This window comes from Gopherus evgoodei, chromosome 1 (assembly GCF_007399415.2).
Source record: "Gopherus evgoodei ecotype Sinaloan lineage chromosome 1, rGopEvg1_v1.p, whole genome shotgun sequence".
Taxonomy (NCBI): Eukaryota; Metazoa; Chordata; order Testudines; family Testudinidae; genus Gopherus; species Gopherus evgoodei.
Genome location: NC_044322.1, coordinates 157,901,609 through 158,010,765, shown reverse-complemented (window position 1 = coordinate 158,010,765; position 109,157 = coordinate 157,901,609). Strand labels below are relative to the sequence as shown.

General features: G+C 44.0%; 2 protein-coding genes across 5 annotated transcripts; both read right to left on the bottom strand.

Annotated features, from left to right (window-relative positions):
• Positions 1–478: 478 nt before the first annotated feature.
• LOC115658109 (CD276 antigen homolog) lies at positions 479–35,049 on the bottom strand. 3 transcript variants are annotated; one of them, XR_004002161.1, is made up of 7 exons: positions 34,968–35,049; positions 16,067–16,208; positions 9,341–9,426; positions 8,890–8,942; positions 6,523–6,821; positions 5,613–5,654; positions 479–1,520 (listed from the first exon to the last, which is right to left on the bottom strand). XR_004002161.1 is itself a non-coding variant. In XM_030576645.1 (7 exons), exons 3-7 carry the CDS (start codon positions 9,346–9,348, stop codon positions 1,417–1,419), a joined length of 552 nt encoding a protein of 183 aa, XP_030432505.1. In that variant the 5' UTR covers positions 9,349–9,426; positions 16,067–16,208; positions 34,968–35,049; the 3' UTR covers positions 479–1,416. The 3 variants fall into 3 exon arrangements, 2 of the variants coding, with proteins under 2 accessions (XP_030432505.1, XP_030432511.1); XM_030576645.1 differs by having other exon boundaries at positions 6,477–6,821; XM_030576651.1 differs by having other exon boundaries at positions 6,597–6,821.
• Positions 35,050–59,082: 24,033 nt separating this feature from the next.
• Positions 59,083–84,641, bottom strand: ICOSLG (inducible T cell costimulator ligand). 2 transcript variants are annotated; one of them, XM_030552134.1, is made up of 7 exons: positions 84,417–84,641; positions 77,479–77,519; positions 73,284–73,649; positions 68,893–69,177; positions 67,032–67,202; positions 62,328–62,363; positions 59,083–60,388 (listed from the first exon to the last, which is right to left on the bottom strand). In XM_030552134.1, the coding sequence occupies exons 1-7, from the start codon at positions 84,428–84,430 to the stop codon at positions 60,378–60,380; spliced, it is 924 nt and encodes a 307-aa protein (XP_030407994.1). In that variant the 5' UTR covers positions 84,431–84,641; the 3' UTR covers positions 59,083–60,377. The 2 variants fall into 2 exon arrangements, with proteins under 2 accessions (XP_030407994.1, XP_030407985.1); XM_030552125.1 differs by lacking the exon at positions 84,417–84,641 and adding an exon at positions 83,952–83,997.
• Positions 84,642–109,157: the final 24,516 nt, after the last annotated feature.

Sequence of the window (109,157 nt, the reverse complement as noted above, 5' to 3'; positions counted from 1 at the left end):
TCATCAACATTTAAAAATCAGTAGGAGAATTCTTAGGCCTCTCTGGTCACTCAGTAACAGACTTAAAGGTGGCAATCTTGCAACAGAAAAGCTTCAAAAACAAACTCCACCAAGAAACTGCTGAACTTGAATTAATATGCAAACTAGATACCATCAATTTAGGCTTGAATAGAGACTGGGAATGGCTGAGCCATTACACACATTAAATCTATTTCCCCATGTTAAGTATCCTCACACCTTGTCAACCTATCTGAAATGGGCCATCTTGATTATCACTACAAAAGTTTTTTTTTCTCCTGCTGATAATTGCTCATCTTAATTAATTAACTTCTTAGAGTTGGTTGAGCAACTCCCACCTTTTCATGTTCTGTATGTGTATATATATATTACCTTACTATAAGTTCCATTCTATGCATCCGACGAAGTGGGCTGTAGCCCACAAAAGCTTATGCTCAGATAAATTTGTTAGTCTCTAAGATGCCACAAGTACTCCTGCTCTTTTTGTGGATACAGACTAACACAGCTACTACTCTGAAACCTTATTTATGAAGGAGAGTGGAGTGACTTCAGCTGTAGCAAAAAATACTTGTGTATACTTAAAAAGTGCTGCCACTTATAAGCCACTTCCCCCTACTTCACAGCAGTTCTGTACCTTTCAGTTGGCTGCATCTAACTTTCTTTGGGGAAGGGTATAAGAAAAACTAACAAAGTCTTTGGCTTATCTGTAGTATGCAGCACTCTTCCTCTGGAATTGTTCGCTTTTTTTTTTAACATTCTCTGCCAACAACTTCTCCTTTGGCTGATGAAAGGATTTCTTTGTACTGATGATGTAGTTGATGCATCAGAGTAAAAGGAGACACAGCCATAGTTCACAGCCTCAAGTTTCCTGTCACAATGTTTTCACCCTTGATTTTCGCAAAGGCAGCCACCCCCACAACTTCCAGTTTTTCTCTGACGTATAAGACGACTACGCTTTCTCCTTCTTTTACTTCCCCTTTTTGTAAAGCTCATGCAATCTTATGTGAAAGATCACATGAAGGACAATTATAATAACACTGTGAACCTCAGTTGGATTCAAAATTGTCATCAAAAAACGCACACAAAAATTTTAGGGCTAGAATTTTCAAACGTGGAAGCCTAAAGCTAGGCTCTTGCAGATGGATGAAAAATCAGGCTCATTACCTGTGACTGAAGTCACTTGGACCTGCAGATGGCCAGTGCCTATGAAAAATAACATTGCTTGTTTGAGCACCAAACTATGGTTATAGGTGCTTAATATAAGGCCAGTTTTCACATGGTGATGCCTTGTTGTTTGTGGCTTCTGGAACAGTAGTTGTGCAACCCTTACAGATGGGTGGTGTGCTGCAAGAGTCACTTGTCAGGACAAGTTTGCAGACAAAAGCCCTGATTTCACAGTTACAAGATCCAAATCACCAACACCATCAGGAAGTGAGACCAGAGTACAAGAATATCCAGAGCGTTTGCATCCCCAGGACCATTTGGTAAATGCTGATTTTGCCCTGAAAGAGCAGAAAAATCTGTAAACAATTAGCAATCGCCTACCTACATCACCTTCCCAATGTTGCCCATTACAGGTATTTCCTATCTTTTCCCTTCCGTTTTCTGCATCTCATATTTCTGTATCACCTCAGAAATGAACTGAAGTCAACTACACTTTCCTATTCCTACCCAGCTTCTGGCAGTCTACTAGTTATGGCTTTGGTCATTCTAGACAGAGCAAGTCTTTTTGAAAATGAAGGGTAGCTTCTCCCCTAAAACGTAAACAAATGTTAATAACACCTTTGTTGAACCGTGGCAGTGAATGAACTTCAACTTTCCATTGAGCTGTACAACTATGTTGGATATCAGTGTATTACAGGATTTATTTTTAAATCACTTACACTCTTATCTTCTGCATTTTGAATTATTTGAAACATTTCTTGCAGGTTTCTGAGTTAACCCCAGTAAAGAGATAATGTAGGGGATTGTAACAAATTTGAAGTATTTCCCTTCACAAGACACACACTGGACACCAAACAACAAATAATGAGATACTCTCTACTGCTGTGGTGAGGATATTGTTTAGACCCTTGGCAAAACCACAATAACAAAAGAATATACACCAGGGACCTCCTAGGGTCCCAGGCCAGGATCTTCTATTTACACTCCTTAAACTTCAGTAATTATTAAACAGTTCAGCCTGTGGAGACATTTCCCCAACCACTATTTGGGCCGGAGTCCTCCTCTGTGAAGACCAGGTTCTATTTTATCGTTCTTGGTGTAGGTTCTACTGCCCTAATCACTGTAATAGCTGGCTGCTTTCCAGCAGTGTATTAAGCAACATGACTAACAGCTGTCCCCATGTGGTTTGTTCTTTCTCTCATCCTCTTCCACCGAAGGAGAATTGTGTTCTATCACGTAAACAACTGTTTAACCTCTGGTGGTCCTCAATAAATCTTTGAGGTAGAAGAAGATATAAGGGTTTTCTGTCCAGGGACCAGCTTGAGGTTTACTGCTGTTGGTCCTGAAGAGTTCTCCCTTTGAGCCCCAATATGCTAGTACAACCACCCCTAGGATAAAGAGAATCTCTGAGTTTTATAAAAAGAAAAAGTGAAAAAAGTATTTGTCTATATACAAAACAGAAAATAGCTGCTGAAATGGTTTAATAGCTAAACCAAAAGGTAGACATTTAACTGAGCTTGTGCTAGCTCTCTCAGCTCTTATCTGAGTGCATTCCAAAAAGAGAACTAATAGAAGATAATGTTCAACAAAATGACTGTTCCTCCCTCTTCCTTGGTTGGTTGCTGGAGATATAACTATTAGAGTCATTGAAGAAATAGTTTCCCCACGAAAGTTTTTTTACAAAAGCAAATATTTTTCATTTGTCTATTTTTTCTTTGAAATTTCAGGTTTGTTGCAACCGAAAGGTGAGTATTTTATGAAAACCTACACAATTTTTACATTTGAATTTTTTTAATCAAAATTTGTTCAGTTGAAAAAACATTTTAATTTTAAAAAGTTGTCAGAAACTTGAGTAATATATTATTACTTCAAATGAAGGTGACTGAGGGTGAACGCAAACTCTTCCCTCCCCTCTCCTATTTTCTGTAATCTTAGGCATTGTCTACTTATTCTACACAGTTTTGTCAGCAAAAAGCAGCTTTTGTTGACAAAACAGTGATGTACCCACTGCATTGCTACTTTTGGTGGCAAAGCTCTCCTATTTTGTCAACAAAATAAAACCACCTAGACAAGAGTCATAAAGCTTTTTGTGGGAAAGTTAGAGTGACAAAGCGTCCAGGGAGAACACAGTGTCTACACTGAATGGTACGATTGAGAAACCTGCCTCATGTGATGCTGTACCTGCCCCATAAGACATTGCAAACCCTGCCCAAAGCACCCTGCAGCCAGTTGAACAGTGGGACAGTGCACTGCTCTCTGCGTTGATGCAAGAACTGCTAGTATGGATGCACTCTGCCGACCCAAGGATCTAGTGTGGACATGCAACCGCAGTTTTAATTGAAGTGGGGCTGTATGTTGGCATAACTTGCGTTGATAAAATCTGTAGCGTAGACAAGGCCTTGCTGTTGACATGAAAACTCTGCCTCCCAGTTTTCACAGGGTTGATGCCGGATCATTTGATCATTCCTTTGGAATGTAACTGGCAAGAGAAGTCTTGTCTGTCTTAGGTCTTTTTGGGGGGTGACTTAGTTCATTTTCATGAATGGCCTTAAAGATGAAAACTACTGTTTTGAACCTAATCCAGTGTTCTTTGAAAGGCCTGTGTGTCGGGCTGGAGTTGCTGAGGAGGCAGGCTGCTGCATTTTGCGCCAGTTGGAACTTTTTAAAGTAGGTGGGGGAGATTTCCTGTAATTCTAAAGCTCTTTCTTACAACTAATGTACAATGCTGAGAACATCTACTGCTAAAAAGAAAAAACATCTACTGCATACTCCATAACTTAAATTCACAAAATATTTTTCTTTCCTTGTGGTTATTTGAGAGCGTTTAATGCTGCCTCTTTTTCAAACCCTACAGAAAAGTCGTGTTGTGGGGGAGTTAATTTGTTCAGGGTTAATTATTCTGGAATCAACCAAGTCTTTGATCTAAAGTATGTAAAATGAGTCATTAGGAATGTTTTACAGCATACGCAAAGTGTAGGCTTTGATAATGCAAATTAGAGCTCTGGAAAGCTAATTTAGGCTATCATCAGGACTGGAAATAGAGAACTAACCAATGAGGGGCAAATAATCAGATTGGCATGATATTTAGGTAATAGTCACACATCTGAATCCAAATAATTTATTATACTATATTATTTACCCCACAACCTCTCCCTAACTCCAGAGCCTGAGACCCTTCCTTAGCTTTGAGGTTTTAGGAAGTGGTCCTTGGAGGGAGAGAGAGAGAGACGCAAAGGGGTCAAAGGGTTATCCTCTTGTAACAACAATTTCTCTGCATAGCTCACATTCATTGCTCATAATTCACTGAGCCCAGAAGTCTCTACAAGTGACCTTGGTGGGTTTAATTATATGATGTGAATATGTTTAGAATTCAACAGCTGCATTTTACTTGCAGAACTGCACTGGGGCAAGAACCATTTGAATCTTCTTTGTAAGGGTTTATGCAAATCCATCTACCTTATGTATTTCTAGGTCACCTATTACTGTGTTATCCAAGTGCCTTCTCAGATCTTTTGATCTGACTATTCATCTATACCAAGATAACTTACAGAAGAAACTCTTGTTAATCCTAAAAGCATCATGGCTAATGCTATGATTATGTCATGGAATCTGTGACTTACAGAGACCTCCGTGACATTTTCTGCTTCGGCCATAGGGCTGCAAGGCTGGAGCTGTCAACCAGCAGGGGCCAGAAAGCTCTCAGCTCCCACAGGTGGTGGGATCCCCTGCCATTCCCAGGCCTGGAGCTCCGAGCTGTGGCAGGGATCCCTGCAGTTCCCAGCCACCCTGAGCATGGGGGACCCTGCAACTCTCAGCTGCTGCAGGCAGCAGCCCCCTCCCACAGCTCCTAGCTGCTGGCCTGAGCTCCCAGCCCCACAGGTGGTGGGGGACCCCCGCAGCTCCCAGCCACTGGGGGGATGGACCCAGGAGCTGCAACAACAGGGGGTGCTGGACTCCCTTACTCCCTATTTTGTAAGTTCTTTTTAGTAAAAGTCAGGGACAGGTTACGGGCAATAAACAAAAAATCACAGAAGCCTGTGACCTGTCCCTGACTTTTACTAAAATAACCATGACAAAATCTTAGCCTTACTTATGGCTTCCAATTTGATTGATTTTTTTGCAGGGTGCCAATATTGGTAAAACATTAACCACTGCTAAGGGCCAGAGAGACTGCTGGCATTGTAGCTCTTAACTGTGAGATAAGAACAAATCTACCTCTAAAACAGTCCTATCAAGGATTTAAGTGGGAGTCCTTTCTGGCACTGAGTGTACATACTCTTTTCTTCTGTAGTTTACAGGGACCAGTAAGGAGAGTTGCCAGTGAGAGTTTCCCAGTGCTTATACTGAGTCATACCAATTAGAGAATAAAACAAACTAGCCCTGCTAATGATCTAGCCTAATTCAAGGCACATTCAGGATTGTTCGCTTACCAGTAGGGGAAACATTTATTTCCATCAATTGATTATCTGGAGCTGGAAAAAAGAAAAAACAAAATAAAAAATTATTTATATTTAAAAAGGAAAAAAATGTACTATTGGATAGTTAAAAATCTTGTGCAGACTAAGCAGTCACCATTATTCAGTCATTTGTTATGGTATCACATAGAAGGGGGAAAAAAAGAGACTTTTATTACATATCCTAGTCCCTGCATCCAATGAGTTGCAGGGTAAGTCAGACCTCATTCAGCTCTTTGTACAACAGATTTTCTCTTTGCATCCCAGCACTCAAGGACAAGTCACAGGTACAAAGGTAGTTAATTTTGTGTCTTTGCTCTGACAGGTTATAGAGCCTGCTCCAGAGCCTATTAAAATTACTGGAAGTCTTTCCTTTGACTTCCTTGGGCTTTGGAATGAACTCGTCTGGGTTAAGCTATTGATGTATGGGGTAATGGACTGGAGTCTCCCATGCTTTCTGTTAGTGTAAGTATAGGGAAAGGATGCACCCAGCAGAATATGTAAACATAAATGACCAAATGCTTAAAAACATGTGAGGCACTCGCCCTAAGATGTGTTTCATTTAAAGAGGGGAATGTCAGAGGGGTTTGACTTCTCAGGTCTTGGATCTTCTGCTGATATTCGAGTCTTGAGGCTTCCTAAAGATTCTCATTCCTCCCCTTCACTCATCTCCTTATTCTCCTTAAATGAGGAAGTGGAGAGGTGAAAATCAGTGGAACTTTACCATTTTTAAAATTTATCGTGCCTAGTGTTAGCAATGTGAGTGAGTCTCCACCAGGCTCAGTGGAGGATCCCCCACCTGAACTCCTTCCCCTTGAAATCAACTTCTAAAGGTCTTACATGAGACGTTGAGTTTAACTTCACGTGTGTCCATAGTTTTGCTCACTTTGTTTCTAAAGATGCAGGTATACACATCTTCATCAGCAGGCTCAACTCCAGAGAGCATTAGAGAAAAGTTACCATGCTCCAGCTGATCCAAAAAGAGCCTGGTTCTGTTGTGGTATCTTCTGGACTGCTCTGTCAACAAGTCCTTCCCATTGTAAAACAAATGCACTACCACTGACGTATGTATCTGCCAGTATATATAATAATTGGAAATGTTCAGCTTTTCAGAAGTCTTAATGGCACAGGGCAAAATAACGGTGTCTCCGCTGACTGCATGGCACAAAGTTGTGTGGGGAACAGCTGTAAAATAAAAAAATGCTGAGTGTGAAAAGATAAATTTATATTGTTAATGAATTGTACTGAGCACCTGCAACTCCCATTGGTCAGCACCTCTCAGAATTTGTCAATAACTGTAATGGAGAGACAAATGTACCAACACCTATACACATCTTGAAGACAGCAGCTATTAATAGCCACCAGCATTGGTGGATCTCTTGTAAATCTGTTAATCTATGGCACTTATATGGTCCACATTACCAACAGTATCTGAAAGCTTCAATCTTTAATGCATTTATCCTCACAACACCCCTGTGAGTTAGGAAAACGTTATACCCATTTCCTAGTTGGAAAGTCAGGCATCGAGAGACTAAGGCCCAGATCCACAAAGACATTTAGGCTCTTAACTTCTATTTAAATCAATGGAAGTTTAGGAGCCTACATACCGTTGTGGATCTGGGCCCAGCTCACTTCTCAAGGTCAGATAGGAAATATGTGGCAAAACAGAAAGTTGGACCTAGCTGTCCCAAACTAGTGCCTAAATCACAGCAAAAGTTTATCTCTGGATACATTTTGTGTTTATGACTTATATAGAACTTGTCATAAATGTCTTTCGGCATTGTAAACTGGAATAATTTGTTACTAGCTGGAATCCTGTGAAGAATATTCTTAAATGAAAGAAGATGTTTGTGTTTCACTGTACATGCTTGTGACTAACTATATTTCCCATATCATTTCCTCTTTGAGCAGAACCTTGCTAACTCTCTAACAACTAGGAGACCCATGCTGTATTAACAAATTTTGCAAATTAGTGAATAAGCAAACAAACATTTCAAAAATAATCAAAGAACTTGTCCCAAAATGTACTTTATTTATTTTGACAAACTTACTACTAATTTGTTTAACTACTTCATAATATAGTGGAAAACACACTACAATGTAGCTTATAAAAAGTAATGAAGTTTTAGAAATAAGACTTAACAAACAAACCTCAATGCTTTCAAAGAGAGACTGTCAGGGAATTTAGGCTCAAATTATGGGTTATATCAACATTTTGGAAAAAATCTAGTCGGAGACAGGCAGAGATGTTATAGTAGGCAGCTGGGGAGAGGGTTCCAGAACAGTGAAGCAAATGACTATCCCTTTCTGGTTCAATAGGTTCTGAGATGGTATATGTCTATAACTAACCCTTGGTACTGTTAAACAAATATGCCTGCAGCAAAGGACTAAGCAGAAATCCACTCCTCTATTAGAAATAGTGCAATAATGAAGTTCTTCCCTTATCGATCTGGGCACTTATAAAGATTAAGCTGAAAACTGTGATGCTGTGGCTTAATAACCTCATACTTCCCTACCAACACGTGTTAATCTTAAATACCAAAGAGGATATTTGGCAGAGCTGTCCCAGTGGCACATTCAGAAGGATTGAATGTGTACTTCCCCATTCTAAAAAGAAAGGTGAGCCAAAGATTTCATTAATCATGGAAGTGTCTTAAAGGTTAACAAGTTTGACAACACATTCTTCCATTGAACTAATACCCATTTGGATGGCAAGAATCTTATTTTCTTCTTGCTACATGGAGAGTCATATATGTAAATTCCACTAAATATGAGAATGGTGCTTTTAGCAATGGAGCCAAAGATTTAGCCATAAGCTGTAGTCCTATCCTGCTCTTCTGTTACAGAGCCTTTGAAAGTAATGGAGCAAACTTCTAGAAGGTCTGACCGGAAGTGGGCAAAGATTTGGCACTCAAGGTCTTTAACAGAAAACTCCCAGGACTCATTATTTTACCTTAATCATAATATATAGTTTCCCTAGTGTAACCTCTTTGGTGTCATACCCCTTGCATGTGTAATGCCGGCTTTCTGAACAGCTTAATGCCAAGAACCAAGCACTCCTCAGCACCCAACCCAGACTAACATGGCAGGGCATGTGCAATGAAGGAGAACAATTTCAATAAGCAAACAGCTGTAGACTGAGTGATTATAAAGAATACATTATGAGTCTCCATCTTTTGGTTATTAGATTGTTACACTAATCTGCAGTTTGATGAACACATACAAGTCTCTCCACTGACTGTAGTATACTTACCACCAGGGAAAAAGCACAGCAGTGAGTAGGAGAGTATCCAGAAGACATATTCCCTAGAGAGTAAGAACAACAGAGAAAAGTAGAATTATTATATGGGAACAATCTTGGCTTTGATACTCCAGGATTGTTGCTTAGTTCGCATAGCAAACATTACATTTTTGTTATGACCCATAAATCATCCCATGCCATAATGTTTTTATCCAGATTCAAATTGATACCCAGGTTAGACTCTCAGTTGGATTCATCTTTTAGTGATGGGTGTCAGCCGTGACTTTTGGCTTCAGATCTGAGGTGATTTTGGATCTGGTGTTCCTATTCGGGCCCATCTGGTGTAAATTCATCGAAGGAAGTTAGCCAATGTGTGCATAGACATAGTCTGGTCTTGACATTATTCTCTGCTCCTGTAGCAGTCCGTGCACCACCTGATGAGCTGCACTGCAGTAAAGTTTACCTGTTCATTTTTGCAGTGTCCCAGTCACTGTGAATCTTTCACTCCATTAATACCACCATGCACTCCATTAGCTGGGGTGGTTTCCCCTGTACAGAGAACAAAGACAGAGGAAATGGTGAATGATTTCTGTTGTCCAGGAGGATGTTTATCCAAAGCAGGATGAAAGGAATAAGTTTCCTATTCCATCCACTCACTATTGCTGTGGTTCAATCTATTCTAGCTGTTTGTTAGTACACGATATTAAACATACGTAAAATGAAGGATTTCATTTTCAGCAGGGTGTGGAGTGGATGAAATTCCACAAACTCCCTTCAGGACCAGCCTTGGATCTAGGGTTTCCAACTTTCTAATTGTACAAAACCGAGCATTCTTGCCCTGCCCCTTCTGAGGCCCCACCACTGCCCTGCCCCTTCTGAGGCCCTGCCCCCCACTCACTCCAGCCCCCCTCCCTTCATCACTCATTCTCCTGCACCCTCACTCACTTTCACTGCACTGGAGCATTGGGTTGGGTGCAGGAGGAGGTGAGGGCTCCAGTTGGGGTTGTGGGCTCTGGGATGGGATTGGAGATGAGTCTCCTCCAACACCTGAAACCCCTCAGGGCTGGGGCAGGTGGTTGGAGTGCAGGAGGGGGTGTGGGCTCTGGGAGGGAGTTTGGGTGTGGAAGGGGGTTCCGACCTGGGGCAGGGGGTTGATGTGCAGGAGGGGGCTTGGGGTGTGGGCTCTTGCTGGGCGAGATTTACCTCGGGCGGTGGCGCAGGGAGCTAAGGCAGGCTCCCTCTGGCTCCCTGAAGCATCCGGCATGTCCAGCCTGGTTCCTAGGTGCAGAGGTGGCCAGGCAGCTCCCCACCTGCAGGCACCTCCCTCACAGCACCCACTGGCCGCGGTTCGCGGCAAATGGAGCTGCAGAGCTCGTACTCCGGGAAGCATGTGGAATTTCCCTGATCATTCCTACGCCTAGGGGAATGACCTGGCGGCCGCTTCTGGGGAGCTGCACAGAGCCAGGGCAGGCAGGGAGCCTGCCTTAGCCCTGCTGTGCCGTCGACCAGACTTCTAACAGCCCTGTCAGCGGTGCTGACTGGAGCTGCCAGGGTCCCTTTTTGACAGGGCATTCCGGTTGAAAACTGGACATCTGGCAACCCTATTTGGATCTTTTAGTTCCCGAGTGAGGCTAGTATTATAAACACTATCACCGGCTTGCTGGCCTTTTAAGAGTAGTCAGGCTCAGCCTTCCTTGTGAGCTAGCAGTTAGTCCCTAGCTGATTCTGCAGTGAGTGGCTTAATTAATATTCATGCCCTCAGCTGTGAAAGAACCAGGGTGCACTACAGAGAGAGGAGAGCTCATTCAGGAGATGACAACTCAGCAGATAGGAGCACTCCAGGGGGAGGAAATAGGGCCTGGTGAAGTTAGGCTGGTGAGAACTGCAGAGAGCAGGTGAAGCTCCTGGGGGTGACCCTGAGGTGAAAGCTGTGTGAAGCTGGGAGATCCTTGGCAGAAGCTATCAGTGCCTATGGAGGGAAGATAATGCAGAAAGCTGCTAGGAAGGGCTCTGGGGAAAAGCCCTGGGATGCAGAGCTCAGCCAAAAGAGCAAAGGTGGAATGCTGCAGTGCCTGGGAGCAGCGGTGCAGAGCAGGGAACTTCAGCATGGCCTGAGGGTCATTCGTTTTGCTGTTTGTTCAAGTTTGTTAGTTGGCCTCTCCTTACATGGGAAGAGGACTGAACTTAAATGTGACCTGGCTGCAGGGCTAGGCCCCTGAAGACATAGAGGGAGAGGCCACTGTGTGGCCTCAGAAGTGGTCACTATGAGGTGCTAGCCATATGGATCCCTGCAATACCATGACCTAATGCTAAGAGATGCTACAGTGGTGAGTGGAACCACTTGCAGATGCCCACCTAGGGTCAGAGATCAAGGTGACACCTGTGAGTATTTGCTGCTGCTGTACATTTCATGTACTCCTAAAACTGCTCCACAGGTCTTCCCAAGCAGTAAGCTAGCTGCACAGCCACAGAAACCATCTGGTTCCCATCAGACAAAAAAGGCTTGAACCAGAGTAGGGTTTAAAGGAGGCTTTTATTACTGGGCCTTTGTGGAAGGAGTTAGATTAGACATGTTCCTTTTGCTTAACATTATCACAACCCCAACAAAGGAAACAATACTCTTTCTTCCTCCCTAAGCCCTTATGAATATCTGTGGTGGCAAAAATGAGACACATGGTTCTTCACCAAAGCAACTCCACTGGTGGTAGCAACGGTGGAAGTGGTAGTGTAGACAGGGCTCTGAAACTTTTACCACCATGTCAGTGATATGATAGGACTCAGGAGTTTTTACTATCTACCCTCTGATGCCTGGTGAATTGTCTCCCCCACCAGTTTAGACACAGCCTTAAAGTAAACCTCTCAAGAACTAGCGGGGGGGGGGGGGGCGAGATTAGTGGTCTCATACTTACACCTTGATGGTGAGCTGTAGGGGTAGACTTATTTTACTTATCTCTCTTCTCCTCAGTCCCACCCACACCTACAGTTCATTTCTTTAAAGTTACCCTTCCTTCTTCCCCTGTCCTCCATACCAGTGGCTCTCAACCTTTCCAGACTAATGTACCCCTTTCAGGAGGCTGATTTGTCTTATTTACCTCATTTAAAAACTACTTGCTTACAAAATCAGACCTAAAAAATACAGAAGTGGCACTGTACACTAGTACTGACAAACTGCTTACTTTCTTATTTTTACCATATCATTATAAAATACATCAATTGGAATATAAATATTGTACATGTATTTCAGTGCAGTACTTGTGCCTGTTTTTCACTTGTGAGCCTTGTCTGAAGTCAGAGCCTGAGCTGGTGGGGCTGAAGTATGTAGCTTAGCTGCATGGGGCCTCAGGAAATTACTCTGCTTGCAACCCCTAATGCCAGCCTTGCACTTGTGACCTGTCCTGTGACCCTCCCGGGGTCACAACCCCCAGCTTGAGAAACACTGATCTAGATGAGTTGATGTACCCCTGGGGTATGCATACCCCGGTTGAGGACCAGGGTTGTATGTCAAAGGCTGAAAGAGGGGATTGTTAGTCTCTCCTCACCTTTCTTCAGCTGGCAGACAGTTTAAGCATTGAGGTGCCCTGGTCTTGTGCTAATTCCGCTTTGCTCCTAGCCAGAGCCTCCTGTTGCTTCTCAGAGTGAGCTGACTAAGGCAGGAGTCGTCAGCAGCAGGGGAAGAAACGATTTTCAGCCTGGAAGCCGTAGGGTTGAACTTGCTCCATCCAGGAGTCTTGACTCAGCTGCTTCTATTCTCGTCCTAGATTGTACTCACTTCCTAGTATAGAATCTCCTGCAGACCATCCTGAATGGCAGGGGACTGACCATTCTTTGCTGCAGAACATCTCAAGAGGAACCAGTATATTAAGGGTTAAAGCTGGGTGATGATGGCCTGATTACTCATCTGAGGGCCCTTCCTTCATGCTGAAGATCTCAGAAAACATCTACAGGGTGGGGCAGTTTTGTCACTCTTCTTCTCAAGATGTTGGTGTGTTTTCTCTTTGTTGCCTTATGAGGAGGGTAAGTGGCTTGTGGGTGTGGCTGAGAGTTTTCTGAATTAATTCCTTCCCTGCCTCTCTCCTGTTGTTTTAGCTATGTACTTGGCACACGGCTTGTCTCAAAGACTCAGTCTTCTTAGCAGTATGCACCACATGTTAATAATGAGGTTGTCTTTGTGGCTGCCTCCTCTCCCGTTAGTGATCCAGTTGCAATGGAAAACTCCCCACTGACTTCAGTGGGTTTTGGAACAGACCCTTAGTGGCCTTTCAAATGTCATTTCCTTGAGTAACATAGGTGCAACTAAAGAACCCAAGACATGGGGAGGCTTTTACTTAAACCAAGCCTGCTCATTCTTCTGAGTTGTTGCAGCTCTAGTTGATTTGTTTCCACTTAAAAACCCCATAGGACTTCTTTCTCATAGATACGAATATAAAAAGCTAGAAAACAAGGAACCTGGTAATGCAAGCCACCTCTATCTTAAGCATGTGTAAATCATCCATCACTTGAATATCTAGCCTAATTTCACTGTGCTCCTGTTAGTTTCTTCTGAAACTCAAACTTTGGGTAAAAGAGAAGCAAGGTCTTGACCGCCTTGTCTATATGAGAAAGTTTCACTGGTTTAACTGTAGGACTGATTTTTTTTAAAGCCAGTTTAGTTAAAACAGTTTAAACGTTCTTAAACCAACGTAAATGTCCACACAGGGGTTTGCAACTTCTTCACTTATTTGGTTTAAAATAATACCGTTAGTTAAACCAATGTGATCTTGTTTAGATTAGGCCTAAGAGAGCATTTCCGATAGGGAACTTCTTAGGCCTTGGCTACACTCACACTTTACAGCGCTGCAACTGGGGTGTGAAAAAACACCCCCCTGAGCGCTGCAAGATACAACGCTGTAAAGTGTCAGTGTAATCAGGGCAGCAGCACTGGGAGCACGGCTCCCAGCGGTGCATGCTACACCCGTAAGGGATGTGGTTTACATGCAGCGCTGGGAGAGCTCTCTCCCAGCGCTGCCACTCTGACTACACTCACACTTCAAAGCGCTGCAGGGGCAGCGCTTTGAAATTCCAAATGTAGCCATACCCTCAGAGTGTAAACCTCTAGGGGCAGGGACTGGCTTTTTGCTCTCTTTGTATGGTGCCCAGCACAATGCGGCCCTGGTCCATGACCCGGGTTCCCAGGCGCTATGGATACATGTAATAAAGCAGGATTTACAATGAATGATTTCCAGTTACTCTATCACATCTAGGGATTCTAAAATACCACTTCACATGACACTAACTAGCTTATGGTATTAAGCCCCTTACTCCCCCCTTCTTCTTGATGTTTTTTAACAGTGCAAGATGGAGCAACACTTCCTTCATTTCAGTCTTATAAAGTGGTTTGTTTTTTTTAACCTGTATTTGAAAAACAACCAAAATGTGCTGAGGTGTTCAGTGAAGAGTAATTCCCAAATCAGTTATAAAGGCCAGTCAGGTCTTGTTACCACCTTAAACTGTGGAAGAAAAACTATTTATTTTGATTTAAAATATGGAAAAGTACTTTCCAGCAGCCCTAGGCAACTTTCACAGCAATTAAAATATTGCACCATATAAAAATTGCAGTTCTAGATGCTAATCAAATTAGCCCAACCCTGCAATAAAACTGAATCGGACAACTTGACAATTAAACATGCGAACAAATACCCACAGCTTTCCCAAATGCCTGAAAAAACATGTGAGCGTTGTCTCCCGGCATGGAGATCCATAAATTCAGATTTTTTGTGTGTGTGTGTGTGTGTGTGTGTGTGTGTGTGTGTGTGTGTGTGTGTGTCTCGGGGGGGGGAGTTAAATTCCAAAGCTGTGGGCTCTTCATACCCCATGTTGACCATAGGAAAATAATATCTTTTAAAGCATACAATCTATTTTCCTAATCTGATGTAGATATAAGAACAGCCTGTCAGCAACCTTCCCTTCAGCTAACCCAGGGGAACTCCACCTGAGAACTTACTCTGACAGTTCTAACCAGAAAAACAGGAAGAAAAATAATTATTTAGGTAGATATGTTCCAGGCCATGTTTGACCCAGAAATCAATAAGCAGCCATTGGATGGTGGGTCAGCAGATCACGCAGAGCTAGTATAGTGTGCTCCTAGTGTGATGTATCAGTTTTGGTCATACTTTGAGACCTTATCATCTGAAACAGTGGGTTTTCACCCAGAACCCAAAATCTAGCTGTGGCTTTTTGCAGCAGTACACTGAAATGCTTTGGCTGCAGAAGGCTGGAGGTGGGGTTAGAGTCTGGGTGAGAAATGAGAGTTGGCTTGGGGGTACTGGGTGGGTTTGGTTGGTGGGGCTTGTTGCATACTGGTAGGGTGCTGGGGTGGGGTGGACCTGGGAAGGGTGGCCCTATCATGAGCCATCTTTGTGTTTTGCCTCCCTGGTTACAAAGTCCTGATCTACAGTCAGCTGTGGATCTAATAGAACCTCTAAACTGAACTCAAGTAATGTACAGTGGGCACACCCTCCCCTGAAGAGGGCTGATATCTTTGCCAACTCTTCCTCTTGGCTCCCCAAGTCTACCACACGGCCGAGCAATGTGAGCAATGTTGGTTTACAGTGAGATTCTTCAATGCAGTGTGGTGGTGAAACTGAACACACTTTTACTCTATAAGACACTGACACTTTCAAAAGGATTAACCAGAAACCCTGGTAGTTGGACTAAGAGAAACAAAAAGGGAATTGCCAGGCATCATTTAGTGCAATTATTTGTGGATTATTAATTAGTCCCTTCAGGATTTTCTTGAGTTATTTGGCTTTTAAGAGAAAGTAGAGTTGTCTGGTCCTTGTTGCTCGAACTTAAAAAAACTCTTTTGCTTAGTGACCTACTCCTGTAAACCATGACACTAACATTAGGAGAGACATGCCAGACTTCTACTATCCCATTAAAAGAAGCTGCAAAAATTATTGTTTTTTCATGGCGAACACCCTTTGCCTGTGTAACGCCGACAGACCTGGGTCCTTGGTATTGAACTTGCAATCTCAGGAGTTTAGTGCATGAGTCTCTACTGCATGAGCTAAAGGCCAACTGACTGTTAGCTAAGGCTGCAGTGTAGGCTCATTAATCTTTCTCTCTAAGTGGTCTCAGGGCCACTAGATGGGGCAGAACACCACTCCCAGAAGGTGGGTTACACCTGTCTCAACCAACGCAATCTTCTTACCTTAGTATCTGGCTTTCAGGGCACTCACAGGTGAACGTGCAAATAGAACTCCAGATCTGGCTTCTTTGAGATAGCTCTGATAATTCAGCAGTCCATACTGAAACTTGGCACTATCCCCAGCCTGCTCTTAAGCATGGGAAACCTGTAAATAGAATGAAAGGTCATTCACTGCAGCTCATTCAATGAGATTTTTCCCAGATGTGTCTCTCAAGTCGACAAAGACACTGGCCAAAATCCATAAAGATATAACTCTTCCTGATCTTAAATCACTTTGTCGGTTTTTGTTTTTTCAAGTTACAGGAGCATATGAAGTTAACTCTAATCTGAAGGTAAATTTCTGGGAATTTCCAGGCTTTGGACAGGGCTTTGGCAGCTACTGCTTATTCATTTTATCTATTGCATAGTTCAGCTTCTCAGCAAATGAGAGCCTTGTAGGATTAGCTGCTGTATTTTCCTTGATGCTTCGAAAGTGAAGCACGGCTATTTCTCATGCCACATGCTGTCAAACATGACTAGGTCACCCAAAGTGAAAAGCCAGCCACAGACTGTGGGTTCAGTCTTCACATACACTGTAGCAGAGCTCGAGCCATCTGTGGGATGGAGGAGTGAAGGTGATATATGCCACCTTTCTGCCCTCCCGTCAATCCTGGAGGCTGTTTGGCCTCTGACATAATCTACAACAATCTTGGGGCTGTTCAGAATTGCTGTGGTTTATGATAGCCTTGCAGAGGGTTGTCATGCCAGCTGGATATCCCCAGAATATAGCATATGCTGTGCATGCTCGCTCCTTTCCTCAGCACACCCTTAGTGTGCCCCTATACTGGGAAGGAAGGGAGTTGATGGTGTTGGCCCTATGCTTGCTGAGGTTTCTCCATGCTGTAGGAATCCCCACTTGCCCATTTAGGGCAGCTTTAAATCCTCTTTGCACAGACTGCAATCTAGCTCTGAAAGGTCACTGTAACGGAGAATATTTCAGACATCAGTCTGCTGTTTGAGACTGACAAAGGGATCCCTTTAAAAGGATACAGGAATGAGGTGAAATCACAAATTCTAGCCGCAAGTTAGCAGAAGTTCCAAAGCCCTTAGCTGCTTTGTTCTACACACGAGTGACTCTGATAGGATTGTGCAGAACTCACATTTGCTGCCCTCAACAAAAAAAAAAGGCCTTCCCAATCAGTATACATTTTCCCCTTCCCCACAACCTGTATTCCACCTCTCCACACACAGCTCCTAAAAAGCTAGGTAAAATAGATGAACCTTGCAATTTGCCCTCAAAGTAACACAGTCTGACAAAGGAGAGGAGGAAGCAAATTCACAGGGACTCTCCTGGCCTTGCTCTTTGATTTCTGAATAAGGTTTCATCATATTAATAGATGTAACATATTGTTTCTGGCCAGATATGAAAAATGGGGAGGGTCTAGATGGCTGAGGGAACTGAAAAGGATGTTACTTCTCACTGCTACACAAATGGTTAGAAGCCAGCCCTGGTCTGTAGTGACCAAAAACTGTTACAATCTTATGGCTGGTTAGTAGTCTTTATGATATGGTTGGTCTGAGTCCAGTTTTCAGTGGGCCATGAAATCCACTTCAAGTGCCACCAGTGTGGCTGATCTCAGGTCAGAGAGAAATGCATGAATGGGAATGGAGACTGAACTACTTTCTTCTCCTGTGAAGGTCCATCTAGGAAAGGTTTGAGGCATGCTGGTATGAGAGTACATGAAGAAGCTTGCACTGCGGCTGCCTGTGGTGAACCTCTTCTGGACTTCAGTCTCCAGTCCAGGACAATCAATCCCATGCCTCTCACAAGCCCTCCATTCTACAGAATGTTTACATCCCATATTTTAAAAATGGGATCTGTTCATAGCACATGTGCACCAGAGGTAGCAGTGACACTTCAGTAAATAATTCCCTGCTTCTCCAATCTGTTGCAGAAAGAAGACAAGCAGGGGCCACCTTCTCTTCAGACCTGCAGGGTGAAACTGCTTGTGACTTGATGACTGCCTTTGTGTGACAAGTTAGTGTGTCATTAAACATGACTGGTGTATTTCTCCTGATGTCCGTTATTCTGGATTTCTGAAAGCCCAGAGTCCTCAATATCCCATGGAGAGTCCTGAAAACCCATCCTACAAACAGAATCCCAAAAAGCATGTTCTATCCATGCATTGCTTAGTGCTTGTAGGACTAGACTTATTTCCAGAGGCTAGTGATATGTGATGGTCTCTTGCCCTTTTGTGAAACTTTAAAGGAAGTCTGAAAAAGATTTTGTTCCTCATTGTGGTCTCTCTCTGACAGCCAGAAAGGAACTTTGTTTTTCTTCTGATTCCCTTTTCTTCCCCTGAAAGTTTCTGCCACCCCTGCCTTGTCATTTTCAAACTCCTTTGTGTGCTGGAAGAATGAAATGAGTAGCAGGGAAGATCATTGAAAGGGTTTTGATTTTTTTTTTATCTCAAAAGCATATGGCTCAAAAAACTGAACCGGAAATCTCCAAGGACTAGACTGCGAGTTGTATTAGTGTGAGCAGGGATAAATGCTGATTACTGGTATCGGTGTGACTGACTGGTTTCAAAAGCAGCTGCAGCTTAAAATATATTTACTGGGTTCTAACAAGTTCTCTAAAACAATGCAGAGAGCTGCTGGTCAGTCTCTAGGAGTTAGCAGCAAGATGTAGTAACCAGTGTAGGGGGCTTTAGTGTGGAATTAAGGGCTATCTCATGTTCTGGATAGGTTGTTTTTGTTTTAGGAAGACACTTCTGTCTAAATCAGTATGGAATTTCTTTGAAAAAATATCAGTTACATAATATAGACTTATCCATGTACTTAACTTAATGGATGTTAGGAGCCCCATGGAGTTCAATAGGAATACTTAATTTTATATTTGTAAGCACATACATGTATATTTGTGGGATCAAGGCCTTAGAGATTTAACCCGTCGGCCAAGATTTTCAAATTTGGGTGACTAAAGTTAATAATTGGGTTGATTTCTAAGAGGTGCTAGACTCTCACAATTCTGATCAATGTCAATGGGAACTGAGAGCCGAACACCTATGATAATCAGGCATCTTTTTGGATGCCTATAATTAGGCATATTTGAGAAGCGTGACCTTCCCCTTTTAAAGTGTGTGTGCTTGCAGCATTTCTTTTCCCTGTCATGAGTTTCCTGCTGTAAGGAATGGGTAACCACAGTAGGCCATATGGGAGTAGGGAGGGAGTTATCAGCTCAGCTTCAAATCCATTTGATATCTTTTTCATTTGCAAGTACCTGACCACTAGCATTTCTGTGTTAAAGACATAGACAGAGTGGTCGTCCAAAGGCATTTCAAAAAAGCCTCTCTTGGTTTTGACCTATTTTTAATTGTCTAAAATGAGTGACAAGTAACATGACTAACAGTAGCTGGCTCTTCAGGCTGGCACAGATGAAAACTGATTCAGGATGCCTGAACTGGAGGTTCTTAGCTCTATCCATGTCTGTTTTCACATGCTTAGCTGTAATCTTGACTGTCTCCTAGGACACTCAGTTTTTTCCAGTAACTATCGTTTGTCCTAGTGATATTTCAGTCACCTAGGTTGGCTATTCCTGTGTGCAATAATTTAATTCAGTCGCACATGTAAGGTGGGGGAGGTGCATGAGAGTAAGAGTTGGGTCTCCAAAAAGCTTATATGTTGGCTCAGCTCCCTATAACAAGAGGCCAGCTGTCAGTTTTAGAGCTGGATCTCAGAGCTCATGAGTGTTTTGTTCTTGGGTTTAGTTAAGTGCTGTACCACTACATTACTGAAGACCCAGATTCTATAAACATTTCAGCACATATCTTATACTTTACTGACCTGTATATCTCCATTGAAGTGACTAGAACTACTCGCACGAGTCCAGTTACACACCAGCTTAAGTGCTTACATAATAAGAGCTGTACTTTGTACATCTGAAGGTGACAAGCACACAGCTGAGGTGTCTTTTTTTTTTTTAATTCTCTTTTGCTCACATTTGATGACAGCTTCTTAAAACTTTATGAATTAGACTATTTTTTCCTCACTCCTGTATTTTTAGCTCGTGTGCGCAATGATTTGCTATTGTAAAGTTGAGCTATATTGACACTAATATTAGTGTGTGTTGCATAGAGAAATTAACTGAAGAAAAATAAACTATTTTTGGTGGATGGGGGTAGGGGCGTTCTGGTGAAGTAACCACATCCTGCCAAGGGAATTAATTACACTGATACTGCAAAACCTTGTCGAGAAATCAAGTAGAGTAGTCAAATTTTGTGCCCATATCGTATTCCTTTTAAACCTTTTATTCACTTAGGAATAAATCTCTACAGTCACAGCAGTGTAAGTCTGGAGTAGCTGCACTGAAGTCAATTTAATTACTCCAGAGTTACGTGAGTGTGACAGAGCAGAATCAACCCCCAAGCAAGTGCAACAGCTGCCTCTAGACACAATACCTGTATAACCAATTAATCCCAATTTTAAGCATTTCTACTCAACTTCAGCTTTTTAAAAATGTCAAATTGTCAGTTTCTAATTATTGTAACTAGTTTGCAGATTTCTTGAGGTGCCATGATTGGAGACTGGCTCTTTAGATTTTCTGTTAATTAATAAATACTGTTCGTTTAATTTATTCATTCAAATGTAAGTTTTCAGTCAGGCTTTATGCTAAAATTAGCTGCTGGACTACAAAATCCCCTCAACTAATGTCACCAGTGGAGGCACAAAAAGAGGGAAAAAAACCCCACCCTTGTACTCTGAAATCCATATCTTATTTTTTTTTCTTTTTTTTTTAATGGTCAAAGGGAAATTCTCTGGGAATTTCCCAGGAAGTGGAAGGGAAACTTTGTTTATCAAACTCATGACAGACTGCTTTCAAGCTGACCAAAGTCTAGGCAATGGAATATTTTGTTAGCTCTTTTTTGATATGAAACTGAATGGATAATGGCTGGGAGGAAGTGTGCCATGCTCCTCTGGAGATTTTCACTCCCTTGAACTGCAATCCAGTTCCAGTCCTGGGCTTCCTTCCACAAAAACAAAGCAGTGACAAATTATTGTTGCTCCTTTTGCCAAGTGGGTAGCCAATTTGGGGGCTTTGCAGTGGGCTAGCTTCCTTTTTGAGGAGCAATTAGTCACACAAATTCCCCATGTCCTCTCCTAGCCTAGTTTTAGTCACAGAATGTACACAAAGTTCTGTTACCCTGGACGCAGAAAAGGAATAATAGCTAAATTGTACACATGCAATTTAACTTGGAGAAACTCTAGTAAGACCCTGCTATATTCAGCCCTCTAGCAAGAAAACCACTTCCTTTCTGACCCATTGCTTTGCCTACAGGTGGGCAGCACCAGTGGAAGGGCAGCCAGCACATCCCTCGGCACGTGCCCTTTCCCGCAGGCCCCATTGGCCTGGAGCGGTGAACCGCAGCCAGTGGGTGCCATGATCGGCCAAACCTAGGGACGCGGCAAGTAAACAAACCAGCCTGGCCTGCCAGGGGCTTTCCCTGAACAAGCAGTGGACCGGCTTTGAGAACCACTGATCTAGACCATCTCTGAGAGGTGTTTGTCCAACCTGCTCTTAAGAATCTCCAATGATGGAGATTCCACGACCTCCCTAGGTAATTTATTCCAGTGCTTAACCACCCTGACAGTTAGGAAGTTTTTTCTTATGTCCAATCTAAACTGCCGTTGCTTCTTGTCCTATCCTCAGAGGTTAAGGAGAACAATTTTTCACCCTCCTCCTTGTAGCATCCTTTTTATGTACTTGAAACCTGTTATTATGTCCCCTCTCAGTCTTCTCTTTTCCAGACTAAACAAACCTAATTTTTTCAATCTTCCCTTATAGGTCATATTTTCTAGACCTTTAAACATTTGTGTCGCTCTTCTCTGGACTGTCTCCAATTTGTCCACATCTTTCCTGAAATGTGGCACCCAGAACTGGACACAATACTCCAGTTGAGGCCTAATTAATGAAGGGTAGAGAGGAAGAATGACTTCTCATGTCTTGCTTACAACACTCCTGCTAATGCATCCCAGACAGATGTTTGCTTTTTTTGCAACAGTGTTACACTGTTGACTCATATTTAGCTTGTGATCCACTGTGACCCTCAGATCCCACTCTGCAGTGCTCCTTCCCAGGCAATCATTTCCCATTTTGTACATATGTTCCTTTTAGTCAGAGATTGGAAGTCAAAAGCAAACTCTCCTGCTTTTTCAACTCCCAATTTAGTTTTAAACTTTGAATTAACTAATCACTGAACTGAAATGAAGGAAATAATCTCTCTCTATCTGCAGAAGAGTGACTACTGTTAAAAGCTGATTTAGCACTTTAACAAACTCTGGTTCCAGGAGCTTAGCAAGTGACTTACACCAGTTTAGTGGTTTGACTTTGGGTATGGCTACACTGGAAGTTTCATAGTAAGTACCCGTATGTCATTCGTAACCTGCATTTCAGTACTACCCTGTAGTTTGCACAGTGTATTAGTTTAATCTTGTAAAGCAATTTGGGATACTTTCAGATGACAAATGCTATGTAAGTGTACATGCTAAAATCACGCTGGATAACGGATAGTTGCAAATGGTCAGTTGGTGTTGAGTCCATGAAAATTATCCCTGTTTGCTTGTTTTGTCACTCTTCTACTATAGTAGCATCTAACTTAATGACTGCACTCCATTGTGAACTAAAAGGCAAATAAACTAAGAGGTGGTATGGAGTAGGGACTTCAAGAATGGCTTTACCAAATCTATGTCACCGAGGATTAATCTCAAAGAATCATTGCAGTATTTAGCACTGTTAGTAGCCTCTATCTGAGAGAATCTCACACACTATTCTAATACTAGGCTCAACTTGCATTAGTAGAAGTATTCAGGGGATGCCTGGACCACATCGGGATGACAGTTTCATAATCACTAGAATTCAACAAATCTATCCTCATTATTAAAAATAGCATTGCAAAGAAATTAAATTGAATTTTAAAACCACCATATCTAATGTGAAAAAGAGCAGTGACTCTCACAGAGAAATAGGAGAAGCACAAAAGTGCCTGATACAGTTTCATAGTATAATATAAGTGAAACCACAAAAAAACCACAGAAATGTCAATTTGGCCTACGTGTATGTTCTAGGAAACTCCCCTGAAAGTAGATCTAAATCGAGTTTAATTTTCCTTTTCATACCAGTTTTGCATTGTATTTCCAACCAGCACAAACTCTAAGGGTTAGGCAAGTGAAATATCCCAGAATTAAACAATAATTCCAGAGAAGATTGGCAACTGACACCGTGTGTAGCATCACTTTGAAGAGGAGGAATTTGGTCTCTGGCCCTAATCTTGCATGAAAAGATCATTAATTGGTGCTAGCTTTGTGGCCTTGTGCTGGGGTTCTGGTTTGATTTCTCTCTCTCTTTCTCCCTGCACTAGGTGAACGGTAACTTCAAAGAGCTGAATTGGTCTAAAGGGAAAACCTCCATAGTTTTACAGGGATTTATAGGGCTGCAAGGTGAGGAACTGGTTATGAAGGCCTCAAACCTGCAAGTGCTTATGTAAGAGTTATAACTTTAAGAATGAGCAGAGTTCCACTGAAGTCAATGGGACACTGACTGTGGTGGTAACCCCAGCACCATTCCTCCCACTCTGAGCAGCTCTTATGTGGGGTCCCCATTCTGATTGTATCTCCCCAACTCCTTCCTCCCCTTGACTGGCTCCCTCTGAAGTACCTCCTGGCTCAGTGGTGGCAGCTCTCGCAGCAGCTTCTTTCTTGGATGCCTGGTCCAGTATGTCCCTCTGTAGTGGCAGGTCAAGAGGCGCTGGTGACAGTAGCAGCACCTGAGTCAGTGAGGATAGGGTGGAGGAGTAGGCTGATTTTTTTTTTCTTTTTTCTTTCTTTATTTTTTAAATGCAGAAATGCTCTAGTTTCAACTCCAGCTTGGTGCTTTTAGGGATCTTGGTTGAAACCATGCACAAGGAGCTGAGGCCCTCGCATTACATAGCTGCCCATCTTTCCGCGAGCCACCATTTGGGAGTCTGAGAGCCAGAGTATTACGGTGGATTCCTCGATTAGAGCAGAGCATCTACCCCATACCATCTCTTAGTTTATTTGCCTGTTAGTTCACAATGGAGTGAAGTCATTAAGTTAGATGCTACTATAGTAGAAGAGCGACAAAACAAGCAAACAGGGATAATTTTCATGGACTCAATACCAACTGACCATTTGCAACTATCCGTTATCCAGCTTGATTTTAGTATGTACACTTACATAGCATTTGTCATCTGAAAGTATCCCAAATTGCTTTGCAAGATTAAACTAATACACTGTGCAAACTACAGGGTAGTACTGAAATACTTTATACTCTGAGGCTTGCACATCCAAGTTCTCAAACTCTGCAAGGTAACACATGGCCCATCAAATGGCCTGGAAATACAAAAAACAGGTTGAACTCATACTGTAATGTTCGGATAGCCTAAAGCATAAGAGAAAACTTGCTTCATCAGCCCCCCCTCTGGTGTTCTGTTCTATACAGGTTCTTATATTGTGCTCATCACCAGAGATCTGAGCAATTTCCAGTACTGCATTAAGCAACATGACTAACATTTGTCATGAGGGGTTTATTTTCTTCTGCTCTCCCCAAAGGGGGAAGTGTGAGCTGTGGGGTGTTTGATTTTGGAATTTTTTTATAATGTGTTTATATACACTTGTTGCTCTGTGTGTGTTTGGGGAAGGCAAGCTCAAAGAAATGTGCCTTGCACTTGTAGTGGAAGGAGGTGAGGTGTATGATGGTCCTATGTTCCTGAGGGCGTTTCTTTCACAGTCAAGGGGCAGACACCAAGAAAGTTCTGTCTCCTGCACAGACGAGTTTTACCCTTAATCTAGAAAATTCCATTACGCCTGAGGAGCTGAGCTATCAATCACATCCTTGTTGCAGTGCTTTAGTCAATCTTGTAGATATCCTGGCTGCCTCATGTATTTTCCTAGGGGCTGCAGCAGCCAAACACATCCAGGAGCCCAACAAAAGGGAGCATGCAGTTCTGAGTGCACAGATTTACAGGATGACTTTGAAAATATGGCCCTTGTACAGGCCAATGTACACTAGGGCTAAGATTTTAACCAATAACTAGTGACTTTTGGATGCCCAGCCTGGGACACCTGAAAGAAGCATGATGACCAGAAAATGATGAGCACCAAATAGGGCCCCTTTTCAGATGTCTCAGTTGTAAATCTAAATTCACTAGTCATTTAAAAAAAAATAAAAAATCTTGTCTCATCCCTCATCACCATGATGTCTGAGTGCCTTGAGCCATTCATGGAACTCCCACTGAAGGGTAGCTGCTGGCTAAGAGCCACTGCAAGATGCATAAAATACTAGTAGAAGTAAGTGCTGATAAGTGAGTACCTGCTGCTGCTGCTGCTGCTGCTGCTGCCCTTTTATGTCCACTGTAATGTTTTCCATAAAGACTAACTTCCTTTCTTGCTCTCTCTCTTGCTTTCAGTTGGGAACAGAGGGCCAAATCCTGTGAAGTGCTGATTGCCTTCTGCAAGATGCTGAGCACCGGGAGTAGAAGGTGGCAAGAACCTTGCAGAGGATGCTCAGTATCTCTCAGGTTAGATCCTGTGGATGCTTTGAGAGGTGGATTGACAGGTGTTTAGTTTATTGCAACATCTGGAAGTACTTCTGCATCCTCTGCTGAAATATTGTGTGTAACTTCTTACAGCACTAAAAGGTGTGATGTCCAGTCATGCCTGCAGCAGCAGTGTACCAGGAAAGCAGTTGTTTTTGTCTTGCTCTATGCTTTTAGGGATAGAGGGCTTCTGGCAGGACAAAAGAATCACTGTAACCAGAAGGGGTGACTGATCAATGTGACCATGTCATCCCAGGCTACAAAGTTGGCAGATCTCCTCAGTGAAGTCTTGTTGGTGATTGGAGAGGTCTCCACAGGGCATGGGTTGGGGCAGAGATGAAGTGGTGAAACAACACCCCCCCCATCTCCCCCTACATGAACCCAGGGTGGTGATGGCATTGGGAGTCGTATTTGTCTCTGATTCAAAACTACAGCCGGATGCTAGTAGGCTGCTGCTGAAACTAAGCTTTTTTGGATAGGGTGAAAATCCGAAGTCTTGACTATTGTGGTAATTAAGGCTAAGCCAAGAGTTTGGCTGAATCAAGGCCTAATAGAGCTGACTGAACATTACCAAAATTAGAAACTTTAATGAAAAATTGTGACTGAAAAAACTTCATGACAATTTTTGGGAAATTGTTTCTTTGGTTTATGACTTGCTCCAGTAGTTAAAAGCACTGTTGTGTTTCATAAGAGCTAGAATGCCTAGCCCCAGGATCTTGACCAAAATTTTATAGGGTAAGTAGATTCTGCCTACTTAAAACTTGCTTTGTAGTTTCACTTGGGGAATCGGAAGAGATGGGGGAAATCTTCTTTGTGGTCATGAATAGGTCACTTAATTTTTCTGTCCCTCGGTTTCCCTACCTATACAATGAGGATATGCCTACATAACTGACAGAGGTGGAAGTTTGAAAAGCACTTTATTCCTATGAAATGTCGCCAATCCAAGGATCTCAAGGTACTCATATTAAGTCGATAAGATTCTTCACTTTCCATCCTTGACAGAGCACAAGTCTACATGAGAATTAACTGGCTGCCACCTTTCATTTTGGTGCAGCCTGCATCACCTCTGGGTAAAGTGAGTGGTCTGTCTAGTTGTTAGAGCACTTAGCATCTTTCTAACAAAGATTTCAATAGATATTCCAAGTGACCATGAGTAGTAATAACCCACGTGAAAACTACCTCCTTTAAAGTATTTCATAACTGACATCACAGGGAAATATATATAGATCTGAGGATCACAATAAAACAGTTTCCACCCCAAGATAACAAAATTCAGAGGTTTAACATAATTAGCAGGTTTCCCCAATAATGCAGAAGACACTTTGCCCACACCCATTGCAGATCGCTAATTACTTGTGCTGTGATTCCTGCAGTGTCCTGGGTACTGGTTGACAGGTCACCTATATGAAGTGCAATATAACAAGATTTATAGAAAACAGTCAGAAAAATACAGCTATAGAATCTGAAGGAAACAGTTGACTGGTACAGACTCTTAACATAACCAGCTACCCTCCTCATTGTGTAAGTCTCCTCCACAAGCAAAACTCTTGTGCTGCTCTCACATATACAGTTCAAACTGGGATTCCTCTCCCCAGTATCATGCATGGTTGCTGCTGCTGAGGTCCTTAGATCCTTTCCTACTACGTTGTTATACTGGGATATAAGGCAACTTCACAAGGGGCCTTGGATCTTGCATGAAACTTAGAAGATCAGACCTAATGCTACTGCATACTGATCTTTCTTTCACCTCTTCCAAGCTGTGTTTAAATAAAAAATAAAATAAAATCTGTTCAAGGGAGAATGATGGAGGCAGATGAAAGATGAGACAAAATGAGCCGTTAAAGACAGCGCTGAAGTGGGAACCTGAGTTGAAAGATACGGACCACAGTTCTGAACTATAGCTTGGGGTGGGAGCAAATGTTTCTGTATCATCTCTGGGGCCTCCTAGATTCTGGAGCCAGCCAGGGATTGGACTGATCACTGGTATAAACTAGAGCAGCCCCCAGGATGCTCTAACTTACACCTGGCTGCTAAAAGCCAAGAATAGTTGGTGTGGCTCGACACTCCAGGCATGCCCCCTTTTTCAGCCAGCCACTCCCCAGCATGCTTCCTATATCCCAGACTACACATGTGAGTAAGGTGTGGAGCTGATGTAGTAGTTCTGCTAGCCACTCCCCAACATGCTTCCTTTATCTCAGGCTACAAAATGAGGGGTGGAGCTGATACAGTGGTTTTATACCAGTCAGGGACTGCCCCTCCACAGTGGGAATTCCTGGGTAGCAGGTTAAACTGGCTTTATTCCTGCTGTGAGTTACCACAAAGTCATGAAGCAGAAATAATTGGAACAAATAATTTTTTTTTCCAAATCTAGATTACTTCTATTTCAGATTAAGACAAAGAAAGAACAATCGAATGTATCCAAGTCAGGTCCTCATCTGGTGTCCATTGGTTACACTTCACTGACCTCTTCCAATGGAGAGAACTACACTGATTTATATAGGCTGAGGGTCTGGCCCTCCATGCGTATGCGAGTGAGCGAGAGAACACTGACTCTCTCGCTAATATTCCACATCTGAAATGAAACACAGAAAACGGCAGCTGCCCTTCATGAGTCAGAAAGGCCCTGTTTAAAGGAGCAGGATGCAGAAGACAGAATAACAGAGCCTCCTTTCCCTTACATAGCCGTCATCACCACAAAACCCACAAAGATTTTAAACTAACCACAGGGTAACATGAAACAAATGGTAGCCAAATGGCTGAACTAAAGAGAATATAAATCCACCGCTTTCAAGCAACTGCAATTTGCTAGCAGTAGTTTTCTGATAGATGTGTTTATTAAAACACGCCTTTGTTTTACTTTTATTTTGTTTTATAATATGGAGGCCTCATTCAAGCCCTGATGCAGCAGTCCATGCCCGTTCAGCAAAGCGCTTTAACTTGCACTTCGCTTTAAGCATATGTTGTCCCATTGAAGTTAGTGTGACTCGAGCATGTGTTTAACATTAAACAAGGGTTTAAAAGCTTTGATGAATAGAGATGGTCTTAAATGTTTTGCTGAATTTGGACCCCAGTGGATAATTCCTGAGAGGATGAAAAAATCTCTTCTGTAATGAATGTAAATGTTACCTCTTGTTCTGGATTTTCTTCTGTTAGGATTAGTAGAAATAATCATATCGTGTTAGTAATCCCAGTGTTTTAGTTTCATGTTGGCAGTATGGACAAAATGCCTTGGTTGGTTTGCCGGCTCTGACCTTTGGGCTTGCTTTATCCTGCCACAACAAATTCTCAAAGCGGTTTGTAAATGACTTTTCCACAGAAACCCTCTTCTTTATGTGAGCTATTCATTTTTTCTTAAAATGAGCAGAGGCGTGTTGTGATAACGGGGTCTACAAAAGTACTCTACTTGTGAGCTCAAGTGTAAAAAGTGAGTGTCAGTTCATAGATTGTGATATCTTATCATAATAAATGTTGATGGGAAAGTTGCGAAAGGGAGATGGACTGAATTAGCTAAAACAAAAAGGCCTATTGATATGCTTCAAGGACTGTTAAAATTATGACTGGTAAACAAGGGGAGTGGAAATCAACGAATAGGGCCTACCAAATTCATAGCCATGAAAAACATATCATGAACTGTGAAATCTGGTCTTCCCCCATGAAATCTGGTCTTATGTGCTTTTGCTCTATACTATACAGATTTCTGGGGGGAGACCAGCATTTCTCAAATTGGGGGTCCTGTCCCAAAAGGGAGTTGCAGGGGTGGTTGCAAGGTTTGTTTGTTTGTTTTTTTTGTTGTTTTTTTGTGGTGGGGGTGTCACTGTCTCGCTAACCTTACTTCTGTGCTGCCTTCAGAGCTGAAAGGCTGGAGAGCGGCGGTTACTGACTGAGGGCCCAGCTCTGCAGCCAGCAGCGCAGAAGTAAGGGTGGCAATATAGTATGCCATGCCATGCCATGCCATACTGTGCCATCCCTACTTCTGCACTGCTGGTGGTGGTGGCTCTGTCTTCAGCGTTGGGCTCCTGGCCAGCAGCTGCTGTTCTCCAGCTGCCCAGCTCTGAAGGCAGCACTGCCACCAGTTCAGAAGTAAGGGTAGTAGTACCACAACCACCCTACTACAATAACCTTGTGACAACCCCCCACAAAGAGCAGTGCATTGTGATAGCTATCCCAGTGTGCACGTGGCTGCAACGTGCTTTTCAAATGGGGGGGTTTGGAGTGTGACAGGGAGTGTGTTGTGTGTATGTGGAGAGAGAGACAGTGTGTTTTGTGGGGCAGAGAGTGTGTCAGCATGCTGTCTTGTAAATTCAGACAGCAGCAGACACCCCCGCACCCCGCCTCTCTCTCTCACACACACACACTATCAGCAGCAGCATTCCACAGTAATGGTTGCTTTGTCCCGGGGCAGATAAGCATACTAGCTGGCTGAAACAGAGCTTTGAAAGGGGATATCCACATGCCTGCAGTTGAGTTCAAAACAATGCCAAGAGTGGCCACTTGACTTCAGGGGATTATGAGTATGGGTAACCTGGGATGCAGCAAGCTTTATGCTTCTCATTGAGGTGAATTACCAGGAGCACTCCAGCTGCAGAGTCCAGGAGCTCTAAGGGCTTGTCTACATCACAAAGTTGCAGCGCTGGTGAGAGGGTTACAGCGCTGCAACTTAGGAGGTGTACACATCTGCAGGGCATCACCAGCGCTGCAACTCCCTGTTTGCAGCGCTGGCCGTACTCCCGTTTTGTCTCAGGTGTAGAGGATCCAGCGCTGGTGATCCAGCTCTGGTAATCAAGTGTAGACACTTACCAGCGCTTTTCTTGACCTCCGTGGAATAAGCAGGTATCCCAGCATACCTGAGGATACCTCTCTGGTAATCAAGCAGGTCTCCTTCCCCGCGGTTTGCTCCGGTGTTCTCCGAATCCCCCCCCAAGCGGGTCTCCTTCCCCGCGGTTTGCAGGGGGGTTCGGGGAACGCGAGAGCAAACCGCGGGGAAGCAGGTCTCCTTCCCGCGGTTTGCTCTCGCGTTCCCCGAACCCCCGTGCAAGTAGGTCTCCTTCCCCGCACCCCCGTGCAAGCAGATCTCCTTCCCCGCGGTTTTACTCTCACGTTCCCCGAACCCCCCTGCAAGCAGGTCTCCTTCCCCGCGGTGTGCTCTCACGTTCCCCGAACCCCCGTGCAAGCAGGTCTCCTTCCCCGCGGTTTGCTCTCGCGTTCCCCGAACCCCCTCCCCGCAAGCAGGTCTCCTTCCCCGCGGTGTGCTCTCGCGTTCCCCGAACCCCCGTGCAAGCAGGTCTCCTTCCCCGCGGTTTGCAGGGGGGTTCGGGGAACGCGAGAGCAAACCGCGGGGAAGGAGATCTGCTTGCAGAGGGGTTCGGGGAACACTGGAGCAACCCGGGGAAGGAGACCTGCTTCCCCGCGGTTTGCTCTCGCGTTCCCCGAACCCCCCTTGAAGCCGCCCAACAGCGCTGCAGTGTGGCCACATCTAACACCACTTGCAGCGCTGGTTGCTGTAAGTGTGGCCACTCTGCAGCGCTGGCCCTATACAGCTGTACTAATACAGCTGTAACAACCAGCGCTGCAAAATTGTAGATGTAGACATACCCTGAGTGCCTTGCCAATGTGGACACCTCAGGGATAAGGGCACCCAGGGCTGATTTAATGCGCTCTAACTTGCAAGTGTAGCCAAGCCCTTAGTGACTAAAGCACAGGACCTGTGCTACCATTAAGGCAAACTAGGCGGTTGCCTAGGGTGCCAAGATTTGGGGGCACCAAAAAGTGGTGCCCTCCAATTTTTTTTTACAGTGGTTCCTCCCTGAGCGCACGGTCGCTGCTCCACTTCTCCCTCCTCCCAGGCTTGCAGCACCAATCAGCTGTTTGGCACTGCAAGCCTGGGAGGGGAGGAGAATTAGAGTGGGGGCGGCGTGCTTGGGGAGGATGCGGAGCAGAGAAGAGCTGGGGTGGGGAGGTGCTGCATGGCTCCCCGCAAGGGGGAACTCCTATGGAGGGGTGCCTCAGGGCGGAGGGGGGGATGGGGAGCTGCCACGTGGCTGGGAGAGGGCGCAAGGTGGAAGTTTCACCTAGGGCACGAAACTTCCTTGCACCGGCCCTGCTAAAGCAGATATGGGGCTGGGAATCAAATAGGGAGGGGGCAGATGGTGGTGGAGCAAAAGAGGAAAGAAAATATTTAGGAGGAAAAAAACAAGCACAGAAGCAATGTTACCTCTGGTGAGAGTTTGTGCAGGTTATTAGGGCAGACTTACATTGTGTATGATTTTTGCAATGAAAGAGGGAAGAGGAACCGGAGCAGAATGTTATGCAGTGAGGTTACTTTTTGAAAATATTCTTTGGTTTCCTGAGGAGGATCAGCTGTAACTGTCCCTGCATTTTTGTGTTGCATACACTATATTAGTTAAAGCTTATCTACACTTACTGCGCTGCAGTGGTGCAGCTGCATCATCTGTAGCACATAGTGAAGACACTACCTACGCCAACGGGAGAGCTTCTCCCATCGATGTAGGTACTCCACCTTCCCAAGAGGCAGTAGGTGTGTCAGTGGGAGAAGTCCTCCCAGCAACATAGCACTGTCTACCCAGGGAATTCAGTCAGTCTAACTCTGTCGCTGAGAGGTGTGGATTTTCCGGCACCCCAGAGCGACATAGTTATACCAACATAAATTTGTAGTGTAGACTGGGGCTAAGAGGAAGGTTGCAAATTGCAGCAGACCTTTGGGTTTCAGACTGATTGTGATGTATATTTTCTATATTACCGGCTGGATTGACCACCAGGGCGAGAGGCGCAGGTGGAGTCGATGATGGAGCATCAGCCATCTACTTACTGCAGTGAAGATACCGCAGTAAGTAGATTTAAATACATCAACTTCAGCTACGGTATTCATGTAGGTGAAGTTGCATAACTTAGATCGATTCCCCTCCACCCCCAGTGTAGACCAGACCTAAATGTGGTTTCACTGTACTTTCAGAATTGACAACTTTGTTTAAATGATCGAGGAATTCAAGTCCTCCATCATTTAAGTTATCTCAAGTCAATTTTTCAGAAGCTCATAAGTGACTTAGAAGCCAAAGTCCTATAGACTTTCAATGAGACTTGGGAGCCTCAATCACATTTGAAAATGGGACTTAGGAACCTCTCAGCTTTTGGATAATTAACTTTTTGGTGGAAAAGCTTCCTCTAGCTTTGGTCTGATTATGGTCATGGTTTAAGCTCACCTCTGAGGAATAGTGGGGGCAGTTTAGCTCAAATCTGACAGTTCATTGTTTACAGTTTTGGACATGATTGGTAACTATTTATATTTACATTTTAGAAACATAGAAGATTAGGGTTGGAAGGGACCTCAGAAGGTCATCTAGTCCAACCCCCTGCTCAAAGCAGGACCAATCCACAGACAGATTTTTACCCCAATTCCCTAAATGGCCCCTTCAAGGATTGAATTCACAACCCTGGGTTTAGCAGGCCAATGCTCAAACCACTGAGCTATCCCTCCCCACCTTTAAAAACATTCTGCTCTCTTAATGTCGTGCCAGTTCACTTATACGTTTGCTTCAGGTTTCTCCATTACCTATAATTGGTATATACCACCTCTGTGAGTAGCACTAAGTGAGTAATTTGTAGCAAATGCCATACTGAATACAGTAACTCCTCACTTAACATCCTCCCATTTAATGTTGTTTCAAAGTTATATCGCTACTCAGTTAGGGGACATACTCATTTAAAGTTGTGCAATGCTCCCTTATAATGTAATCTGGCTGCCTGCTTTGTCCACTTGTAAGATTCTATGGAAGAGCAGTGACTTTAAAAGGGAGCATTGCACAAGTTCCTCTTCTCTGCCTCCTCCTCCTCCCTCCCAGTGCTCCCCCCACTGCCACACAGCTGTTTGGCGGCACTTAGGACTTTGTGGGGTGAGGGGAAGAAGAAGAGGGGATGCAGCGTGCTCTGGAGAGGAGGTGGAGTGGGGGTGAGAAGAGGTGGGCCTGGAGCATCCCCGGCAAAGTTGGTGCCTGTTCTCTGAGGAAGCTGCCGCTGCTGCTGCGAAGGTGCTTCCTAGCGTCCTTGGCTGCAGCTGGCTATGCCTGTGTAGGATAAGCCAGAGGCACTTCCTAACAACAGTACTGTACAGTATATAATGCCTTTTGTCTGCCCCTCAAAAATTTCATTGGAACCTAACCCCCCGCATTTATATTAAATCTTATGGGAAAATTGGATTCATTTAACATCGTTTCACTTAAAGTTGCATTTTTCAGGAACATAACTACAGCATTAAGCGAGGAGTTACTGTACAAACTCCCATGAAAATTCACAATGTCAACAACTTATCATCTTACATACCTCCTAAGGCCTACCTTTGTCCTGATGTGTACAAATCACTCCCACTAGCTAAGATGACAAACACCTGTGACTACTTTGATCTCTGTGACTTACACAGTTTATGCAACTGCACCTGAGCTATTTTAGGCACAGGCCGTCCTTGTTCCTTGCTTAGTATAAGGGGCCCCTAACCTCTCACTGGGGTCCTTAAATGCTATTGCAATAATAAATACTAACTCAGTAAGTCAGTTGTCTGTCAGCAGCTTGAGATTCTCTTGAATTGATGTGTTTTTCAATATTTGCTGAATAATTTCAACAGTTGACTCTTGCTCTGTGACTTGGTCACAAACAGATCATTAGGAACACTCTGCAGCTGAAACTTTAAAGTGTGTTTAGTGATGTGACTACTAGGTTGGTTTGTTATAGTTTCTCTTCCCAGACTGGGTAAATAACTTTCAGCATCAAGTGTTGAGTGTGAGTACGGTATTTATGTTTGAGTTCAGCAGTCACTTTCTGCAAGCTAAATCTAAGCTTCATATTTGCAGCAAAGTTGATGCCAAAATTTCATTCAATACAGTGACCAAGGAAAGCCAGTACAAAGTGCCTGCCATTTCCTTAATTGAGCAAATAGTGTAGATAACATTTAGCTTCAGGTGAGAGCTCCCTTTGTTCTCGCCGGCATGCTTTTAGTGGCTTGATTTGTTTTTCTCTTCTACAATTAGTTTTTAAGCAGTCACTTTTCACACTCTCCCCTCCCAACCCCAAATCAAAATTGAAGCAAATGGCATTTATGAGAAATTGGAGATTGACATGTTGTTGCTTTTTAATCTCCCCCAGCACATTCCCACGTACAGCAGAAACTTTCACTTCTCACTCCCTGTTTTCTAGACACACACTGCTCCTGAAGCCGGTGTAAAAAGATCAATATAAGCTCATGTCTCAGATGCAGCACCAATAGTTTTCCCTCCCTGCCCCAATATTGAAAAGAATCAACTTACGTGTCTGGATTTTCTTGATACTTTGCTTAAGAGGGCTGGAAATCGAATGCAGTACTGGAACCAACTCCCTGCATTAAATGAGGAAGTGCTGATACAAGGTAGGATGTTTGAGGGACTGACTCACATGTGTAGCATAGTGGGTCTTGACTACCAGTGGAATGAAAGGAATAACCACACTAACTACAGCTTGCTCCGCTGAAGTTAGTGGTGATTGTGAAGTACCATCTAATAATAAATGCTCAGCAACATTTGATCTTCCATCTTTCTCACCTCCCTGTTTGGCCACACATTATGCTGTAAATGTCACAGAGCATTATGTATTGATCCAAAATCTTACCGTGATTTACGTGAACGTATTTAGGGGATTTTTAAAACATGGGTTAGCTATAAACTGCAAAGGCTAGTTATTGCACTGGCCTTTCTTGATCTTTTAGCATATATTATCTTTTAAATATGGGAGTTGGAGTGAGAAAATGGAATAAAGTGAATGGGTAAGACTGGGACAAACTATTACTGGGGGTATTTAATAATGTGTTCCAATGACTTTTTCTTAAGCTGCCAATTGCCATGTAATGTTCAGGTATTATAGTCCTTTTCAGAATTAGAATTCAGTAGAACCTCAGAGTTACGAATACCTCGGGAATGGAAGTTGTTTGTAACTCTGAACAAAATGTTATAGCTGTTCTTTCAAAGGTTTACAACTGAACATTGACTTCATACAGCTTTGCAACTTTACTATGCAGAGGAAAATGCTGCTTTTAACCACCTTAATTTAAATGAAACAAGCACAGAAACAGTTTCTTTGCCTGGTCAAATCTTTGGGGTTTTTTTAATTTTTAATTTTTTTAGCATTCCCTTTATATTTTAGTAGTTTGTTTAACACAGTACTCTGCACTGTGTTTGCCTTTTATTTTTGCTCTCTGCTACTGCCTGATTGTGTACTTCTGGTTCCAAATGAGGTGTGTGATTGACCGGTCAGTTCGTAGCTCTGGTGTTCATAACTCTGAGATTCTGTTGTACCCATGCTCTCTTACAATAAAATCAGACCTCATTTTGTTAAATCTACCATCTGACTAAGAGGAAGCACTTTTCCCCATGAAAACACTGCATGACAACATTTATGAACTACTTTTAACATTTCTGAAAGAATAACTTTACTTGAACTAATATACAGGACCTTGTCTGTGGTATCTGTTTGAAGGAGAAATTGATGCTGAAGGTATTTCTCTGGGGCAGTTCTATTTATTTACAAAGCTCATATGATGTCTTGTTTCTTTAAAAACATATAAGAGGCCATTTCCTTGTCATAATTTCCAAGCCTGCCTTTCTGGCCAGTACTCTGCCCAAAAGAAGCTCTCTTGGCTTCCTCTCAAAGCCACATTCACACACACACACTCTCTCCCTCTCTCTCATATTGTGTGCTTGCTTTCTGGTTCCTTTCTGCTTCTAACACATGCAGCTCTACCAATCAATGCCCCAGTAATTCCCAGGGAAAAACCTTTTTTTATCCCTGAGTTTGTGCTTTCTTAGACCTTCCCATGTGGCTCAGTGCCTTGGGTGGTGGCTTCCATTGTCTCCAGCTATCTTATACTAAAAAGGACTTTAATTGCTCCTTCCATTTAGTCTGATTTAAAGGTGACTAGCATGCCTATCAGCTTCAGTGAGATCTGTGATTGCGCACAGATCAATGGCATGCTTCCTGTGAGCCACCAATACCCTCCAGCACACTTACATAAGTGGTAGCAGGCATTCTTGACATCTACTTGACACTGAGACACTCAGTGTCTCAATCTATTAGATCAGAATTTGCCCTTCACTCACTCTATATATGGAATGACCCTGGTTGATGCTGTGTCCCAATCCCTGCCCATAATCTTCTCCAGACTCTCATTTCCTGGCTACCTGTTCCCAGCTCACCTAAATTAACTTTGCTCTCTTTGATTCCCCCCTCTTCTTGCACAACAAACTATAGCTGTGAATTTATCCACTATTTATTATTCTATGTATTTGTATATCATTTGTTTAGAAATAGCGTAAGCCTCGGCACATTTATGCAATAAAAACACGATTAAAAAAAGCGTGGCTCTTGTAGACAACAAGCAGCACTAAAGACAATCAATTTTCATTCATTTCAACTTCTCCATAAAACTCTGAAACACTTCCTTCATATCCAGCTTATCCATGAGCAAATTCTTGGGCTGACAGATGAGTATTGCAAATGCAGGCTCACACTAACCAATACCATTTCAGAGTTCAGGATTAGAGCATCTTGGAAAATAGGGCAAGGGAAGGTCAGTGAAAAATATTGACTCTTTGTTGGGAAAAAAAAAAGTTGGCTTTTGGCTGACCACTTCAGGGTAGGTAGGGGAGTGTGCGTGTATACACATGTTTTTACAAAAGGTAGAAATTTTCCATGTGGAGAATAATGCCTTTTTTTCTGACCAACTTCAATCATGAGCACCTTTTCCACACTGGGTCCCCGCTGGGGCTCCCCTCCCCTCTACCTGAGATCTAGCCAAGACAATGCCCCTCCCCCTGCCATCTCACACTTATTAATATGGAAAGGGCAGTGCTGTTGTGACCCCTTGACATCTGTTTGTGACGCCTAGGCTGAGAACCCCTGAAGCAGCTCATCCTGTTCAATGACTGTTCAATGAGAAACTGTCACCTTGGTTTCTGAGCAAGCAGCCCATACTCAGCAGGTTGCTCACCACTCTGAACAGCTTCACAAATCTAGATTTGTGTAGATCAGGGGTCGGCAACCTTTCAGAAGTGCTGTGCCAAGTCTTCATTTACTCACTCTAATTTAAGGTTTTGCGTGCCAGTAATACATTTTAACGTCTTTAAGTCTCTTTCTATAAGTCTATAATTATAACTAAATTATTGTTGCATGTAAAGTAAATAAGGTTTTTAAAATGTTTAAGAAGCTTCATTTAAAATTAAATTAAAATGCAGAGCCCCCTGGACCGGTGGCCAGGACCCAGGCAGTGTGAGTGCCACTGAAAATCAGCTCATGTGCCGCCTTCGGCACATGTGCCATAGGTTGCCTACCCTTGGTGTAGATCTTGTAGTACAGGGAAAGAAATTTAGTGTCCATCACAGCTGCAGCATAGGACTGCAACTATGCTTCTCTCCCCATCAGGCACTTAGTCTCCTACTAGTGTTCTATCCTCTTTGATAGTCATTTTGCCTGGCCAGTGCCAGCTCATCTGTATATCAATGTAACCTGTGGGGATGGAGATCCTTGTTTTGGAGGGGAATGGCATATGACAAGGGTCAAGAATCAGAGTAGATTTTTTCTAAATCTGCACAAGAAAGCTTATTTGACTAAATAAAACAGAATTATCCCTACAATTTTCTCTGTCTCTGAGCTTCACTGTAGACTTCTGCCTCAAAATCTCCCCCATCTCCCTTCCACTTGGCTTCCTGCCACACTTTTAAAGAAATGATATTTACATCATTGTAGAAGGTATTTAGGAAACTGAGTCCTGACATTCAGCTGTTTGCCTCCATCATCCTGCAAATGGCCATGCGGACTGGTTACTCTTTCTTAGCCCACGTCCAGACTAACCCGCGGCATTGGCGGGTTAAAATCAATTGCTCGGGGATCGATATATCGCGTCTAGTCTGGACGCGATGTATCGATCCCCGAGCACGCTTACATCGATTCCGGAACTCCATCAACCCGAACGGAGTTCCGGAATCGACATGGAGAGCAGCGGACATCGATGCTGTACCGTCCAGATGGGTGAGTACCTCGATTTTAGAAATTTGACTTCAGCTACGTTATTCACGTAGCTGAAGTTGCGTATCTAAAATCGATTTTAATACCCTAGTCTGGACGTGGCCTTGGAGAAGCCACGCAAGGCTGCTCAGAAAGGAGGCTCTGCTATAATTTTGCTGCTTTCTTTAGTTAGAACTCCAAAGGCTTGGCTTGGTCCCCCAAAATTGTTTACATCTTTTAAATCCTTCTGCTTATGACTTCTTCTATGTTTTTAATGTGCTTTACAAGTTCATATTGGCCTCTTTCCCAGTTTACACTGAAGTCATAAGAATATAAATTATAATCTCTCCAGATGTTTCTTAAGTGCCTTGATTCCAGAAATTAAAAAACACTTGGAGACCCATACAAAGCTACTCCAAATAATGGAATCGTACTATTTTCTAAAGATAACACAAGCCTCTGTTTGGCCAGGGGAGGGTGGGACGATGATCTAGGTAATCAAGTTGCCCTATTAGTATAATAATGTATTTTTAAAAAATGGATGTGACTGAATATTGCTTCAAAGAGTTTGTCTACACTGGAGCTGAAAGGTATAAATTCTAGCTCGAGGAGACATATCTGCACATACGTATGGGGTTGAACTTGGTGCAGCCCCTCATGTCACTGTGGCTAAGCTTCTATTTTTAGTGCACTAGTGCTATCAGAGCTAGCATAGGTATGTCTCCTTGAGCTGGAATTTACCAGCTGCCGGCTCCAGTGTAAAGATATACTCTTAGGGTGGATAGAAATCCAGTATGATTCCCCGCTTTCAGCAGTGATACCCGATAGTTGTATGTCTGACTTTCTAACTAGAAAGAAGAACACATCAAGATTGTACCCTTTCTCCTCCCCTCTGTGCCCTATTCATGGAATCCCACCAATGATGCCGAGACATATCTGACCAAGGACACATCTCTTCTATCAGGCAGACAGAATTTAAGAGCACTTTAGCTGCAGCTGGTATTCTCCTCCTCCTCCTCTCTAATCCATCAAAATTTGTTCTGTGCTGGACATAATGGGTCCCTTTGACATCCCAGCAGGATCCTGCATCAAAGTGAATCACATGCGAGGCCAGATCCTGCAATCTAGGTGAAATTCTTCCTCAGCCAGAGGGGGAATTCTTCCCCAGCACAAGCTTAAGCTCATTAAATTCTGAGGATGTAAGTGAGCTTGAAGTGGTGCTTAGATCTGTGAGGACCTTCTGCACTGGGTGAATTCTGCCCCCCCCCCTTCCCAGCTCACACTTCCTTTGGAGTTAATGGGGGTGATGGGATTGTAGAAGACCCAGTCCTTAAATGATATAGTCCAAAGACCAGAGTGACCTCAGAATCAGTGTGTTCCTTTTCATATACGTTGGGAAACTCACTCTATCAAATGTGTGGGCAGAGCTTTCCAGCTGGACTCATTAAAATTTCGATTACACACTATGACCAATAAAGATCTAGAAATATGACTGTACCTTTGTGACTGCTGAGTAGGGTGAAAATTGCTAAAAGGAATTATTATAATTGCACCTCTTTCTCCCCCTCCCTTTTGAGACTTACAGATAAGTGAACCAAACAATCAAATTCTTTATATGGGGAAAGAAACAATCCTACTTCATAAGGCTGTGTGAAGGAATGGCCTTACCAAATCTATAGGTCTACCACTTGGTTTGCCATATTTAACTTCTCTGAAGTGATTTGCTTTTGGTAAAGCTAGTTACGCCTCAGTCTGGATAAGGATAGAAAGGTTATTTATCTCAACATGTTGACCACTATGTGCGCTTCTCTCCTTAATATAGCTGCCAACTTATCTGCATCAGAACCCAGCTTTCATCACAGCCTTAGGTAGCTCTAGCATATTGGGACTATGACCAATTGCAATTCATTCCTTTCACTTCCAGTTCCGTGATGGCACATGTTGCACTTTCCATTGAGCTAGAAGAAGAATAAGCAGGGGGAAAGGTTCAGAGCATGTAAAACAACAAGAAGATGGTAAGCAACAAACACCTGTATACTAACAAAGTCCATTGTTATGCAGGTCAATGCATAGGCAGTCAGGGCAACCTTCTTCACACAACACAAACAGGGAGGCAATGGTCAACAGCAACATTTTCCTCAATAGAAAATTACTGCTAAAAATTGGTAATGGGAGTTGATTGGCAGGGAGCCCCCATCCACATGGCTAAGGTCTAATGACCTAAAGATGTAAGGGAAAATAGCAACAAAAACTCAAGTAGTATTTCAGCTAATACATGGGAAAGAAATTGGCAAAACAAGCAGGGATCATTCTAGCTCCATAAGGCCCAAACTTTCAAAAGGGACCTAATTTGGGACGTTTCAGCTTTCAGTTGCCCAGCTTTTGACACCTAGAGGCCTGGTGTTCAGAGATACTGAGCACTGGGAAGTTGATGGGACCTGTGAGTGCCCAGTAACCCATAAATGAGGACCTCAAATGTCTTAAATTGGATATGCAAAATCAGAGACCACTTTTGAAAACATGGTCCTGACTGTATAGATTGCGGTGCTGCCAGGGATGCTCAGAAAAGGGAGGGGAGGAAAGTCTTGCTTTTATAAAGGCATAGTGTGTGGTTCCCAGCCATGTACCCCCCTGCTGGTGTACAGGCTTCACTATAGACTGACTGATGATAAATCCTAGGCCAGGGCTTAATGAAATTGTACCTGGCTGTGCTGCCATGGCCTCTGCGAGCTACACTATTGCAATTGAAAGGAATGGAGCAGCTACATATCATTTGTCAATATTTTATAATTTAGTACAGTACGCAAGCAACTTTATGGCCAATGCTTTTTTTTTTTTTAAAGTATTACTAATGCTGTTTTTCCCTTGCTTGTGTTAGAGCTTTTCACCATTCCTGGCTTTGCTTTCATTTATTCCTTCTCTTTTCTCTTGAATAGAACATTGTGCCTCTCTTCCTGTTTGTGTCTTCAGTGTCTGTTTCCTCTCTTTTTTCAGCCTTTTTGGCTTCCTGTCCCTCTATATGTGTCTTCTATGCTTTCTTTCACTCCTTTAATTTATATTCCCAGTATTACACAGCACACTACTTCTCTTTTCTAAAGTCTCCCATCAATCCCTCTTGTGATCTCTCCTGTCTGAGGCCATGTCTACATCTAAAACTTTACAGCGCTGGTTGTTATAGCTGTATTAGTACAGCTGTATAGGGCCAGCGCTGCAGAGTGGCCACACCTACTGCTAGCAGCGCTGCAAGTGCTGTTAGATGTGGCCACACTGCAGCGCTGTTGGGAGTGATGCATTGTGGGCGGCTATCCCACAGGGCACCTCGTCCCAAAGCGGCGCTGGGGCTTGTGGGAAGGGGAAGGAAGTGTGATTGTCCTTCTGCTTCCTGTTCCTGTTCCTGTTCCAACGGCCAGCGTTGCTTTGGTACACATGCGGAGCACTGTGGCAGCATTGTGACTCTAAAGCGGTTTTTCTGCATTATCTTTCAAGAATGGATCCTCAGGTACTGAATACCGTACTAATGACTATTGCCAGCACATCTCGCCTTACTGTTGATCTAATCCTTAGGCTGCTAAATGTGCGTGTGACTGACATTGAGGAGTGGGACAATGGTACTGAATCGCATCAATATGCAGACAGTACAGTGCTAGTGGCAATAACAGACATGCTCTGCTCCGTGGAGCGGCGCGTTTGGGCTCGGGAAACCAGCACTGAGTGGTGGGATCACATCGTCCTGCAGTCATGGGATGACGAGCAGTGGCTGCAGAACTTTCGTATGAGGAAAGCCACTTTCATGGCACTTTGTGATGATCTCGCCCCCAACCTGCGGCGCATGAACACGAGATTTAGAGATGCCCTTTCTGTGGAGAAGCGGGTGGCTATTGCAATCTGGAAGCTGGCAACTCCAGACTGTTTCCGATCGGTGGCGAACCAGTTCGGAGTGGGAAAGTCCACCGTTGGAATGGTGCTGATGCAAGTTTGCAGGGCCATTAATCGAACACTGACAAGAAAAACCGTGACTCTTGGGAACGTGCAGGACATTTTAGATGGCTTTGCAGAAATGGGCTTCCCTAACTGTGGAGGGGCAGTAGATGGGACGCATATTCCTATTATCTCTCCACCCCACCTGGCATCGGAGTACATTAATCGCAAGGGGTACTTCTCTGTGGTTCTGCAAGCGCTTGTGGATCACCGTGGGCATTTCACTGACATTTACTCTGGATGGCCTGGAAAGGTGCACGATGCACGCATATTTAGGAACAGTGCCCTGTTCAGGAGGCTTAGGGCCGGGACCTTTTTCCCAGATCACAAGATAACAGTAGGGGAAGTGGAAATGCCCATTGTGATTCTGGGAGACCCCGCTTACCCATTAATGCCATGGCTCATGAACCATACACGGGGAAGCTTGACAGGAGCAAGGAACGGTTCAACTACAGGTTGAGCCGCTGTAGAATGACTGTGGAGCGTGCTTTTGGCCGTTTGAAAGCCCGCTGGCGCAGTCTTTTCGGGAAGCTAGATTTGATGGAAAGCAGCATTACCGCTGTTATATGCGCGTGCTGCACCCTCCATAATATTTGTGAAGGGAAGGGTGAAAGGTTCAGTGAGGAATGGACCTCCGAGGTTAGACGTTTGGAGAATGAGTTTGCTCAGCCAGAGAGCAGGGCTAACAGGGAGGCCCAGGAAAGGGCTTCAAGGATTAGGGATGCTATAAGGGAGCAATTTGATGCTGAGAGCCAGCAGTAATGATTGGTGCATGTGTTGTGCTTTGCTTTACATTGCTGTGTATAATTAACCATTTCTATCACCAATAAAACATAGGGAAAGAAATACAAACCAAATCCTTTTATTTGTCATACAGTAAAAAACAGGAAAGGGGGTATGGGTAGTTCACCGTACATTCAGATGTTTTAATATTTCCTATTTTACTCAATTGAAACCGCCTGATGCAAGTCACCGTTGCTTTGCTGCAGGACGATTGGGGTGGAGTGCACTGGGTAAGAATTAAACATATCTTGGTTACTAGGTGACCTAATAGGTGTTGAGGGCAGCTGATGATAATAAGGAACTGGGTGCTGCATAAAGCTATTTTGAGGATACACAGGGGGACAAGTAACAGTGCTTTGGGAAGGCTGTGGGATATCACGGTTTATATTTGTCTGCATGGCTACAAGAGACTCAAAAGACTTGGTTTGCCGAGACAGGAGTCTCATCATCTGCCTGGCTATTCTTTTGGCAGACAATTCCTGTCTCCTGCTTTCAGTCAGCCTCCATTCCTGTAAACTCTGCCTCCATTCCTGTTCACTTTTTCTCCACTCCTCAGTCTTCCTACTTTCCCTGTTGTAGTGGTTCAGAACGGTCTTGATCAGCTCCTCTTTTGATTTCCTAGGATTGCGCCTCAAATTCTGCAATCTACGTGAGGCTGGTGACACAGCTGCATTACTCGAGTTGCCTAGAAAAAGTAGAGACAGAGACATGTAAAACACAGGGCATCATTGTTTATTATCAACTTTTGAAGGACACTGTAAACTGTAGGTAGCATCCCTCTCACATACCTCACATAACACTGTAGACTTCAAGAAAGCTGACATGTCTAGCAGTGGGGTGAGTACTTTTGCTTAAAATTCTCCCATGTTAGTGGGATGTCTTGGTTCCTGCTTGGAAGGGGGGCCGGGTGAGTAAAAAGCACCCCGCAGGGCAGGTTTCCCGCTTGGAAGGGGGGGTGGTGGACGGACAGAGCACACAGCAGGGCAGGTTTCCAGCTTGGAAGGGGGGATAGGCGAGGAAGAAGCACCCCGCAGGACACGTTTCCCGCTTGGAAGGGGGGGTGGTGGACGGACAGAGCACCCCGCAGGACACGTTCCCGCTTGGAAGGGGGGGTGGTGGACGGACAGAGCACACAGCAGGGCAGGTTTCCAGCTTGGAAGGGGGGATAGGCGAGGAAGAAGCACCCCGCAGGACACGTTTCCCGCTTGGAAGGGGGGGTGGTGGACGGACAGAGCACACAGCAGGGCAGGTTTCCAGCTTGGAAGGGGGGGATAGGGCGAGGAAGAAGCACCCCGCAGGACACGTTTCCCGCTTGGAAGGGGGGGGGTGGACGGGACAGAGCACCCCGCAGGACACGTTTCCCGCGTGGAAGGGGGGGTGGTGGACGGACAGAGCACACAGCAGGGCAGGTTTCCAGCTTGGAAGGGGGGATAGGCGAGGAAGAAGCACCCCGCAGGACACGTTTCCCGCTTGGAAGGGGGGGTGGTGGACGGACAGAGCACCCCGCAGGACACGTTTCCCGCTTGGAAGGGGGGGTGGTGGACGGACAGAGCACACAGCAGGGCAGGTTTCCAGCTTGGAAGGGGGGATAGGCGAGGAAGAAGCACCCCGCAGGACACGTTTCCCGCTTGGAAGGGGGGGAAGAAGCACTCCGTCTGGATGCCTACGTGCTGGGAAGGGCGGGGGGGGGGGTTTGGTGGATTGGGGCAGAGGAAACAGAGCGCCTTGCGCTGGGGAGCCGTGCTTCTAGGTACCTGCCCTCAATTATCCCTAAACTATCCACAGGCTTTCATAATGCCAGACATATCACTGCTGCGTGTTACCAAGGAAGAGCGGGAGGGTCTTCTACAGGAATGCGGATACCGCCCTGGCCCCTATGCAGCTCGCCTGTGTGCGGCCATGGTCCCCCCACCCCTCGCTGCACAGTGGATCGGACGAGTTAGCATGAACGGGACAGGGACCACGGTGGCTCTACCTATAAATTTGTTAAAGCACATTGCACAAGATCTAGCTGCAACTTTTCAAGAGATTACTCAGGCAGATTACACAGATGTCATAGATCAAATCAATAGGCTATTCCTCGTTTAGGCATGCATGCAGTCAGCCATAACGAGAATCCTGCTAGCACAAAGCATTGCAATCTACTTACCACGAGCACGATCCTCAGCTTCCTCATCAACGTCCGCTTCCAGCTGCTGGGACTGGCTAGTCTCCTCAGGGCTAGAGAAGAGCTCCTGGCTGCCTGTGTCCTGAGACTCCGGGGTGTCCCCCTCAACGCCAGTAGTATCACTGTATTCATCCTCTACACCATCCCCCACGTCTCCCTGCTCTGAACTCTCCATCGTGCTTCTAGGATTCACGGTGGGGTCACACCCAAGAATGGCATCCAGCTCCTTGTAAAACCTGCAGGTTGTGGGGGCTGCTCCTGAGCGTCGGTTTCCCTCACGGGCTTTGCAGTATGCACTCCTCAACTCCTTAATTTTTACTCTGCATTGCAAGGCGTCCCGTTCGTAGCCCCTTCTCATCATGGACTGCGATATCTGACCATAGGTATCGTAGTTTCTCCTTCTAGAGCGCAGCTGTGTTTGAACAGCCTCATCTCCCCACACACTAATTAGATCCTGCAGCTCTGCATTGGTCCATGCTGGGGCTCGTTTGTTGCGTGGAGGCATGGTCGCTGAATGATTGATTGATTAATTGCTCTCCACGCCTGACTGAGCAAACAGGAAGGTGATTTTTGAAATTTCCCGGGGCATTTAAAGGAGGGGTCAGGTGAGCACAGGGCAGAGGAGTTTTCTTGATTACCAGAGAGGTATCCTCAGGTATGCTGGGATACCTGCTTATTCCACGGAGGTCAAGAAAAGCGCTGGTGAGTGTCTACATTGCATTACCAGCGCTGGATCACCAGCGCTGGATCCTCTACACCCGAGACAAAACGGGAGTACGGCCAGCGCTGCAAACAGGGAGTTGCAGCGCTGGTGATGCCCTGCAGATGTGGACACTCTCAAAGTTGCAGCGCTGTAACTCCCTCACCAGCGCTGCAACTTTCTGATGTAGACAAGCCCTGAGTCCCCTCATACATCCATACACACCCCTTCCTTACACTCCCTCGGCTGCCCCGTCTCATAAATGGGAAGTGAACACTGGCCTGTCCCTCTTGGGACAGAGGTGATTGCTGGTACTCTTAACAGGGTGCTGTTTCTGAATACTGAGACAGAGACTCAGCAGCAAATAGTCACAGTTCCATAGACTCAGATGGAATTATGACAGTTTACATCAGCTGAGGATTTGCCCCTCTGTCTTCCCACTGTGACGAAATGGGAATGTTCTTAATGTTTTCTCTGAATGCTGTGTGGGTGCCCCAGTTTCCCCTATGCCTTTTTTAAGTATTTAGGTGGTGGGATAAGGGTGTGTGATTGTTGCAGAGCCCTAAAGAGCAGGTGTGATGCCTTCTGCACAGAGAATGGCCGACATCCTGTCTCCTGGCAACCGATGGCCTGGGCCTAGAGCCAGATTAAGACCTTTAGAGGCCCTCAGCACTGAAAAGATTATGGTGGCCCCCCTCCATATGCAATTCAAAATAAAAACAATACTATACTGTAAAATAAAATTTTATTTTTCGAAATGACACAAAACTTACATATAAGCTGAAATTAAAATAGCTTCTTTCTAGATTTTCTGATTGCAAAATTCTGGATAAGTTCATCGAAGCTGACTCGATGAAGCATGTCTGCTTCCATACGCAATAGGGAAAGTGAATCAAATCTGTCCTGACACATTGTTGTTCTCCGAGGGTTTTTATTCTTTCATTTGAGAAAAAGAGCGTTCTGCTGAGCAATTAGTAATCATCAATGTTAGAAAAATACATAGTGTGATCTCTACATTTGGAAATACACATTGTATTCCATCTTTTAATATTGTGTCATGAAGATCAATGGGACTGAATTTCATTTTTCTTGTTTCATTAAACTTTGTGCGCATATAACAGTGGAACTGCCATACTTCACCACAGAGGTTCGTGTTCAAGTCAACAGGGTATGAGTCAACTAGCTTTTGGGAACCTTGTGAATATTGTTCATCGGATAAGTCCATATCATTTAGAAAAGAAAATCTACTTGATACTTCTTTGTACGCTTCACCTCTCCTCTTCATATGAGCTTCAAGCGTATCAATTATATCAATTTAAAAAAAAAACACTTTTTTTTTTTTGGTGTCCCCTGCTTTGCTGGTGCCCTAAGCATGTGCTTAGTCTGCCTGTTGGGTAATCCAGCCCTGCCTGGGCCCCTCCTCCTTTGCAAGGTGCTAACTGAAGGTGTTGGAGAACAAAGAGATCAGGTGGCATCCTGGCCCGGGAAAGAGACAAAGGCCAGAGGAAGGGCTGGAGGGAGTTTCAGTTTAGAGCTGGCTGGGGAAATGGAGGAAGGCGTAGAACTTGGTTCTGGGCTCCCTAACCCCCCCCCCGCATGATGGACCTGACTGAGGGGTCCTGTTCTCTGTACCTACAAACCCTGTTTTAGACTGTGTTCCTGTCGTCTAATAAACCTTCTGTTTTACTGGCTGGCTGAGAGTCACATCTGACTATGGAGTTGGAGTGCAGGGCCCTCTGGCTTCCCCAGGAGCACCACCTGTGCAGACTCACTGTGGGAAGCACACAGTGTGAAAAGGGGACACTGAATGCTCCGAGATCAGGCCCAGGAAGGTTGAAGCTGTGTAAGCTTCTGGCCCTGGAGACAATATGTTTACAGAGAGGAGACATGCTCCCCCAGAGTCTTTACTGGCTTCATATGGAGTAGTTCCAGAGCCTCACCTGGTGACTCCATGACACCTCCACTTGGAACCTTCTCTGATTCGGGAGAAGTCACATTGTCTCACTGTGTTCTTCCTACTCCAGAGATGCCTGGCTGGTCTGAGGATAGGGGCTGGGGATTTCAGTACTGTATCCCTCCCTCAGCCTCCTGGATGCTGAGATTGAGAAGGTCTTTACTACTCTATCCTCCCCCCTCCACCCACCCTCCTGTTTGCATTTTTTGAATCCTTTCCTCTTCTGTAATGAGCTCTGGTACATGTCTTTGAAGCAGTGAGAGCAGACCAAACTCCTTCACTATGTGATAGCTTGGCAAAGCTCAGAGAATCAGCGGAGGCACTGAAGCTCTTTCTGTGTAGCCTAAGGAGGGGACAGCACTGCACCTGTTTAAACTCGGTCTCTATCTGGGTTTGTTAGCAGCCATAAATAAAAGTTTAGATTCTGCAAAAGTTGGTGGCACTCATTCAAGACAATGCTTTATTTGTAGGAGGTGCGTGGACTTCACCTAAGCGAGAAACAGGGCCAACACTGGGAAACTAGAAACTGAGCCTGGAAAACCCCAAAGGACCAATTTCAGTACACTTACATAAGAAAACACAATCTTGCTTCTGTAAAAGTTCAGACCCCAAATACTGTCTCCAGCTGCATTGTTGTATGTTTCTGGTATTCCACCCACATGCACACACTTGGCATCTCAGAAGAAAAGGGCAAATATGCATTTCCTTGAGAGTAAACTACAAACTATTCTGTTGATGTGTCCAGTTCTTTATGGTGGAGGAGGGAGCCAAACAAAATGCTATTCTCAGAAAAAAAAGAAGGTCTGTAAATGAAATAGGAAGGATTGTTTGCGTAGAGGTCACTGACAGTTTTACCATTCAAGCAGAAACAGACTCAAAATGTTTTAAAATCAAAACCCAATCCCAGGATTTGAGGAACTAGAGCTCTAAGAAAAACACCAGATTGAAGACCAGTCAGTGGAAAAGATGAGCCTGGAACTCAGGACTTTCTGACCTTGTTTCGTAGACTGGAGTTGAATTATGTGAACTTTGAATTCTATGGAATTGTTGAAAATAACAATATCTTTGTCTTTTCTTGAGTTTCTGAGAAAATGTAGCAGTCAGTTCAGACATGCTTTGGAGCAATTCTCATGAAGTGGAACTGGTAGAGTGGGCTTGTCTCATTGAGGCCTAAGTACGATTTGTCGACAATTGTAAAAACTGCTAGCAGTGTGCACCACATCCTACTGTACATAAAAAAGGTTTGCTGTTCAAAGATGGGTAATTCAAGACAGACATTCACTGGGAAATAAAAAAGTACTCCTCTTCCCTAAGGGCTTCTTTTCATGCCAAATTCACTTTCAAACACCCAGCAATAGAGTGCTACACAGACACAGTGCTAGAGCTGCTCAGAATAAACTCTGCAAGCCCTCTTTTTCATGATGGGGAAAAGTGTTTGTTTTTAATCTCCCCATGTCCATTATTCTTGGCTGCTAATCCCAAACTTTACAAACAAATATTGTCCTCAGGGGAAAGTTAAGCATGCAGAATTTCATCCTGAAAGGTGAAAGTTTCTGAAAGCTAAGAAGAATTAAAAATAGATAGGGGGTTTCTAATGGAAATGCTCATACAACGTTAAGTGCCGTTACTCCTCCAGCTGTAATTCTTTGCTCAATCTGAGCTGGTACTGTTGGTTGAAAAAGAATTGAAGATGACTAGGAAGAAAAATAAGTTAAATCTGTGTCAGTGCTCTTACTTGGTTCATGACCTTAATAACAAAGAGTGCAAACATAGCTATAGATTGGTGAATAAAGAAACGTTGATACAGTTGGGAAGTTTGTTTGCCAGCAGTGTGAAGCTGGTCAAAAATGTTCTGACAGAAGTTTTTCCATCTGAAAATGCTCATTCAACAGAACCAAAACATTCTGTGGGAACATACTGATGTCATTGATTCCACTTTCAACATTAACTGGGCAGGTTTGTGGCCAGCTCGCTTGCCAGATGGATTATTCATGGGCTCTCAGGGTTCCTGGTATCCCCGAGTAGCTCTTTCCCTGGGCTGGCCAGCTTCTCTGTTTAATTGGTTCTTTGCCTACCTGCCAGGTCAGGGAACCAGGCAGCCCACCTGCACACCAGGCAGGAGAAGACAAGTTTCAGTTCTCCTGACATGGATTTACTTTCTTTAAAAAAAAAAAAAAAAAAAAAAAAAAACGCGGGGGAGGGGTTTAGACTTTTCACACCAAATCAGGATACTTCTTGTCCTTCCCCCCCCCCCCCATAAAACAAAAACCTCCATTTTTCACAGGAAAGAAATTCTGTTTTCTGCCCAGCTGTGTTTGGTGGGTTAGCAGCAATAACCAAAATTGAAGTTGTGAGGGAAAAACTATGGGGGCACACTGGCATATATTGCCATCTTCAATGACTTGCCATGATTATGACAAGTTATAGGGAAACTTCTGTCTACTGCAGACATTAAAGATAAAAAACACAAAATAAGTTATTTTGAAAGACAGCATTAATAATTCATGTCATGTGTACTTTCACCACCGAATGACCTAAAATTCACTGGCATTTTATCAAAACAGCCTGAGAAGCCGGTTTACAATGAGATTTCTGATAAGAAGGTTCCAGCTGCCTTGTGGTTGGTCTAACATTTTGTAGTTATTGTAAAGATTTTGGAAGAGTACATATATTTACACTGTGATCTCCTGGCCTGATGTCTTCCTTTTTTTGACTATAATTTTAAAAAGTGGCATATTTTGACATGTTTTGGAATCAGGACAAAATAATGAAAATGCTGATAGAGGATTTAATTGATAAAGAATTAAAAGATAGGAATATAACTAATGCCAGTCAACAGGATTTTATGAAAGTAGGTCTTGTCATGCAAAGCTGATTTCATTCTTTGGTGAAATTACAAGTTTGGTTGATAAAAATAACTGCATAGATATAATATGCTTTAGACTTTTGTAAGGTTATTTGATTTAGTACTGCACAACATTCCAGTGAAAGAAATGACACGATACAACATCAGTGAAACATACCTTAAATGGATTAAATGGAATTGGCTAATTGACAGATCCCAAAAAATAGTTGTCAATGGGGAGTTATCATTGAATGGAGGGTTCTGCGGGGATTGGTACTAGGCCAACACAGTGAAGAATTTTCATCAATGATCTGGAAGTAACTGTAAAATCACTTCTGATAAAATTTGTAGACGACAAAGATCGGCGGAGTGGTAAATGATGTTGACAGACAGTCATACAGAGCAATCCAGATTGCTTGATAAACTGGGCCCAATCAAACAAAATGACTTATAACACAACCAAATGCAAAGTTATACATCTGGGAACAAGGAATTCAGGTCATACCTTAGAATAGGGGACTGCAGCCTGGAAAACAGGACTGACAGGGGTTTGGGGCCATAGCACACAACCAACTGAACATGAGCTCAGTGTCGTGGCAAAAAAGCAAATATGATCTTTGGATGTATAAACAGAGGAGTTGTGAGTACAAGGAGGGAGATGATTTAATCTCTATGGTGCTGGTGATGCCAATACTGAAATATTGCATACAGTTCTGGTGTCCACATTTTAAAAAGATAGTAGAAACATTGGACAGCCACAAAAATTATTTGAGGGCTGGAGAAGAAGCCTTTTAGTAAGGGACATAAAGAGCTTAGTTTGTTTGGCTTATCAGAAAGATCAAGAGGAACTTGATTACAGTGTACAAGTGCCTTCATGGGAAGAGAATATGGAGTTCTCACGGACTCTTTAATCTAGCAGACAAAGGCAGAACAAGAACCGATGTCTGGAAGCTGAAGCCAGAAAAATTAAAAATGAGAAATTAAGCACAAATTTTTAAGTGTAACGGTGATCAACAGTTGGAACAAACTATCAAGGGAAATGGTGGATTCTCCATGTTTGGATGTCTTCAGGTCCAGACTAGATGCCTTTCTGGAAGGTATGCTTTAGCCAAACACAAGTGACTGGGCTCAGTACAGAGGTAACTAGATAATGACATGAAGTGTTGATATACAGAAGATCAGCCTGCATGATCTCATGGTCCTTGCTGGCCTTAAACTCTGAATATGACTGTAAGACTGAGAAAAACGTGCACTACAGTTAAACCACTGACTGAATCTTCTTTTACCAATGTTTAGTACAACACAAAGATGGCAGCATAGTTCTGTTGGCAGCCTGTAACAAAATGCATGTTTTTAAAAAAATATATTGGCTAGCTTGGCAATCCTGTGTTGACTTGTGGTTTCTGGTGAGTGAAGAAAACACTAGAAATAGAAGACTCGCCGATCTAGATGGAGTGGAAGGATGGGCCAGTGGTTAGGGCACTAGCTTTTTGTCTTTGGAGATCTGGGTTTAACACTCTGCTCTGCCACAGACTTCTTTCGTGACTACTGAGCAACTCATGTAGTCTCTCTGGCCGAGATCCACAAAGGTATTTAGGGTCCTAATTTGAAATCAGTGGACTTTAGGAGCCTAATTATCTCAGTGTGCCTCAGTTTTCCATCTGTAAAATGGGGGTAATAGCACAGTAGGCAGATTAAATATATGTGCCATCATAAGCTCTGTAGTGTAGCCATAGCTTAAGATACCAATGGAGTTCTGTGATGTTACTGACATAAACTGTGACCATATAGATCATTGTTGCAACCAAGGTCCTACAGTTGCACCAAATCTTATACAAAGGAGGTCCAGTAAGGTGTCTATGGTAAGGTTATGATTTGCTGGTTGTGATTATGCTATATGTATGTAAGCAGAGTCAGAATGAGCTCTACCCTGACATCTGGTGGTGAATTATGGCGACTGTGGAAAAGAATTTCAGGGGCTGATCTTGATTGCATAGGCACACCCACCCCGCCTAGCATAGTCCACAGTAGCCTAAAATGGTCACTTTGATAGCTGTGAGAGCCTCAATTTCTCTGTTATTGGGGCAGGAGGAATAAAGTGTTGTTAGTCCCTCATTCACATAATCAGAGTATGAACCTGTTTTATGACAGAGGATCTCACCATCAACTAAGTAGCACTCGCTAGACAAGGGACATGGGTTCCAAAACCTAGTGAACTGAGAGAGATTAGGGATTGGTGTGTGTACCTGATAGTATGGGTCCCTTTTGAGGGCCTGGAACATCAATTGTATCTCCTCCTTGCTCCACTGTTGAAGAGTAGAGCTAATTTTGATTCCCTTAGGAATCCATCTAGAGACTGCTGAGCTGAGTTCACTTTGGGCCAATGGTGCACTAGCACTGGGGCTCCCCTGCTACAAGCTGAAATCACTAAAAGAGCTAAACTTACTGAGCTGAGTGCTGTATTAACTAGTGGGGGAGCCTGAAGATCTATTGCTAAGCAGCTAGCAGAGCAGTTTGCAGCATCATTAGAGCAGCCCACGAAACAGTGAGCGGAGCAGAGCGGAGCTGAGCTGAGCAAATTGTGGGACCGTTGGAGCGGCCTACGGAACAGCGAGTGAGCAAAGTGGAGCGGTTTGTGGGGACGGGTGGAGCGGCTCACGGGTCGGCTGTAGAAGCGGCGCAGCTGGTGGAGTGAAGCCAGTTGTGGTGAAGGCTACAGCAGAACTCCACGAAGAGATGGTGTAGTCTGCCCCGACCCACGTAAGGTGCCCCTTAACACCCTGTGCCCCCCCCATTTCCACCCAGGCTCGGGGGGTAAAACTCTGCAGATAAACTTTTTGAACCCACGGACGGAGACTTTGAGGTCGTTGGACTTTGGGGTGATCGGACTTAAGACCCTAAGGGGAAAAGGACACTGTCAAAACTTACTTGGTGGGTCTTCTGCTCATGGCTTATGTTATGAATCTTGTTTGTGGTGTTCCCCAATATGATGCCACATTGCTTCCTTCCTTTATTAAAAGGATGTTGCTACACTCAGACTCTGTGCTTGCAAGAGGAGAAGTATTGCCTCCTAGAGGCGCCTGGGGGGGGTGGTATGTAATTGTCCCAGATCACTGGGTGGGGGCTCAAGCCGGTTTTGCATTGCATTATTGAAAAGGAACTCCTGGATACTGAACCTGGCCCTTGTTGCTGCCAACTCAGAGGGGCAGAAGGGTTACATGTATGTGTGTATCATTTTTGTAGTTAAAGTTGTGAATATTGGCTATGTACTTGTACCTCAATGTGTTCTGAGTCTAAGAAGCCTCAGTGAAGCATTTGGTCAGCTTCATTACGTGCCCAATCAAGAAACACTTAACTGACAATGGACTTTGGGAGACATCAATCCACATCTGAGCTTTCCTGGGAACGTTCAAACTAGCATGTAAACAATGGCATTGGCCTGTAAAGAACTGAGTCATGCATGGACATGTGACTTGCCCATGTGACTCCAAACTCCATCTTGCTGCTGTGATCTTCCACTGGGCAGAGGATATAAAAGACCCTGAAAACTCCTCTATTTTGTCTTCAATCCTGCTTCTTACTTCTGGAGGAACCTTTCTACAAACTGAAGCTCTGAACAAGGAACTGAATGACCCATCCCAGCTGGGGATGTACTCCAGAGACTTGATTTGAACCTGCAGTTTATTCCATCACTGCTACAAGCCTGAACCAAGAACTTTGCCATTGTTGTATGTAATTGATAACTTTCACCACTTTTAGCTCTCATTTATATTTTCTTCTTTTTATGAATAAACCTTTAGATTTTATATTCTAAAGGATTGACAACAGCGTGATTTGTGGGTAAGATCTGATTTGTATATTGATCTTTGTCTCGGGCTTGGTCCTTTGGGATTGGGAGAACTTTTTTTCTTTTACTGGGGTACTGGTTTTCATAACCATCTGCCCCCATAATGAGCGGCACTGGTGGTGATACTGGGAAACTGGAGTATCTAAGGGAATTGCTTGTATGACTTATGGTTAGCCAGTGGGGTAAAACCGAAGTCTTTTTTGTTTGGCTAGTTTGGTTGCCTTGGTGTGCAAAGGAACCCCAGCCTTGGGCTGCAACTGCCCTGAACTAAGTAATTTGTCCTGAATTGATACTCTCAATTGGGTCCCACCAAAGCCAGCAGCATTACAAGTTTAATGGGGCTTTGTGCAGACACGAGGGTCTGTTTCTGCAGAAGTAGGTGCTGGTCTGCAGCCTAAATCAGGAGAACTAAGGGCATGTCTACACAGCCCCGCAGTGCAGACTGAAGTGCTATGCTGTAACTCTCCTGTGTGGAGACTGAAGGTGTGAATGTAAAGGTCCCAAGTTTGCACTAACGTGCTCTTCAAAGAGGACTACATTAGTGTGAATTAAGGCCCTTTAAGTTTGCACCTGCAGCATCCTCATGGGGAGTTCCAGCACAGCACTTTGGTGTGCACTGCTACTCACTCCTCCATAGTCTGAACTCTACAGTAGTGTAGACGTAGCCTTAGGCTCTGCTGCAGCATTGTTTATGGTAAGTTTCAAAACACGATATAAGGCATAGAAGCATTTGAAGAGGTGTTCTATAGAAGGGTCACGTGGAAGTTTAATGATAAAGAAGCTAATAGCTTGTGGCTGTTATTTAAATTCCCTCTGTTGCTGGACAAACGGTAGATATGATGTTCAACTTCACACATGTAGTTATAGGTTATTTATTACGCAAATTAGGAGAACATTAAACTCTTAGAATCCTGGTAAAGTGCTTTTGAGGGCCTCTGATGGAAGATGGTGTATCAGAGTTTGATTGTGCACCCAGCGAAATTAGTGCTAACGCTCCCAATGGCTTAAATGGCACAAGATCAGCCACCACGTGAATAAAGCATGATGACTATTAATAATGGAAAATCAAGTTCTAATAAAATCCCTTTGACACAGTGCAAATGGCCATTGAAATGAGAGAGCATTGGGAGTCTTAGTTATTGGAGTGGGAAGAGGGAAAGTATTTTGAGATAGAAAGGAATAAATGTCATAGGTAAACATTTAATAGTATTTGACTAGGAGGAGGATGGATTTGGATCACTTAGTAACAATGTATTCTGCCTTGGGGCTTTCAAACTGGTTTTACTAGTCATGCCATGCACCCCTTTCACTCTCCTGTGAACATGAGTGTATTTCTTAGAATCTGCCTTAAGAGCTACATTGATGGGGATTTGTATGTCTCTCTCTTCCATCTAGCCAAACAATTTCAGCATCAGACATATGCCAGATCAGAACATGGAATTAAAATAATCTTTTTAATGAAGGAAGAAGCAGCTTGCCTTGAAGACAATTTAGAACAGGCTTTATCTGAGGCTGCATTGCCTTGATCCCTCCGTCCGACTTTCTAGAGCAGCATTACAGTGCTTCATGAAGGGGTTTGAAATGAGAAGTAGGTGAGACTTTCCCTTCGGTAACAGGGATCCATGCCTGAGACAGATATATTTGACTAAACGTGACAAACAAAATCAGGGCTTGTTTTATTGGAAACATAAATATGGTAACTAATAAGGACAAAAAAACTGAATAAACAACTCAGTCTTGTATCCTTCTGATGGTAACAAAATAGTAACCTAAGATTTGCAGCCAGAAAGAGAAGACATAACCCAAACAAATATATCAAACTAGCAAAAGCAAGCTGTCACCATTCAGTACTCGCTACACACTGTACAGTAATCTAATCAAATAAAATAATTAACTTAACAAGACTATTAAGAAGAATTGCTACATCTCCAGATAATAGGTGTGGCCTTTTCTAAAGGAAGGTGCTTTTAGAAAAGGTACATATGTGTAAGGCATAATAGTGGCATAGGGGCTGGTAAAGCCAACATATCTGATCTGACAGATAATAACAAAACAACTGCAGGACGCTGTACTGGACCATTCAGAAATGGACATATTTACAACTTTTGTTCACATTTGTAGGGTATCTAGTTCAACATTATAGCTTTTGATCAATATAGCTCCAGATGTCAGTAAAAACAAAATACAGACAGACTTTGGACTGCTGAGAAGATCCAATGTCTAGGTCAGGAAGAAAAAGAAAAAGGCTATTGGAAGTAGTTTATGGCGCCCTTCTAATCTTGTCTGCAAAATATTGTGTAACTCCTCAAGCTTGCAGCTGGGGAACAGCTCCGGTTAAAGACATCATTGTGCAATGTGTTCAGGCTGAAGCTAGACTAACCAAAACCCGCAAAGAACAGAGTTCAGTATAACTCAGAATTTCTTCCAGAGACCTTAAGAGACCAAGCATTGCATATTTTGTCCATCAAATCCTCTTGTTTCATAACCAAAACCAACCAACAAAATCTCAACCTATATAACACTTTCTTGTGCCATCTGTTGCCTCCACATGTCGTCTTTTACACTGTTATCACAGACAACAGGCAGGCAACACAGTGGCAACATGAAATTCATATTCTTTAAACTACAGTGGAACCTCAGCGTTATGAACACCTCAGGAATGGAGGTTGTTCATAACTCTGAACAAAACATTACGGTTGTTCTTTCAGAAGTTTACAACTGAACATTGACTTCATACAGCTTTGAAGATTTACTATGCAGAGAAGAAAAATGCTACTTTCCCTTTATTTTTTTTAGTAGTTTGTTTAACGCAGTACTGTGCTTTTTTTTGTTTTTGTTTTTTTTTGGTCTCTACTGCTGCCTGACTGCATACTTCTGGTTCCAAATGAGGTGTGTGTTGAGTGGTCAGTTCATAACTATGGTGTCAGAACTCTGAGGTTCTATTGTAGTCATAAATACACCAGGCTTCTCTCTTGCTCACATTGAGCACACATCTATCACTCTCTTTTTAAAGCTCATGGACAAATCAATTTAAAAATTAAAGTATTTAAATGTCTCTCTTCTTCCCATATGCTTACAGCACGGTGTGCTTGCTAAAGGATCCCCATCCTGTTAAAATCTGAGAGCAAATCTAGTTTGCCTTAAAGTGAGTGCTAATTGGGGCTTGTGCTAGACCCAGAGCAGACTGAGTCGGTGCAATCTTCCTACAAAAAAGTGGGTCGGTGTTGTAATCTGTTGGTAGAATAACAGAAGTGTAGGGCTGGAAGGGACCTCAAGAGGAGATCTATTCCATCCCCCAGTGTTGAGGCACAAGTTCTGACGGGTTCATCTAACTTGTTCTTACTGCATTGTTAGCCTAGTCATGACTATTGCTTCAGCATGATCCTACCCAGATCAGATCATCAGTTGGTTTTGTAATAGGCACAATGATGGAATGTGGCCACCAAATTTATTTTAATTTAACTAGGATTTGAAGATGAAAAGCCAGGGCACTAACCCACCTTTGCCACCTGGTGCAATATCCCCAGCATAGTTTGGAAAAGCAGGGTTATGATTCTTTCATTCAAATGGCATAAAGGTGGTACAATTCAGAATGGTGATGGATATAGAGGGAGTAAAATGCCCAAAGCAAACAAATTAATCCTCCTTCAAAACCCTACATGTTGGGAAAAATTAGTTGCTTTGATTTTTACATATTTCACTCGCAGGACCCCTGGCCATGGCATCTGTTTATTTCACCCAGTGCCGTCCTTAGGCATATGTTTCAAGGCATAGGGCACCTGAAAATTTGGGGCACCCTGGGTCTTCGTGTCCACCCTCCCGCCTCTTCCTATCCCTGTTCTTATCTGACCCTTCCTGCAGCTCCCACCACAGCTGGCTGCTGCAGCCTGGTGACTCTTCCTCTAGAGGGGGTCCAGTACTTAAACGTGAAAAAGCCTTTCAGCCTGCCAGACCTATTAGCACAACATTGAAACTGTCAAAGAGCCATTCAAGTGGTAATGAAGGCATTTGCCAACCCCCAGGTATCTACTGTCAGTTTCTGAATTTACTGCCAAAAACAGTTGTGCATGACTAAAATTTACTCAGAACATGTTAGTCTACACAACAGGACCTTAGTTTAAAAATTGCTTTAAAAATATTTCATTAGTGTGTTGCTGAAGATTATAAAATCACATCTCTAAAAAATCCCTACCTGGTTTTTAGATGCACAGTCTGAGTATTCATCTTTAGCCTTAAATGTTTGGATCTTCAGACATTTTTTTTTAAATAAATCCTTCAAAAGACCCCCCTTATCTAAAATACACATGTGAGCCCAGGCTGCCGTCAGGCATAGGGGCACCGGTTTAATAATACTGCATGGAGCCCCATAAATCCTAAGGATGGCCCTGATTTCGCCACACATTTACTTTGTCTGTTAATGATGTTCTTGCTGTATCAAGGGCAAATGTGACTGTGTATGCTACACACCTGTTTTTACGGGTGGGGGAGGGGAAGGGAGTGCAGGAAGATTGTATTTCAAATCTCCAGTATCCTAGAACGCAACAGGGAGCGGTTGACGCTTGTCATGCCAAAATGAGGATAACACTATGTTTTTTTTTTGTCCAGTCTCTAAAGTATATGCACACAGGCAACTGCTGATCTGAATTCAGCACAGACAATGCTAAGGTAGTGCTATGCAATTCCTAGGAATCCTGGTAATCTCTGTGCTCTGTCAACTGATGGACACTCCCTTTTTGATCGAGTACTCTGTAAAATGTAGAATGCACACTTAAACTGAAATAAAAGAAGGCTTCCTAATGTTCATACTCAAAAGTTTTGTTCAGCTATAGGCACCGGTACCTCTGCATGTCTAAGTTGGAAGCTTCAGGATATTTTTCTGTTGCCACTGAGGCTGCCCAGAAACAGTGAAAGGATGCATGGAGGAAGGGGAAGAAGTAAAACAGGCAACAAAGTTTGCTCTACGCAGTCTTGCAGTTTTCACTTGCCTAGCTGCCATTTTTCATGTTCAGTAATCGTTATGAAAAGTCTCAAAGGCAGAGAGAATTGTCAGCACTGCTGAAACACAGTTGCTTATCTCCTAGTAGGGAATTCTTAGATTGATAAAATAACAGTTGGCAGTCTTTCATTCCTGAAGCAATGCTTCAGCATCTGGGAACAACTGTACCTTTCACTCACACAGGTATTTTGAAACCAGCACAAGGGCTGTTTAGAAGTGGCAGACCAAAGCAGGTGGATTTTGCTCTCTCCTCTGTCAGAGAAGGTTTTTGCCATTTGACCTGGCCCATGCTCTGGAAACACTATGTCATTCATATTGCAGATAATGCTGCCGTCCTTGGCTTCAACATAGCATCCATAGCTTCAGCATTCTCTTGGTATATCACCAGCTGCCCAAATTCTCTGAGAATTTCCCATTTAAACGGGTGCTGTAAAGACAAAATAATAATTAGTATTATAGACAAAAAATACTAATGTGCTTAACTGACAATCAATAAACAGAGAAAGATAGGAAAGGCCCATTAGACTAGGAACTACAATTGAATCGTCATGGGTTGATCCCTGCACCTGCACAGAGCACCATGATTTTAATGGGACTCTAGTCAGGCCCTGGAGTCCACCAGTGCAGATCTAGTTGTAGGGTCTAGGCCTTAATCTTCAGGTGCAGCTCACCCTGCAAATGCAAGAAATACCTCCTCTCCCTCAAACAGAGGCCTATTTTAACATTGCTTAGTTTCAGCTGCCACTAGAATAAAGAGGCATTAACTTTAAATATTTCTGTATTGTAGCAATATAACCAAGCCTCAGTTGACCCTCTTATTTTCATATCAGTGAGGATTTCCCAATAAATGATCTGTCTTCTGTAAGTTGAAAATTAAATTGCTAAAGCAGAAGAATTTTTTGCTTTAATACTAAAAAGTGGAATGGCCACTTCAATCTGCCCAGGGTGTTGTTTCACATGGGGCTAAGTGCATCCTGCACCACTAGACTGAAAAGCTAAAATGACGTAGGGCCAGATCCTCTGGTGCATTAGAGAAGCTTTGCACTGCTCCCTTAGCACAAAATGGATCAGTCTAGTATAGGGGACCCATCCCTGCAGTGAGTCCTGAACCACCTCCCCTTTCCATGGCTGGTACTGGGCTGTGCCTGGGGTAAAAGGAGAGCGGGCCTGGCTTACTCCTACATTCTGTTGTTAGCCAAAGCAAACCAGATTAGTCTTTAGGGGTCCGACCCTGAACTGAGAGAACCCCAACCTGCAGGGGAGGGGTTGTCTTTTTTTAATGTGTCCGTACAGTGCCCAGCACCATGGGGCTGCACCATAAAACAGATATTTACTACTACCAATATTAATGTGCACAAGTAGTTTTTCACTTAACTATATGTTTATGGGCCAGTTCCTGGGGTCTGGCCAAGAAGCACTCAATATAAGTCAAGAGGAGACGTTAAATAAACTGTTTGTACCATGTAAACAGACTTCTGTTGTCTAGAGAAGAAAAGCCATTCTTTATAAAAGGTCATTAAGCAGGAAATGGTTTATCGCCTGTTGATTTTAAAATGGAAACAACTATGTTGAATCAGCCCAGAGTGGCCTGGGGAGTGTGTAAAACAATTGTTCATTAAGTCAGTTTACATATCAAACGAAAAGCTCAGCATTTTTTGATGTGAAGGATGCTTGCTTGCATTCGATATTTTAAGTCGTATTTGTGCAGTGCAGTTTGTTATAGAACTGGTTATATGCTTTTAAGCAGTGTATTTTCTGGACTTTTATAAGTAATTCCACACAGTTCTACTGTATAGCTAATTTTGCAGATGCAGCACAGGATATGGTTAACGCTTGTCACAATAAATAATATCAAGTAGTCATCCAGACAATCCTTTCTCTGTCTGCTTTCACTAGATCTGAGTTTGTTTTTAAATCATGCCTTGTTTTCTTTTATTACGAATGGGTACTGCCCTTCTAAACTGGCTTGCCACATTAAATCTTGTACTCTTGGCCATTAAAATATTAACAGATTGTAGGTTTAGACTGTATTTCTTTGTTAAGGAAAGGAGAGTACACAACACATGTTCTAAAGATATGGGCCAAATTCTAAGGTGGTGTAAACAGGCATAGCTCCACTGAAGTAAATGGAACTACCTGGATTTGAACATGGGGAGGATTTGTCCCCCTAAGAGGTGGTACATAGAAAGGAAGAAAGCAGCACTTTTGAGGCATATACTGAATTTGTATGAAGTCAGAAATGGTTAATATTGGGCAGTTTAAAAACAAATCAAATATTTTGTAGAGAGTTGTAGCACTGGAACCCTGAAGTTATGTAGCTCCTAAGACACTTATGGTAAGTGTGTGTCTGATCTTTCACTACTTACTATTGTGATGTGCTCCATCTTCATTTTGTTGAACATCTGTTAAAAGAAATGCAGCATTTTAAATGTGAGGTGATTATTATCTCTTCTTTGCAGTAGCCCCAAGGAGCATCAATAAAGAATCAAAGCTCCATTGTGCTAGGCATTATGCAAACAGTAGAAAAACAGTCCCTGACTCCAACAGCTTACAGTGTAGTTATGATAAGAGGCAACAGGTGGATGAAATCCACAAATGGAGGAAGAGGATGAGGCAACAGGAAAGCAGGCAAATCATTGTACAGTTAGCAAATATCTTTGCTCACCACCTCTCTAGCGTTATAAGGGATTAGGGTTTTTGACTTCTCGAGGGCTAATTTTAAAGAGTTAAGGAAATTAGTTAGGGAAGTGGATTGGACTGAGGATTAGTGGATTTAATGTGGAGGAGGCCTGGAATTACTTTAAGTCACAGCTGCGGAGACTGTCGGAAGCCTGCATCCCGAGAGAGGGGAAAAAAAACATGGGCAGGAGTTGTAGGCCAAACTGGATGAGCAAGCAACTCAGAGAGGGGATTAGACAAAAGCAGAAAGCTTACAGGGAGTGGAAGAAAGGCGGGATCAGTAAGGAAAGCTACCTTGGTGAGGTCAGAACATGTAGGGATAAAGCGAGGAAGGCTAAAAGCCGCATTGAACTGGACCTTGCAAAGGGAATCAAAACCAATAGTAAAAGGTTCTACAGCCACATAAATAAGAAGAAAACAAAGAAAGAAGAAGTGGGGCCGCTATACACTGAGGATGGAATGGAGGTTAAGAATAACCTAGGCATGGCCCAACATCTAAACAAGTACTTTGCTTCAGTTTTTAATAAGACTAGTGAGGAACCTTGCGATGATGGACGGATGATAAACGGGAATGTGGATATGGAAGTGGATATTACCGCAACTGAGGTAGAGGCCGTTCTTGAACAGCTCGATGGGACGAAGTCGGAGGGCCCGGACAATCTCCATCCGAGGATATTAAAGGAACTGGCGTGTGAAATTGCGAGCCCGTTAGCGAGAATTTTTAAGCAATCAATAAACTCGGGGGTTGTGCCGTAAGACTGGAGGATTGCTAATGTAGTTCCTATTTTTAAGAAAGGGAATAAAAGTGATCCGGGTAATTATAGGCCTGTTAGCTTGACGTCTGTAGTATGCAAGGTCTTGGAAAAAATTTTAAGGGAGAAAGTAGTTAAGGACATAGAGGTCAATGGTAATTGGGACGAATTGCAACACGGATTTAGTAAAGGTAGATCGTGTCAAACCAATCTGATCTCCTTCTTTGAGAAGGTGACGGATTACTTAGATAAAGGAAATGCGGTGGATATAATTTACCTAGATTTCAGTAAGGCGTTCGACACGGTTCCGCACGGGGAACTGTTAGTCAAATTGGAAAAGATGGGAATGAATATGAAAGTTGTAAGGTGCATAAGGAACTGGTTAAAGGGGAGACTCCAGAGGGTCGTATTGAAAGGTGAATTGTCAGGCTGGAAGGAGGTCACTAGTGGAGTCCCTCAAGGATTGGTTTTGGGACCGATCTTATTTAACCTTTTTATTACTGACCTTGGCACAAAGAGCGGGATTGTGCTAATAAAGTTTGCAGATGACACGAAGCTGGGGGGTATTGCTAACACGGAGAAGGACAGGGATACTATTCAGGAAGATCTGAACCACCTTGTAAACTGGAGTAATAGAAATAGGATGAAATACAATAGTGAAAAGTGCAAGGTTATGCACTTAGGAATTAATAATAAGAATTTTGGATATACGTTGGGGGCACATCAGTTAGAAGCGACGGAGGAGGAGAAGGACCTTGGGGTACTGGTTGATAGCAGGATGACTATGAGTCGCCAATGTGATACGGCTGTTAAAAAAGCAAATGCGATTTTGGGATGCATCAGGCGGGGTATTTCCTGCAAGGATAAGGAGGTGTTAGTACCGTTATACAAGGCGTTGGTGAGACCACATCTGGAATACTGTGTGCAGTTCTGGTGTCCCATGTTCAAGAAGGATGAATTCAAACTGGAACAGGTTCAGAGACGGGCTACAAGGATGATCCGAGGAATGGAAAAACTGCCTTATGAAAGGAGACTCAAAGAGCTTGGCTTGTTTAGCCTGGCCAAAAGAAGGCTGCGGGGGAATATGCTTGCTCTATATAAATATATCAGGGGGGTTAACGTTAGGGAGGGAGAGGAATTATTTAAGTTTAGTACTAATGTAGGCACGAGGACGAATGGGTATAAACTGGATATTAGGAAGTTTAGACTTGAAATTAGACGAAGGTTTCTAACCATTAGAGGAGTGAAGTTCTGGAACAGCCTTCCGAGGGAAGTAGTGGGGGTAAAAGACTTTTCTGGCTTTAAGACAAAGCTTGATAAGTATATGGAGGGGATGTTATGATAGGATCGTTAATTTGGGCAATTGATCTTGGATTACCACCAGATAGGTCTGCTCAATGGTCTGTGGGGAGATGTTGGATGGAATGGGAACTGAGTTACTGCAGAGAATTCCTTCTTGGGTGCTGGCTGGTGACTCTTGCCCACATGCTTAGGGTTTAGCTGATCGCCATATTTGGGGTCGGGAAGGAATTTTCCTCCAGGGTGGATTGGCTGGGACCCTAGAGGTTTTTCGCCTTCCCCTGCAGCGTGGGGCACGGGTCGCTTGCTGGTGATTTCTCTGCAGCTTGAGGTCTTCAAACCAATTTTGAGGATTTCAATAACTCGGTCCTGGGATAGGGGTTGTTATAAAATTGGATGGGTGGGGTTCTGTGGCCTGCCTTGTGCAGGAGGTCAGACTAGATGATCAGATTGGTCCCTTCTGATCTATGAGTCTATGAGTCTATGAGTCTATAAAACATTAGAACAGTCTAAAGATACAAATTAAAGTTTTGTAAATTTCCAGGCATTTATGAATAATTCCAGCTTGGCTCTACAGAACATTAATCTTCATGAGAAAAAGTTACAAGCCTCAAGTTTGTTGGGCCAAGTGACCTTCTTGTCTAGCAATTCATCTTACACTTAATTATGTTATCCTGAGTCTGACATGGTTACAACTATACTGCATAACTTAGTTACCTTGATATTAGGTAATAGATAGATAATAGAGTTTGGATGCTGAGACTATGGCTTTAAATCACAGCCCTGCACTGGGTTGGAGTGGCTTTGCATCTCCCTGTGGCACTCCGGAGAGGTATTGTGCCTCAGGGAAGCGCAAAGCCCCAAGTGAGCACAGCTGATGCAGAAGGGGGCAGGTCCCTGCTTTCTCACCACCCCTTTGGGAGTGCCTCGTGCTGCTAGCCAGTAGCAACCCTTGAATGTGGCTAGCCCCTGCATGGGGACAAAGAGGGAAAGCTCTTTGTGTTCTCCCCATCTTACATGCTCTCCCTGGCATCTCTGCAATTTGTCCCACAATGAGAGCGCACATACATGGGTAAATATTGGAGCTGGCTGGGAATTTTCTGATGAAACATTTTTTTCCCCTCCTGGAAAATGCTGCTTTGTTAAAACTGACACTTCCCATGGGAAAGGCTTGGTTTGGTCGAAACGTTAGTTTGGAGAGTTTCTCAGGTTCAGGTTGGAATATTTTTTGAGGGGGTGGGGAGGAAGGATCAGAGAAAGACCCATCTCCGAATAGTCAATAGTCCAGTGATCAGGGCACTCATTTAGGAGGTGGGAGACCCCAGGTTCAAACCCCTGCCCAGGGCTCCCACATCCCAGGTGGGTGCCTTAACCACTAGGATATTGGTTATTCTGGGGTGATTCTGTCTTTTTTTGCAAAAATATTCATCAGATGTCTGTTTCATTACAATGCGGAATGGAACTTTTTTTTTTTCTTCAAAATCTCTAATTTTCACGAGGCAGCAGTTCCCCCACCCCATCCCCTCAGCTCTAGTATATCTTCAGTCTTGTTCTTGAGACATCTATTGGTGCTCTCTTTTGTTTTATCTTGTTTTATCTATATTTCTGTGTGAGCAGCTGCAGAAATGCAAGCAATCACATTTGTAAATGGGGATTTGTTTGCTTGTTTGTTACATGGAATTATAGTAAGAGAGATTTGTTTCTCACTTGGGAAATTGTAGAAAACTGGTAGAGAAGGGAATTTGTAATAGGATCTGGAGCCTTTCATCCAAGGGCTAGACTTGGTGACCTCTCAAGGTCCCTTCCAGCCCTAAACTTCTATGATTCTGTAAATCATTGATTCTAATCTTCTCAAGACAGGTGATAATCCCAAGTGATTATCATCCGGTTTTGGTTTGGTCTATATGAACTGTGTGTGTGATCTCAGTCCAGTTCTTAATGGAAAGCTCTCCATATTGCACAAACCCCTCCTTATCATTACACTCCTTTTGTGGATAGTCTCGGCAGAGAAGCCAAAGACCGAATAGATGTGGAGCCCGAACTACGAATTGTATTCAAAGGAATGGTTCCTCAGGTGTGAGGTACGTTGGGATAACATCATGAAAAAGTTTATACTGCTACTTCTCATGATGTACCAGTTTTGTGGCTAATTAGGAGTATGGCCCCCACTGTTGTCAATTCAGCACTTGTCACGTGCTCTAGTTTCAGTTATAATGTAGAGAATTCACAACTACGTATGACAAATTGTAGAATAAGAAATATTTTGGAAAAATGAGAAGAACTAGTACGTATATCTCTCTCTCTCTCTCTCTGACCAACAAGTGTAAATGGTTTAATTACCTGCATATGATTTCTGGTGAGGGGATTTCCTTTTCCACAGCCAGCAGGTTAAAACAGCTAGACCAGCTAACACAATGGCAATGGCAAGGACACTTCCAGCCTGAGCTCCCGGTTCATTTAGATATAACCGATCGCTGCTGGTCGGGTTAGGGTTTGTGACGTCTTTCGAGACTGAAGAGGAATAGAGAAAAGGAGATCTATGCTCTCAAACGTAATTCCAGATGAGTGTTCAACTGCATTTTATAGACATGAGATTCACACAAGTCTATAGGCTTCTGTAGCCCTCCTATACAAATAACTTTCATCCCACCACCAGCAATATTTTCTGAACAAGGCCAAAGTTCTACCTACAGGGTTTTTAATTATTAATCATTATTACACACACTTTTTAGGCATACATTTTCCTCCTGTGGAAGGATTTAGTAACACAACTTCTCTTAAAAATGACAGCACTACGTGTGTTCAATTGACAAAGTCCTGCCCAATCCAAAGCTGGCTGTCATTTTGGATATGCTCTTCTGAGAAAGGAATCTACTGAACAGCTTTCGAAGATTAGTTTTTGAGTGATTTGTGTATTCAAAAGTAGACTTGTTTTCAAACAAGAATGAGGGCCAGATCCTTAGCTGGTGTAAGGTGTAACCAGGGCTGGCTTTATTAACTGCAGACCCCGATTCGAATACCTGGTGGTGGTCCGGGGCTTTGGCGGCACTTTGGCAGCACCTAAGGACCTCCCAGAATGGACCCCCTGCAGCTGAAATGCCACCGAAGACCCTGGAGCGGATTGCTGCTGGGTGAGTAAAAAAAAAAAATTAAAAAGGCACCTAAGGCACAGGGCCCTGGTGCGGGGCCCTCTTAGGCATGGGGCCCGATTCCAGGGAATTGGGCGAATTGGCCTAAAGCTGGCCCTGGTTGTAACTCCATGGATATCTGCTCCCAAAGCTTTCAAAGCCTCACCAATGACCATGAGGATTCCCTAAGGAGACAACCCAAAATGGCAGCCATGTTTTGGCAATTGCCATGAGACCCTGCAGTTCATCTTGCAGGTCACAACACTACACAAGTGACAGCACTAGGGAGTACATATTGTTGTGCCTGTATATTTACTTATATATTATCAACCCACAGATACACAATGATATTACTTTAAAACTGTTGCTGCCTCCCGGGACCAAGTACAGGATTTGACTCAGCAGCCATCGTGACATTGTTCCTTTAGTGGAGAAAATCCCCTACAGTCATTTTAAAACTTTGTTTCCTACTCCAAAAACCTACTGCAACTAGATTTCTATGAAAATGTGGCTTCTAATAAGTATTCTGCTGTATGTGGGCAAAAATCTCTGGCAGAATAATTGTTCACATGTGCCATAAGAATAGGGTTGCCAACCCTCCAAGATTGGCCTGGAGTCTCCAGGAAATAAAGTTGGGCAATTTTTCCCCGGGCCCTGGATGGTCCCCCACGAGAATATAGTATTGCAACTTTTTTTTATGGAAGGGGTCCCCAAAATTGCTTTGCCTCAGACTCCCTGAATCCTCTGGGCATTCCTGAATCATAGTGATTCCAAAACTGTTGCAGGAGAGTGGGAGAGAACTTCTGTGATCAGGATGGTGCTTCTTACTTCCACACAGAGGAACGGTGATTTGTGTGCAGATCTAGGAGGCTTAAGAGGGTGTTTAGCTTCATTTGAAAAAAAGTCACATTTAAATATAAATACTGTGGCCTAAATTTATATAGGCTTTAAAAATTAAACTCATTTCAGTAGGTCACTGGACTATCATGCTGTTAATTAGGCTGCTACTCATCAGAGATATACATGTAGACACACACACACACCTGTTATTTGCCAAATATTAAGCAACTTACAGAGGACAGTTAGATTTTGCTGTAGTAGTTCATTTTCTATGATACATCCTACTTTTATATCAGAATTTGGTTCAATCTTCAGTGTGCTGAAAACACTGTACGTGCCATCATTGTCTTGGATGATCTTTAATGATGATGGATGGAGGGAGCTATTGTCTGTTCTATTTATCCAGTAAATGTTTGGCTCTGGGTATCCTTGGCTATAGTTGCAACTTAATGTCACCTTTTCTCCAATATCTGGGCAGTTTCCTGTAGGTTCACTTAGTACTGGCAAGCTGTTATTGGCTGGAAAAGGAAAAAATCATTAGCATTTTATAATCTTTTCAAAAGATTAAGGAATGACTCAGATTATAGAGTACAGGTTCTGGGGTTTATAAACTCATAGCTCAGACTTAAATATCAGCCTGCATGGACATTAGGCCAGTTACTTCAGAGATTTACTGAAGGAGGCAGGCCAAACCAAAGGGAAAAGGGTCTTAAACTCACTTCAATAGCATTTTGCAAGAAGGTTCTGAACTAACTCAGACAAGGCCCCACCATGGAAGAGGTTGGAGGAGACGTATCGGAGAGTAGAGCTCTCTCAACTGTTCTCCTTGTAGAGATCCCCCATAATGCTCATCAGGGTAGATGGGGATACACACACAGTTGCACAGAGGAAGCCCTGCCTCCAAGCCTGGCAGAACTGCATGAGGCTAGGGCCATCCACATGGAGATCCTATGTCCTCTGCACTGGCTTTAGCAGCTTCTTTCTCTGGCAACACGTTTCCATTACGCCAGGGGTCGGCAACCTATGGCACACGAGCCGATTTTGATTGGCATGCAGCTGCCTGCTGCGATCCCGGCCCCCAGCCTAACTCAGGCCCACTGCTCTCCCCTGCGGGGGCAGGACACAGAAGCTTGGTCCTGCGGCAGCCAAGCTTCCCCCTCCCCTGCTTCTTACTCCACCATGGTGCTTTCCTGCCCTGCCCCCTCTCCTTCCCTGCGCCAATCAGCTGATGGCCCTAGCAAGGGAGAGGGGGAAGAGTGGCAGCATGTACACAGCTCCACAGAGGAGACAGAGAGAGGTAGGGATGAGGCCTTGGGGAAGGGGGTGGAACAGAGCATATCCCTTCCAGCCCTCTGCTTAAGCTGCTTAGGGCAGGGGGCTGGGAGCACCCTTACGAGCCGAGCACCCCAGTCCTCTGCCCTAACCCCCCCCCACACACTCAGCCTTCTACCCTGCAACCCCATACCTCCAGCCCTCACCCCCCCACATCCAGCCTTTTGCCCTGCACCCCCCACATCCCCCAGCCCTGAACCCCCCTACCCCAACACACACCCAGCCTTCTGCCCTGCATCCCCACAGTCCCATCCCTCTGCCCTGCATTACCCCACACACCCAGCCCTCTGCCCTGCTCCCTTGAACCCCCACACACCCCCAGCCTTCTTCCCTGCACCCCCCAGCCCTCTGCCCTGAACCCCCACACCCCAACATACACCCAGCCTTCTGCCGTGAACCCCCACAGTCCCAGCCCTCTGCCCTGCACCCCCACAGCCCTATTCCTCTGTCCTGACCCCGCACACACTCAACCTTCTGCCCTGCACGCCCCCACACACACACTCAGCCTTCTGCCCTGACCCTTGAACACCCTCCCCACATCCAGTCTTCTGCCCTGCACGCCCCCACACTCAGCCTTCTGCCCTGACCCTTGAATGCCCCCACACACCTCCAGCCCTCTGCCCTGGCCCTTGAACCCTCCTACACCCTGCCTTCTGCCCTGCACCCCCCACACACCCAGCCCTCTGCCCTGCACCCCCACAGCCCCATCCCTCTGCCCTGACCCCACACACACAGTCAACCTTCTACCCTGACCCTTGAACCCCCCCCACCCTCAGCCCTCTGCCCTGACCCTTCAACCCCCCACACACCCAGCCTTCTGCCCCACACCCCAGCCCTCTGTCCTGATCCCTGTATCCCCCCCCACACCCCAGCCCTCTGCCCTGAACCCCCTCCCCCAGCCCTCTGCCCTGACCCCAGACCCCCCCCCCATCTGGGGTCCCAGCCGCAGGCCCCGCTCCGCCTGCTGCCGGCCTAGGTGAACAGAACCCCAGGCTGGCAATGAGCTGAGCAGGTTGGCGGAGTAAGATCAGCGTTTTAATTTAATTTTAAATGACGCTTCTTAAAGATTTTGAAAACCTTGTTTACTTTACATTCAATAGTTTAGTTATATAATATAGACTTATAGAAAGAGACCTTCTAAAAATGTTAACATGTATTACTGGCACGCGAAACCTTAAATTAGAGTGAATAAATGAAGACTCAGCATACCACTTCTGAAAGGTTGCTGACCCCTGCATTACACAAATAAGGAACCCTGGATCACACACAGAGACTTCTGCAGGTGACAGGAGTGGGTGTATGGTTGTAAGGAATTGGCTGAGCTCCCTATTTCCACACGGAGGAATGCGATCCATGCATGGATCTAAGAGGCACAATCCAGGCCTTCCTTTGCACACAGTACTATTTTAAAGCTATTCGGGGCTAACTGACTTTGTCTCAGTCAGTCTTCCAAAATATCACAAAGCAACAAAGAGTGGTATACGAGGCAGATCAGATTAACAAATGACGTACTGCTTTACACCACAAACAACTTACAACATAAATTCTCAGCTTGCTTACAAAATATTGTTTTCATTATATAATTTTCCATCTGGATAAATAAACTTCCAGAGGACATGGATGCTTTTCACAAGGGACAGGGCTTTAATTCTGAGAGTGGCAGGAAGCCCAAAAGAGGATCTATTCTTATTTTCAGTTTACTGCCTAAGGGTGTGATCCTACAGTCAGATTCACCCCAACACTTTCAATAGGGTGTTGCCCAGATGTAGGCATTGGCTCGTGATCATCAGATGGAAGGATTAGGGACTAACTTTTTTTTAAGATCAGATTCTGGTCAAAGTGAGGCTAATGCCTTCCTCACATCTGTGACCGTGGGAACTGCACAGTAACATTTGCTCTAAGCTGAACTGTTTATGACAGCCAGAAATGAAGAGTCAGTTAAGCAGAGTTAGAATTACTATCCACAGCTTCAGAGTCACTGTCTTGGATTTTATTAGAATGGGGATGGTGTGAATAAACGCAATAAGGCAGAGTAGCTCAGAGGTTATGAAACCTATACTGGTGAAAATAAAATAGATCTCTTCATCCTTCCAAGCAAAAAGAAATGAGGGAGGGGAGACAGGGGAAGGGGAATGGGGACCAGAACATCTGCTGGAAGAGAGCCAAAAATTAAGAGTGTACCAAATATCTAATCATCACTTTTATTATTTGTATTATATAGTGTTTAAGATCCCCATTCACAGAACTGGACCCTGTTGTGCTAGCGCTATACAAATGGGACAAAAGTTAGTTCCTGTCCTAAATAGTCCTTGGTTCAGCCAGGCACATAAGCACATCCATAACGTTAACATGTTTAAGTGTGTTGCTGATGCTGAGCTAATCTGACTAGCTGGAATTGTTATATGGGTGAAGCCAAATAGCTATTTAGTTACTGAATAATGAAGTATAAATATATTAAAGTGGATCATTACAGCTGAATGTTTGTAATGAGAATCAACACCAACCCGTAAATCAGCCTCTCAAAATATGGCACAATATATATTACTCTTTCTATTGCATTTGGTTACTAACCTATTGCCTTACAAAATATATTGATAACACTGCACTGCAAATGGAACATTACTTGTGGTTCCATTATGCGCACGTTGGGATTTCTCTAACCCTTTGTCCTAATTAAAGCTTGTTTTCCAAAATACACTTTGGCACCTGAGTCTGAAAAAAAAATTACTTTTACTCTCTACCCCCAACCTGAGTTGGGTTCATATCACATCTGGCTCTCAGGAGAGGGGTAGGGGAAGCAGCAGAGCCAGCTATGCCACAGATATCACTGGGCTTTGGAAGGTCATTAAAGAAAATAGTCATCTGAAGACAAATAGCAAAACTATCACTGGGATTTGGCCAAGTATCTGTCTGAGTCAGAATTTGGGTACAGTCCTGCCTGAAATTGCCTTGTTTAACTACCCTCTTAGTAAACATAAGTGTTCCCTCGCCCCTTGCCCCTGTCCCTCCCTGAACAGCTGAGGGAAGGGTAAGCCAAACAGTTTGTGCTTCAAAAGTTGGAGAACTAGATGGTTTTGAATTCTTTATTGTGATATTGTCCTTGACCGAGTTAAAACCTTGGATTGTGTAAGGGAAGCAAATTAGTGTGATGGCACCACCACCATTTGGGGCATGGGGAAATCCTCCTCCCTTAGCCTATTATGTGACAAATGCCCCTTCTGCAGCATCCACAGAGATCTAGGGTGGCAAACTGCTGTTTAGTATTGGTTTTATATGGAATAGAAGAGCTTACCTGCTACCTTGAGGGTCACATCTGCATTGTGAATAACCCTGAAAACTACGTCCTTCTTCTGTACTATGCACCGGTACGTGTGTTCATCTCTTAGGCTGACGTTTAGCAGCAGCAGAGAAAAAATGCCATTTTCCAGCTTATCCTGAAATAATCGAGTCCTGTTTCTGAAGTCTGCACACTGCTCACTTTGGTTCTCGTGACCAGAATTAAAGGTGTGTACCACTGAACACAGTTTTGAACCATCTGCTATTTGCCAAAAGACGCGTAGCTTATTTAAAATGAATTTTTTCTCTTGAGGATAAATGCAGGTCAGTTCAGCAGTGCTGCCTATTGTGCTGATAACTTTCTTATCTTCCTCTGCAATAACTACAAAGATAAAAAGGGGAACAAAGAGAAAATCAGTCTGAAGAAAAGCAGTTTAATATACTTGTCACAATCCTATTTACCAGCTGGTTTGAAAAGGAGTACTTATATTTTCAGAATAAGAATATCAATATTCACTTGTTTGTAAAGAAAAATAATTGCTTAGGGCCAAGTTCTGATCTCATTGCCACCAAAGAAGGGAGAAAGTATGATCCAGTGATAAGGACACAGGTTCAAAGTTCTCTTCTCCGCCACCAACGTTGTGTGTGACCTTGAGCAAGCCACTTAATCTCTCTGCTTCTCAATTCTCTATCTATAAAATGGGGATTAAAATGGAGACAATAGCACTTCCCCACCTCACCAGTGTGTTGTGAGAACAAATACATTAAAGATTGTGAGGTGCTCAAGTAAAGAGGTGAGAGGCATACAAATACCTACAATAGAAACAAAGTAACTGTGACTCTACTTGACGTACTCCTTGCTTGCACTGCTATTACTGATCCTTAAAGATCACATGTAGCATTATGTATCCATTTGTAACAATTTACCAAGGGTTGTGATGGATTCTCCATCTCTGACAATCTTTAAATCAAGATTGGATTTTTTTTCTAAAAGATGTGCGTTAGGAACTCTTTTGGGGAAGGTCTATGGCCTGTGTTATACAGGTGATCAGACAAGATGATTACAATGGTCTTTTCTGGCCTTGGAATCTCTAAACAAATGTTATATGGTCCCCATGTTAAACAGACAACAAATAGCAAAACAGAAGTAAAGAACAGCAACTCCTTAAAACACAAAGAAATAAAATATTGGTTTTGAGAAGATATTTTCCATGGGCAAAATTCAGACACTCAGGCAGGCTGACTGGAACCTGTGTACATGGGTGGACCTGTTTAAATCAATGGGACTAGACCCACGGCCGGCCCTAGATCAAACATTACCCCACATGGGGAGCATCTTTGGCGCCCCCCCCATTTGTTAAACTTTTGAGTACCTTACAGCACCCCAAACCCATTGCCCCTCAAGCCCAGAGCCCCAGGCGGTCACCTGGGTCGCCTTCCCCTAAAGCTGTCCCTAACTACACCCATGAGGAAGTAATATACACTGTGAGGAAGGCTGACAGATTATGGCACTATATGGAGAAGTTTTTCCTGAAATGCTGTTAAGTTTTAAGTGAATAAATAACTTTTACTGTACTAATGATGAGTGCAAATGAAAGTAACTCTTGGACTGCCAGGCAATGATCCTAGGAGGAGCCGTGTGTGCAACTGATCCATGCGCTCACACAAAACACCACTCAGCACATTGCCCTTGCAGGATTGAAACTTAAAAGATTCCAATCCATTAATATAAAATAAATCTTCTTAAACTGTGACCATCTCTCTCCCAGGGATTCTTCAGGTTTCCCTTCCCTACATTTTCATTTCTTCCATGCCCTCGGGTATCTCATATCCATGACAGCCATCCTCTCTGGAGGGAGGGCTGGATAATCTTTCAGTTGTCTAGAGATGGTAGCTAGACATCAGTGTGAGATGGTACCTGTACCAAAGGCCAGCAGAGGAGCTGCGCTCAGCCCAGGGAATGAATTGTGGAAGGGTTAAAAAGACTGCTATTTATTCTACTTCACCATTCAGTCCTTTTCATTTTGGCAAACTGTGTTTGTGTTCCAAAGGGTTTATTAGGACCTCATGAAACCCTCTTAGTTACGTCCTCATTTGTGCATCAGCATCATCACTGTTAACAGGGAAGCCCAGGAATCATGTTTTAGGCTCTGTGTCTGTGACTACTCACGCACACGTTTAACTTTATGTACATGAGTAATCCCACGAAAGTGCAATGCAACTAGTAATGTGCGTAATGCAATTACGCCAATCCCAAGCATACAAAAAACATGAGTCAGGCCTCACAATATCATGGGATTAATTTAAAAATCACAAGATTTTTTTTTAAAATGGATTCTATTCCTTTGGCTTCTAGTTTCTCGACACATTTATGTTACTTCAAGTTTTTCTCCACAATTATGGGGCTAGAAACCTACTTTAATCCCCTCTTCAAATAAACGCTAGATTCTCACAAAATGACAGGACTCAAAGGGTCTGAGCCAAAGCCAACTGAAGTCAATGGGAGCCTTTCCATTGACTTCCATATGCTTTGCATTAGGACCTGGGGTTGGAGGGAGGACACCAAATATTGTAAGAATCATGATAAAATCTCAAGTTTTGGCAACACATTAAACATATAAGAGTATGCCTGCATTGCAGCTAGAAGGTGCGATTCCCAGCCTGAGGAGACAGACTTGCACTAGCTTTGCTTGAGCTAGCATGCTAAAACTAGCAGCTTGGATGTTGTGGCACTGGCAATGTCTTCAGCTAGCCACCCCAGGCTCTGACCCAGAAGGTTGGGCAGGCTTGGATTAGCGTAGCTAGCCCGAGCTGCTGTCAGTGCCACAACATCTATGCCACACTGCTATTTTTAGTACACAAGCTCAAGCAGAGCTAGCGCGAGTCTGTCTACCCATGCTGGGAATCACACCTCCCAGCTGCAGTGCAGACATAGCCTAAGGGTATGTCTACACATCAGTTAAACAGCCCCAGCTGGCCTGGGTCAGTTGACTCGGACTTGCAGGGCTCTGGGTGTGGGGCTGCAAAGCTGCTGTGTAGACATTTGGGCTCGAGCTGGAGCCCAAGCTATGGGACCCTGCGATGGGGGGGGGGGGGAGGAGAGAGGACAGGGTCCAAGCCCAAGCCTAAATGTCTACATAGCAATTTTCAGTCTTGCAGGCTGAGCCCAGGAGCTCAAGTCAGTTTGATCCAGGCTATCCGCAGTCATGCTGTGGAGCTTTAATTCCAGTCTAGAGGTACCCTAAGAGGCCTCAGTCCTGTGAACAAAGGTACTACTTGCTATGAATAAGAGTGGCAGATTGTGGTCCTAAATGGAAAGGTCATGGTATCCTGCAATACATTTACTGCTGATGTGCTAGGATCACATTCTCAACAAACACCCTTCCCCATGCCAAGGTAGAGTGTGCCATGACTAGGCATGTACGGATTTAACAAACACTAAATGTGACTCAGCCACCAGTAGATGATTCTGTGTCTAAGAAGAATGGGGCAACTCTTAATTCATCTATGAAACAGCAAAAATATTTTAAATCTCATTAGATAGTCTCTCTATTCCTATACCCACACTTCATTTGGGGGTAAATTAGGGAGTTTTTAATAATCAAGAGTGTGAGAAATGTTTGGGGCTTACCAGTTATGTATGGTGCTAGTTGTATTCCTTGTATCTGCTTTGTCATGGCATCTCAGTCTCGATCTGTACAAGTCTTAATGTTCTATTTGAGAAGCCTCCTCTTGGCAAATGTGTTGATTATGCCGTGATCACTAGGTTCTGTGCAGGAAGGGGTTTCAAAACTGTGCTGCAAATGTTAATCTCTCTCTCCAAAGGTTAAGGCTAGTGCATTTGCACACAGCACTGTCTAGCTCCTTTATCATGTTAACTCACTCAGAGCTAGATTCTGATAACTCATTCTGCATAGCATTGTATTTCATGAATATTTTCATTGACTTCAGTGGGAGTACTCTGGCAGTAAGGTATTATTCAGTCGAAAAAAGGTACCCAGGTAGTCCCAGTGTCCTTAATAAAATCACAAGGACATTTGACATTCTTTAGGCAAATTACAGAAAGTCTCATATTAAAGAATCTTTATGATTCCTGTTCAAAAGTACTGTTTAGATTTCTGATTTATGTTGTGCACATACATATTCTGCATATTCAAACAAATGCTTGTATTAAAAGTGATTATAATGCAGATAACTTTCTCTTAACTTACCGCATCCTAGAGCACAAAGAAACAGTAACCAAAGTCCAGAGCTAAAAAGAAACAAAGATAAAAGCTCAGTGATGATAATGCCATCATAAGTGCATACGTACTGTTCACAGTTTTAAATACAATAGTAGTAGCATAGCTTAGCAACAACATATGGGTAGTAGTATCTATAAGAGACACTCAGAATAAGTACCCTCATTTTTGACAGCTACAAAATGTCACTTTAAAATTATCACTCTGTGGGAAAAGGCAATACATTGAAAGATAATATACTATACTGGGCTTGAAACCAATGCTATCTATCTTTTCTGATTAACAGTTGACTGGATCCGTCTGTGGCATGTCAATGAAACATGTTGATGTGACTACTGAAAAAATAGCTGACTATGCAGATCACCTTCTTGGGTGTATGGGAATATATACATAGATAAAAATGTATATAGGGAATGAGTCATGGTGTTGAGTGGTATAAAGGCCTCACTGGCATGACTATGGGATGGCTGCATCATTCCCAAGTGGCAAAGCCACAAGTGGGTTATGCAGATCATTCCAGTCATCTCAAATAAGTATTTTGTATATGTCATATGTTACAGGAAAAAAACTATTTTATGAATGTTTTAGAAAGTTTCAATATTTTTTTAAAGCTATGTTTGTAGAATATAAGAATGGCCATACTGGGTCAGACCAAAAGTCCATTCAGCCCAGTATCCTGTCTTCCAACAGTGGCCAATGCCAGGTGTCCCAGAGGGAGTGAACCTAACAGGTAATCATCTAGTGATCTCTCTCCTGCTGTCCATCACCACCCTTTGACAAACAGAGGCTAGGGACACCATTCCTTACCTATCCTGGCTAATAGCCATTAATGGACTTAACCTCCATGCATTTATCCAGTTCTCTTTTAAACTCTGTTACAGTCCTAGCCTTCACAACCTCATCAGGCAAGGAGTTCCACAGGTTGACTATGCTCTGTGTGAAGAAGAATTTTATTTTATTTGTTTTAAACCTGCTGCTCATTAATTTTATTTGGTGGCCCCTATTTCTTATTTTATGGGAACAAGTAAATAACTTTTCCTTATTCACTTTCTCCACAGCGCTCATGATTTTATATACCTCTATCATATCCCCCCATATGAAACCCTCCACCCATAAAGTCCAGGTGCCTTCACTGTTGTCTCATTGTTCAGAACTTTCCAAAACAACACACACTTTCCAAAACAGTCTGAAAATAGAATCTCTATACATAACAATGCCACAACTCTGACGTTTGGATTAATTGCCCTTTCCCATTGGTATAAAACCCCAACTCTTCAAAAATGTAAGAAATCAGACTTAAAAGCCGTAACACTTTTATGTCTAGCAAAGCTCTTTTGGCTGAGATTGAATCTTGCCCATCTTGGGCCTCAGATAGGGTTAATTTTTTTGTGGGGGGGGGAGGAGGGGATGGTCACATTATTCTGGCTGTTTGATTAAAAACAAATGTAGCTGTGTGAAGCTGCTCAGGGTTTGGAATGATAAATAAGTCTCAGTGGGCTGATGATGCAGCTTAAAATAAATTCATTTCTTTATTACTGGGAAGCTTTTCAAGGACCAAATGGGAATTGTGCACTGCGTAACTTATTACCTCTTCATACTTGTATATTATAAACACAAAAACTGTGTTAAAAGTTATTACATTATTAAGGTAGAAAAGTCAAGCATTCAAAAGTTAGAGAATGTCAGAATTAAGGTGGCTTGTACAATCATATTTTACCCCCCTTGTGTGTATGCATTATGACATAATCTTAATTGCAGATCACATACTATTTTTTTCACCGGACGGCTGCTTCATTCTGTGCACAGACTGGATGGTGCTCACTGAATGAGTTGCTATTTAATATTATATTTTCTACTCATTCAATGAGTGGCCCATGTCTTCTTTGTGGCACACTTTGCTCTGAAGACAGAATTATTAATTTCCTCATGTACTTTTTTATGGAGCTCATTGCTATAGTATTTGAATGCTTCACAAACTGTAATTTATTCTTACAGCCCCCTTGTTTGACTTTGCAACCTTACTAATATTCTTTTAAAGTAGTTTTTTGTGTGTGTGTGTAATTCCCTATGCTTTTAAAAAAGCAAACTGAAAAAAGAAATTGCCTCACATAGGATCATGTGGACAACTGCTTGAGTCATCAGCAGGACTGGAACTTTCAGATCCACTGCAGAGACCTCTACCACTTGAGTAATGGAGTAACTGATAAGAATAGTAGGTTGTTATCCTGTATGGACCAGCACTAGATGGAGATGAGACACACATTATGAAACCCATTGAAAGATGTATGGTGACAGCAAGGAATGGTGAGACTCAGGAATCTTGGGTTCTATTCCAGGCTCTGGAGGGGAATTTGCTGCAATGAGCACGGAGTCTTTTACCTGTTCCCCAAGCTTGAACCTTTCTGCCCCATCGCCTACAACTTGTTCCTGTGCCCGTGCTGCCTCTTTCCCGCCCTGACTCTTGTCTCTCCTTGCCTACTTAATCCCAGTCTCCATTCCTTGAGTTCTTCATTCTAGTCCCCTGCTCTTTGCCCAGCCAGTCCTAGGATTCCCCTCTGGACTTGCTGTCTGAGTCCCTAACTCACCCTGCCTGCACCTAGCCAGTGACAATTCCTGGGCTTCTCATCCAATCCCAGTGTAAACCACCCACATTTTAGCTCCTTGCCTCAATCTCCCTTCTACCTTGGCTCCTTGTCCCAGTCCCTTTGCCCAGCCAGTCCCAGTTCTCCCTCTGCACCCTAACCCTACATTTGATCTCAGTGTTCCCCCCAACCAGCTGGCTCCTAGTCATCTCCTGAATTTCCCTGACCAGTCCCAGTCTCACCAGATTCTGTCTCCCAACCTACTCCATTCCTTCTCCCTAGTCCAGTTTTGTCCCCTCTGCATTCAAATCAAACTGCTTCCTCCTCCACACATTCTGGGTGCCAGCAGGGGGGCGTTGAGAGGACAGGAGATTCGGGCTCTCTGCACTCAGTTCCAGTGCCTGGGCCTATCCTAGCTCAAAGCAGCTGGGAGCTATCACTACAGCAAAAATTCAGCTCCCCTCCTGTAGCTCTGGGCTGGAGGCAGCATGCTCAGTCACTGTGTGGAGATGATGAATGTGCAGTCTAGTTAGCGCTAGGAGCTGTGAGGGGATGGTGAATGATCCATGTATGCATGTACATGTATGTGTGTGTTTCTATATAACATATGGCTCTAGAATACCTTCCTTTAAAAAATCACCTTGGTACTATTTTTAAATCCTGTGGTTTTGTTTGTGTTTCTTCTTAAACAATGGATCTAATCAGGGGTGGATTAGGGTTTGTGGGGCCCCTGGGCCACAGCAAATGGCGGCCCCCCTCCACCCCTTCTGCCCAGAGTCCCCCTGCCTCCAGCCAGGAAGCGGGCTCAGGGTGTGGGGGTTGCCCCACTCTGCCCTCCTGGCGATCCTGCCGGGGAAATGGGGTCGGAGCATGCCTTACTCTGCTCCCCCCCCCCCGGTGCTCCAACTGGGGAGCAAGGTCAGGGTGCGGAGGTGCTCATTTTTCCAGGCCCCACCACTTGGCTGTGGCAGCTGGACATGGGCCCCACTGGCCCAGTGGCTAATCCGCCACTGGGTCTAGTTTCCTATTGAACCAAAGAGACAGCAATGTTTGTCTTTCATTGGACCTTTCAGGGAATTCCCCTTAAGAGGTATTGCTGGTGCCAATGAGAAAGTAACAAGTGTAAGTGGGGCTGTCTGTGCTATGTAGCCAAAATGCATAACTGGGGTCAATATAAAGCTGTTATTGGATTAGGATCTTAATATTTCAGTCCAGAGTATAGACAAGACAGATCCCGGGGCTGACCATCCTCCCTCCTAAGTGGATGTTAATGCTGCTGTAGTCCACAGTGCTTGCAGAGCAGCTCGGTTACCGAGCACCAACCAGAGCAGGTGAGAGGATTCCTTCTTTCCTTGAAACCAGAGGAATTCCTCTGTGTTGTGCCTGTTTGGGATTAATTCCTGCACCAGCTGGAGTAGGAATGATTTCCACTGACTTAAATGGAAACTGGATCAGTCCCTTAGTCTCTTTTTAAATGGTTTGTTTTTCTCCATTTATTCCTCCCCCCCGCCCCTATTTTTAAACTTTCGGTGAGACAGGAGAAAGTTTCACTTCCTCATTCTCACAGTGGCCCAGTGAGATCATAATTCCAACTCTCATCTGCATATTTACACATACAATTTACCTTCTTCTCATGAGAACTGATTTGATGCAGTTGAGAATTGCAATGTATTTTTGGTGTGTTTTTGCTTTTCTGAGCACATCAAAAAATATGATGATGTTCATGGTGCAATAACTGGCTGTTTTGTTTCACATTTAAATCAAATATAAACCTTGACTATGTCCTAAACTGTATCAAGAACAGCTCTTTGTGCCTCATCAATGTCATACTTCTCTTAGCTGAGTTATGCAGAATTCAGTTGCCCTAAATCTTTATCTGTTTCATGGCATTTTTCCATAACTATAGTTTTCCAGATAATATAAAACGTGTTTGTTTAGATCTTTCTATTGTTCACACTTTAACCAAAAGGAAGATTGTCTGCAGTGACATTTTCTCTACTTCTCTTTTTAAAGAGATTCTCATAGTGCCTCACAAATAAACATCAGTAACCACCTACATGAAACAGCTGAGTGCACTGCTGTGGTTTTCAGCACAGAATCAGTCATGCAGAGCCCAGTGTTGGGGTTGATCACAAAACCCACAGTGCGAGTAATTTTACTGACTTTAATTGTCTTTGTATCCTTAATCCTGAGCTCCCACAACTCCTACTGTACTCAAGGGGAGAGGATGGGACTCAGGTGGGAATGATAAAGAGAAGTCCTACTTGTTCAGTATGACACACTGACGCCACACTGATTGTGTCATTGGAGGCATAACAAACAAATGTAGTCCATCTCCTTTGCTGTAGTGTACGGTAAAAATGTGTTGTTGGGGAATATCCCCCATTTAAAGGAACAAGATAAGCAATTGGCCTTGGGGATTAATCAACTTGTAAATGCAAGCAAGAAAAGTTTAGCCTTAGGCTGCGCTGCGAGTACAGATGAAGCATTTACACAAGGGCTTGTCTTCCCTAGGAAAAGGGATTTGTATCTCTATCACATGGTAATGAGAGCTAGGCAGAGAAATGTTTTGTGGAGGATTTTGCTATTTCCAAAACTGATTTTGTTCCGATTCAGAATGAAAACCAAAAATTTCAAATTCTCCATGCAAAGGGATGGAGCCCCAGCTCTGGGGCAGTCTACCTCTTGTGCTGTCTCAGGGTCTGAGGTCTTCAGCAGCTTGCCAGGTGGGTTGCCGAGGAGCCAGGAAACCAGGTTGGTTTCATTAGAAGAACCCTGTCTGGTTTCTGGAGGAACTTTGTCAAAATCAAACCGTCTCTGCAGAATGTTTTGATTTCAATGAATCAGCAAATGTCAACCAAAAAGGTTTTGTCTGAATTTTTCAGACCACCTGTATTAAGAACTATCATAAGGTAAAATCCTAGTGAGACAAGGCACTTGTAGTTTTCATACAAATTAGGAGTTTGAGGTAAACCCTATGCTCCTGCTAGAGTCTGAGTGAGTCTTAATTAGAGTTATAGGGGGAAAAAACTGTACATCTAATTCAGTGGGTGTTGAAGTCTCTGCAGAGTTTGGGCAGAATTTGGCTCCGGTAGTGCAGGATCTAAGTGCTAATTCTTAATCTGAGGATAAAGAAAGCACCTTTATATTAAGCTACTTAGAACCACAAAGGCCAGTTTTCAGATTTACTCTGATGTGTGTGGGGGAGGGGGGGCTGTAAAACTTGCCCCTTGTGTTTTTAGTTCAATAATAAAGTACCACTACTATTCAACATCAAAGTAGCCTTCCCCTGCCATAACAATCCGAATAGCATTTTCTGCCTTTCCCTCTATGAATTCCAGTCACTGTCAAGGGGAGATTTAGCTGAGGTTGCCCTCTAACACAAGCAGCAGAAACTACTGACTTCTTGGGAGCAGGAGCAGGCCCCTGGTTTGCCCCTAGTGCCCTGTCTTGATAAAAGAAGATTAAATTATGAGCGGCCTCAGCCTTACCCTGACAGCCACAACACACACACCAAATAGATTGGGGGTGGGAATGAAACAACCTACAGGTATCAGTAGCAGCCGTGTTAGTCTGTATCAGCAAAAAGAGCAGGAGTACTTGTGGCACCTTAGAGACTAACACATTTATTTGAGCATATGCTTTTGTGGGCTACAGCCCACTTCATCGGATGCATAGAATGGAACACACACCAGTCAGTGGGAAGAGTTGGCAGGAAAAGCTTGACCTTCCTGGAGCCTGGTCATTTTTGTAGCCAGGCCCCCTCCCCACCCACCAATGGTACCAACAAAATTGAGAGCAAGTTTAGCTGTTCCTAGTGCACCAAAACCCTTCCTGCAGCACAAGCACCCAAGACCTCACCTGGATCCAGAGAGCATCACCCAGTTTTTGATGTCAACCCCCCAATGTCTAACATCTGAAAAGAGAGCAAATGTAGATGCTCCTGTTGCAGCAAGAAAATCAGGACCATGCTCCCCCTCAGCATAGCATTGATTGACACCCCCAATTCCCTTTTGCGGCTTGGCTCCCGGGGAGTAGGAGCAGGGTCAGTGGTTGTCCATTGCCAAGGAAATGAGCTGACGGGGCCGGCTGCCGCTGGGCTGGCAGCCCTGTTGAGTGTTTGTCTTTTGGGCGTGCTCGGAGCAGAGCGACACAGTTCTCTAGTGCGATGGTCCAGTCGGGGGCGGGGGTGCTCCGACCCGGAGCCCCCGCAGTTACCCAGCGCCAGCAGGCACCTGGGGGGCGCGGGGAGGTGGTCGGGGTAGGACGGAGACCAGGCGTGAGAGCCAAGGGCGAGTCTCTGGCTGCCCTTCCCGCCGCACTCACCTTCTCGGCTCCATCGCGGCGCGGCGCGGGGCGCTGCTCAGCCGGACTCGGCGGGAGGCGCAGGCACTGTCCCTCGGCGAGTGGCGGGAGGAGAAGCAGTGAAAGAGCCGCTGGGCAGTGCCCGGGCTGAGCCAGCTCCTCCCTCCTGTCCTACGTCGCGCAGGCCGGGGATTTCCGCCGCTGGTCCCTTCTCCCGTCCCTGGCGGCTGGGGGCAGGAGAGTGACCGCGGGCGGGCGGGCCCCTTCCTCTGCTGCCCCCTGCAGCTCCCCGGCCGAGGCGACGAGCAGAGCCCAGCCCGGGCGCGCCCGGGCTTGCCGCTCAGCCAGCGAGCTCCCGGCCCGAGCGCTCGGCTCTGACTGCAGCCCGGGCAAAGGGGTGTCCCGCCAGTGCCCTGAAATGAGTCGCTAGAACGCCCCGCCTCTAGGTAATGCACCGGCCCTACCATCTCCTGGGGGTTGGTAACCCAGTAGGGCCCTGTACTACAAACTCGCCACACTTCTGTCCCGGGGAGCTTCTCCCAGGCTTCCAGCACCATTCAATTCCCTGCCCCCAGACTGCTGGGCGCAGGACTCAGCTACAAGCCAGGCGCTGAATAATAAGAGTTTATGAATGGAAACTACTCACATGCTCCCTGGTAAGTTTCAGCTACACCACACAAGCGAGTCTTCTCCTTTTTACAAGGCGAACCTGTTTATTACACAATAGCGAACAGTCACCCTGGTGCTGAGTCTGGAACTATAGGGCAGTGATTGTCTAATTCTTCTGGGGGCCCAGCTGAAGAAAATTGTTGATGCCTGCGACCCAGTGGAGCTGGGGATGAGGGGTTTGGGGTGTGGGAGGGGCTCAGGACTGGGGCAGGGGGTTGGGGTGCAGGGTGGGGCAAGGAATGAGGGGTTCAGTGTGGGAGGGGGCTCTGGGCTGGGTTAGGGGTGCGGAAGGGGCTCAGGCTCTAGAATGGGGCCAGGGATGAGGGGTGCAGGAAGGGGCTATAGGTCGGGGATTGGGGCATGGACTTACCTCAGGCAGCTCGCAGTCAGAGGCGCAGCAGGGATGCTAAGGCAGGCTTCCTGCCTGCCCTGGCACCACGGACCGCCCTGCGCCCCAGAAGCAGCCAGCAGCAGGTCTGGCTCTGCATGACTCTCACCTGCAGGTACTGCCCCTCCCCCAGCTCCCATTGGCCAGTTCCTGATGAACCGGAGTGCTGAGCCGGTGCTTGGGGCAAGGGCAGTGCACGGAGCCCTCTGGGCCGCCTGCCCAGGAGCTGGACCTGCTGCTGGCCACTTCCAGGGTGCAGCACGGTGTTGGAACAGGTTGAGACTAGCCTGCCTTAGCTGAGCAGCACCGCCAATGGGACTTTTAATGGCCCAGTCGGCAGTGCTGACCAGAGCCAACACAACCCAGTACCTTACGTTCCCGACCCAGTACTGGGTCATGACTTACAGTCTGAAAACCACTGCTATAGAGGGAGGCATGAGTAGTTAATCCTTAGCGCGTAAACTTTCCATCAGCAGATATCAACATGCTTCGCAATCTTTAATGCATCAGCTTCACAACACCCCGCCTATGCTGTAGGGAAGTATTATCATCTCCACTTTACAGATGGGGAAATGAGGCTAAGTGGCTTGCCCAGTGTTACACAGAAAGTCTGTAGCACAGCAGGGAATTGAGCCTCTATTTCCCAAGTCCTAGACTACTACCCTAACCTGAGGACCATAAGGGTGATGCATCCTAAAATAACACCTAAGATGCATTATCTTTTGAGAAATATCAGTATAATCCCTCTTTCTCACATAGGTCTTGTCTGCATGGCTCTGTAGTGCAAACTAGAGAGATGAGATTTCTAGAGCACTCTTATGGGCTGTGCTCTAACTGCCCTGTGCAGACCCTGTTGGCACAAACTAACAGGTACCTAGTTCATGTTGATGCAGGCTCTTTTCAAAAAGGACTACATTCATGTGCTTTAGTGACTTTTTAGTTCATGCCAGCAGAATCTGCAAGGGACAGTTAGAGCAGAACACAGGAGTGCTCTACAATTCACACCCCTCTAGTTTGATTTGCGAAGCCATGTAAACAAGGCCTTAGATACAGACAGAAGCCCCATTGGCTGCAGATTGCTGTGATTGAAAAGTCCTAGATCAGTTACTTTGGTTTCTCAAAATTTCTTAATTTTTTTTAACTCAACTATAAATTGCTCACTGAATAGATTAGGTGACGTTGTTACTTATATAGAGCAACAACTATTGAATGGGTGGAATGAAATATCTGCCCCATCTTTGAGATGTCAGTCTCATCTAGGGTTAACACTACAGGGAAAGGAGTTGCACTAATAGAGATCGTATCCTTTGGATAGATGTTAAACTAACTTGTATTTGGCAAGTCAATAGTCATAAGAACGGCCATATTAGGTCAGACCAATGGTCCATCCAGCCCAGTATCCTGTCTTCCAACAGTGGCCAATACCAGGTATCCCAGAGGGAATGAACAGAACAGGTAATCATCAAGTTATCTATACATCCATAATCACCATCAAAGTGTTTAAAGTTAGGCACCTAAATCCCTAGTTACTCCTTCAGAAATGGCCTGATTTTCAGAGATGCTGAGCAACAACAATTCCCATTGACTTTGAGTGCTCAGCATCATAGAAAATCAGTTCACTTTTATTTATGTGCCCTGATATGGATTTAGGGGCCTAATTTTAGGCACTTGTTTGAAAAATTGATCATAGCACCAAGGGTGCTGGAACAATTTGTATAGTGGGAGCCATTGAACCAAACTTTGTAAACCCTGTATATAATGGAATCCACTTCAAACCCGGGGATGCAGGAGCACACACACACACACCCCTAGTTCCAGCACCTATGCACAGCACAGAAAGTACAATACAAAGTACATGCATGATGCAGAACTATCAAATAGGACCTTAGCATTTCCTCCCTTTTAAAAAGATATAACAAAACATCTTTCTGTTCATATGCTGTGATATTTTTCTGGGAGTAGGAGAATAGTCTGTAGTCTTAATGGAACATAGATTCATGCACTGAAATATGATCCTGTATCTTGATTTGGTATTTCCTAGAACATAAGAAATATGTTTAATTGAGAACAAAGTTGAAATAGATATAAATTGGTGTGACCGGGGTTCCAGTGCGGGCCAGCTGAGGTCACTCAATTAGGGTGAACTGCAAAGAATGGGGCAAACAAACCCCAAAGCTGGTGAATAATTCAATACTTAGATTAACCAGGACAGCATAAAACAGCATCATTACCTCACTGGTTGCTCAGAAACCAACAATACAGTTCCCTCAAAGCAACCCAGCCTCAGGCCTCCATCCAGGTACCCAAGTCAAATATGATGAAGATTTCTGAAAATCTTATTTAATCATGTAAAAGAAAAGGTTCTACCAATCCCAAAGGATTGGACACATGACCTCCCAGGTTATTGAATATTCCAGATCTTACCTGAATAACTGTATACTGCACAGCCAATTCTTATTAACTAAACTAAAATGTATTAAAAAAGAAAAAAAGAGAATATAGGTTAAAAGATCAATATACATGCAGATATGAGTTCAATTCTTGAGGTTCAAGTACATAGCAGAGATGGTGAACTTCGTAATTGCAAAGAGTTCTTTTAAAATTTAGTTAATAGGTTATAGTCTAATGTCCAATATCATATTCAGGGAGGACCTGTAAACACTGGGATCCCAATCTTGTAGCTTAAGCTTCCCCTGCATTTGAAGCACCAAGCTGATCTGAGATAAACAGGATCAGGACCCAAGGATCTTTTTATACAGTATTCTAGCATTCACTTAACCATACAGTTCTGGGTAAACAATACACTTTTGATGTAAACTTCTGTTTTCTGACTACCACCAGTAATTAGTTACACAAATTAACATAGGGCAATTTATTCATTCGGCAGTCTATTACAGACTTCAAAGGGACATATAGACAGTGACATTATTTCACCCAAGCTTCATCTAAATGTTAATATTCCCTTTTGATCTCTGAATTAGTATCTCTAGTGACAGACAGGAACTGTCTGTTTACATGGGTAGCATCTAAGATACACAGAATTCCTATCACTTCTAACTTCTAACAATATAGATTTGCATTTCAGAGTTCTAGTCTATTTAGCATGAATGACCCTAATTACCATTTCTAACATGTCTTTAAAGGTCGGCTTTGGGTTAGTTAGCCTGCGAGCTGTTTAACCCTTTCCGGCCATGAGTCAAATTTTGTATAAGATTTGCTGCAATTATACATCAGTGGTAGCAATAATGATTTGCCTGGTTATATTTTAATTAGACAGTGTCACAACTGGCCATAAGACTGAGCTTGATTATGAAGGGGATGCTATGATGAGACTGCCTACAATGGCATGTGTCCAGTTTGCGACAGCAACCAGCAAATATCTCCAGTGACTGGAGACCGGACACTAGATGGGGAGGGCTCTGAGTTACAACAGATAATTCTTTCCAAGATGTCTGGGTGGAGGGTCTTGCCCACATGCTCAGGGTCCAACTGATCTTCATATTTGGGATTGGGAAGGAATTTTCCTCCAGCTCAGATTGGCAGAGACCCTAAGAGTATTTTGCCTTCTTCTGCAACATGGGGCATGGGTCACTTGCAGGTCTAAGCTAGAGTAAATGGAGGATTCCCTGTAACTTGACGTCTTTGAACCATGATTTGAGGATTTCAGTAACTCAGCCAGAGGTTAGGAGTCTATTACAGGAGGGATGGGTGAGGTTCTCTGGCCTGCGATGTGCCGGAGGTCAGACTAGAAGATCATGATGGTCCCTTCTGCCCTTAAAGTCTATGAGTCTGAGTCTAGATGCATGTTTTAAAAATGCACTTGAAATAAAGCTAATTATGATAATGATGACTATTACCTGTTACTCTCATAAAAATGCCCATAAAAATGACAGACGATAAAACTGTTCCAAACAGCTATCAACTATTTGATACTATAATTGCAAATATTTATATGCTCTTACATTTATTTACATCTGTGTTTAAATCTCCACTTTCCTCCATATTACAAAACCATATTGACCTGGCATAACTGATAGTTTGTAGGAACAAGTTCCAAGACGGTGGCCTACAGAGAGCTGGGTGGTCACATGGTATTAGATACTCTTGTTTCTGGCTCCTACCGTGCATTAAAAGAAAATTTAGATTGTATTTGAGATACTTCACTCCAAAGAAAATTTTACAGCACAAATGTTCCCAGGCTATTAAATCTGCATAGTACTTCTTCATGTTAATTAATAACAGGTCATCCAATGAGCTTCTGTTGTTTGTATTCCATTTATTTTAAAATAAATAATTGTTTATATGCTGCGATTTTACTGCCCTGTTTTCAGTCAGAAATTAACTTTGATGATATACAGTTTTATAAATATTTTTTAAAATGATGTGTGTGTATGTGTGTCAGAATGATAACCACAATATTTAAGGTTTTGTATTCTTAAATGGGAAAATATCTTTTATAAAATTAGCTGTGTGCCAATGCAGTGCCTATCTGCTAACTTGAGGAAGTGAAAAAAGGACTAATTCTAATGCTTCCATTTAATGAACATCAGAAAGAAGCAGAATATTGTAATCCATTAAGTTTTCAAACATAAATGTTTGAAATACATTAATAAAAACTAAATAAATTCTTATTCACAAAACTTCCAGTACAAGTTAAGGATAGACATAGAAAGAACTTATATTAAAACAACATGGTTTGAATGTTGTTATAAGGATGTTTGAGTGCATGAAAATTCACGTTTAACCTAAAAAGCAAACATTTACAAGTCATAGTTCAAGATCCTCAAGCAACTTTAATTCTGAACCTATGTCAATGGCCATCATCTAGCTCTCAATCAACAATCTCTTTGTCCCAAATACAACTCCTCTGATCACATCCATGTTTCTGATATGGATTGCAAGACTTTGGTCACCACAGTATAAATAAAGACAAAAAACTACAGTTAATAAGATTACCTCAGTAATAGAGTTACAGTATTTTGGCTCCAATTCATCTAGGAAATATCAATAATTTACCATGCTACATTTATATAATAACTCCCATCGACATTATAAAAGGGCCACCAGTCTAAACACTATTTGCATTGCAGATTGATAGCAAGAAACAGAAACATTTGACTCTTCTGTATACACTCAGGAACCAGCGTCATCTCATAGCAACCATTCCACTATAAATGAAAGAGCCCAATTTATATCTTGCACCAAAATACCTATTGATTTGAACAACCTGTGTCTTTGTAATCTCCTGATATGTTTCAGATACTGTATCATAAAAGAGGTAGATGGTGGGAAGGGATACTGTACAGGGCCAGGATTAAGGCTATGTGTAGCGAGGGGAGTTTCCTGACTTGAAAGTGTTTAGTATTGAACCTTAAACATGAATTTTTAGACTTTAATTCATTTATTTTTAAATGTCAGTGTTCTACTTTTTTAATCTATCTGACATCTCTTTACAAACACATCCGTGATGTAGTAGTGGTACTCAGTCTGCAGGGTCTCTTCCTAGGAGAAACTGCCCTGGTTCCTACTAGCCTTTATCCTGGGGATGACTGGGGACTGGTTCTGGCATGACCACAGCTTCAGGACCACTGTAATTTGCACCTTTCTGCACTGGCCCTGAGGGGGCATTCTGCCAATTGAGAACTGTTGTAGTGCAAGGACACACTGGCTGTTCCCCCAATCCTATGTCACCTATTCACTAACCGAGGCTGAGGTAACAATCCCTAAGAAGTCGTCTTTTTGGCCCCTTTGCACTGTCGGAGCATTATACGAGGTACTCACTCAGATACGTTCAAGTCCCACTGGAGCACTCCTACGCACATTTACACACACCTGCATACAACCACAGAAGGAGAAGTAGCTACAACCACAGCTCACTGTGCCTGACATAGTTTTCTTGATAAACAGTGACTAGAACGATGTTGTACATTACTGGGGAGATTACTATGTAGATATAGATCAAGGTTAAAAAATGGATGACTATAGTTAAGCTTTTACAGTCATATTTTGGTCATATTTGAAGACATGGGAGCTTCCTGGGAGGTCTTTTGAAAATCAGGCTATTTATCTAAATATGGTTTTAGGAATTTAGCTTTAAACACATTTTAAAAAATATCATGGCCACAATTGTTAGTTGTTAAGTTATTGTACTATTCTAACTGAATAGTATTGAATGCCAAGATTCCCTTCTGGTCATTGGTTAGGGATATAGTAAATATTTTTGACCTAGTAATTCTGCCTTTGCTTTCAGTGGTACAGTTTTAGTAATGCAGAGGTCTGCATTTCAATTTTCTTCTTTCCTTCCTTAGTTGTATAACCCATAGGCTACGCAAAGAATGATAATTTCAAATAAAATCAATGATATAAAACCATGGCTATTTCCTCAGGCTCCTTTTTCCTTTTTATTATGCTTTAATTTCAGAAACTGAATGTAGGAAAAAGTGGTTAAGGGATAACAATGTATTGACATTTGATAAATATGGAAGAATTAATTGGAATGTGACTGCTTTTAGCTGATGTTGATTTGCCTGGAACAGTCTTGGGATAATAATGACTTTGGTGGAGCTGGAAGAGCAGGGTCATTAAGCTGTACTGTGCCTTGCTCTCTTGCTGTTAAGGTCTGGCACCTTGCTAGTAAGGGACCTCAAACAACTGTCCTGATTGATGATTGGTAGCAATATGAAAGGCACTGAGATTTCTGGGCCGCTTTCATGGTTACCAGTTGGCAGCATGCACAGGATTCACAATATACTTTGGCCTGCTAGTGTATTCTTCACTGAAGAGATGATGGCAACAACAAACCAACTCGTTTTCACTGTCAATGTCCTATCTTATGTAGGACACGTGCCAGATGAACTAATTATCTGTTGAGTGTGCAACAGACAAACAATTGTCACCTTACTAGGCCATCCAAACTTTTCTGCTAACCTGATAAGAAATATCCTTCTGTAGTGAAAAGTGGGTTTACTGGTTTACCTATTTTATATTAACCTTCACCACAATAGCCAAACTGGCTTTGTACATCAAGGGGAAAACATGGGAAGTCCTTCTGGGGTTGCTTCTAGGGCCACAGGCTCAGGGCTCCTTAGTTGACACTGAAAGCTTATTTATGTCCCTATTTATTTTTTTATGGGGCTCCAGGATAGGTGGAGAGGTGGCTTCCCTGTTACCATTCTCTTTGGCTAGTCAGTATTCCTCTCAGCACTTGGGTTTCAAATTTTAGGTCACTGTAAACCAGAATCAAGAAATCCTTCCCCAAAGTTTTGGTCTGCCACCTCCTCTAACTCATAGCACTGGGAGAAAGTGGATTCCAGTGATCGTCTTGCTTTTAATAAACTACTGGACCAAGCCTGTGCTCAGCCCAGCACAGACATGGATACTAAATTCACTGCTATAAAGGCAGCCACTCCTGTGTATTGGATTTTGGCCATGTTGTAGAGTTTAGTATCTCATAGGTACATAAGCTCTCAACATTGTTCTGGGACTGCCACAATTACTAAGCCTCTCTGCACTAGAGTAACATTTTTTCACTGCAGCCACTCCATGAAGATTATGGGGCTTTGGGCTTCCTGATTCCCTCTGCAGTTTAAACACAAAAATAATCAGTATTCATATGGCTGTCCCCTTGCAAAATGATCCAATTTCCCGTGGAAGGAGAAACACAATAGAGCCAAAACTTTAACTGACAGGCTCTTGTCCATATGTATAGAAATGCTTCTGGGGGTCCTTTTACTCCTTCTCAATGATTCTTTATGTTTACTGTTGGCAGGGATAACATGAAATGAGTGGTTCCTTCCTAGTCTCTAGTGGTTTTCCATTCTGATACCCTTTTCTAGTTGATTTCTTAACAATTTGCCAGCTGTATATTTATTAATAGAGGCATATGACTTGATGCTCTGGTGAAGAGGATCATTCCAAACTTTTATGTAACACTGTTATTGTCCGATGGCAAGGAGTGGAATTCTAGATTGGAATCCTTAGTTCTAGAACTACCAAGTCTCTACCAAGAATGCTGTTCTTCATTTGGGTATAATCTTTCACATGATGGCAAGTTTTAATGGCCTATGTGCAACTTGATCTTCCATGGTCAGGTTGGGACTCCATCTTTCAGATGTTGCAAAGAAGGCTTTATTTCTGACTATTCCCACTCCTTGCAAGAATTGTCTCTGTTATTTCTGTTGCTCTTTGAGCTGCTTTATCCATCTTCATTTCGGATAACCCATGTAAGTCTTGCTCTGTCAAGCAAGTGGCAAAACCCCGCTCTCTAACACCCTATGTGCTAGATCAAGTGAAATGTAGCACATGGGAGACCAGTTCCTCCTGGCTTAGAAAATGAAATGCCTGTTGGAACCATACATTCTATTGATCATACATTAACAACAATAAAAAAAAATGTGTAACCCTTCTGCCCCTCTGAGTTGGCAGCAACAAGGGCCAGGTTCAGTATCCAGGGGTTCCGTTTCAGTAACACAATGCATAACCGGCTCGAGCCCCCACCCAGTGACCTGGGACACTCACATACCACACCCCCCTGGGTGCCTCTAGGAGGCAATACTTCCCCTCTCGCAAGCATGGAGTCTGAGTGTAGCAAAATCTTTTTAAAAAAGGAAGGAATCAATGCGGCATCCCATTGGAGAAACACCACAAAAGGTTATAACACAAACCATAAACAAAACCCCACCTCCAAGTACGTTTGGCACTGTCCTTTTTCCCCTTAGGGTTTTAAGTCCAATCACCCCAAAGTCCAACAATCCAAAAGTCTCTGGTCAATGCCACCCCAGAGTTCGAGAGTTTATCTGTAGAGGTCCCTCCCCCCAGCCTGGGTAGAAAGGGGCATCTTACATGGTCCGGGGCCAACTGCCCTGCCTCTCCGTGGGTTCTGCTTCCGCCTTCTCCACGAACTGCTCCGCTTTACCAGCCGCTACACTCTGCTCCTCCAGCCGTCCTCACAAACTGCTCCACTCCACCAGCTGCTCTGCTCCATGAGCTGCTCCAGTTCTCCCTGCAAACTGCTCGGCTCCACTCGCTCTGTGGGCCTCTCCACCCATCCCACAGCTACTCCGCTCTGCCAGTCGCTCCACTCCACCAACTGTCCCGTGATCCGCTCCAGCCATCCCCACAAACTGCTCCACTCCGCCAGCTGCTCTGTTCCGCAGTATAGCTTCAGGCTCCCCCACTAGTTACCACAGTACTCAGTGCTCTCAGCTCAGTAATTTCAGCTCTTTAGTGATTTCAGCTCTTAGTGATCTCAGCTCATAGTAGGGGAGCCCCAGTGCTAGTGCACCATTAGCCCAAAGTGAGTTCAGCTCAGTCACCTGTATCTAGATTCTTAAGGGAATAAAAAAATCAACTCTGACATTCCACAGTAGAGAGAGGAGAGGGTGGAACTGGTGCCTCTGGCTCCACAAGGAGACTGCACCACCAGGCACAGATACCTGTCCCCAGCCTCTCTCAATTCACTGGGTTTTGGAACCCATGTCCCTTGTCTAGCAAGTACCACCCAACTGAGGTTGAGTCATTTTTGTCACAAAGCAGTCCCACAGCTCGGCAGCCTGGGATGGGGTAGGCGTGCCTATGCAAATACACTCTCTGAAATTCTTTCCACCAGATGTCAGGGTAGAGCTCATCCTGACTCTGCTTACAAGTGTTTTTCACAGTCTGAGAGGGTTTGCACAACTGAAGATCAAACTTAAAATAAATCAGGCCTGGGAACTTCCATCCAAGGAACAGAAAGAATGACTCTGTCCAGCTGAAAGTTCCAAATGAAAGAGGTCTTTTCATCCAATCACAGCTTCTGCTTTCCCAAATAAAGGGTCTGACTTCTAAGGCAGACTACATCATAATGCCAGGTTCCCCACAACACATGTGTTTTAAATACCTTTGGGGAATAAGAGAATGCTCTACAAGTGGGCCCAGACACTTTCCCTTATGGATGGGATCCCAGGCAATCCCTCCACAAGAAGCATGCAGATGTGATGTTTTCATTGTTCAAAAATCGTCCAACTGTTTTCTTAACAGCTGCTGGTTGGAGTGTATAGAACCCATCACATTTGAGTCCAGATCTGAACTTCCCCAAAATTCAATGGGGTTTTGACCTGGTGTTGCAGTTAAAGTCCATCTCAGTTTTTAACATTCTTGAAATACCAACTAGAGGGACAATCAGTTGCATGTTTGGAGCAGAGCAGAGCAAAGACCTTGAGAACCACACTAGTAACAGATGATATATTAAGATTATATCTAAATACAAATAAATGGCTGTGTAGGCTTATGGTAAAAATTATTAATGTACAGGAACATTGCTGTGAACGGAATATGTTGCTTATGTAGAAGATTCTCTTTTGAACTTAGTGGACATCTGCAAGAATTTTAAAGTGAGATTAAAAGAAAATGCCATTGTTGGAATACTTAAGGGTCTAATTGTAACTTATGAATTTGGTTATCTTGGGTGAATTGGTTCTGGGATGAGCCTAATAAAATAGATTAAATAATGTTTTGGAAATTGACATTACTAATGACCCAAAAATCAGTTATCTGGAGTTTTTAGGGGAACTGGCAGTCTAAATGGACTGCATACAAAATTCTTTTTAAGATCAAGAGCAGCAGAAAAGATCATGATACTATAATAATAGAAACTAACATACAGCTGGAATGTTGTAAACATCTGCACTGGGCTAAGGGAACTGGCAAATTTTTCCTGGTTATAGGACTAAATGCGTTTCCAGTCTATGAAAACAATACTATTCACACATCAGAAAAACAAAAGGTAGATTAACATTTTGATGTAATCATTGAATGAAAAGCGCAGCGAAATAGGAAATCATGTAATACAACATGATGTCAGACGTGGGCCAAGATCTGAGAAGCAGGAACTGAACTCTATGCATCTTGGGATGTTCAATAAAATTATTTGGTTCTAATTTTTGCTACTGGAAGAGTAATTTCAACAAGAAGTAATTTTTTGATTATAAGGGGCCACGTGCACCCTTGAGCCATTCACACAATTCTCATGGATATCAATGACACTGTGATGTGTAAATCAATTTATGATGTGGCCCATAATCTCTTTAGAAATATGATATTTATAAAACACATTCCTAGTTCTGTTGAATTCCCCTAAAAGTCCATTGTCTTGGGAGCTACACTAGCTACCGTATTAAAATAGCTGATTTGTGTGACAGCTACAGGTGTAGTACAATGAAAAATATTATTAGTCATGTAGCATTAGCCAGTAATTTTACAAAGAATAAACAGGAACCATATTGAATCGCAATATCGGTTGACTGATCAGCTCTGTAATGTCTTTCAGATCTATCTGCTGAAAGTGCTTTCATTTTTATGTCTATATACATGTTGGGGTTTTGCAACACTTTAATTCCTGAAGATATTACTAATGGCAATGGAAAAATTACCAGCTCTATTTCCTGCTGTATAGTTTTGAGAGTGTTGGCCTTTTGACTTGTCTGGTTCTTTATTTTAGACACTTCCCTCTAATAGATGTTTCAATACAGCCCCCTCAAATATGCTCCCTCTTTTCCATCATGGAATCTGGTGTGGCAGACTGTGTACAAGCTTCTGTGTATCAATGTACAAAATCTTCCCAACTTGTGACATCTTTAGCATTGTACATTGTTCCTACCTATGACTAGTGAGGAAATAATTGACTGACATTTTTTTTTTAAAGAAAACATGTGTGGCTTCTCCTCTGTATGTCCCCACCTTATCTCCCCCTCCCCCCGCCACTTCCTCCTACTGTCTTGGAGTCAAATGTTCAAAGCTGGATACAATGGGCATGCCTGCAAAAGTTCACAGATCTGATGCATCAGCAAGTACAAGCCTTTGTACACAAATCAGCATTTGTGTTTGCTAGAATTGTGATCAGAAATTGCCCTTTCTGTGTACAGCAACCATGTGCTTTTATTGGTTTTGTGAATTCAACAGGTCAGCTTTGGAAACTTGGACTTCACTGGCCTGCCACTGTCCCTTGACACAGACTTTCCCTTATGTCATTTAGGCTATGTCTACACTACGGGATTATTCCGATTTTACAGAAACCGGTATTTGGAAACAGATTGTATAAAGTCAAGTGCACGCGGCCACATTAAGCACATTAATTCGACGGTGTGTGTCCATGTACCGAGGCTAGTGTCAATTTCTAGAGCGTTGCACTGTGAGTAGCTATCCCATAGCTATCCCATAGTTTCCACAGTCTCCCCCTCCCATTGGAATTCTGGGTTGAGATCCCAATGCATGATGGGGCAAAAACAGTGTCGCTGGTGATTCTGGGTAAATGTTGTCAGTCAATCCTCCCTCCATGAAAGCAACGGCAGACAATCATCTCACGCCCTTTTCCCTGGATTGCCCCGGACAGACGCCATAGCACAGCAACCATGGAGCCTGTTCAGACTTTTTTCATTCTCACCGTATGTGTGCTGGATGCTGCTGATAGACGCAGTACTGCAGTGCTACACAGCAGCATTCACTTGCCTTTGCAAGGTAGCAGAGATGGTTATCAGCCCTATTGCACCGTTTGCTGCTTTGGAAATTGGCAATGATGGTTACCAGTCCTATTGTACCGTCTGCTGCTTTCATGGGTGCTCCTCACTGGCCTCACTGAGGTCTGCCGGGGGCACATGGACAAAAGTGGAAATGACTCCCCAGGTCATTCCCTTCTTTACGTTTTGTCTAAAGGTAGAGTCAGTCCTGCCTAGAATATGGGGCAAGCCTACTAAAGAACCAGAGAGGACAGCCTCTCCAGGTCAGAGCCCCAGACATCCCGCAGAAATGATGAGCTGCATGCCATTCTAGGTGGTGCCCCTGCAACAACCCCACCTATTGCTTCCCTCCTCCTCCACCCCTCCTGTGCTACCGTGGCAGTTATCCTCCCATTTGTGTGGTGAAGTAATAAAGAATGCAGGAATAAGAAACACTGACTTTATTGAGATAAATTGAGGGGGAGGCAGTATCCAGCTGCTATGATATTCCAGGCAGGACTGAATCTCCAGGAGACAAAGCTTAAAGAAGGGAGTGACCAGGAGTCATTCCCATTTTTGCCCAGGCACCCCCGACCGACCTCACTGAGGCCAGCCAGGAGCACTCATGGGATGATGACGATGGTTATCAGTCCTATTGGACCATCTGCCATCAAGGAGGGGAGAGGAGGGGATGCTGCTATTTAGCGCTGCAGCACCATGTCTACCAGCAGCATCCAGTAGACATACGGTGACATTGAAAAAAGGCAAGAAACAATTTTTTCCCTTTTCTTTCATGGGGGGTTGGGGGGTGGGGCTGATGACATATACCCTGAACCACCCGCGACAATATTTTTGACCCTTCAGGCTTTGGGAGCTCAGCCAAGGATGCAAATGATTTTTGGAGAGTGCGAGAACTGTGGGATAGCCAGAGTCCTCAGTTCCTGCTCCCTCCCTCCCTCTGTGAGTGTCCATTTGATTCTTTGGCTTTCTGTTACGCTTGTCTCAGCTCCCTAAGTTTCACGCAGCACTGTGTTGAGTCCCGTTGTGGCCTCTCGCTATCATAGCCTTTGAGATTTTTTCAAATGCTTTGGCATTTTGTCTATTGGAATGGAGTTCTGATAGAACAGATTCATCTCCCCATACAGAGATCAGCTTCAATGTCTCCCGTATGGTCCATGCTGGAGCTCTTTTTTCATTCTGGGACTGCATGGTCACATGTGCTAATCGGCGCTCCACGCTGGGCAAACAGGAAATGAAATTCAAAAGTTCGCGGGGCTTTTCCTGTCTACCTGGCCAGTGCATCCGAGTTCAGATTGCTGTCTAGAGCGGTCACAATGGTGCACTGTGGGATAGCGCCTGGAGGCCAGTACCGTCGAATTGCGGCCACACTAACCTTAATCAGACATGGCAATACTGATTTCAGTGCGACTCCCCTCATTGGGGAGGATTGCAGATACCAGTATTAAGAGCCCTTTATATCTATATAAAGGGCTTTGTTGTATGGATGGGTGCAGGGTTAATTCGGTTTAATGCTGCTAAATTTGGTATAAACTCGTAGTGTAGACCAGGCCTTAGACTCGAATCTCTTCATTAATTCTTTCTCCTCCTATCTATTAAATTAATCATTGAACTTACAGTTGGAACAGACCAGTTATGTTACACATAACAAAAGCTAGGTCAACATTTTCTTAATTTCTATTTTTCAACTAATTTTCTGTTAAAAATTAATTTTGATAGGAAAAAACTGGGGCAAGCTTTAGAGCTGGTTGACATTTTTCAATATGCTAAAAAAATTGAAAAAAAATACATTTTTCCCTAGGTTTTTTTTTTTTTGAGTAGCCCTTATTATTTACTTTTTAAACTTATTTTGCTACTTATTTTATTTATTTCTAATTTCATAAAGCTAACCTTTTTGGCACCGAAGGCTACATAATAGGGTAGTAATCAGGAAAGAAAGAAAGGTGAACAAGAAAAACTCGAGCAGAAGAAACATATGCGTCTGGGAAGAGAGTAGGTATATCTTCCTCCTCGTAAGGTGAAATCCATAGGTAAGATATATTTATAAAAGACCTTATGAATAAAAATATCATCAGGTTGTTGTTTCTGAAGAGGAAATCTCAGGGTATGTCTACACTTACAGTTTTGCAGCGCTGGTAGTTACAGCTGTGTTAGTACAGCTGTATAGGGCCAGCGCTGCAGAGTGGCCACACTTACAGCAACCAGCGCTGCAGTGTGGCCACATTTACAGCACTTGCAGCGCTGTTGGGAGTGGTGCATTGTGGGCAGCTATCCCACAGAGCACCTCGTCCCATTTCGGCGCTGTGGCTTGTGGGAAGGGGAAGGAAGTGTGATTGTCTTTCCGCTTCCTGTTCCAACGCCCCGTGGTGCTTTGCTACACATTCCGAGCAGTTTGGCCGCATTGTGATTCTACAGTGCTTTTTCTGCGATTTTTGTTATAAATGGATCCTGAGCAGCTGACGACCTTATTGATGAATGTTGCCAGCACATCGCGCACGGCAGTGGAGCTATTCCTTCAGCTGCAAAGTGAGAGTGACAGTGACAGTGACAGTGAGGAGTCAGACGATGATATTGAATCGCCTCACTGTGAAGACAGTAAATTGCTTGTGGCAGTAACAGACGTGCTCAGCTCCGTGGACCGGCGCGTTTGGGCTCGGGAAACCAGCACTCAGTGGTGGGATCAAATCGTCCTGCAATCCTGGGATGACGAGCAGTGGCTGCAGAACTTTCGGATGAGAAAAGCCACTTTCATGGCACTTTGTGCTGAGCTCGCCCCTACCCTGCGGCGCAGGGACACGAGATTGAGAGCTGCCCTGCCAATGGAGAAGCGGGTGGCTATTGCAATCTGGAAGCTGGCAACTCCAGACTGCTTCAGATCGGTGGCGAACCAGTTTGGAGTGGGAAAGTCTACCGTTGGAATGGTGCTGATGCAAGTTTGCACAGCCATTAATCGCACCCTGCTAAGAAGAACCGTGACTCTTGGGAACGTGCAGGACATTGTGGATGGCTTTGCAGAAATGGGGTTCCCTAACTGTGGAGGAGCAATAGATGGGACGCATATTCCTATTCTGTCACCACTCCACCTGGCATCAGAGTACGTTAATCGCAAGGGGTATTTCTCCGTGGTTCTGCAAGCGCTTGTGGATCACCGTGGGCGTTTCACTGACATTTACTCAGGATGGCCTGGAAAGGTGCACGATGCACGCATCTTTAGGAACAGTTCCCTGTTCAAGAGGCTGAGGGCCGGGACTTTTTTCCCAGACCGCAAGATCACAGTAGGGGACGTCGAAATGCCCACTGTGATCCTTGGAGACCCCGCTTACCCCTTAATGCCCTGGCTCATGAAACCATATACAGGGAAGCTTGACAGGAGCAAGGACCGGTTCAACTACAGGCTGAGCCGGTGTAGAATGACTGTGGAGTGTGCTTCTGGCCGTTTGAAAGCCCGCTGGCGCTGTCTTTATGGGAAGCTAGATTTGGGGGAAAGCAGCATCTCCGCTGTTATATCTGCGTGCTGTACCCTCCATAATATTTGTGAAGGGAAGGGTGAAAGATTCAGTGAGGAATGGACCTCCGAGGTTCGACGCCTAGAGGATGAGTTTGCTCAGCCAGAGAGCAGGGCTAATAGGGAGGCCCAGGAAAGGGCTTCAAGGATTGGGGATGCTTTAAGGGAGCAATTTGATGCTGAGAGCCAACAGTAATATTTGATGCATTTGATGTGCTTTGCTTTACCTTGGTGTATAATATTTACCACTTCCAGCAATAATATAACGTAGTGAAAAAGAAAAAATACCTTTATTCAACATACAGTACATAACAGGCAAGGGGGTTGGGGTGGTGGACTGTACATTCACAGGTTTGAATATGCCGTATTTTGATCACTATTCAATGTCTGCTGCACTTCAGGATTACTATGCTGCAGAATAATGGGGGTGGAGTGAACAGGGTAAGAATTATAGTTATCAGGGCTGGTAGGTGATCGTACAGGTGTTGGGGGCAGCTGGGGATAATAAGGAACTGGCTGCTGGAGAAAGTTGTTTTGTGGAAATACGGGGGAACAAGGAAGAGGGCTTTGGGAGGGCTGTGGGTTACCACGGTACATATTTGTCTGCATGGCTACAAGAGACTCGAAAGACTCAGTTTGGCGAGCCAGGAGGCTTATCATCTGCTTTGTGGTTTTTTTGGCAGACAATTCCTTTATCCTTCTTTCTGTTTGCCTCCATTCATGTACACTCTTTCTCCATTCATGTACACTCTCTCTCCATTCATACGTCTTCTCTCTCCATTCCTGTGTCTTCCTACTTTCTCTGTTGTAGTGGCTCATAACAGATTTGATCAATTCCTCTTTTGATTTTCTAGGATTCCGTCTCAAGTTCTGCAACCTACGTGAGGCCGGTGATCCGGCTGCAGTAGTCAAGGTCACTAGAAATAAGAGAGATAGAACCATGTAATACACAGAGGCTACATTGTTTATTATCACACGTTGAAGGACTTTTTAGACTTTTGGTAGCATCCTTCTCACATACCTCACATAACACAGAGAGGGCAGGCAAGCTAAGTCATGGCGAGCAATGGGGTGAGTGGTTTTGCCCCTATTTCCCCTTGGGAGTGGGAATTGACCAATGGGTCACTAGGGTTCATCAGCAATGGGTACAGGAGGTAGCTGGTGTCCTGAAGAGGGGACAGTAGTGAACAAGAAGGTGTTGAGCTGCTTGGGGGGGTGTTCTTTGGTCCGCGTTCACGCCGTCCTGCTGGTGAGGGGAGGGGAAGCACCGCGGTGCTGGATGCCTGCTTGGAGGGGGGTGCATAACACCGGAGCACACCGCGGTGCTGGATGCCTGCTTGGAGTGGGGGTGGGGAACACAGGAGCACACCGCGGAGCTGGATGCCTGCTTGGAGAGGGAGTGGGGAACACGGGAGCACACTGCGGTGCTGGATGCCTGCTTGGAGGGGGGTGCATAACACCGGAGCACACCGCGTGGATGCTTACGTGCTGGGAGGGGGGGTGGGGAACACAGGAGCACACCGCGGTGCTGGATGCCTGCTTGGAGGGGGGGTGGGGAACACAGGAGCACACTGCGGAGCTGGATGCCTGCTTGGAGGGGGGGTGGGGAACATCGGAGCACACCGCGGTGCTGGATGCCTGCTTGGAGGGGAGGGTTAACAACAGAGCGCCATGGGCTGGGGAAACGCGAACCTGGCACCCTGCACTCAAGTATCCCTAAACTCTCAACAGGGTTTCCTACTGCCAGACATATCACTGCTGCGTGTTACCTGGGAAGAGAGGGAGGGTCTTCTACAGGAATGTGGATACTGCCCTGGCCCCTATGCAGCTTGCCTGTGTGCAGCCATGGTCCCCCCACCCCTCACTGCACAGTGGATCGGACGAGTTAGCCTGACCGGGACAGGGACCATGGTGGCTCTCCCGATCAACTTGAGAAAGCAAATTGCAAACGCTCTTGCTGAAACTTTTCAAGAGATTACCGAGGCAGATTACAGAGACGTGATAGAGCAAATCAATGGGCTATTCCACGTTTAGGCATGCATGCAGGCAGCCATAACCAAAACCCTCCTCTCCCAAAACATAAAAATCTACTTACCCCGAGGACGATCCTCAGCTTCTTCCTCACCATCAACTTCCAGCTGCTGCGACTGGCTAGCCTCCTCCTGGCTTGAGAAGAGCTCCTGGCTGCATGTGTACTGGGACTCCGGGGTGTCTCCCTCCACGCCAGTAGCCTCACTGTCGCCGTCCTCTACAACCTCCCCACTTCTCCCTGCTCTGAACTCTCCATCGTGCTCCTAGGATTGGCAGTGGGGTCACACCCAAGTATGGCATCCAGCTCCTGGTAAAAACGGCAGGTTGTGGGGGCAGCTCCTGAGCGGCGATTTCCTCACGAGCTTTGCAGTAAGCACTCCTCAGGTCTTTAATTTTGACCCTGCATTGCAACGCGTCCCGTTCATGGCCCCTTCTCATCAAGGACTGCGATATCTGCCCATAGGTATCATAATTTCTCCTTCTGCAGTGCAGCTGTGCTTGCACAGCCTCCTCTCCCCAAACACTTATGAGGTCCTGCAGCTCTGCATTGGTCCATGCTGGGGCTCGTTTGGTGCGTGGAGGCATGGTCGCTGAGTGATTGATTGATTAATTGCACTCCACACCTGGCTGAGCAAACAGGAAGAGGATTTTTAAAATTCCCGGGGCATTTAAAGGAGGGGTCAGGTGAGCCCAGGGCAGTGGAGTTTGCATGATTACTAGAGAGGCTTCTAAGGTATGCTGGGATACCTGCTTATGCCACGGAGGTCAACAAAAACGCTGGTGGGTGTCTACACTTGCTGACCAGCACTGGATCACCAGCGCTGGATCCTCTACACCCGAGGCTCAACCGGGTGTACAATCAGCGCTGCAAACAGGGAGTTGCAGCGCTGGCCGTGCTGTGCAAGCGTGTAGACATCCTAAGTTGCAGCGCTGTAACCCCCTCACCAGCGCTGCAACTCTGTAGTGTAGACAAGGCCTCAATGAGTACTGAGAAGAGGTCCTGCTTCGCTTTGCTAAAGGAAGTAAGCCATGATCTTTCCAGCAGTGCAGGCAGGCTATTTTATAAAAAGTGTGATTACTGTTAAAACTGGATTTCTAAGGGATCACCCGGGTGCCAGGATGCTCCCATATGCCACATGCTCTATGCTGCTTGTGAGCCTGGAAGAACATGTTCTAGTGCTGCTGCACCATCTGTAGTTCATCCAAGGATTCCTGGAGCCAGGGAGAAACCCCCAGGGCCTAGTCTGGCAGCCTTGTGCTTGCGGACCCCTTATCTCTAAAATTACTATTTGAATTATAGGAGTTTCCATGGCCCCAACTGAGATTGGGGCCCCATTGTGCTAGGCAATGTAAGAACAGAGACACTGTGCTTTCCAAAGAGCTGATATTCTGAATATGTACTTTATGCACACAGATACCTGGTTAATTATCAAATACAACTGGCAGCTCAAAACAAGTATTTTACCCTGACTTTATAACAAAATATTTCTTTTAGGAATATGTCTGACAATATCCAAGGATATCCCGTGCAGCTAAATTCTGACCATTCGTCTTCACTTTATGACTGGCCTTCAGTTCCTTGGGTTTAGTAATCCTCAGCATTTCCGAAACCACAGCTGCTAGAGTAATCTCTTTTGGCCACAAGAGTCTCTCTGCTTTGAGAACAGAAACCGAAAGTGAGCTTTGTGAATGCATTGTATGCTGCCTCCACCTTTCCCTTCATAGAGCGTAAGGTTAGAAGGGACCCTGAGATCTTGTACTCTGACCTCCTGTATAGCACAGACCATTAAGTTGCACTCAGCTGCCCCTGTGTTGAGCCCAGTAACTTTTGTCTGACAAATGCATAACTTCCAAAAGACATCCAGTCTTGATTCGAAGACATCCAGACATGGATAATTCCCTTAGCAGTTTATTCCAATCGATAATCATCCTCAGTGTTGAAAAAATTGTTTCTAATTTCTAATTTGAATGTCTGGCCTCAGTTTCCCACCACTGGTTCTTCTTCTGCCTTTCTCTGCTAGATTAAAGAGCCCTTTAATACACAGTATTTTCTCCCCATAAAGATACTTCTACACCAGGGGTGGGCAAAGTATGGGCCACATCTGGCCCACCAGCTGTTTTAATCTAGCCATCGAGCTTCCAGTGGGGAGTGGGGTCTGGGGCTTGCTCTGCTCCAGTGCTCCAGCTGGGGAGCAGGATTGGGGGCTGCTCCACGCGGCTCCCAGAAGCAGCGGCATGTCTCCTCTCTGGCTCCTACACATAGGAGCAACCAGGGGGTTTGCTCCGCATGCTGCCCCCGCCCCAAGCTTGAATTCATTATTTTGGTTTATACCATGTTTTTTATTTAAATGATTGTCTCTACAATAACAAAAAGATGGTAATCTCTACTCCTAGAAGTTTATTCTGAGGTAGATTTCTGTTAACAAGGAGTCTGATACTGATGACCATACATATAGTGATATATAGAGATATTCTATATATGCAGTACTATGAAATAATTCTGTTGGAAATTATTTGAATATTGATATATATATATTTGACAGCCACTTGGGTATTTTTTCTTTCTTTTGTGGTGGTTCTTGTACTACACTAATCTGTTTTCTATTACAAATTTGATCAATAAAAAATTATTTTTTATAAAAATGTAAAGAATGAGCCATATGAGACTATCAAACTACATATCATCCTTTCTCCAAAAACTGCATTTGTGCTTTGCAATATGTCCCTAATGATTGGGGGAGAAGGGAGGTGGGTGAAATAAGTGTGCAACAATCTTAAAATACCAGCTCTTAGACTAGATGGATTCAAATAAATGGAATTCCTTGCTCTTTGCTCATAAGAACCGACACGTTAAAAAGAGATGAGAGAAGGTTTAAAGTTCACACCAGGCTCAAATTATGTGTATGTTTGTGTTATGACTGCAATGATCTCAATGTCCTTCTGTATTTCCTGCTTCTGTGTTTTGTCATTATAGAATGTTAAACTGTTGCCATCATGGCAATAATTGATGAGAGTAGAAGTGCCTTAAATAAGTAGGTTCTGGTTAATCTGGGGCTATATTTTTTTCTGTGACAGTTCATTAAGGTTAAGTCTAAATAAAAACAAGGAAATGTTTCTGTACCGTCAACCCAGAAACTGAGTAGGCACCGAGCCAAAACATTTGCCTGGACTTTCATTGCTGCAGTTCCTAACAGACACAAGCTGCATCTAAAGTATTTGATTTTCCCTAGAGAAAATCCCAACCTTACTATTTAAGAGACTCAGTCCTAGTTTTTTACTCCTATTGTAAATAGACTTGTTCATTGTGAATGGAAGAGTTATGATCCCATTTAGTAAACCCTCATAAAAGATGGCTTTTTTCTATTTCTCCTCTACAGTTGTATTCTATCGATTTGCCAAAGGCTTTTATTCTATAAGGGTTACACTAAGTAGGGTTAAGAAGAGACTCCTCCTACACAGAGCTGTGGCCAGGCCGCTCTGCTGCATGCAGCCTGTCCACAGGTGCCACTCCTGCAGCTCCCATTGACCATGGTTCCTGGCCAATGGGAGCTGTGGGGGCAGTGCTTGGGGCAGGGGCAGCATGCAGAGCAGAGCCCCCTGGCTGCCCCTACGTGTAGGAGCCAGAGAGGGGACATGCCGCTGCTTCCAGGAGCCGCGCCAAGTGGCCCTTGATCCTGCTTCCCGGCTGGAGCTCTGGAGCAGGGCAAGCCGCAGACCCCGCTCCCCAGTGGGAGCTCAAGGGCTGGTTTAAAACAGTTGGTGGCCTGGATGCGGCTGGCCGGCTGTAGTTTGCCCACCCCTGCACTAAACTAAAGAGAGGGTTGGGATTATTTTCATGGTTCTAATGGACTTCCTTTTCTGGGTACTGGTAAATCATCCTTGCCAGGAATGCAAGTTCTCTTTAGGGCTCACAAAACTACTCTGGAGAACAATTATTTTTTTGCCTTTAGAATGCACCAGATTGCACCAAATGACAAATATTGTTAAATTTCCCAAGGGAACAAATTTCCTCCCACCCCCTAGTCTCCTTCAAGATATTAACATGCATATACTACAGAGCAAAGTTCACAGATTGGCCTCTGTGCTGTGCTGTCCATACTTCCAGTATATTATTGAGAGAAAATGTGTACATACGCCCAGCAAGTATACATAACATCCATGAATGAATCTATTCCTTAGTCCTTCTCTCTGCAAACACTCACACCCCTGGAACACAGGGGGTTGGCAGAGAAGCAGAGAGAGGAAACAGCAGAAACCTACTGGCAGCACATCACTGTAGCAGTGCCAAATTCAAGAGCCTTTTTTCTCTTGCTTTATTCTCTGCATGTGCTATGAAATTCTCAGCCAGACCCTAGTTTAGTGTCTGAGAAGTCTGAGAAAGTACACAGTAAGATTGTCTGCTTGCTCTATTATTGTTTATCAGTCGAACATCTGTCCCTGCAACTTTGGGACCATGGAAGATTTTCCTGGAAACACACTCGGGAAGGTCTCACTGGAGCATGCTTCCATACTCACTTCCTCTGCATGCTTGCGCGCTCTCTCTCTCTGTCTCATACACTTTCCTTTTACTTACTCATGTGCATCATCCATGACTACCCACCCACACAACCACAAAAGCAGAAGCAGCTGCAACAGACTTACACGCATAAATTGCAATAGAGTAGCAGTGACTTGTATACCAGAATGGAAATTATTAGGCAAATACAATATGTCAACTATTAAGAAGTTACAAAATAGTGGTGTTAGAACCACTGGGTACAAGTATCTGCTGAATCTCCAAAATGTACATCTGATTCGTTCAGACTGGAACAGGTGAGGAGAAGACCTACTATGGTGATCTGAGGAATGGAAAACTTACCTTACTAGAGGAGACTCAAATAACTTGGCTTGTTTAGCTAAACCAAATGAAGGCTAGGGGGAGATATGATCATTCTCCATAAATACATCAGAGGGATAAATACCAGGGAGGAAGAGGAATTATTTAAGTTAAGCGCCAATGTGGACACAAAAACAAATGGATATAAACTGGCCATCAACAAATGTAGGCTCAAAATTAAGCAAAGGTTTCTAACCATCAGAGGGGTGAAGTTCTGGAACAGCCTTCCAAGGGGTGCAGTGGGAGCAAAAAGCCTAACTGGCTTCAAGACTGAGCCTGATAAGTTTATGGAGGGGATAGTATCGGGAGACTGCCTATAATGGCATGAGGCCCATATGTGGCTGCTAGTAGCAAATATCTCCAATGGCTGGTGATGGGACACTAGATGGGAAAGGCTTTGAGTTACTACAGAGAATTCTTTCCCGGGGGTCTGGCTGGTGGGTCTTGCCTACATGCTCAGGGTCCAAGAGATTACCATATTTGGGGGCAGGAAGGAATTTTCACTGGAGTCAGATCTTCAGAGACTCTGAGGGTTTTTTTTGCCTTCTTCTGCAGCATGGGGCATGGGTAACTTGCAGGTTTAAACTAGTGTAAATGGAGAATTATCTCTAACTTACAGACTTTGAACCATGATTTAAGGAGTTCATAAACTCAGAGTCTGGGGTGTCTATTACAGGAGTGGGTGGGTGAGGTTCTGTGGCTTGAAATGTGAAGGAGGTCAGACTAGATTAGATGATCACCAGGGACGGCTTTAGGAAGTGCAGGGCCCAATTCGAACATTTTCAGCGGGACCCCGGCAGGGATG

What these genes read in the sequence shown, in the direction of transcription:
- LOC115658109 (XM_030576645.1), bottom strand. An exon ending in GCTGTGCTTTTTCCCTGGTG is followed by an intron (nt 6,822 to 8,889) that starts GTAAGTATACTA and finishes TTTATTTTACAG; the next exon opens with CTGTTCCCCACACAACTTTG. An exon ending in AGTTAAACTCAACGTCTCAT is followed by an intron (nt 5,655 to 6,476) that starts GTAAGACCTTTA and finishes TCTTTTTTCCAG; the next exon opens with CTCCAGATAATCAATTGATG.
- ICOSLG (XM_030552125.1), bottom strand. An exon ending in TGTGACCCTCAAGGTAGCAG is followed by an intron (nt 69,178 to 73,283) that starts GTAAGCTCTTCT and finishes TTCCTTTTCCAG; the next exon opens with CCAATAACAGCTTGCCAGTA. An exon ending in GCAAAATCTAACTGTCCTCT is followed by an intron (nt 67,203 to 68,892) that starts GTAAGTTGCTTA and finishes ATTCCTCTTCAG; the next exon opens with TCTCGAAAGACGTCACAAAC.